Here is a 121,896-nt window from a genome sequence, read left to right as displayed (position 1 = left end):
AGGTCATCCGAGGGCAGATTAGAAAGTGACAGCCAACTTGGGGACAGCATACCAACTTCCCTTTCCTTCAGGGACCCCTCTCTGTCTGAATCTTTGGAGCCTCCCCAGTATTTGACTTAGGGGAAGGGTTACCTCTCACCACAAACTGCACTCCCCACCAGGCAAATGATTCTAACTCCCTCTTTCTCTTTTCCTTAGTCATCTAGTGAAAATTAGGAAGGAGAGGTAGGGGATGGCTAGTAGCGACATTTTGACACTTTTTTTTTTAAGTAAGCCCCATGAGGGGACTCTGGTGTCATGGTGGACAACTCTTCTTGAGAAGGTGGCGTGCTCATGCCTCTTTGTCTTCATCTCTAAGCTTCAGCTGGAATTCCTAAACTACAGGAAGAGTCCCATTGAACGTCCTGTTACCTGGGAGCAATGAAAATCAGGCAGGCTTGCAAAGGTCTGGGGGAAGAGTGTCCCAAGCAGGAGGAACAGCAGATGTAAAGGCCTCAAAACGCAAAGTTACCTGGTGAGTCTACACAGCTGGAAGGAGTAAGAGTGAAGGAGGGGGATGGGGGAGAAGGGAGCAAAACCAGGAAGTCCAGGTAGAGCTGCACAGCACCGGCCTCTTGTAGACCGAGCGAAGGGGCTGGAATGGTACGTCTGCTTGCTCCGAGAAGCTACTGGAGGACTTCAAGCGGGAAAGGAACATAAACTATTTTAGTTTTGTGGCAGCAAATTATATAATTAGATGTATCATTATGACATGTTTCACTGTCAGAAAACAGAAAGCCAGCATTAACTCTTTACATTCACGAAGAGAGCTTCACAAACGCTCGCCTCCTGCTGCTGGTGTTCACTTCATTAGTGAGACAGCGGCAACTGTCTAGACTTTTGTTCTCACCAGATCTGTTACGTTAAAAAGTAGAGAACCTGGTTATTGCTTTGGAAAGAACACTGTGAGGTCTGTGTGCTGAACAGAGTGTGGGGGCAACACTGGGGGAAGCAGACCAGCCAATGAAGTATCGTGGTGATTTACTGTTGTCCTAGGCAACGGCTGAAGCAGAGGAGATGGTGAGAAGTGGGCAGACTGGGATAAATTTAGGAGGAGCCCTCCTGGAAAGACACAGTTGTGGAAGGGTGAGTCCTGGGCTTTTGGGCCTGACCAGTTGCCTGGATGGAGGTCCTATTTCTTGGCATGGAAATGAGTCCATAAGTCATAAGTCATTTCTGATGGTTGATTTTATTCATTATTGTATCCTCAGGGTCTAGATGAGAATCTGCTATGTAGTAGGTGCTCAATAAATATGGGTCGAATCATTGAAACAGCAACAGTTTGACCGGGTTACAGATAAGATGCCTATTGAACATACTTCTGCTCTGACCACATATGACTAGACAGCAACAGAGAAAACTCACTTCTCTGCCTGAGGAGCAGATTCCTCTGTCCTTCTAAGTGGCCCTCCTCAGGGGGCACCTAGGAGAATTCCACCGAGGAGTGGCAAACTGGACCCCGGAGTGAAGGGATTTCTGATTTTCACTACAGGCCTGGAGAAGGGCCCATTTTCTGGGGACTGAGGTGTAGCTGGCTTGAAGCACTGAGTGATGAGGAAGGTACACACAGGCCCTGGGCTGTTCCAGTCAATGTTGCTGCGAGATGAGATGCTCCCTCTTTACTCCAGCTCTCCCAACCCCAGGGTAGCATCCTCTCCGAACACAGGATTCTGCTTTTGCAACTCTCAATGGAAGAAGATCATCAAATTCTCAATGTGGTTGGAATCCTGCTTCAAGGGAGGGAGCCTCTCCTTCACTGCCTGCTGTTCCCTCCTGCGTTCAAACAGCCCAGGTTCAATGGAAGCACCCTTTCTAGAAGCACACAGAGCCAAACACTGGGACAAGCTGACATCTTATGACTTAGACTTCTGGGAACAGCTGCCAAAGGTTTGCTGGAATGTGGTGCCTTCCCCCAGGAAGAGGAAAGAGGAACCCTCCTGGCTCTTCCCGCCACTTGGCCAGAGCCATTCCACTTTTGAGGGTCTGTTACCTTCATACTTACAAGTCCCCATTTGCAGGTATCACCTGTTTTATTTGAGCTTCTTTAGTTATGGGACAGAAATCTGAGCAAAATTAGCTTAATTTTAAAAAGGAGAGTCATTGGCTTCTTGTAAAAAGGGTGGGCCTGGCACCAGGATCGCTGGGTCCGGAGAAATAACATTGTGAAGTCTTTCTCCCTCCTACTCCCATCCCTTTCCCTCTTCGCTCATCTTGACTTTCCTCTGGGCTCTGGCCTCATTTTCTCTCACTTGGAATGGCTTTGCCCTGGCGAAGACAGAACCTGAGAGGCAGGGCCATCAGAAGCTCCTGTCTTGTATTATTTAGCTCACCTATGCCAAAGCAACGAGGAGGCTTCTCTATCCTCCCTCTGTTTTACTGGATTTAAGTATCAGCTGATTGGCCCAGCTTTTGTCAATCTCCTCATTCAGTCTCCAAGGCTGGGTGATTGGTCAGATCTAGGTGGGCATCAACTTTGTGGTCACAGGTCAGGAATCTGTGATTGGCAGCCCCACCAGAATCAACCCCTACAAAAGGGGAGGGGGAGATTTCTATAAGAAGAAGGTAATGGGCTGAACCTGTTAAGAAAGGAGGAGAGAGGACCTGGATAGGCACACAAAACAGATTCCTCTTACAAGAAGTCAGATTTAATGCCAGGGAACGAAGAAGGGGTGTGCATTCAGAGGTGTGTTTTATTTCCTCTTCTAACCTAAACAAGAAGTGAACTCTGTGGGCAGGAATTTTAAGGAGGAAGTGAGCCCACCAGCTTCCTCCGTGGAGAAATGTACTAAAAGGGGAAGTGTGAGAGGAGGCTCTACCTTCGCCCAGGCCCGCAGGGGGCTCGTGAAGGAGCCAGCCATTCCAAGTCATGACTCAGTGCTGTGGATCACGCCTTCCTCAGCCCCGGTCTGTCCAGTTCTCCAAAGCCAAATAAATAGGAAGTGTGGCAGACTGGATTCTTTTAGCAGCAGTACGCTGGGGTTTGTTTTCCTGGGCGTGAGTCCACTGGAAAGCAATGATTTTCTCCTGCCTCTTTGCTGCATCAGAGAAATGGAGCCATTTAAAAAAAGAATCTAAAGAAACAATTTTGTAGCTTACAAAATGGAATCACAGAGCGTGACTGCCAGGTTGGCTGTGCTACTATGTCATGGGTAGTATTTTTAACCCAAAAGTCATATATGTACTTGAGGTGTAAAACATATCTTGGTGTATGTTGTGAAATGGTTACTAGAGTCAAGCCAATTAACGTCGTCTGTCTGTATAGAGTGTGTGTCTGCCGTGTGTGTGCTGAGAGCACCTGAGATCTACTTTCAGCAAATGTCCAGTATACGCTATTTCCAATATACAGTATTATTAACTGTAGTTACCACGTTGCACATAGGTCTCTAAAACTTATTCATGCTACAGAACTGTGACCACGACCACCACCTCCCCATTTCTCCTACCTCTCTATCCCAGTAACTATCATTCTACTCTGATTTTTATGAATTCCACTTCTTTAGATTCTAAATATGCATGAGGTCCATGCAGTATTTTTCCACTCAGCACAGTGTTCTTCAGGTTCATCCGTGTTGTTGCAAATGGCAGGATCTGCACTCCTCTGTAAAGACTGAGTAATATTCCATTGTGTGATTGTGCTTTCTCTGTCCCCTCCTCCATCCTTGGACACTCGGGTTGTTTCCAGGTCTTGGCCATTGTGAATGATGCTGCGGTGAACGTGTGAACACAGCTCTCCCCTGAAGGTACTGATTTCGTTTATTTGGGGGATAGACCCAGATAAGGGATTGCTGGGTCCTGTGGTAGTTCTGTTTTCGGTTTTTAAGAAATCTCCATACTAGTTTAATGACACTATCAATTTACATTCCCACTGACAGTGTACATGGGTTCCCTTTTCTTCAAATCCTCTCTAAAACTAGTTAACCTCTGTCTTTTTATAATAGCTATTCTAATAGTTATGAGGCGACAAGGTGGCTTTAATTTGCATTTTTCTGATGACCAGTGATGCTGAGCATCTCTTCACGTCCTTGTGGGCCATTTGTCTTCTTCGGAAAAACAGCTCTTCAGGTCCTTTGCCCATTTTTAAATTTGGGTTTTTGTTTTTCCTATGGAGTTGAGTTCCGTATGTATTGTGGATATTAATCCCTTATCAGATATGTGATTTGCAAACATTTTCTTTTATTCTGTAAGTTGCCTTTTCATTTTGTTGATTGTTTCCTCTGCCGTCCAGACATTTTTTAGTTTGATGTTGTCCTGATTGTTTATTTCTGCTTTTGTTGCCTGGTTTCCTATCCAAAAAAAAATCATTGCCAAGACCAATGTGTCATTATTTTTTTTGATCACATTGTTTATATGAAAATGTTAGCATGTCAGTATTGGAAGGGATCTTAGAGACCACAGCCAACCCTCCCATCCTACAGAGGAGACACTCAAGGTCCGCAGAGAAGGGACGGGAGTGACTCGAAGGACCCAGTGAGTGAGAGGCAGAGTGAGGTCTAACCCTGAGGTCTTCTGATTGTTGCACAAGGGTCTTTCCATTAAGTCCCTCAAGGATGCTCTATAAAATAAATAAGTAATGGAGTGTCTGCTACAACTTCACTCCTAAATGTCCTTGCCAGTAGTTGATGTGAAATTTCAACCTGCTGCTGCAAGTGAAGTGCTTAAATGAATCTGAGTCTGGCATGCCAAAAATATCTCTGCCAAGATGTGACTTTGTCCTGCACAGGACATTTGAATTCCGTCATCAGAGACATGATCTCACCTCCCAATGGCTGGCTCTGAATCCCTGCGGTCTGAAGGTCGTCTTCCTAAATCCTCTGCTCAACAGCATCTTTACCATCGCTGGTACCTCCTGCTTTTCCCATTTGACTGTCAGGCTGTGCTGCTCAGGACTGGCCCCCATCAGCCTGTTTCTCACTTTCACAGAGAAAGTTGCTCACAGAGTTGCTCACAGAGAAAGTTGCTGCGTGGCTCAGTTGCTCCTTCAGTGCCTCTGCCTTTGCACCCTGCCACCTAATCAGTCTGGATGCAGCACTGGTTTCCTCGCCCATTGGCTCCTGATGAGGTTAGGCCACCTGGCTAGAGATGGGAGGGAGAGTGAGAGTGAGAGCAGGGTGCCTCTCTGCGGGGTTCCCTACCTGTGGGATCGCCAAGGTCTGGCTGCATCCCTGCATTCAAAAGCTTAGCTCCTGTCAATCAGCTCTCTTCACAGAACTCTCTCTCCAGGTGCCCATAGCTCCTCTGGGGTTCTGCCTTCTCTCTTCTGATTTCTCCAAGCCCTGCATCTCTTTAAAAACAATCCTTTTATTAAAGGCTCCTTGACTTTTTTTTCAACCTGGGCCCATCATAGTGGCTCCCGCAAAGAAGGGTGGCAAGAAGAAGAAGGGCCGTTCTGCCATCAACGAGGTAGTAACCAGGGATACACCATCAACATCCACAAGCGCATCCATGGAGTGGGTTTCAAGAAGCGTGCCCCTCGAGCACTTAAAGAGATCTGGAAATTTGCCATGAAGGAGATGGGGACTCCAGATGTGCGCATTGACACCAGGCTCAACAAAGCTGTCTGGGCCAAAGGAATAAGGAACGTCCCATACCGTATCCAGGTGTGGTTGTTCAGAAAATGTAATGAGGATGAAGATTCACCAAACAAGCTCTATACTTTGGTTACCTATGTACCTGTCACCACTTTCAAAAATCTATAAACAGTTAATGTGGATGAGTACTAACTGCTGATTGTCGAATAAAGTTATAAAACTGCAAAAGTAAATAAATAAATAAAGGCTCCTTGAATTACCCCATTTCAGTGTTCAGCTGGGAACTGATTGTTGACCACCTGGCTCCAACCTGTCTCGATCTCCCCTCATCTCTGGGACCTACGCTTTCCCAAGAGAGACAATGCTTAGAGCCCAAGTTCAGGAGTCAGTTTATGTGCAGGGTCCTTGAGCCTTAATAGCTAGTTCTCACCTCATTCCTGAGAATAAGCCTCCAGGACCTTTAGGAGGAACTCTTCATGTGGAGATGGCAAGGAGTCTGAAATCAGGACCATGAGCAAAGAGCCAGCAGAGCTGGGCTGGCTGTTTGGGAAGGAGTCGTGTGTCTGATAGTGAATGATAATTCTGAAGGAGGGCCGACTCTGGCAGCATCAGAAGCCAGAGTGTCCCTGTGCTTTCTTAGGCTGATGGGAGCGGGAGGAAGGGATCTCTGCCCACTTAGGCCAGGATACTGGGGGGTAACAGCCCCTGCCAGGGCACAGTGTGAGGGTGGCAGTGGTAGTCTGCTAACTGGACCAAAAGAGCCCCTAAGGAAGGCAAGGCATGCTACTCTCCACTCAGCACTGACGACCTCCCTCCCCAATAGCCCATTAGTTCAAAGTCCTTCTGCCTTCCCCCTCCCCAGCCAGCCATCCCATGGGTCTCTGAAGCTGTGAGTCCCTGTTCTGGCAATCACATGTTCTTCAGTAGTAGCCGGTGTCATCTTTATTTGTGTCTGTCATTGTGCTAGACACAGAAGATGTTAGACTGAGAATAATTTACAGTCACTTACAACCTGCTTCCTTGAGACTGTCACTTGAGCACAAAACTGTGTGAGATGGCAGTTTCACAGAGGAAATAGTTGCAAAGACAGGCAAAGTGATATTATCTCATATTTTTGACAGTTCATCAGACATTTTCTCATGTATTTCATATCAATCGATTCCCACAATAAACCTGTGATATATGTGTGTGTGTCTATCTTTCTATCATCTGAAATGTATCTGAATGGGGCTGGTGTAGCTCAGTGGATTGAGCACAGGCTTGTGAACCAAAGGATCGTGGTTCAATTCCCAGTCAGGGCACAGGCCTGGGTTGCAGGCCAGTTCCCAGAAGGGAATGCACAAGAGGCAACCATACATTGATATTTCTCTCCCTCTCTCCTTCCCTTCCCCCTCTAAAGATAAATAAATCAAATCTTTTAAAAATGTATCTAAATGGAAAAAGTACAATAAAAATAAACTATTAAAAAGAGTAAAAATCAAATGTATCTGAAGAGCCTCAGCCTTCAAGAAATAAAATGATTTACCCAAGGTCATATAACTAGCAAGTAAATTGCTTCTTTATATTTCTGATGATCTCATCGTATAATATATTATTTATAATTATGTCTGTCTTCCACTTGAGTCTGTGAGCTGACTAAGCGTGGATCTGTGGCCTATTATATTTTTGTTATACATACCAGTAAGCATGTATACATGTATATGTGTGCATACACTATATCTTTAATGTTTAATGAATAATAAAACATTAGTAATCTAAGTATCTCCCACTTAGATTAGGAAATGAAATGTTCCCATAACTGTGTCTCTTCCTTGTCACTCTCCCTCTCAGTCCCCTATTCACTACACTGAATTTTGTCTTTATCATGTCAATGTATCCTTAAAAACCTTATTTACCTACACGTGTCATTTAGCTTCATATAAATGGACACATGGCCTGTTTATCCTCACGCCTCCCACACATACCTTACACATACATAGACACTGTTCTGCACACAGTAGGTGCTTGGGCTAGCCTGGCCCTAGCCTGACCAAAAAGCATCAGTCTGCTCATTGTGATTGGCCAGGGGTAGAAAAACCTGGTCAGAGGCAGCAGTTGGATTCTGGGTAACAAAAATCACAGGACGAAACATCTCAGGACACCCAGCTGATTCGCATGTCCATCGTGGCCCTTGAGGGGAGTCCTTGGTAGCCACAAATCTCATCTGTTTGGGGGGCAAGGCTCAGAGGACTGCCTCACTGCCCGAAGCTGGATCCCCGCACTGGAGCTCGAAAATCTCTCCTCTCGAGGCCTTTCTCCCAAGTTGCAATTGGCAAGCACCATGCCTACCTCCATTAACCCCATCCCACTTCCTTCTTACACTTCCCTCTTGTATTTCTGGAGAACTTATGATACATTTTAGTAACTATTGAAACAGTTTATATAAGCAGTTTATGCAGACCTTAGAGTGGCATTTTTCAAACCGAAGGTCATGACCCATTAGTGAGTGGTGAAGTTGAGCTAGTGGGTTCAGACCAGGATTTAAAAAAATGAAAGCAGAATTGGGTATTACCAGGTTAAGAAGCCAGATGAGAAAATATCAGAGTTTGTTCCCAGGAGCAAGGGGTGAGTATTATTTTGTGCAAGTGTTGCTCCAAGGGGGTGTGGGGTATGTGTACTGGGTCACAGTGTAAAATGCATTTCCTACTATGGATCGTGTTCCAAAAATGTTTGCAAGCTACTGCTCAGGAGATACTTGCCGAGGACATTGGTTGCTTCCTCACCTCCCATCTCTCTCTCTCTGTCTCGTGTAGTTGGATGGCCTCAGGGCTTGGATGGGCTCTAGGAGTGTCTATGATAGACCTAAACCAATTGTCATAATTCCACCTAAGTGGGCACTAGGACTGGTTCGGGAATGGGCAGTAATCCTAGGCCTAGGCTAACCAGGACGTGTGGGGCAAATGTGACCCGATTAATTCAGGACTCTGTCTGTTAGAAAATTCAACCAAATCCTGGTAAGGTCTGCAAGCCTTGCTGATGAATGCTTTGGAGAGCCCCACGCTGGTACGAAACACAAAAAGACTATTCACTGTCCACCCCGCCCCCACCCCAGACCAGAGCTTGCTGGGGAGGAAGAGGGAAAGACCGAAAAACAAACAAATAGACACAGGGTAATTTCCAAGTTACATCATCAATAACCTACTTATAAAAGTCATGGTTTTGCTGCCCTAAAAAGAGCTTTGTAGGTGACCACAGGTTCCTCTCAAGCTCTAGGTTCTCCAAGGAGTAGCTCACACATTGAAAGACTGGGGCACTCAGGAGGCTGCATTCCTGGGGAAATAGGGAGTAGGGAGTCACCCGCATGCCTGTGGCAGGGCAGGACAGGGAAGCACTTGAGGTTGTCCAGAAAGAGGTGTGGACTGAGTCAAAGGGAGAAGATCTGGGACTGATCCCGAGCAGCAGCAGTGCTTGGGGACCCACACAGGAAAGAGTGACAAAAGAGAGCACCACCACCTCACTTGTTCTGTCGCTTGTGGAGAGAGGAACAGGAGCAGCTGGCCCTCCTGCCCTCGCCGGCACCCTGCCGGGACAGCCCGCATTCTCCCGCCAGACTCCCGGGGTTTGGGGCTGGAGACCTGGGCAGGGGGAGAGTTAGAGGGAGAAGGCTGGTGGGTGTACTGAGAATGGACAGAGGGCCTCTCGGTGGGAGGGGAGAGGATGAGGCGGCACAAGCCTCGTTTTGAGAGATTTAAATGTAATCTTTGTGGCACCATTCAAAACTGCCTTTTCAGTAAAAACATTTAAGGCTTTTTTGTGATTTGGAGGAAGTCAGATGATTGTTTGTTTTGATGAAACATTACAGTGAGGGACTTGCAAGGTGATCCAGCTATTTTGGGGTCACCATACTGACACCCTATGACAGGTATGCAGCCAGCTCCCTTGCTAAATGGTGAGCTCCTAGAAGACAAAAGAGCTGAGTTGAGCTGAGAGGCCGTGACCTACCCAGGTTTGAGGAAGGAAATAAGAACAGTTGAGTGGAAAGGTCTCACATGCCGCAGCCTTGCCCCTCCAGGGGCACCTGCCCTTCCCCGCCCAACCCTGCCCACGAGGGCGAGACAGGGCAAGGAGCGTGTGCAGGGACGCGAGAGCACACCGGCTTCTCGCGGGAGTTGGGAGGAAGGAACCCACCTCAGAGACGGTGTGGAATCGCGCCTGAACCGAACTCTCCTATAGAGCGTGGAGCAGAATCCTCCAGAAGCAGAAACTTCCAGACACAGATTCTGTAAGTTTAGAGGACTTTCAGCGTTTTCTTTTTTTTTTTTTTAATTTTCCTTAGCTTCACAGTTAAATTCCTTTGGAAAGTACCCAATTGTCTTAACTATTTTACTGAAAAGGAAAAAGGAGGTTGGGCTATGTTCTGGGGCCTGAGGAGTCCAGCGGTGCCCTCTGGGGCGCTGGGTGGGACCACTCGGGGTGCAGGGGTGCCCTCTCTGAGCAGGGCCCACCCACTGCTCAGGCTCTCTGAAGTCCCTCCGAAAAGTGGGTCCTGTGACTTGCTTTTAAGTCACGAGATGCTTCCCAGAACCTGACTCCTGCAGCTTCAGCTCAGCTCAGCTCAGCAAATGGAGCTAGGAAATCACCAGGCTTCTAGAAATAGCACTGCCTTCCATTTTTCTCTGAACTTCAAAGATGGCTGGGCCATGGGCCTCTCTGCTCTTTCCTGGAAACACCGTGAGGCCTAGTTCTGACATGCTCATGAGTGGAAAACGGCACCTTCCCTGGGTGTGATTGGTTCACAAAACCTCCCTCTCTGGCTCTTGTCTGTTCTAGCAAGTTTAGTCCACCCGACTATTGGTGCTGACTGGGGACATAGGGTGCCTTGACCTTCTTGGGGGGTCAAAGTTCAGGGTGCATGTGGGGAGGTCAAAAACCTAAGGAATTAGGAGGGCCTTGTTGCCAGCTTAACGAGGATCATTTTCTGAGCTGAAGGCCTGAGGCTTATGATGCTGAGTGGCTGAGGCGTGGAGGCTGGCTGGCGGGAGGAGGCCGGTCATCCCTCCCCTTGGGAGCATTCACTGCTCCCCAGGGACAGAGGCGGAGGCCTGCGGTCAACAGCTGTTGGGCTTTGCACAGCATCCCTTCTGGTCACAGGAACTTGGTGACAGTTCCTCTGGGAAATGACTCTTCCTCAACCACTGGCACCATATACATCTGGTGGGGTTGCCAAACATGGTGTCTTCTCCATCCTGACAGGCGAATACAGGTGACCCAGGTTGAGCCAGTCACAGTGCCCCAGCACCCTGGTGTGAGCAGCTGCTACAAGGCAGTGGTTCTCCCCATGAGGTGGTACTGAACCCCACACCACTGTTCTAGAAATGGGGGTTCAGGTACAGTTTTGTTGTTGTTACCAAAATGATTGGGGAGCACTCTGGCATTTAAAGTTCAGGGGTCTCACACATCAGCAATGCCCTGGAAAGTGCCCCACTACATAGAATGGTCCTACTCAAAAGGCCAGTAGCTTCTCTGTTGAGAAACCCTGACTCAAAGGATGGACACCTGACCCAGGCTGGGCCAATCAGAGTCTATCCCTAGGATTTTGTTTAAGAATGTCTGGCAAGAGAAGGTATTGCCATTTCCTCTGCCCCCTATTACATGCAAAAAAATGTCTGAAGGAGAGAACAGGACTACACAGAGGAAAGACTGAGGTGGAGAGAGATGCAAGAGAGCTAATGACATCATCTTCCCTGTCCTTCCGTAATGGCAACCAACTCCTTCCTTTCTTCCTCTCTCCCTCCCCTCCCCTCCTTCATTCCTTCCTCCCTTCCTCCCTCCCTGCCTCCTCTTTCTTCTTTCTTCCTTTCTTCCTTCCTTTCTTCCTTCCTTTCTTCCTTCCTTTCTTTCTTTCTTTCTTTTCTTCCTTTCTTCCTTCCTCCTCTTCCTCCTCCTCCTTCTCCTCTTCCTTCTCCTTCTTTTGCTTAAGCTCTTTTGAGCTGAGTTCTTTCTCTTGTAACACAAAGAATTCTGACCACTGTGAGGGTGCAAGAGACCATGTCTCTTGAACATTTAGAAAGCAACTTTAACCCTCTTTTTCTGTTCTTCCCAAACACCTCTCCACATTTTCTGCAAATAAGGAAACAGGTTCAGAGAAGGACCACAAAAACAACTTAGTGACAGAGACCAGACTAGAAGTCAAGTCTCCTGCCTTGAAGCTCAGAATGAATAGCCTGCTCTCATTTAATAAGATCAAATGTTAGTTCTTGTCTTTGAGGTGGAGGTGTTATTATGGGAATGGTGAGGGGAATTCTGAGATCCACAAAGGGGAGGTTCAGGTCCTCTGGAAACTTTGAAGCTGGGTAGGACCATGCTGGATCCTACTGGTTTGGCTTAAAGAGTGGTACGTGCAGATGGAGCTGGGGACACAGGCAGCCAAGTTAAGGGGCAGAGAATGTCAGTCCTGCTAAGGCGCATCCTCCTTCCTGTTTTTTTCCAGTTTAGGTGAGACAACTGTGCTCTAGGATCTCCCATTTCCTCCAGCGAAGATGATCAGGAGGCAGTCGCCATCTCTCTTTGGCCCAGAGAATTGAATTGTTAGAGGCTCCCCGTGGCCAAGACACTACAATTAGATGAAGATGGGATCCTCTGCCCTTCCCCTGTAGGTGGGAAGGATCTGTGCAGGGCTGGTGCTCGCCTGACTTAGGTGGGTGGAGGCTGCACCGGGGCAGTGGGCAGCTGGCCTGCTTTAAGTGCAGTCCTTGATCCTGAGCTGTTGGGAATCTGATCCTCTGGGATGTCCACGGTCCACCCTGCCCACCACCTGGCCACTGTCCACCTCCGTGCCTGTGGGACAGACAACCTGAAAAGGCACTGTCAGTTTTTTCTTGCAGTAGAATATCTGCCATGGTTATCAAAGGGAATTCAAACAAAAGTTATTGGCAATGCAGTACAAGAGAAACTCAGCTTCTGGTGTTATCTCAACTTCTCCAACTGTGAGAATATGCTCACAGGCTGTCTCTCTTCCTCTTGAAAGCTGATTTTTTCCAAGTGCTTGGGTTGCTTTAGGAATTTTTTAAAAGAATTTATTTGTTTATGTTTAGAGAGAGGGGAAGGGAGGGAGAAACAGAAACATCAATGTGAGGGAGAAACGCGGACCAGTTGTCTCTTGTAGCACACCGACCAGGGCACCAAATCTGCCACCCAGGCACGTGCCCTGACCGGGAATCAAACCAGCGACCTTTCACTGTTCAGGGAGAATAAAAGAATTTTCAAGCATTTTTCAATATTTTCTTTTGTTTTTACTTGAACTTCTGTTAGGCATGTCCAATTTCAAACACACTGGGGACACAGGATTTACTCTCTCCTCTTTCTCCTCTGGAGGAAATTCTTCAGGTTTCCTGCTTTATGATCCATTTTGTGAATGTCCTGGGGACACTGGACAACAGAAGTGGGCTCTGCGGCTTGTGCATGTGAACCTGCGTGTGAGTGTGTGTGTGAGCACACGCATGCTTAGTCTTGGAGGTTATCCTTGCTTGTTTTTCGACGGCCGGATGTGTATTGTTGTCCTAAGCTCTCCCCAGAGCTGCTGGGCTTGTTTGAATTCTCACACCAAATGTGGACACCGTTGTTTTGGCTGTATAATTCTAAATGTGAGTGTGAACTTGTGTGTGTGTGTGTAAAAGTAAACTCGTGCAAGGCTCCTATATACAGACCACATTGGCATGCCTTTGATGTTGTCTGATCTTTTTTCCCTTTTGTACTTTTTCAGAGCATGTGATTAAAGGAAAATTTGAGCCAAAGAGAAGGAGTAGTGGCTACGTATTGAAAACCATCAATTTGTCTTGACCACAGGGGATCTTCCTGGCTGGTCCCGGGAAAGCCAGGCGCCCCCTGAGACAATGCAACTGGATAGGGCCGACCAGCAGGAGGAAGGTCTGGGACCACAGTGAGCCGATGAGACGGTCAGGCTGCAGCTAAAGAAAGAGTGACGGATGACAGGCAGGCAGACAGCTCCAGAGTTCTAACAAAGAACAAGATCTTTAGACAGAGAACAGCAAAGGGCACTGCAAAAGCAGAGACAACTACATTGGGAATTTGGTCTGGGCTCGGTTTGGGCCAGAGATTCCCATCTTGTGAGGGGGAATGATAAAAGGAAGGCTGGGCCAGAGGGAGCAACTGGAGGCCACACCTGAGACAGTACCACAACCTGGACATGGGAACAGAGCAGATACCTCTTAGCCAGCCCCTGGAGGTTGAGTCCCAGAGAGCAAGGCTGGGACTAGTTAAGGCCAACTGTCTGAGGGCGGGACTGGTGGAAACAGAGCCGCAGTCTGTAGCTGTGGGACCACTTCTCAGGGTCAGAGAGAAGGTGGTCCAGCCTGCTGGCCCTGACCTACAGGACCAGGAAGTCGGCGGTAATTTTTAGTCCTATGATGATGTGAGGAGGGTGGTGAAGGCCACAGGATGTGTCTCTGGGGCAACAGGGAAAAGCAGAGGGGAGAGCTTAGGCCACCTCTCTCTGTCTTGGTCATCAAGCTGTCGAAATTAAGCAGATTAACTACGAAGATCAACTACGAAGAACAAATACACACACGCACACTCACTCACAAGTTTGCACACATGAAAAGGAGTCCACTTCTGGTTTCCAATATCTGTGGGACATAAATAAAATTAATCAAAAATTAGTGAATAAATGAAGTCCCCAAAGCAGAGAAAGTATGTGTCCACAGTGTGTTGAAAATTAAACAATCATAACAAAAGTCTAAGAGAAAACAAAAACAATACAAAGTACAAAACATTTTTTAAAGTCACCCTAGCATTTGGGGAAACCAGCTTGGCAGAGGCAGGTGGGGACAGACAGCCTGCGAGCATGTTTTAGCATTTGGGAAGCAGCAGAGACAATGCCAGCAGCTGAATTTCTCTTGTATCGTGTTGGCAAAATAGCTTTTGTTTGAATTCCTTTTGACACCTATACCAGTTACAGTGTTCTACTGTAATAGAAAATCTGACAGCAGTTTTGAAGATGTCTGTGGATGGAGGAGGTTGGGGGGGTAGAAGGTTCATTCCTGGTAATTGGTGGATTGGACTTCCCATGGGAAAAAACTAAAAATGCTTGGAAATACATCTTCCTAAATGTGCTTATAAGCTGGCAAGAAAGTAAGAGATTCTCAGGCCAAAATATTAAGTCAAAGAAGGAGCTCGGCGGGGGTGACAGGAGCGCCACAGCTGGCTGTTGCTCTAGGGACATTTATTGAACAGATGAATCTGAGCGACTGTCATCTGGCCTCACAGAGGACAAGGAGTCACAGAGTACAAAGACCAGGGGCCATCCAAGGCCTCTGAACTCCTCCCCCATAAAAATGAGACTCTGGTGAAAGGTTTACTCCCAGTGAAAGGGTGAACCAGAAACAAGTACTAATGAACCGCCTCACCCACCAGGGGGCTGCAAGAGTCTAGGTGCTGAGTAAAGAAGAAAAAATAACGTCACCACTAAAAATCTAGAGCCACAAGCTATCCCTCATGTAGGTTCAAGCCTAAATTTATGTCCCTTGTGTGTTCTAAACAATAAACTAATAAATCAAAAACCAAAAAAACTCAAGCCAATAATTTAAGTTAGAGTAATCTGAGGATGGTAGTGGTACCGGTTTCAAGAACAAATGCAAATCCTCAATAGAGAGCCCTACCATTATCTCAGACCTTAAAGAATTTCCACAAATAAAACTTCAATGAAGAGGCACAGCTTTTGATAAGAAGTTACTCGACTTACAAAGAGGCACAGTAAGAGAGAAACAACAAAGAGTAGAAATTGACCCCCAGGAATTCAAAATTCAAATGCTGGAATTTTTATGTACAAACATGACTATGGAATACCTGATTGCTATGTTTCTTTTTTCCCTAAAAAAGACCAAGTAAAATAATAGGTTAGAAACAAAAAACACTAAAGGGAGACCAAGCAGATCTGGAAAAGATCCAAATAGAACTTCTACAAATGAAAATTAAAATAATTAAAATTAAGATGTAATGGAAACAACAAATAATTTGAGTAAAATTTAAAAGTTAATGTCAATTATAATAACATAAAATTCTACCCAGAAATAAATGAACAAATGTTATGAAAGACTTTTATCAATAAAAACTACAAAGCATTGTTGAGAGAAATTAAAGACCTGAATAAATGGACAAATATACCATGCTCATGGATTAGGAAAATAAATATTATAATGTTTTCAATTTTCCCCAAGTTCTTATAGATATTGAGAAACTATCAATAAAATCTACTGGGACCTGTAAAGGTCTTAGATCAAGCAAAATGATGTTGAAGAAGAACAAATTTGGAGGGCTCACGCTACCTGATTTTAAGACTTAGCATGAAGTACAGTAATCAGGACAGGAATATGGGCATTAACATGGACAAATAGACCAATGTAAAGAAAAAGACAGCCCAGAAATAACCCCACAAATATGCAGTCAACCATTTTTGACAAAGGTACCAATGTAGTTTAATGGAGATAGAAAAGTTTTTTCAACCTATCATGCTAGATCCACCGAACGTCAGTATGTAAAAAATTGAACCTTGATTCATATCTCACATCTAACACAAGATGTGAGTTAATTCAAGGTCACTTTAAGGCTTAAATGTAAAAGCTGAAACTATAGAGCGGCTAGAAGGCCATGTAGGAGAATATCTTTGTGATGGAGGGTAGGCAAAAATTCTCTGGACAGAACACAAAAAGAACTAACTGTTACATGAAACATAAAACTACTGCTCTTTGAAAATAATGAAACAAAAATATTTACCATACACACATCTGCAAGGGACTCATATACAGAGTATATAAATTACTCCTATAAATTGTTAATAAAAGACTACAGCAAAACACTTGAATGGACACTCACAAAAGATGGTATGCAAATGAATAACAATGCTCAATATTTCATCCAATCTGAGGTGGTGGAAATCTGTGCTCTGGAAACCTGCGGCTGCAAGCATTTGCAAGGCAGAGATTTGGAGAGGAAGGAGCTACCCGACTTTTAGAAATCTGCACAGGAGTCCCTTTGAGCCTTTGGCTGAATACTGACGTATGCATGCACAGAGTGAAACCACATAAAGCCAACAAGAACAACTTCGGAGGAAGGAAAAGTTACTGAGAAGCTATAAAATAGACCATTTTCAGAGTTCAGACTGAGTCAGGAATCATTTGAGCCAGAGTAGAGAGGCCTTGTTAAATATATGGAGCATTTAACAGAGATGCCAGAAAAAGCCATACCTTATAAGTGAGGCAAAATTAGTCCTAGGATAATGACTACTTTGGACTTGTCCTAAGGTAATTTTAAGATAAGCCTCAAAAGGAATGAACTAACCTGAAATACTAACTCACTGCCAGAAGAAGTTCAAGACTCCTGAAAGGAATACAACAAAATTAAGCATTCCACACCCTGAAATTTACAATGTCTGGCATCCAATAAAAAATGATCAGGTAAGAAGTAGTAGGAAAATGAGAGCCCAAAATATCAGTGAACAGAAGCGGACCCAGAAGTCACAAAGATGATGGAATTATCTAAAAATGACATTGAAATGGCTGTTATATATATACTTCATGTGCTTAAGGATGTAAAGAAAATTGTGAACCTAATGAGAGGAGAGAAAGAAGAATTTTTAAAGAACCAAATAAACCTTCTAGAAATGAAAAATTTAGTAGGTAAAAGTGGTCAGATATGGAGCAACAGGGGCCCTCATTTATTGCTGGTGGGAATGCAAAATGATGCAGCCATTTTGGAAGATAGTTTTATAGTTTCTTATAAAACTAAACATACTCTTATCAGATGATCCACAATTTGTACTTCTTGGTATTCACCCAAGTGGGAAACTTATGTCCATACAAACACCTGAACATGCACGTTTATAGCAGTTTTATCCAGAATGAAAATGTGGAAGTAACCAAGTGGGACTACGGAAAGTGAATGGATAAACTGTAGTAAATCTGTACAATGGAATATTACTGAGTGTTAAAAAGAAATGAGCTATCAAGCCATGAAAAAACATCGAGGAAACTTAAATTCATATTATTACGTGAAAGGAGCCAATCTTACAAGCCTGTATACTGTATGATTCCAACTATATGACATTTTGGAAAAGGCAGAACTATGGAGATGGTAAAAAAAAAACCCAGTGGTTTACAAGGGTTAGAGAGGGAGGGATGAGTAGGCTGAGGACACAGAATTTTTAGGGCAGTGAAACTACTGTATGTGATGCTATCGAGGTAGATACATGTCATACACTTGTCTGGGCTCATAGAATGTGCGACACCATGTGTGAATTTTAATGTAAACTACGGACTTTGAGTGACAATGGTGTGTTGATGCAGGTTCATCAATTTTAACGAATGTACCACTCTGGTCAGGGAGACTGATGGGGCGGGGAGGCTGTGCATGCAGGGGCAGGGGCTACATGGGAACTCTAATTTCTGCTCAATTTTGCTGTGAACCTAACACACAAATATTTTTATTTATTATTTATCATTTTAACTTATTTATTTATATTTCATTTCTTTTAAAAAAAGTCTACTTTAAAAAAGCAGAGAAAAAACAGATTGCCTACAAAGCAGAAATCGATTAATATCTGATTTCACATTAACAGTAATGGAAGCCAGAGACAGTGGAATGACATCTTCAGTATTTGAGAGAAAGTAATGATCAACCCAGAATTCTAAGTCCAGTGGAAACACTGGCCAAAAATAAGGACTAAATAAAAAAACTAGGATTGTTTGCCAGTGGGTGGCTTTCACTGAAGCCAATTCAAAAGGGTATACTTCAGGCAGAATGAAAGTGATTTGAGATGGAAAGCCTAAAGGTTAAAAAAAATCAGAAAAAGTGGTAAAAATTGTTTGCAAAAATGGCCATGGCCACACTTACTAACTCTCCTAGTCTCTGTGCCCCTTTGCAATGTGATTTTGTCAGGAGATGAACTCTATAGCCCTACTCTTTGGCCTTGACCCAGTTTGGCCTTGACCCAATTCATGCCCAAACCAATGGGATGTGGCAGAAATGATGCTGTGCCAGTTGTGAACTTCCATTCATTATTACCTTGGTCTCCCCCTAAACTGTCATGGTCACAAGCCCAGGTTAGCCAGCTGGAGGATGAAAAATCACATAGAGGAACTAACAGCTGTAGGCCATCACAGATCTGTTCAGCTCTCAGGTGACCTGCTATCTGACTGACTATAGACTCATGTGTGAGCTCAGCTGACATTAATGTAAACTGCCCTAGACCAGAAAAACTATGCAGCCTACCCACGGTCTCATGAGAAATAATACACGGTTACTTCTTCAAGCCACTAAATTTTGAGGTGATTTGTCATTCAGTTAGGAGCATCAAGAGTTAGCAATAGATAATAATGGTATAAATCAATAATATCTGTGGATTAAAAAATAAGATAGAAATAAAATATACAATAATTGTTAGCATATGACTAGAATCGAAGAGTCTAAAGTTTAAAGAAAAGACATTTATTTTTCTCATATAATAAGAACTCCAGGGGTAAGCATTTTAGGGTTGGTACAGTTGCTCAAGGAATTCGTCAAGGACTTTCTCCATTTTTCTCAATAATATTTCTAGTTATGGACATCATTATCCTTAAGTTAACAAGATAGCTGCTGTGTCTCCAAGAATTGCAGTTGTGTCCCAGGTGGAAAGAAGGTGAGAAGGAGATGAGTCTCTCTTCTTTATGGGGAAAAGGATATCTTTCCAATAAGCTCAACCTGATAGATTTCTCTGTATGTTTCACTAACCAGAACTTGGTCACATAGTCATATCTAGGTGCCTGAAGCCTGGGAAATTGAGATTTTTAGAGAGGTGAACTGCTTTCCAAAGGAAATGAAAATTCTGTTATAAAATGAATGTAGGAATAGACATAGGTTAGGCCCCGGCAGTCAGTCTCTGCCCTCTGTTTGGAAGAAAACATTTTACTTAATGGAATATTCCAAAAGGAGAAGGAAGCAATGTAGTCGGCATAAAGACTGAGAAGTAGTATTGGGCAGGGAGCAAGGCACTGGCGTGAGGGCCTCCTAATCCTGGCTCTGCAGCTGATGAGCTGGGGACTGGTTCTCAGTTTCTTCCCCTTAAAATCAAGATGTTGGAGTAAATACCTGTAAGCCTTTTGCAGAGACTGTAAAGGGAATTAACATTTATGATAGAGTCTTCATGTGCAATAGCTGATTTAGTTCTTACAACAAAATGTGAGTCATTATCCCACTTTACACCAGGGGACGAGACATTTCAGAAAGATGGAGTAGTGCGTGCAGATCCCAGGTCTAGTAAATGGCAGAGTTCCAAGTGGGGTCGGCAGGCCTCCAAAGCCAGAAGCTTCTTCCATTCCCCACCCTCTCTCACAAGGAGAGAACTTTAGTTAGTGAACTTTAAAGTCACTCTTTCTAAACTGTGCTTTCGAAGTGTGGCCTGGTGACACCTGCAGCAGAATCATCTGGGGACTTTATTACAAAAGCAGACTCCTGGACCTGCTTCAGATGAACTGAAGCAGACTCTCCAGGGCTGGCTCCCAGATGTCCACATTTTTAAAAGCTCCCCAGGTAATTTGAAGACATTTAATAGTTTGAGGATCATGATTTTAAACTTATAATTTATTGTTCCATTTTAACATAGTTTATTTATGGATCTGTGGCTCATGGAAATTTCCTAATATCAGGAAAATGAAATTTAAAAATAGTTCATTTCTTTTTCCTGTTCCTCAGTTCCCTAACAAACACACTCAATTCCATGGAAACTGTTAAGGAACTGAAAGTGTGTCATAGGAGATATCCTAACACTGAGGAACTGAGGCTCTGTAAGGAAATGGCACAGATTACCATGAACATGAATGCTGATTAAAATCATACAGAGCTGGACGGAGATGGGCAAAGGAAATGACATTAAGTAAATATTTGCTATGTTCCAGATACTGTTCCAGACGCATTACATCACTTAAGTGTCCCAAGACATGTGATTCAATTTTTTTATTTATAAATGGGGTAGGTACTATTATACTTTCATTTTAGAGATGAAGAACCTAATGATGACAGAAACACAGTCACTTGCCGGAGCTGAATCACATTCATTCATACAACAAATATCTGTTATGCATGGTACTGAGAACAGAACAGTGGAAAAGCAGTCTAGAGACTTCAGCTGTCACCAGGCCCTGACTTGCTCACCAAGTCTCCACTGAAGAAACTGGATATGAGACAGCAGGTTGGGACTGGAGCCTTCCAGAAGGGGTCTCTCCAGGCACGGTCTGCCTGCTGGCAGGGAGCAAGAGGAGAGCTTGCTGCTGGTGGTCTCCAGCAGCCCCAGAGAGGGGGTGGTTCTTGTTTTGAGCAGTAGCTGTATGCCTTGTTAGGTCGTTCAGTGCATTCTAGGCCCTTACCAGTCCAGAAGAGAGGAGCAAGTCAGGAGTCTGGAGGAACCCCCATACCTTACATTCTTTCACTAAACTTGGGTGGTAGATATTATTTCCATTTTATAGATGAAGAAATGGAAGCTCAGAAAAGTTCACGGACTTGCTCAAGTATGTGTCCTAGCCAGGAAGGGAATAGGGCAGGTGGCAGATCCAGCTCCAACACCTCCAACCCTGCCCCTCTGCAGTTCACGGGGGAAGTCTTCAGCGGCAGGTAGAAGTAGTTTACAAACAAGTACTGGAGGCTGGTTCTGATTCCTGCTACCAACATTTCTTTCATTCCGTCTTCAAATCGCACAGAAAATAAAGTTTTCTCCTTAAAAGGTTCTGTGGGGAAAAAAAAAATGTTCTCTGAGCGACGTTACAGCCTCCTAGGCTGTGTTTGTGTCTGAAGAGAGGACTAGTCTGACAGGCGGAATTACAAATCTGGAGCTCATTTTGGCGTCCCAGAGGGAAGGTGGGTGGAGCGTCTCACAGTCTCACAGTAAATTAGAAATTCAGAATGGAAACGTAGTCGAGTTTATTTGGGTTTCTAGTGACACCTCAGAATTATTGTGCAGGCTTGTCAGAGGCAGCTCAAAGTAATGACTGCTTCCCTTCCGCCCCAGGGTGCTGCGTTCTAAGAAGGGGAGTCCTCCTATTCTGGAGGTGGAGGTGGGGACCTTCCCTGTCCCACCTGAATCTTAAAGGGATTAGAGGGCCGGAGTGCGGTTTGAAGTCCTGTTCTGGGTCTGCTCCGAGTTACCGAGCGAGGCGGGAGGCCATTCAGGGATGTGTCTGATCTCAGGATCTGAAGCCTGAGGCTGGTATCTGAGGCCAAGTTTTGGAAAATTGCTGGGCCTGGAATTTGGCGGGGGGTGGTGCCTAGGTTGGGAGTACTCGCTGACGGAGGAAGGAAACAGGAGACTGAGTTGTATATGAAGGGCACTGAGGAAGGATCTTGGCAGAGACGTAGAAAGTTGAGGCATGGATCCGGGGAGAGGAAGCTGAAGCCTGCCTGATACTGCGGATCTGGGTGAATGTGTCGGGGTTGTGTCTGGATCAGATCTTAAGTACCTAGAGGAGGCAAGAAGAAAAGAGCGTCCAGTGGTCACAGCCTTTTTTCGAACGCGACTCACACCGGGACACATCCATCCATCAGCCCTGGCCCTCTGGGACTATTGGGACGACAACGCCCGGGCTAGTTTAGACTCTGGCCCTATACAATCTCCAGCAATCCCGAAGCTGCTCCGGCTGGGGCAGGGGTCTGGCTGCAAGAACTCTGGGGAGTCTGTGGGCGTGGCCAGCGGCCAGGCGCCAGCGGCTCTGGATTGGCTTCCCAGCAGACCCGCAGGCGGGGCTCCGGGCTGTGTCTCACTCAGCGGCTCACACTCGGCCAGGAGGCGGGGCCGGCGGGAGCAAGACAGCCAATGGACGCGCGCCCCCGAGCAGTTACAAAGGGCCGGAGCGAGGCCGCCGCGGCGGCGGGGGAGGTGGGGCGAGGCGAGGCTTGCTAAGGCGAGGCGGCAGCCGGGCCGGGCCACAGGCGGTGGCGGCGGGACCATGGACGCGGCTGCCGCTGCTCCGCGTCCCGGACTGTTCCCCCTCGTGCTGGCGGCGGCGGTGACGCTGGTCCCGGGGGCAACGGGTGAGCGTCGGGGCCGGCAGGCGGCTGCGGGGCGCGCGGGAGGCTGCGGGGCGCGCGGGCTGGGCCCGGCCTCTGGCTCACTCCTCTTTCTCAAACATGGCGCGGGGCCGGGGGCGCAGGTGGCGGCGCCCGGTCCGGGGCCGGTCTTTTCTGACTGGGCTGTCGCCACGCGATCGGCGGGCAGGGAGGGAGGGCGGGGCGGGGGCGTGTGTCCCAGCGCGGGTGGACGTGCCCGTGCCCGGCACTAGGCTGCCGACCCCGCAGTCGACTCCGCGGGGAAGGCGTCACCGGAGCAGTCCGTGATCGGTGGCTGCCCTTTGGGGAGGGAGTGAGTGAGGGCTGAGGCTGGCCGGGACTGGCCTCAGCCAGAGCGCTGCGTGGCGGTGTTCCGGGCATCCCACCCACAGTGGGTTGGTGCGCGATGCTCCCGGGGCCCGGGGCAGAGGAGGCTTCCCGCGCAGGGTGTGAGCTTTGAGACTCCAGGGCTTCCCCGGGGGGTGGAGGGGGTGATGTGTGGTTGAGACCCCTGGGTCAGCAGGGCCGACCCCGCCGAGACGGACTGCTTCTCCAGCCAGCGGTAGCTTTGGAAGAGGAGCTGAGAAGCTTTGTGTGGGGAGCAGGAGGTACGAAGACGAGCGGAATGTTTCTCTCGTGCGTCTGGGAAGTGTTGAAGTGAATCCAGTAACCAGAAGGCTACAGATTGTTTTCGTAGTGGAAACTTGAACTTTTGTTCACTCTACGGGGTTTGGAATGTTTGAATGGGAATGGCTGTGTAAGTTGATGAAATGCTTTTATTTCCTAGAAGGAACATCGCTAGTGAAGTTCTTTATCTTGAGTGACAGTTTGAATCCGTCGTCTGTGTAGCTGGTTTTCAAGGGAGAATGTTTGCTTTTTTGCCAAAATATTAAATCAGAACTGAGGTACTTGGTCACTGCATACCACCGAGGAGTGAAAAACTTTGTTATCATCCAAACTAAAATACTAAACACTAAACCAAGAAGCCCTAGTGTTAGCAACTAAAATATAGCAAAAGTACATTTCTGTTTCTGAAATTAAATACTAGATGTTTTCAAAAACAAAAACTCAGGCCTGAGGGTGCCAATTAGTACTAAGAGCTACACTTGACTAAGAACTTACTATGATGTACAGGTATAAAAAGTATACTAAAGTACATTATCTGATCCTCATAACCAAATCCTCAGGGCCGGTAGCATTTGCCCCATTTCATACATGAAGAAACTGAGGTGTGGAGAGGGTTTTTTTTTTTTTTTTTTCACTTAATTACTAAGAGCTGGAGTTAGGATTTGCACCCAGGGCTGTGTTTCCAAAGCCTTTACACCTTTAATATTACACCTAACTGTCTGGCTTAGCCTATTTGGCTTTTTCTGTCCTCTCGTGAGCAATTGATCTTTATTATTCACTTTTAGATCTTGCCCTCAGTTTGAAAATCAGATTGGCTTTCTGACTTCTAGTACTTTCCTGGAGTCCCCTCACCTTGGGTGTATATTAGGGACAACAGTAGATCTTTGACATTGGTCTAAGGAGGAGGGAGGACAGGATAGATGTGAGGACAGATGGGAGAATCGATGCAGTTCTGCCTCAAGCAAAAATTACATTTTCACACCACTATTAACTCGAGTAACAGTTCCTTCTTTTCCACCAAGCCTGCCACACAAAGTTTCCATGGATTTAAATAACAGTATTGGAGTAATTGATGTACAGAATGTTGCTCAGTCCAGGCTTTGGAGGAGCTTACGGACTTTGCATCCCATGCATGGGATGCAAAGCTGATTCGGGTGCTAGTACACTTAAGTATAGACAACCTCAACTGGTTTGCTTGCCCTTGATGGTTATGTTGATGTTCCAGGCCATCCTTTCATATGTTCTGAAGAAGCCCAGTGCTTTTTCTAAGTTTATAATTTGGCTTTGTTTTCAAGAGCTTGCAGTTCCTTATTGTCTGGGTATCGGTTTTGTATTTCTCTGCCCAGTTTCTGCTCTCTTCAACATAGATTTCTCTAGGGAAATTGGTTCCCTGTCTGTAGTGCACAGTTTAGTACCACCAAGTTTACATGTATATCTCATGTGAGGACACTGTTTGCTTCCTCTCTGCCGTGTCATAACTTTTTTCTTTGACAATATGACTAAACCCAACTCTTCTTTATATTAGTACCTCTTGAATGTCTGTCTCATCCTTCTTTTGTATGCATCCATCAGTTTTGCCCTGCCTGTATTATCCTTAAAATCTAGTTGTTCTCCAATGTTTCTCTCTCCTAGAATTTTCTGTAGGCTACTGCCAACCTAATCTTCCTCAGTCATCCCTACAAAGGTTTTGTGCGATTATCCATTTGTATTCAGCACTTAGAGCAGCATTTGAGGCTTATGATTAGGGTCATCCTTGAGTATCCAGCACTTCTCACTGTTGCAAACCCTCAGTTCCAGTGGTTTCTGTTTTCCTACTTCTGACTTCGCAGCCTTTTCACTCCATACTTAATTTCCCCCCCTTTGGGAATATGAAGAGAGATGTTCTCAGTCCTGACTGCCTGTGCTCTATTCCCCTGAACTGTATAGCACTTCAGTTTCTGTTGCCTATTTCTGCCATCCTGCACTGTTACGTAGCTGTACTCTTGAACATGACATGGTTAAGTTACCCAGAGGGCCAGGGTTATGCCTTTTTGCACTAGGAACCTAGCACTGTGTTTATATTCTGTTCCACTTAGGTAAATAGTTGTTGATTAAATAAATTCCACTTGACTGAGCATTCATGTAATACACTGTTATATGTAAGTATAATTTATGCAGTATTAGTTGATAACACAGCGTATATTCAGGACAAGTCATACGATGTGGTGAAAGAAGCAGGTGGTTATTAGGTTTGGTTATTATCAACTTCACGTCTAGTTATGCAGAAAATGGGGTGATACCTGTTTTTTCTAATTCATGAGATTGTGAAGTTCAGATGAGAAAGTCGTATTGGGGTTTGAGGTTGCTGTTTGGTATTGGTAGTAGTAGGTAGGTCTGATGTTCATCCAGCAATCCCCATTGGCCATGTGTGTTTTGATTGGTCAGACATCCTTTCTGATTGGTTGGTCCCATTGTAGCACCAGTTGTTAAATATTTTTGGCATCACCCCGCCCCTACACACACATGCATATACAGGAGCATCAGTATTCAAAGAGGGAAATTATTAATGTAGGCTGAAGTGATTGGAGATGCTTCCTGGACACTTTAGGACTTAAACTGACTCTGCAAGGTGTCTAAAATCCTGATGGGTAAAGAGGGGGATTCAATGAGTGTTAAGCTGTCTTTGCAAACTGTGCACCCCAACTGTCCCTGAGTCTACCCTTCAGCACAGAAACCAAAGCATTTATTGATTGGTTGCCAAGTTACTTTTTAAGTTCCTTATTCTATACTGTGATTTGGATGTATTCACCATTATTATTTTCTTTGCAATTCTAAAGCCTCCATAATATGTGATTGGAAACAAATAAGAAAGGCATTCTAAGTGGGATAAGGGAGGGAGAATAGTATAGGGTACCCATCGGGACTGGTTATTCCGAGGTGAAAGTCATGAGTCACTTCAGTTTACAAATGGAAAAACAGGGCTGAGAAGGGTAAGGTGACTATCTCAGGGTCAGGCAGGACCGAGACAGGAACTTTGATTTTCTGATTCCAAATCTTGTGCCCTCTAGGGCTCTTTAAAATAGGAAGGACTCAAAGGGGAGGAGGGATAGGCTTAGTGGAGTTGTTGGCTATGAAAACAGCACCAGGCGTTAGACCAGTGGAGTCAGACTGGATCTTGGTTCAGCAACCTCTGTACTTTGACATAGATACCAGCCTGCAGTGTCCGAGATGTTGTGGATGAGACGAGATGAATTCACAGGACTACTGAGTCCCGTGGAGGAAAAGGGTTGGCACGGCTACTCTCTCAAGGGGAGAGCACCGACCCTTGCGTTGACAAGCTTTTATTGGCTTTCTAATAGCATACATCAAAGAAAGTTTTCATTCATTATACTTAGGTTTGCTTTAGGTAATTACTTTTTATGGATAGCAATGGAAGGGATATTACAGATTACTTTTTACAGATTAACAAGGAAAAAAATGTTGCAACTGCAAGGGAACGATAAGAGTAACAGGTCTGGTTACACTTCAATCCTTGGGAGAATTAGCACAGACTTCAGGAAGTTACTTTAAAGATATGCAGTAAGCATTGGCTACCTGAACTCAGGGTGAGAGAGTTTTAGCAAGAGCAAGTCACAGAGCAGCCTATGTATAATGTAGTCCTGATTTCCCACGGGAGAACTTCTTCACAGGCATGGTGCTGCGTGCCGTCTCACTCCCCACTGGTTTTCCACATGGTGTTGAGCTACCTTTGCACGCCTCGTGAAGCAGTTCCCTACAGTACTCGAGTTCTGGCTAAGAAAGAATTCAGGGCCAAGATTCAAACCATAAGAAAAAGTTTATTTAGAAAGTCACTGAGGCAGAAGTAGTGAGCTATAAGGAATGGGCTCAGGAAACCAATTACATAGGTGAGAGAAGGGTGAAGGTAATGCACCTGGGAGAGGAAAAGGGAGGGGGAGACAGAGAGGGAGAGCTCTCTGGGTTCTCTGTCCTAAGGGCTTTTAAGGGTAGAGATTTCAGGGGAGGTCCTAAGAGGGGGTCTCGATAGAATATTCACCTGCTTTCCAGGTGTGTCCTTTCAGGGCCCTGGTCTCCACTGATTGGTGAACACCAGGGTGTTAGCTATAGCATCGCTTTGGGTTTTGCTGCTTTTCTGGGCCTGGAGCTGGAACATAACCAAGGCCCAGATGGATTTGATGCAGGTCAGAACCTCATTGTCCTGGGGACTTAATGCTTAAGGACTATTCTCCAGCCCATTGTTCATTCCCCCTTTAAGGAGGAATGAACCCCTTGGCTAGCAACAGGCAAAAGGAGGAAAAGTCAGGGAGGGCCTGCACTGCATGACCTGTGATATGAAAGACCAGGGGTCTAAACAGAATGACCAGCAGTACACTAGGGGAGGAGAGATGACGTGGGTGGGGGGAGTCCTTGTTTTCCCAGTTTGCCCGTTGCTAGGCACCCCGGGCTTTCAGCTGTGGAGACTGTCTGTACTTGACCTATCATTCTTGCTCTGCTCATGTGTGTCTATAACTGCGTACCACAGAGTGACCTACCTAGGTGATCTTGATTTCAAAGAACCTCAGAAAAGTGACTTTTGTAGGTGGGAGGGAGGGGGAAGTTATTGAGTCCTCAAGAGAAGGTCAGTATCTTTTTTATATTGCTTATGAAAGGATCTGGTATAGTATTTATTGGTTGAGAAAATTAGGCTTATCTTACTTCGGAAGATGGTGAAACAGTTTTGAGATACATTGAAATGGGATGTAATTGAAAGGCCTTGCAGCTCATGGTTAGGTTTAGAATTTTAGATGATCTACTTTGTTGTTGAAATTAAATGGAGAAGAAGAAGAATCTTGTTCCTGTGTGGAGGGCCTTTTGTGAAAGGTTCTTCTAGGCCTAGTTGAAACAGTTACCTGAACTCAACACCATTCTTAAATCATGAGGTTGCATCCGATATGTTCATTTCTAATGAAATGGGTTTTGAAATTGCCATTGCCTTTTTGACCTAAGAAAGAAGGTATCTCTCCAAAGCACAGAGCCCTCCTGCATATGTTGACAAACCTCCTGTGTTTTGCTGTTCTTTCTTGGTAGTGGCTTACATAATGCAAGTTCTCAGAACAGATGGACTGTGGTTGGGTATCACGTGATTGGGTCACATCTTTGCTTCCTGCTTCTGGAATTGAGGGCAGATGCTGGCATGTTTCTCAGGGATTTTCATGCTTTGACCCACAGAACTGGCTCAAGAAAACTTGGAATCTTCTCAGAATTTCTGGTCTATCTTACCAGGCCTAACTTGAATACTTAGGATAACATTTAACACCTTTCTTCACTGAGTTTTCTCAAATCCAAGTAGTCTCCATAAACATTAAGATTTGCTGCTGCTCTGAGTTCAATCCAGTATGGTTTTGGACCAGATAATGCAAATAGGTTTCTTATGGTTACCCCTTTTTGGTGTGAATCCGTGACAGTTGCAGGTGTTTGCCTTGGATAAACATGTTCTCAAACACTAGTGAGTGAAATAAGTTTGATTGGTTTTATGGGTCCAGTGTTACAGATCAGATCTGGCCTTTTGTAAAGGTTCTTTCTCATTTTGGCAGTCTGAGAGCATTGCACAGTATAAAGAATGATGTCTAACTTTAAAAAAAAGTTATGACTTCCTAGGTATACTCACAGGTTGCTTTGACATTTCTTGAAGGTTCACTTGCACTATTTTATCAATCTGAAAGGAATATACTGGCTCCAGCACAATAACGCCCCTTTTCGTATTACAAAACCATAAGCATGTGATTCTATAATATAACATAGCACACTCAAGCACACTGTATGACAGTTTAGGTGAAATGTTCAAATTGCTGTCCATCTTGTGTGAGACGTTCATGTGCCCTCCCAACCACACCCAAGCAGGCCTTATTTCTGCCAGACTCTGTGTTATAAGAATGTGCCAGCCATTCCCTCTGCCTTGCCTTACTTAACTCTCAGAACTAACCCTGTATGATAGCTATATAATGATACAAAAGCTTCATTATGTTCTTACTTAACAGTGCAAGACTTTTTAGGTCTATTTGTTCCCAGGTTCAGGTGACTAATGCTTTGAAGATAATGTAGATTTTGAGGACACTGATTCTAACCCTAGATTCTTTTCAGCTCTTACATTATCTACAGATGTTAAATTTTGTCTTTCATCTTTTAATTATATATTCATAAAAGGAAAACACTGCTTCAAATCAAACAGATATAAGACTGGACCATGATTGGAACTGGGAGAGAACCTTAGGCCAAGAAGTAATTAGCATCATTTACCCTTCACCTCATTCTCTTTCTCTGGGATTCAGTACCTGGTCACCTTAACTGGAGTAGTATTTATTTTGACACTGAACTCCTAGCTTAGATAGGGAACCTTGCTCAGTTCACTGTGATATTCTTCCCTCCTGGATTTCAGGTCCATGCTTTGTCCCTCTGCCCCAACCCCCAACCCCCGACACCAAAGAAGTGCATACTCAGAATTATTATTTGTGATCATCTGGTTGCACTGGAATTAGCCTTTAGGCTGTGTTGCTTTCTCTGCAGTAATATGACTGACCTCTTGGGAATCTGCTCGGGTTCCTGGCCTGCGTTTACAGCACTGGCTTCAGGTTATGCTTGTGATTTCCTAGGTCTCACCTTTATTTTCTCCTGGAGCTCCCTGATGGCTGCCTTGTTAAATGCTTTTCATGTTGTTGTTTTTCTCCATGGACCAAACACTGGTACGGTTGTATTTCTAGACCATCTTTATTTTTCTCTTTGCATCGATCTGTTCTTCCAGTTTTGAAGGCACTCAAATCACGTGATTAGGTTTCCAGCAATTTAATAAAGCCTTTGACTGTGGGAGTAGATATAGAAGCCCCCCCTATTTGTCTGGAATTAGATTCTAATCAGCATGTCTCTCGGGACTCACTTTTAAAAGGAGGATAACACCTAACTCAAATGGCAGTTGTGGAGGTGGTGTATTGCAGTGTTTCTTAAGTACGCAGCACATGGCCTGATACCAGTAGATACTCAATAAGTGGAAATTATTATGTATATTTAAATAACCGAGGGGATGTCTTTTGGAAGAGGAAATTCGTCGTATATAATGAAGAACTGTGATTAATTGGTAGACTGACAGGCAGAGTTCACTCAATACTAAGGAATTACTTTCTGTCAGTGGGAACGGTCATAGTCGAGCATTATGAGGCACTGTCCCCCGTCACTGGGAGGATTCAGGCAGAGGCTGCATTGCCGTCTGTCTGAGAAGTTGTAGGAGGAATTTCTTGGAATTGATGAACTCAAGTTCCGTTTCTGCTCTAGATCCCTGTACTGCTAGCTTCTTTGCTCACTGTTTTTAGCTGGCGTACAGGCTTTCAACCTCCCTAGCTTTGAAGGCTTTGAGATGATCACTGTTTCGTAATTTTCTTATTGTATGGGGGAAGTGCATTCATTAACTGGCTTATGTACTCTGGCCATTTTTCAAAACAGGATTTAGGAAGCTTGAAATAAAAACATTAAGAACAAAGCTAGTGATCGGAAAGATAAGAATCAGTAAGTAAAAGGGGAAAAGAAAGAACGATTACCTATAACTTTTAGCAGAAGAAAGCTTTAGTGGTTGCGAGCACAATAGATAGCTTGGAGTTTTCTAACAGTGAGGAAGGGAACCTGATAGTCTGCATAGATCTCATTGCTTAAGGCAGAGAACTCGCCAGGAGGCTCCCATCCTCCTTAATAATACGGGAGGCGCACACAGGATGATCACAATGCAGGGAGAATCTCCAAGTGGTAAGGGGTCCTAGGACCTGGCAGCCCTGATTTCTCATTTTCCCAGGCTTCCTCTTTAACAGGGTTCAGTTTAGTGAACTGAACTGCCGCTACCATTTTTCTCCTGCGCTCTGAGGCTCTGATCCAAGTATGAACACGCTAGTCTTAACCTAGTGCCAAGGGAACAGCTGATGCAAGACTGGAACATTTAAATCAAGCTTTGCTAAAAGCTAGAGGATAATGAATAGAGAGAAACATGACACTCTTCAGCCTGGCTTACAAAGACGTTTTCCTCACGTCCTTATCTTTTGGCCTGTCTCCACTTGGCAGTCTTCGTCCGGGTACTGTAACCAAAGGTGAACAGCACCTTTCAGCACACAGGCACCAGACAGCAAGGTCCAGAGAGTGTCTGTGCTTGGGTTTCCTGTTTGAAAAGCTGCCTCCTGGGTAGTGGATGTTGGGAATGATGATTTTGTTTACTCAAAAAGAGTGCTCCTACCATATGTAGCTTGCATAGTAACCCCAATATTTATATAAGAGACACCCACATGTGTTACCATGAAGGGCATTCTTTGGTTAGAGATGGGCTGATTTCATTGGGAAAGTCAGGTTTCTCCCCGCTCTTGGGCAGAATCCATTGTAGAAGTCTTTGTGTCAGGAGCATTGGAAAATAAAGTGAAGAATTCGGGGTTATCACTCTCTGTGATTTGCGTGGATTCATTTTCCTTTCTTATTCCGCAGTTATGTAGTTACTTTAGGCCTGTTCCCATGCTTCTTTGTCCTAGCCAAAGGGCCAAACCTCCTTATTTTTGTTCACTTGCTTAAGGATAACCATTCCATCTAGATTTCCTAGGTGTGAACCTCGTCGATTACATAATAGTGTCCTATTTATAATTCTAGGACACCTTGTGCAGGCATCCTGTTACATTTCTACAATATAAGGTCTTTAAATATGCATCGAAACACAAATAGCTCCCATGGAAAAAAAAGCAAAAACAAATGAATGGCTTTTTCTACCAGACGTGAAGACTACTACACATATTCGGGATTACTGAACTTAGAAGAGATAGTTATTTTTTAGGAGGAATATAGAGATAGAAAAGCAGTAACTGTTCCTTTTCATCTGTACAAAAACACACAATATATGTGTGGAGTTTTTTTTTCTTTTTACTTGATGTATTCATTTCCAGATTGAACCATAATGTGCTCTAATTGAGTCTCTTTGTTTAGCACATGGCTGTTGATTTGAGTACTTTCTCCAGTTGAAAAACTGACATTTTAATTTTGTTATTCAGTCTGCAACAGATTTAAATAAAAACACCAAGATTGTGTATTGTAGATTTCCTTCAACAATAATTATATGTAATTATTTTACCAAAATAAACAAGTTAAAGTAGTTGTAGCTATTTTATCTCATTCCACATTTGGAAAAAATTACAAACCAGGAGCCAGAGTTTGTTCATGTTTCTCAATGAGGAAAGATCATTTCTTTCTTTTTTTAAAAGGATTTTATTTATTTTTAGAGAGAGGGGAAGGGAAGGAGAAAGAGGGAGAGAAACATCAATGTGTGGTTGCCTCTCATGCACCCCCTACTGGGGACTGGGTTTGCAACTCAGGCATGTGCCCTGACTGGGAATTGAACCAGCAATCCTTTGGTTCGCAGGCTGGAGCTCAATTCACTGAGCCATACCAGCCAGGTCAAGGAAAGATCATTTCCGATTGCTCATTCCATCAAGTTTCACCACAGCAATGTAAAATTTGATGCTAGTGAAGAGTACAGGACATGGAGAGAGGAAGCGCAACCAGAGAGTAGACCTGCTACTTAAAACAGTTGATGTTTTCATGAATGTGGCGTCTCAGAAAGTTTAAGGCACCTGTGAGGATTAAATGAGATCATGCACGTAAAACTTACGACATTCTTTGGCACACAGAAGACACCAAGTAAAAGATAGTTGTTAAGAAAAATAGTTTTTCATAGGATTACAGAATTTTTAGACTGGGAAGAATCATAACTAAGGGAATCATGATTATTATTTCACCTGGTTTTCTTTTATAAGTGAGGAAATTGGGGCTCAGTAGTTATGCGGTATTTCAGGATAATTCAGACTGAACAGGAACCTGGCCTCCTCCTCACTTTAGAACTTCACTTAGCATCCCTTTGTGACTCAAGCCTCTTTCAGGTGGAATGATTTTTTTTTTTAATCATCCAAATTTATGGGAGCATCTGTCAAATCAGACCCCTAACAGATAGATGCATAGGTGGATAAACAACAATAATGTTAATGTAGCTAAATAGTAATAATTATAGAATTTGGGTGGTAGGTAGGTGTTCCCACTTCTGTCCGTTTTCTGAATGTTTGAAATGTGCATAATAAAATATTGGAGGGAGGGGGAGTTGAAAAATCTGTTCGCCCCAGATGTGTTTGGTACTGACCTAAACACAGGCAAACCAGCAGTACTTGCTCCCAGCCAAGGAAGTGAAAGGACCCGGGAGCCTCAGCCTCTGGGAGTGCACATCCTGGGGCCTCTCCTGGGCATTCTCCCGGGCTTGAGAACTGCAGGTCTGCTTTGACTTTTTCTTTTGTTTCTTTTCCCTCTCATTTAAAAAAAATGACGAATGATAATTGTGCCTTGCAGATTTGAAATTCCCTAACCCACCAACAGACAAACAGGTTTGCATAATTAGCACTGTAGATCACGTTCTTATAAACAAATGCTTTCTTTTCCTCTTATTGTTTTGCTTTCTATTTTCCCGTGGTATATTTCACTTTCGTTCTTTTCCTTCTTATTTTTAATGCATTTCTGAGCTTGAGTTTTTCTGTTCTCCTATAATATTTCTCCCTAAGATCACAATGCTTTCTTCCATCTGATCCCCCCACCCCTGCTTTTTTAAGAAAACGGCCATATAAATATTCTTTTAGCTAGGGCTTTTCCACTCTTTCTTATTTAAGTTTGTCAGATCCAGCGTTCTCTTTCCTTATGGTGGGAAAAGGAGGAGAGAAGAGTTTTAATAAATTGGCTTTTAGGACTCAAGCAGGAATGCAGGGGATGCTCTTCAGGACCACCAGACTCAGAAGTAGCTGTGCGTTGCCAGCAGATGGTGTGCCCTAAGGAAATAGCTGCTCTGAGCCGTTGGGTGTTTGCATCTAATTTAGCATAGACATCCTGGGACTGGGAAAAAGGCTCATGCAGCAAATGGGTATAATCACCCATGAACCATTCTAAACCACAGCCAGGACCTGGTAATTATTGACTGTGTATAGATGTCATAATTCCATTCTGCACATACATACACTGCATAATTCTATGCTATATTTCTGGGTTTCTTAAGGATAAACACCAAGTCCTGGCATACCTTAATGTTTTAGTAACATCCCCTTCCCCCAGCTAGAGGCCTTCAGTGACCGGAGTGCCAGCATCAGTGCCACAAGTCTCTGAGGTTTCTAGCAGTATCATCCCTCTTTCGGCTAACTTCAGTGATTTGTTTGTACACCTGCTGCACCGGCGTAATTATTAAGGACACTCAGAGTCTTGGTTTGGATGACGAATTATATTGTTTCCCTGTTTATAACTCTGTCTCCTCACTCGACACTGGATAGGACCTCTCACTTTGGCAATATTGTTTTCTTTGTTCCACAAAGGGGTGGGAACCACATAAAGCTAAATACCAGGAGACTCAGTTAAGAGTAGAAATTGCAAAAAAAGAGCAGAAAATGCAGTTGCTTCTGTGGAGCAGGAAATACCAGTGTTGAGTAATGGTTTGAAACTTTCTCTGTGACGGGCTTAATATATCTAGTTAGATTTATTCCTAAGATGTGATGTTTTTCAATGCTTTTGTAAATGATACATTTTCGTTTTCTACTTATTGCTGGTTTAAGAAAAGCTGATGACTTTCTGGTGTAATGACTTTCTCATTCTATCATGAATAGGTGTTGAGTTTTGTCAGTGTTTCTTTTTGCTTACATGAAGATGATTATAAGATCTATTTATATTCCCTAAACTGTGTAACTCTGTTGTTGCTGAATCTGTGTACAATAGCTTTGTATATCATTGTCCTGGAATGAACTTCCGTTTTTCTCCAGCCTTCCTTACGTGTCGTTTAGGGTTAATCTTTGAGAGAAGTCTCCCTGTTCTGTGCTTTCTCTGTCTGCATTTGGTCTGTACTTCCCTTTAACGCAGCACGTTTGTTCTCTGCATTGTAGTGTGAGGTCCTTGAGAGCAAGAATTTCCACCTCATCATCTCTGTCCTCCTAAAGGCGTATTCTTCCTCTCCACAAAGGGCGCATACACTGTTCTTTTCTGGTAAAAGGTGTTCAGGCCTTGCTCGCTGCTTCTGAAAGTACCCCCTGCACAGCGCTGCCAGCTAATTTCTTCAACTGTGACTCCGGTGTTTCTTTTGCTCTTTGTTGGCCCAGGTAGAACTCTCCTCTGCAGCTGGGGGGTGGTTACTACTTCCTTTTCTTACCACAGTTTCTATTTCATTCCCCTAGCCAGAGTGATGTGCCACTTTCATTTAGGTTCATCAGTAGACCTCAGTATCTGCAACCGAGTCACACATCTATAGCCACTTGTGCTTTCCCAGAGGGATGGGGTGAGTCCTTTGTCTAGTCTTACTTGGGGGAGATCACCAGAGATCATCTAGTAGTCCTTTTTTTTCCTTCTGTGCTTTTAGAATAAATCTAGATTATGTTGATGTAACTCTTAGAGCACTTCTGTTTCCTTGTCTATAAAATAAGGGGTTAGGATCAGGTGGTTATCAGGTTCCTTCCAGCACGAACATTTTATGGTGGATGAGTTGTGACTCTTCATCAGCCGGGGTATCCCATATGAATGTGCACACTAGGTGCGTGCCAACATTTTATTAATTTGAGTTAGAACTGAATATCTACTTTCCCATAGGTACCTCTCATGCCTCTACAGTGAGGTTCTTGAGCTAACCCTGTTCTGTCATATTGCCAAAAAACTCCAAATGGGTGTCTGTGAATGGAGAAAGGGAAGAGCTGCCATGAATGTTTGCTGCTTCATTTGCACACTGTCTGCATTATATTCCATGGTGCCTCCTGGAGCTGTATGAAGGTTTACCCAGATTCTCTGTCCAGCACCTGAGTAAGGACTAGCACGTAGTAGGTGGTAAATAAAGACTCGTTGAATGAATACATAAATGAATATTTGAGTGTTCTGTTATGTGCCAGGCACTGTGCTAAGTGTTATGTTTGTGTTATTTAACCCTCAACCCTTCTGAGATTGCCACTGTTGGAGATTTAGGAAACAGGCTCAAAAAAGCTAAGCAATTTCCTCAGGATTACTTAGAAGCCCACTGACAGACAGTATTTGAACTTAAGCCTTTTTGTCTGTGAATTCCATGAGATCACCGTACTCTGTGACATCTGTTGGTCAATGTAAAATCTAATAAGGAACTGTGTCAAAATGTGTTTAGATTGGGGGAAAATAAGAAATTCAATGGATGTTTTAGCACTCACCACCAGAAATAAAAGCTTGTCCATTTATTTGCAGAGGCTGGGTTAAGTCAGAGCACACACATAGGCTCTGCATGGTAACATACACCCCTCTACTCAGAGTGGAACGAAAACAGGATCGCTGGCTAGGAGCGGAATTGTAATCACATTATACACACCTTCACAGCGTGACCGTTTTCCTGTTCCTAAACAGCCTTCTAAAGTATCACTTTCATGGCTCCAGTGTTGCACTTCTAATTGTTTTAATTTGTCGTTCATATAGATTGTTTTTCAACCATGCAGTAGTGTAATGAATATCTGTGTGCATCTATCTTTGATCTCATCTATTGTTTCCTTAGACAAAATTCTAGTCAGTAGAATTAATGGATTGAAAGATACAGGCTTTCTAAAGGCTCTCACTATATCTTGGTGAATTATTTTCCAGAAAGAACATTAAAGTTTTAAAATCAGCGTGAAGTGGCTCTACTCCACAGGGTAAAAATTCTGAGTTGGAGTTTTGAGGACAGTGTAGGGAAAAGGGAATGAGCACAAAGAGGCACTTAAAAATTCTTTTGTAACTTTGAATAGATAGAGTGCACTTACCTTTTTCAAAATTCAAAAAGTACAGATGAATGTATAGTGAAAGGTCTCCTACCCTTATCCTCTGGGTACACAGTTCCCTTCCTTGGAAGTCACTGTTGCCTTTTTTTTCTTAATATTCTTCCAGAAAATACTTTATAATATATACAAGAGAATATGCATATGCAGTTTTCCTTCCTTTCTTCCTCTTCTTACCTTCCCTTGCTTGCCTTTCTCTTCCTCTCCCTCTGTCCCTTAGCACAAATGTTACTGTATTAAATATGCTGTTCTGCACTATGCACTTTGATTTAAGACATCTCAAGAAGTCTACATTAGTACTTAGAAAATATCAACTTTTTTTAGTAGCTGGATGGTCTTGCATTTTATAGTGGTGCATCATATTCTTTTATCAGTTCTATTGTAGGTTAGATGCACAGGAAAGGTTAGGAACAAATCTAGCATGGAACACGAGGAGACTGATAACCATGTATATAAGCCACCTTGTCCACGTACAAGTGCGTATAGGCTACGTTCCTTCTGGGTCAGAGGGTGTGTTCATTTGTAATTTGGAAAGTGTCAGGTTGCCCTCTGTATGGAGCGAGCTAGGTTATTCCGGACAGTGGGATATTTTATATCAAATGGGCTTGAGGGATACCGAAGCTTGAATTTGGTAGGTTGAAAGGACTTTAAAAATGAAGGTAGTAAAGGGCAAAAGAAAAAAAACTTGCTTGCTTAGCCATTTTATTTGGGGATAGCAGTAAAATCTGGTAATAGCAACCCCTCACGTGCTAAAGAGGTATTTCTTGGATGTTCACTTAAACACATCACTGGACCTCCTGTATGCCAGGGCTGGGGCCTAGGGGTACAGAAGTGCTTATAACCCAGTCTCTGGCCTGAAGTTCACAGTTTGATGGAGGAAATAGATAAGTAAACAATTAGAAAATGAGGTGCTTTGCTCTCATTGTTGTACCTTGAAGATACTAAGTTGAATTTGTCAAAAAAAAATGGAAACATGGATGATTTAATATTTGAAGTAACTTGTAAAATAATAAAATCCTACTGTTTACAGGATTGTAGAGGTTCAGACCGACCTTTCATTTAGTGCCAGGAGGTCCTTGCTGACTTCATGAACTCGACTGGTCATTAGGCCTCTGCTTAAATACCTCTAATGACGAAGAAGCCATAACCTCTTGGGGCAGTCAGTTGGGTTGTGGGGACGAGCTGTAGTTAGGAGAGGATTTTTTATGAAGCAAAATTTACCACATCCCGACCCCATGATTCGATTTTACACAGGGTTAAGATCATTGACTCAGGGATTGTCCCCACTGCTAAGGGACCACTCAGATCCAACTTCGTAAGTTCTTTGAATCTCTGATTCATATTTATATGGCAGATTGATAGTCAAGTAACACTTACTGATCGCTTATTATATTGGACATTGTGGGATTTTGTGCTTGGTTCTCCCTCTGTTTCCCCCATCACCATGGCTACAATGAACATTAAAGGCTGTTGACTTTTTAAAAAATCTGTTGTTAAACAGATTCCCCAAATCTGCTAAGCAAATCTTACCCTGTACTTGTGCGTTTTATTAGATACTGAATCTAAGTGAAGGCCTTTGTAGGAATGGCCCCTGTGAAATCTCACCTTGCCACTCAGGCGGCCTGTTCCTGGTGTGCTTGACTCTGAAAACAGTGGTCATTGTACCAGCTAATTCCACGGAGCTGGATGGCCAACGCTTGGCCTGCGGGCGGCATGTGGCCCAGGGCGGCTCTGAACGCGGCCCAACACAAAGTCGTACATTTACTTAAGACGTTATAAAATGTTTTGTGGTTTTGTGTCACAGGGTATTAATGTGTAGCCCAAGACAATTCTTCTCTTTCCAGTGTGGCCCAGAGACACTAGAAGGCTGGACACCCGTGCCATATTGCTTAGGAGACTATTAAGTGGAGATATTGTGGAAAAACAAGTGGTTGAGACTTTAGGAGTGTCCCCCATTCTTCCCAGATGAAGGCGTGTGTTGAATTATAAATGATGCTTTTTAAGTATTTTGAAGGTAGAAAACGTAAATGAAATGTATTTGGAGAAAAGTCTGGATAAATCAGATTTTTGTTTGAAGCTCTAAATTTGGGAGTGAAATGTTATCCAGACTACCAGAGAATTTACTTTCACACCGTATGGTGCACAGTATTTTGACAGGCTCCCTATGACCTTGCCGCTGCAGGGTCCCCCAAGGGGGTGGAGTTGAGAAGACCCGGGGAGTCCTTTGAGGAACAAAACCCAGGGAGGTAGGCTGGAGGCAGTGGCTATCAGGGTTTTAGCCTTGTTTACAAAGGTTTTTTTTTTTTTTAAGGGACCCTACCCTATATAGTATACACACCTTTCCCAGCGGTGGCAGAGAGGATGGGCCTCCTTGAGATGGGACATGGTGCTGGGCGTGGAGAGAAGACAGAAGTGATAGTGTTTTGATGTGTGACCTCCAGACACAGGAGGCGACGATGGAGATTTCCTTTGTAGTTAGGACCAAGAGCCAGCATCTGGACTCGGAGTTTATTATTTGTTGCTCTGGTACTATAACGCAGTGAAGATAGCTGTCTCCTGGTACCGTTGTCACTTCCTTTGTAGCTAGATGTTTGTTTGGTTTCTGATAGTCCTTGACATTGCTCCGGCATCTTCAGACTTTGAGAATTCTGTGATTTATTCTGCAATATTTGGAAATTTTTACTGCTAGTAATTTTATTCCCTAGCGTGAGATTGATAATTCTGTGAACATAGTAGCTTTTCATTGCAGTGCTGAATCCTAATGAAATCTCTTGAAGACATGTTAATACAGATCAAGTTTAAGTTAAATTTTAGTTTCAGGAGAGGTACCAGTGCAAATTAATTAAAGTGATGAGTAAATGAATAACGACTTCCCTGAAGAGCAGAGTTTGCACATACATGGGTTGTAATAACTACATCATGTCTCACCTTTCTGTTTCAGTTTGTGTTGTACATTGTGTATAGTGATCTGTTCTTATTGGAAGACCTATGAAAAGCCCTTTCTCAAATTGCCATAATATTATTGACTACTTTGAAGGGAAAAGTACAGAGTATATCATAATGTTACTTAAATCATATGAACATGAAACTAGATGTAAACGCTTTATGTTTTTGGTTCATTTACAACTGTAAACCAAGTCTGCAGGTTAAATACAAAGACAACTACAAAACCAAGAAAATTCAGATTAATACAATTATTCAATATCACAGGTGAGGTTTAGGTTTCACAGGAGAACAAAATAGCCTTAGAGGCTTCTGGTCAAGATGGTGACGTAGGCAGACACGGCTCACTTCTTCATACAACCACATCAAAATTACAACTAAAATATAGAACAGCCATCACTAAGAATGTAAGAAATTGAGTTGAAAAGAAGTCTGACAATTACATAATTGAAGGAACACATCCATCCAGACTGGTAGGAGAGGCCGGATATGGAATGGGCTACACCCACACCCATGTGGATAAAAATTTGGGAGGGATGTCTCAGAAGCTAGGAGTCCCAGACCTACACCAGGACCTCAGCCCAGGCTTCCAGTGCCAGGCATAAAAGTCCCCACAACTTCTGACTGCAAAAACCAGCAGGGATTGCATTGGTGGAGGAGGCTGTTGGAGCTCTAAGCACTTCCTCTTGGTGAACCCACATATAGACTCACCTGCTCAGACTTGCACTCTCTGAGCTCCAGCACTGGGGTGGCAGCTTGAAGGGCACCAGTGGTATGCAGGGAGGAACTGAAGTGTCTGGCATCAAGGCTGTTGTCCCTTTGCTGAGCCCTCCCCGCACAGAGCCAAAAGGCTGGTGCTATATCTGAGACTCCCATCAACCTGGCTAACACTGTGTGATCCATTTTGGAGATCCATAGAGGCCCTTAACCCACCCAATTTAGGGGCCACCTAAGCTGCTTTTCCTCAAGAATGGCTCTTTTGGCTCCTAAATCCTATCAAGCAAGCATCAGCAGGCTTCAGTGAGCCCTAGTGGCAGCCAGATTATTTTATAGTCACAGCTTGGTGTCACGTGGGAATCTCCAAGCCCAGCACAAGTAGCAGCCGTCTCAGACTGCTTTACAGCTCAGGCAGGGTGCCCCAGGCAAAACACTGGTGGGGGCTGATCTTGACCTGCACCACCCACAAAACCCCAGAGCCAACACACCCAGTGGATAGTTCCAGACCACACTGGCACACTACCACCCTGCCCCTGCACAGCTGATTCTCCATGGAGGGTGGAGGTTGGTGGTAAGTGGTCACAGCCAGTCCTTACAGCTGATTGGCCTGGGAGATATCTGCCAATAGCAACCAATGCTCCAGCTACAACAGGAGGTTGTAGTCAGCCCAAACAAAAGGGTGCACCTTGAGTACCCAGCTTGGGTGATAGGGGAGGCTGTGCCACTGGACCCTACAGGACACCTACTACATTATGGCACACTACCAAGACATAGTCAAAGCAGTTTTACCTAATACGTAGAAACAGACATAGGGAAAGCTGCCAAAATGAGGAACCAAAGAATGTTTCCTCATTCTCATCTGTCCCAAATGAAAGAACAGATCAAAACTGCAGGAAAAGAGCTGAACAAAATAGAGATAAGCAATCGATCAGATGCAAACACTGGTTATAAGGATGCTCAAGGAACTTAGTGAGGACCTCAACAGCAGAAAAAAATCTGGTTAGAAACAAAGGATACATTAGTTGAAATAAAGAACAATTTACAGGGAAACAACAGTAGAGTGGATAAAGCTGAGAATCACCTCAATGATTTGGAACATAAGGAAGCAAAAAACACACACAAAACTGTCACACAGAACAAGAAGAAGGGAAAAAATAATGATAGTATAAGCTACCTCTGGGACAATTTTTAAGAGGTCCAACATTCGCCTCATAGGGGTTCCAGAAGGAGAAGAGAAAGAGCAAGAAATTGGAAATCTTTCTGAAAAAATGAAAGAAAACTTGCCTAATTTGATGAAGGAAATAGGCAAGTGTAGGAGGCTCAGAGAGTCCCAACTGTGATGGATGTAAAGAGGCCCAGTCCAAGACACATCATTTTTAAGAGGCCAAAGGTTAAAGGTAAAGAGAGGATCTTTAAAAAAAAAGAGAAAATAAGTTAGTTACTGGAAGGTTGCCAGTTGGGAGGGGAAGGGGGAGAATGGGTGCAGAGGTGAGGGGATTAAGAAGTACAAACAGGTAGCCAGAAGAGTAGTCATGGGGGTGTAAAGTACAGAATAGGAAATGGAGTAGCCCAAGAACTCATACGCACAACCTATGGACTTGAGCAATGGTGGGGGGATTGCCTGAGGGTATGGGGGGTGCTGGGTGGAGGGGGGACCACAGGGAGAAAGTTAGGACAACTGTAATAGCATAATCAATAAAATACAATGAAAAAATAGCTTTAGGTCTGATTCTGTTTGAAACCTGTATTTGTATTTCAGCTTAAGCGACACTAAAGCTGCAAGTGCCCAGTGTCATAAGTTATGTTGTGCAAGGTGGTGTCTGTGACTTCAAGGCTGTTTGTAAGCTTAGGATAGTCAGACCCCGCACCTGAGCAAAACACTGGCCAACAAGCATTCCTCAGATACCAGTTTTAATGAGCTGTCTGCTGTCTTAAAGATGAGGTTAACATTATGACATTAGTGAAATCTCTATTAAATGGTTCTCTAAACCAATTAATGGTGGAGTGAGAATGGAAAAATGTCATTTCATACTCACAACCACATTTACTGCTAATGAACTTCTGCAAATTGTGCTGCAAAGATGGGACTCACGCAATGCTTGTAGCATATAGATGGTATTGGCTGCTAGCTGTTGGCGTTTGAATGCACCATGCCTGTATTGCCGTATGCTCTGATGTTCACTCTTTTGATTACAATTACTACTAAACCCTTGCTCGTACAGTGTGCTCTGAGGATATTTGGCCTGAAGGAGATATTTGTACAACCGAAGAAGCAGCAGAGAAAGCCTACTGGCAGTACTCGTTTGGATGGTAGTTACTCGTGATCCAGAATGTTTATCTTATCTTTTAAATGAAATGTTAAAAAAATTTAGTGTAGAATTCTCAGGCTCCTATTTTTGTCCTGATATATCTGTGACCTCCTGTTGTGAAACACTGCTTGAGCAAATATTTTTCTGATCACTATCTAGGAATCCAGGATTCAAAGATAAGGAAAAAAACAAAAAAATTGGCCATTCTTAATGTAATGAGAGACACTTGAACAACAAACTTTAAATAGTTTGATTTGTGCTATCCTAAAGGTATGCTAAGAGGGCTGTGGGAACTTATCGGAAGGAGCTTCCCAGGTATCTTAAGGGTAGGAGGGGGTTTAGCACACAGCATGGGAAAGATCTTGTTGGAACAGGGGCTTAGAGGATGAGAGGGTGGGTTTAAACTAGGCAGAGAGACAGTGTGTGTTGAGACCAAGATCATGAAAGACACGATTATCATCATGATGAGACATGTGCGGCCCTGGGCAGCATTTGTAACATGAGTGGTAGGTTGGAACCCTAAAGTAAAATGTTTAATTGTTAGACCAAATGTTTAAGTATTACGTCATGTACTCTGAGGGAGCTGTAAAGATCTTAGAACTCGGAGAGTGTCTGTGGCAGAATTTTTACACGTAGCAATTACCACATTCTATTGTGATGTCTCTTTCACTAGTCTTTGGGGATCTTTAAGGGTCGTGACCATGAGTTACTGATCTTTGTATACTAAACTTTTGGCAGGGCAACCGATAAAAAAAAGCTAATGCTTGGAAAGCCTTGGTTGAATGACTACTTATGAGTAAAGAGGATTCATGAGAGAATGATGACAATCTCCTATGGTGGTGGTTTTAATCTTTCGTGGGTGACAGACCGCTTTGTAGTTCTGTTGAAAGCTATAAACCTTCTCCATGAAAATGCCAACATGGCCCTGACCTGTGTGGCTCAGTTGGTTCCGTGTTGTTCCCACAAACAAGGGGAGGGGTCACTGGTTCTATTCCCGGTCAAGGCAGATGCCCTGGTTGGGATTTGGTCCCCAGTAGGGGGCGTGCTAGAAGCAACCAATCAGTGTTTCTCTCTCACATCAGTGTTTCCCTCTTTCTCCCTCCCTTTTCCTATCTCAAAATAAATAAATAAAATCCTTGAAGAAAAGAAAATGCAGATACACACAACATTCGGCTATTGTTTTATGGAATTGATGGCCCTCTGAAGCCAGTCCACACCTTCCTGGCTCAGAATCGCCCCTTAGGTATTGTACTCAAGGAGCCCATGGTCATCACCAAACCGCACTGTGAAGAACTGCTGTATATTAACCTTCTTTCAGTTCTTATACTTTTATTGAGCTCTCTTCATTTGGGGGAAGAGATAATTCAAATAGCTGACTTGTCTATGAAGAAAGAACAAATTTTTTAATATGATTAAGGTATACGTTTTCTGATCTGTAAAGATAATAGGCACATGTGCTAATTAAACCAGCAGCCAAGGAGCGGCTGCCCTGCCCCCGAGAAGATCCTGACATTCCTAAATCTGGATTTAGCAAGTAAGTTGGGTGGTCACCAAGAACACCCTCAAGGCTTGATGGTTTGCTAGAAGGACTCACAGGATTAAGAAAAGCTGTTATAGTGCTGGTTGTGTTTATTTCAGTGGAAAGATTCATATTAAAATCAAAGGAAAAGGTGCATGGGGTGAAGTCTGGGCGTCCTCTCCTAGGGCAGGAGCGCAGGTGCATGCCATAGCTCAGCAGCGGCGTGACGGAGCTTGCCAGCCAAGGGAGCTCACCCAGGCCTTAGCAGCCAGGATTTTTGCTGGAGCTCAGTCAGGTCTGCAGCGTTCTTAAGGGAGAGTATTTCCGGGGTTCAGAGCTCAATTCCTCGGAACTGGTCAAGGGCCAGCCCTGAATGAAGACTATCCTTTCTCAGGAATGTGCAGGGTTTGAGCAACTCAAGCCTGTTGAGTTAACCCTTTCCTACACAGCAAATTAGCTTTCTTCGGCCCGCTCGTCCGCCTAGGCTCTCTTTCTAGATACAGTGGACTTCCTCGGTCCCATCATAGACGGCCATTCCACATACCTGGCCTCTTCCTTTCTTCTTGCCAACAAGTAATTGGAAAGTTTGATTGGTCTTGAGAAATGTGCTTCTCAGTTTCATGAGATTATACAGAAATATAAGTGTGTATTCTGTTCATTCGATGAGTATTTTTGAATGCTGCTGTAATCCTTATTAATGCTAAATAAGGATTTATAGAAGTGATTAACATGGGTCCCTGCCATCAAGGAGCCTATAGTTTCATAGGGGAGAGAAAAACCACAGTAGTGATTCTGGTAAGCATTGTATGCTTTGGGGAGCGGTTAACCGTTGGAGAGGGTGGTGGAAGGCATGTTTGTGTGTGTATGGAAAGGTGTCGGTGATGACTAGGAGATGCAGGTGGGCATGGAGCTGGCATTTCCCCGGTCATTTCTGTAGCCAGGTGCGTGTGTTGTTAGAGTGCATGTGTATATCGTTCATTATTTGTACACTCTCCTTGGCTTACGGAAGGAGTACCCTAATCCTGGCTGGAAGAGACATGTCTTTCTCAGGGTGTGTTCAAGAAAAAGGAGTGGCTTAATACAAATCTGTTGCCATTACTCCGATAACATAAATCTACCCAAATGACATTTCTGACCATTAGTGGCAGGTTGTAGTACTTTCACACGGTGCTTCCCAGTGGAGGAATATATGAATGAATAGATTTACACTGCTAATAAGAATAAGGATAACCAGTAAAAATTTAAATGTACTTTGTTTCAAGTGGGGGGGGCAGATCCTTGCCCTTTACCTCGAAATTGCATGTAACAATCTCTGTGTACTTGAGAGGCAAAAAGGTTTTAGAAAAAACATGGGTGGAAACATCATACTTGGCTCTAACATGTGTGCGCTTCTTAGCAGGATGTGGGACTTCTAAGAGTAAGTTTTGTTTTTTGAACAGTGCAAAGAAATTACTCTGATAGGATCAGGAATGTCTTATAGTGAATATGGGATAATTTCAGTATTAACCTTGAGAATGTTTTCTAATAAAATCTCGTTCTATTTTTCCAGCATTGCAGTGCTTCTGCCACCTTTGCACGAAAGACAATTTTACCTGTGTCACGGATGGGCTCTGCTTTGTCTCTGTCACAGAGACCACAGACAAGATTATACACAACAGCATGTGCATAGCTGAAATCGACCTGATCCCTCGAGACAGGCCGTTCGTGTGCGCTCCGTCCACAAAGACGGGGTCTGTCACAACGCCGTACTGCTGCAACCAGGACCATTGCAATAAGATAGAGCTTCCGACCGTGGGTGAGTTGTCGTGTGAGACATGTTCCTGGTACCAGGAGAACAGCCCCTCCACTCTGACTTCAACTCCAGGACTGGAAGGGGGTCTTAGAAATTGTCTGCCCTAGCTTGTGCTGTTTAGAGGCAAGAAGAAACTTGTTGGTAGTTAGAAGACTATGAGAGGGGCCAAGGTCCTGACTCCTGGGGTGTGTCGTTTGAGAAGGTGGGTCCATGATAGACTTTCTCTGGGGTCTGTTGTGCCTGAAATGGTGACCCATTCAAAGTGAGTTCTGACAAAGCCGCCTGCAGCGGCAAATCCTCAGAATGTCAGACTTCGTCCTCAGAGTGAATTTCTTCTTCCTGGTTTAACGCTCTAGCCTCTTATGGCGATCAGTAACAGATGGGGATGGAAAGCAGCACTGAACAGTGCAGCGCATTCATTTTGTGATTTTTTTTCCCTTGCCTTATGATCTTTATGTTTAAATTACTACATATGATATCTAGGGGTTTGGTCCTTCACTGCAGTTTACATTGAAAATGTCCTGGCAAAGCCAGGAATTTCCAGGATAAACTATTAGGCTTAGATTAATTTTAAGGTTCTGGTTTAAGATATCAGTCTGAGCACATTATTTAACCCTTTTGTCACTTTCCTTGAATTCCAAATTTCTTCTGTAATAATCAAAGAAATATAAAAATAGAGGGACCTATATCAATGCCAGCAGAATTAATGGAATAGTGCTACCCACAAGCCTACACTTGTGAGAAACTTTGCAATTTAGAGAGCAGACAACCTCAGATGAGTGAAGAGTTAACTATATAAGAAGTGAAAGGACCTTTTACAAAATCCACCAATACCATAAGCTGAGGGGCTGGAGCGAGGCTTTAGGGGCAAACTCTCTTAATCCTCCTTCAGGAAGCAACTACTGTCAGTGCTCTGAGGGGTAGGCCACAGTGCTCACATTCTGCTCCGAGTTGGTCCAGGCTTCATGCTGAGTAGCGTTGGAAGCACTGCTATAGCTCGGAGGAAAAGGGCCAGTCCTGCCAGTTAGAGAACCAAGGCCATCCTCACCTGATGGTGACAACAAAGTCAAACTGAGTCACAGCATGATAGGGAGTCTCTCTGTGGCCAGGCTCTGTCAGACCTACTTTCTGGCTTGTTTGGTGAGCTTCTGCAGTACTAGTATGACAAAAGGATAATCCCAAAGTTGCCCATTTTCATTGTTTGGACTTGAAATATTTGAATGGAAACTCACAAAACCTTTATTCCACTTTATTTCTAATGCTAAAAATACATAAATTCCTCATCCCCAAGTCGCTGATGCACAAACAACCAGAAAAATTACCAAATGAAAAGCTTCAATGGTTCAAAAGAAGTAAACTGAACTGGATAAATTGGGTAGATGTCACTCTTAAATAGACTTAACACGTGATGGGGAAGAACTTTCAGACAGACCAAGGTCTGTTTTCAGTGGTTCGCTGTGAAAGGAGAACACTTCACAGTTGGTAAAGATTGCTTTCAGATGAAAAGCTCGATTGATGAGTTCTTTTTTTTAAATACAATATTGAAAGTGAATACTAGACTGGATACTATAATTATATAGTCAAGTGTGAGACATGCTTAAGGCAAGACAAGCTTGAGAAGTTGTGTTACAATTCAGAGAAAAAGACAGTTGGTAACCAAACTAAGAGATACAGAGGACAGACGAGGTGATCCCATATGCTTAGCATAAAAACTCCAGAAAAAAGACAGAAGAGCAGACAAAAGAGATAAGAATACTATGCAAAATTAATTTTAAAATACCTACTCAAATACGTATAATGAAAGACACACCAACTTTTTTAAGATTGCATTTATTTATTTATTTATTTATTTATTTATTTATTTATTTATTTATTTCCAGGCAGAGGAGAAGGGAGGGAGAAAGAGAGGGAGAGAAACATCAGTGTGTGGTTGCCTCTCTCACGCCACCCCTACTGGGAACCTGGGAACCAGGCATGTGCCCTGACTGGGAACTGAGCTGGCAGACATTTGGTTTGCAGGCCCGTGCTCAATCCACTGAGCCACACCATCCAGGGCAGGATAACACCAAATTTAAGAGTAAAGAAAAAGCCCTGGCCAGGTGGCTCAGTTGGAGCTTCATTCCCTACACTAAAAGGTTGCAGGTTTGATTTTCAGTCAGGGCACATACCTAGGTCATGGGTTTGAGTCCTTGTCGCGTTGCGTATAGGAGGCAGCCGATTGATGTTTCTCTCTTTCTCTCTAAGATCAAAGAAAATATCCTCAGGTGAAGATAAAAAACAAAAAAGAATAAAGAAAAAAAGTATATACATTTAGCACAAGTTAACACTGATTCATTACAAAAGGAAAAAAGTTAAGATAGTTTCTGCTTTTTTAAAAATCCAGAAGGCAATGGAACACATAGTGATTGTCACTCAGAATTCTTTAGACAAGCCAAGATTTTTTTATATATAAAGGCAACAGGCACCTTGAGTTAATTAAGTCTTCAGTGTATAAGGATCCATGTTCTATTCCGGAAAGAGATTACTGGAATTAGAATTCTTTGTCGTAAGGGATCAATTCAAATAAGATGTCAGCAGTGGGGAAGAGGTGTTATCAAAGACATGGTGTGCAGTGAACCAGCAGGGTTCAGGGTGATGACAAAGTCATTGTCAGTAATGTCTTTCTGAAACAGTATAAAACAATCATTATCAAAGGATATTGTAAGAAAATAAATGCTCTTGAATTAAAAGCTGAAGTGATTAAAATAGACTAGAAAGTTTGCACATGCAAGCTCTGTTATAAAAATCAAAAGAATATATTTTGCCTAAACACAATTGATGGAGATATTCACACACATACATGCACTAAATGTGAATTGTCTGGAGCGGTGAGGCTGTAGGAATTGTTTTATGACTTTCACTCTTCTGTGTTTACACATTTCCCCCCTGCTGTGAGCATATGTATCCTGGCCTTAGAATAGGAACACATGGCAGAACTACTTAAAAAGAATAAAAGTTAAGAAGACGTTAACGGGAGTTGTTCCAGATTATTGGTTCTTTTATTGGTAACCTGAGAGCAGTGAATAGAGAGGTCCTACAGTGTTGGTGGTAGCTAGCCCTGTTATTTACTTAGATGGCTGGAAAATGCAGGAAGAATACGTGGATGTTGACTGAGTTCGTGATCATAAAAGGGGAGGGGCGGGGGGTGCATGATTCACTCACTCTGGTTTCGAGCCCTGTGAGCGGCTATAGTGAGGCTCCATGACTAATGGCAGTGGTGGCCAACGACAGGAAGTGTGGATGATTAGAAAATTGTGGGTGTCACTGACAGTGTGTTTGTTGTTGTTGATGTCTGTTGCCCTTGCCCTTTTTCAGGAAAGCCGTCCCCAGGCCTCGGTCCCGTTGAACTGGCGGCTGTCATTGCCGGGCCGGTCTGCTTTGTCTGCATCTCCCTCATGTTGATGGTCTACATCTGCCATAACCGCGCTGCCCTCCACCATCGAGTGCCGAATGAAGAGGACCCTTCCTTGGATCGCCCTTTTATTTCAGAGGGCACCACGTTGAAAGATTTAATTTATGATATGACGACATCGGGGTCTGGATCAGGTAATGTAATTGATTTTCCTTTTTCCTAAGCAGTCTTTAACAAATTAACTGAATTCTTAGTTGGCCGAGTCACTTGGCTTAGTTTGTTCAAACTTGAGATAGTATGAATGCAATTGCAGCTTTCAGCCTGAAGAAGGTCTTTAAGCTTGGCCCATATCTGACCAAGGCTAAGTTTAGGATAGACAGATCACAACTTATTTTTCCTGAAATAAGTCAGTGTGTCAGCTTCATGTGTGTGTAAATTCCAGAGCGTTCTCCCCTTCTCACGACTCCATGAGGCAGGAAGGTTAAGGGGAATTACCCTCACCTAGGCGAGGCTGTCTGCCCCTACCTGTTCGGTAGTGTTGGGCACCAGCTTTATTTTTGGTTTTGAAGGCAGGAGTGACAGAAAATGTGTTTCAGATTGTGAAGCTTGTTTACTTTGTCCACATATGACATAGTTTCCTTACCTCGGGCCTAATTTTTTACTAAAGTTATGAATTCTTAGTCATTTTCTCACTTCAGGAAAAAAGTCTGATGAGCTTGTTATTTAATGTAGCTTTATGGATCCATGGCCCCCGTGACCAATGTTCGCTTCTCTCAGGTCTGGTGACTTATGTGGGGTCAGAACTAGATTGGCAAATTGCCGCATTATCCCCTGAAGTGGATTTTGATGGAGCAGTGCTTTATGTCTCAACTGAAGGGGATTCATTTTGTACTCCTTCTTGCTTTGGAAGGATGCGTAAAGGGGAGGACCCCTGTCCCCCCTGTAATTTGACAGGTAGGAATCGGGAGGTCCGGATTCCGTGCAAGCGCTGTCAGTGATTGGCCCTCAGACCTGGGTTAAACCAGCTCTTCTCTGGGCTTCTGTTTCTACATTAGGAATGCGGAACAGTTACCATTGGTAACACGACTTAAGGTGGCTTGTTGGGACTTTTAAATGAGATATGCTATCTAGCCTTTGAAAAGTATAAATCAGCTTCAAATAAGGGCTACATTTATGGACAAATTGAAGATTTGAGAATTTCAGTAATTTTAAAATCAGGTGACTAAAGGAATGTTAAAGCAGAGGTTGTGACTGGGGAAGAATATGACTTTGAAGCACAAAATCACGTCTGATAAGGTTCACGTAATGACAGATGCCTATTTGTTTTAAGGAAATGAATATATATTGATGTATATGCCTGTCTGTTCATTTATTTAAGTATGAAGAAACTGATTTCATGACCTGAAGTCTTCCCCGTAGAATTTGGTGTATATATATATATATATATATATATCCCCCTATCCCCAGTAGTGAGTTCTGGCTGTAGCTTCTAGGACACAGGCAGGCATGCACTGGAGCCCGGGTCCCACAGGGTAGCCTTTGGGGACCCCTGAGACCACTGTGATGAAAGTCAGGAAGGCGTTGGAACGAGATGGAGCAGCCTCAGCACTGACGGCGGGACCGTCTCTGGGCAGGAGCGGTAGAGGAGTGGAGGCTGCTTTAGGGCTGCCTGGGCTTTCCCACTGATTCTGGGTTAGTCCAGATCCGAAAGGAGTTCTGGCTCTTACTAGAAGTAATTCTGGACCAAAATACTATGATAAGCAAGGGCCAAAAGTCACGGGAAATCAGGGTGTCTGCAAATCACTCGGAGTTAATTAATCTCTTGGTCCAGTTCTGTTGTTGACAGACTTACGCCCAGGTACTCAGAGCAGCTCAGGGCACTTGGCACAGGGGTGCGTGTCAGAGTGCAAGGTGAGCGGACCTGCCTAGAGGGTCAGCAGGAATCGCTGTCTGGAATCGCTGTCTGGATGGCAGCTAATTTTCCAATAAGAATACGTTTTATTTACCGTAAAGATACAGACAGGTAGTGAAGAGTGGAATTATTCTTTTTCCATTTCGTCCTTATTTCCAGAGCCATCAGAGATCAGAGCTCTGTTGTCTGAAAGCTTCTTGCTTCCCTCACCTGCCTTGCCCGCGGACACTTGTCTGCAGTGTTTGCTAGCTTGGTGGTTTGGGGCAGTTGGATGATGTCTCATGCCTGAGTTATTTTATCTTTAAAATGAAAGTAATTGGCTTGTTGTGAGTGTCAGATGAGACAAAGATGTTTGTGTGAAAGCACGTGGTAGGTGCTGAAAGTGTGTCCAAATGACCAGCTGAAAAGATGTTTAGAAGAAAAATCCGACGTACGATATCCATTTGCTGCATTGTACAAAAAAGCCTGGTTTAAGGCCTCCTTTCCCTGTCGAGTGCATTGTGTGCCTAGTGGCCTCCAGATTTATCCAGACAGACGCTTTCGTCTGTTGATTGATAGCAAAAAATGCTCTTTCCCTTCTGTTCATTGTGAAACCTTATGCACCTCATGCACCGGACTCATGCTTGTGAGTAAGTAAACTGTGTACATAACACCTTTTTTCGTTCTTCACATGTTGAGGAACAGGTAAAACTAAACGTTCAATGTTGTGAGTTCACATATTCATTACTTATACCTGACTATCACTGAGGGAAGGCCCTTCTATCACAAAGACTTCCTTTAACTTGGGAACTGCAGGGAAGACAGTGGACCTTAAAGCTGACCAAATCCGTGTTGCACTGGCTTGAATCACAGGTCGTGCCCGAGCCCGTTTTCAAGCTGTCGTTAGAGCACGAAGGGTGTGTGCACATGTGCATGCGTGTTGGTGTTCGACAGAGAGGAGTCTCGTACCAGTGTCCCCTGTGTCTCGGTCTGGCTTATGATCTCTCATGATGTGTGCTAGTCGGGTCTTCTGTTCACTGAGGTGGAGCTTTTCCCTATTTATGTCTCTCTCAAGCAGTTCTGAATGCATAGAAGAGTAAAGCAGGATATAGAGGTCTACGTTAGACCTGTTTGTTTTTGTCTTGGGAAGAAAATTGCTACTTTTTAAAAATGCGCAGGTACTCAAGTAGGTGATAGGAACCAACTGTAGATAGTATGATGAATCTAGACTTGGTTTTTAGTTTTAGGTCTGCATCTAGAATCCAGGGGTGCTGGAGCCGACAGGAACTTCCCTTGTCCCATTAGCCTTTCTTGATCACAGTTTACGTGAGTCCCGAGTTGTCAGGTGCTGCCGGACCTCCTGTTCACTGTTCCCTTTTCTTCTCTGTTCCTCGGTTTCCCAACTTCAGGTTAACCTCCTGAAGTCCACTCAAGTGCACTTTAAATCTTTACACATGTGGTGTGGCCCTGCTCAAAGGCTCTAAGAAAATTCAGTATTATATGTAGATACTAATGTAAATCAGTGTCTACATACTAATTTACATTAGTATCTGCAATACAGCATAATTAGGAGTTGATTTTTCCTAATACTAACAAGCTCCTTGATTTAAGTAAGGATTCTTCACAGATCTGTTTTTACCTAGCATGTAAATACAAACATAAAAACAGTTGTCGAGGTGGCGCACTTCTTTGTAGGAGGATAGAGTAGAGCACGGGAGGAAAGGGTCCATCTGAGAAACGTAGACGTGAAAAGAGAACTTCTGATGGTATTAAAGATTGGACGTTTGGATTTATAAACATTTTATTTACATCAGGGAACCAAAGATAGCAGAAGACTTCATTTACTATCATTGAGTCCATTTGATCTAGCAAGCAACTCTGAATGCAAGTTGTAACTGACTCAAATTTATATGTAATAGATTGTATAAATAAATCTAGTGTTCATCATGATATATACTGGTATTTTCATTGTCAGCATCAATATAATTTTAGATGACAGTTCCTTAGTCCATAGGGGATTGGATTTTTAAATGAGTTATAATAGTTCCAAATACAATGTTACTTAAATGTTGTAGGTAGTAAATTCTTTTCTATAATGAAATACGTGTGGCAGTATTTCAAATTATGTGTTTTAGAGTATCGCAGCTTCAGTTGGTAAAAAAAAATGCCAGTGTCCCATTAGCAAAGTAAAGTATAAGACACTGTTGTTTAAGGTGCTAGTGTGACCCAGGCAGCCAGTTCCTAGCAAGCTAATCACCCAGCTTGAAGTGGTTTCTGTGACAATTTTTACAGACTTATTAAAGGTTAGGCCAGCATATATGTCTGTGTCTTGTATTCAGTGCTTTTCTCCTCCCACAGTTATAACTGTTACCAGATTCATCTTTCCAAAGTCAGATTTTTAAATGATTTCTCCCCATGCATGGGCTCTTTTCAGAAATCTGTAAATGTTCTTCTTTTACCCACAGCTGTCATTGGTCATGTTGAGGTTGGCACCTAGTCCTCGTCATAGTCTGGTCACAGCTTACCTTCTGTCCCACCGCTGTACTCCATGCATCTCCTTTCCGGTTATCCACGCCGGTTCCTGGTCACGTCCTTCTGCTTGGGCTTGCGTATTCCTCCTACCCGATGACCTTACCTCCTTTTCTCCCTTTTGGTTCTATCTCTCTGTAGAGGCCAGTCTGGATTCAACTTACTTTACAAAGGCTACCTTGACCCTCTAGGCAGGAGTTCCTGGATTTGTTTATGGTCCCATCGCTTCTCGGCCTTTTGGCTAAGATCAAGTGTGTGGTCCTTATTATTTGCCTTTTAGTCGTGAGTTACTTCTTTTGCAAAACATAGCCTTTATCTTATTGAGACTGTAGGTTTCTTAAAAGTAGAGCTTAAAAAAGTTAAGGTCCACTTTCTTTTCCTGGTGCTGGAAACCCACAATATTGCTGATTTTTCTTTTTGTACTGAATAACTGTTTACGTTTATCTTCAGGCCTACCATTGCTTGTTCAGAGAACAATTGCCAGAACTATTGTATTACAAGAAAGTATTGGCAAAGGCCGATTTGGAGAAGTTTGGCGGGGAAAGTGGAGAGGAGAAGAAGTCGCCGTTAAAATCTTCTCCTCTAGAGAAGAACGTTCCTGGTTCCGAGAGGCAGAGATTTATCAGACCGTGATGTTACGTCATGAAAACATCTTGGGATTCATAGCAGCCGACAATAAAGGTCAGTGACGTTTCCTTCTCCTCTGCGTGTTACAGTCTACTTAATTAAGCCTTTTTACAGACATGACTTCTAAGCATTGTCACATTTAATGAGAAAAATAGATGTGTGTGATACAGGTTAGACCTACTAGGTCAAATGGAATATATTAGAAGCCTTTAGAACCAGGGAACTTCTTAAAGATTTCTTTTGACTCTTAATAACGTGTTGCTAAAGCTCTAATTGTTTTATAAAGTGTAAAGAGCCATTTGTTTAAAAAGCATCATGCTTTTGTTATTCTGCTTCTGGACAGTTAGTTATTAAGTACAGTCATAAGACAGAAAAATTATAAACTCAGGTTGCTCAAAATTTTGAGGTAGGATAGAACCCTGATACATGTTTCCATTTCACCTCTTCCTGACCATCAGGGCATTCTGATACCTGCTAACAATGTTGTTCACGGGGAGAATAAAAACAGCTCCTCCCGGTATTCTGTGTTTTAAGTTGCCAGGGGCTAAACAGATCAATCTTGTAAATAACCTCAGTGAAATAGAGACGTGGTTTCTCCAAAACCACCTTGACACGCCCTTGCTTGTTGCTCAGGGGCGTGGGCCTCATGGGTGCCAAGGGTCCAGGTCAGACCTGATGCTGAGGAGGCAAGGTGGCCGTGGCCGTGGGGGGTCAGCGTGAGTGGTGGCTGCGAGCCAGACTGCACACTGTACTTCACCCACTTGCTTGGCTTCAGTTACTGCCTTTTGTCACAGTTCCTGCCTTTATAGCCTGTGTCAGAGACTGGTGTTGCAACTCAAGCCTCATCATCCCCACCCTGAATCAGACGTTTCCCAATTTCCTGTTTTGTTAAAAATTCTATCATTATCTTTGAGATTGGTCAGAACCAGTCATCTTTTTCCTTCTGTCCCTTCCCATTTTCTTCACCAGTACCTAATTGTTTCAAACTGTGGACAGTGTTTAACCTCAGTTGGTAGCTATGAAAGATTTTATAGTTTTTCTGTTTGCTTCCCTGTATTTTCAAATGTATTTACAACAGGAATTCGTTCTTTATTTTTCTAACTTCTATTTAGGGAAAAATTTTAATATATAGAAAAGAATAATATAAGGAACTTCCATCATTCGTCTTCAATAATTATTAGCTCACTGCCAGTCATATGATCTCTGATTTCACCTACACTGCCCCTAACTAAATTATTTGAAGCCAATCCTAGATACCATATCTTTTCATCCATAAACATTCTCAGTTTGTATCTCTAGATTATGAAAGATCTTTTTATGAAACATAACCATACTACCATTGTCACTTTTTAAAATGTCTTCAAATATCTATTCAGTTTCAAATTTCCGCAGTTGTCTTCTTTTTTTTTTAACAATTGGCTACTCACTTTAGTATCTAAAGTCCACACATTGCATGTGGTTGGCATTTATCTTAAGTTCTTTATAATCTCTAGGCTTTTTCTTGTCGCAGTTTATTTGTTGAGAAACTGGATTGTTTGTTCTATAGGGCTTATCACATTCTGGGTTTTACTAATTGAAGGCCTATAGTGTCTCTGAACTTGCTCCTTGTATTATCTGAAAACTGGTAGTCAGCATTAAAGACTGAATCTGATTATGTTTTATTGGTTTCCTGAAAATATTTCCTATCTATTGTATATTTCCTGTTGAATATTTCCTGCATCAGGTCAGGAGACAGAATGTTGGATTATCTTTTTTTTGTGACCTAGAATCAGTGATGGATGTAGGCAGTGGTCATCAGTGGCTGCTACCAGTTCAATGTTACTTAATTTAAAAACAATACTAAACAAAACCAGGGACCCTAGTCTGACCAGGTCCTCAGTTTTCCTTTTCTTCTGCCTTGGACACCATTTAGCTTCTTCAGTTTGTAAAACAACCTTTATTATGTTCTGTGACTCTAGACTTTATTGATTTCTTAATAGTTGTCTTTGTTTTTTGAAACTCTTCTTACTGATTTCTATGAAGGATCTCATTCTACAAGTAGTAATTGCTCCTTTAAAGAACTAACCCACATTCGTGGCTTCAAACTCTATTGTAGTGGTGACTCTCAGATCTGCCTTTTGAGGCTCAAACCTCACCCAGGCCCAGCATATTTTAGGCACGTTCCAAGTCACACACACTGCCGTGAGTGTTTGCATTTACTCAGGCAGCAACCAAGCTGGTGCTGTCATCTGCTGGTCACCGTGGGAACTAACTGGCCTTGCTGGCTCTTCCCTGGCTCCTCCACCCCAGTTCCCTTCTCCTCCTTACTGAGTATCTTTGTCCTCCTGATTGAGTCCATTCTGCCCAGATAGCCCTTTGTACACGCACAGCCTCTTACGTGCCCTTTTTCCTTCTGCCTGTCTTGTCAGTTACCTCATAAAACACTTTCTTCCATCCACCTGTGGTCCTGTTTAATTTTTTTGTATTTGTGAGCCTTTCAGAATTCAAGCACACAGATAAAGCTAGTGATGTATCTGTAAAAGGAAAAAGAAAAGATGAAGAACAAGTCTATAAATAACTTGTATCATGAATCTCTAAATCCTTTTGAAAGGACTCAGAAATCCTCTCGAGAAGCTTCTGAAAACACCGTCCTTAATCTCTTCTAACCAGGGTTGCTTTCCTGCAGATAACAACCGTTAAAATATGGGAGCTGTTTTATGCCAACTTGGGTTTTTTCTTTTGTTTTATAACTCATGAGAAAAGAAGCAGTGCATTTTAAATCCTAATGTTCCGTGCATTTTACTACGTGTTTTAAAGAAACCTGTTACCTTCTTTTTTAAATGTTTGTAGTGGTCTTGCAAAGTAAGGTCTTCTTGTTGTATAAACGGAGCAGAGGCTCACTGGTTAAGAGACTTGTCTGAGGTCACCTGGTCAGTCGCAGCCCCTGGGTTTCAGCTCAGGTCGGTGTGACCTCGGGTTGCTCCCTTTTACTGAGCTGTGCTGCACCCTAGGATTGTGATACTTTTTTTTTTTTTCACAATTTCATGAAACATGGTTCTTCTTAATATTTCCAGCTACTTCTAGGTTAAATAGGCTTTTGTAGACCAGCCTGGCCAGAACCTTTACCTTAATTCTCATGGGAAAACACATTGCAAATTCATGGATCAGCTTACAAGTGAACTTTTGGCACACGCATTCCTAGTTCTTGAGGATCAGAATCACTTTATGTGTGTAACACCGGGTTCGGTCGCGCTTTTTCTCCTCCTGACATTTCAGTGCCTCTCAGCTTCCCCCGTGTTAGTGATACCGCTCTTTCTGTGTTTCTCTGGGCTGGAAACCTTGGAGTCTGGCTTCTTTGTGAATTAAAACATAGAGTCTGTCATTAAAGCTTGCACTTCTTCATTTAATCTCACCTCGAGTTTTGTTCCATTCTACTCCATCCCCACTGTGGCCACACTGGGGTCCTGACACTTCTCCTTCTCCTGCCTCCCTCCTTCATTGTTTCCCTCTGTCCTTCCAGAAACAACAGCTGAGCACCTGACCTGGACCAGCCATCTTTCTAGGCATTCAAGTTTCTAGCTCTGCCACTGTCTGTGTAGACTCCAGATCACTGCCTTCCAGCTATGCTTCCTTGTCTCTCAAATGGGATTAGTCATCCTGTCTTATCTCAAGAATAGGGGGCTTACTCTGAGGACCTAATGGTTACATGCATAAAAGTAGAAGACAAACTGAAAATATGAAAGAAATATATGCAGACTTAAGGTGCCATCATATTGCAGTTGTGGGATTTGGGCCAGAGAGTAAAGGGACAATATTTGAACAAGGAAATTGTAAATGTTCTACAGCCCACCTGAAATATTGTTGCTGTCCTTTGCAGACAATGGTACGTGGACTCAGCTCTGGTTGGTGTCAGATTATCATGAGCATGGATCCCTTTTTGATTATTTGAACAGATACACGGTTACCGTGGAAGGAATGATAAAACTCGCTCTGTCCACAGCAAGTGGACTTGCTCATCTTCATATGGAGATTGTCGGTACCCAAGGTAATGTGAAGCAGTCCTGTTATTTAGGCTCTGAAACCCCATGGATCTAGTGTCTGTTCACGATCCAATGTCAGTTTTGCAAGAAGGCAACCTAATTGGAGGTGTTATCTTTCTCTTGAACATCTTAGATGGAGTTAGGAATCAGAGTATTTTGAGAGATCCTGTGGTCATTGTAGTAGCACCGGTGTGTTTGTGAACTCAGTTAGTTCCCTACTTTGATTTTTGAGGATCTTGATTTTAGAATTCAAGTCTAAGAGACTATATATTTTTTTTATGTGTAGTGTCAAATGACATGTGAAGATGCTTTGTAAACATCAGCAGGCTGTATAAATGTTATCTGGCTAGCTAACAAAAATTATATTTGACTTTGAGATAAGGAGACTGCATGAGAGCATATGTATCATTGAAAAATTAAATACTCCGTTTTAGTTATGAAATTTTTATGCTATGATTTTTGTGCCGTGTAGGATCTCAGATACCAAAATACCTCTCTGCTCTAGTTATTATCCACTAATGACCTGGTTCACTCGAGGTTATTAAGTAATGAATGGCCCGGGTCTTGTGGGCAATGCGGGCTGATTGACGCTGGGACAGGAGAAGAGACTCGAATTTCAAAGAAAGAATTGTGATTGGTATTACCTTTTTAAAAAGCAATTCTGTTTTGTTTATTTGTTTGTCTTTAGGAAAACCAGCCATTGCTCACAGAGATTTGAAATCAAAAAACATCTTGGTAAAAAAGAATGGAACTTGCTGTATTGCAGACTTGGGGCTGGCAGTAAGGCATGATTCAGCCACAGACACAATTGATATCGCCCCAAACCACAGAGTGGGAACAAAAAGGTACGTGGGAATAAATAGTAGTATGTTCAGAGAGCAGTGCCTTTTCCTTCTCATCTGTACATATTTATCGCCTTTGAAACTCAGACTTTTGTTAGATTAGCCACAGGTGGAAAGAAGATCTTAAGGCTTTGCCCACCCTGAAACCAAGGTCACCTGGCTTACAGAGATGCCTGCTGATGAAAGGTGATCCTTCCAGAAGATATCATTGTTATGTTAATTACAGTAGCAATCAGAGCTAAGTTTCTAGGGTGCCTACTATGCGCCAGTCATTTTGAGTCTTTTTAATATATTATCTCATTTAATGCCCAACTCAAGTGCCGCCAGGTAGCTAGCCCAACTATTTTCAGTTCCAGAAAATATGCCTTTCTTCCTTAGAACTTTTGTGTGTGCTGTGCCCTAAAGCCTGCTTTTCCCTACTGTTTCCCTAACTTGTGTGCATCCTTTCTTTCTCCCGGGAAGGCTGTTCTGGCCTGTTAGGTATTCATGCCAAGAGTTCTCACAGCACACTGAACTTGGACCACTGAAACGCTTTACACATTATGGTGTAACTGTCCGTTTATTTGTGTGTTCCATTGGATTTCAGGCTGCTTGAAAGCAGTCTGTATTTCCAGCATCCATCACAGCACCTAATACATAGTAGGTCCTCAGTAAATATTTGTTGAACCCACAAGTCCTCAAAAGAATCTAACTAGGTCGGTGTGATTACTCAACTCCCAGAGGAACGTACTTCATGGAGGTTTTGTAATGTGGCTGACCTCTCTTATGGATAGATAGTAAGCTGAAGAGGTGAGATTTGAACCTGTGAACACAAGCTTGCCCTGTATCATAGCATGTTGCCAGAACATATTTTCAGACCACTGCCTTGGCCTTGGAGAGAGCCGAGCTTCGTTCTGTTCACGTCGTATTCAGGGTTTCTGGCCTCAACAGGGACTCAGAACTCTCAGCTCTGGGTTCTAGGCCAGGGGTTGTGCAGGGTCTGCCCCTCCCCACAAGCCTGCCCCCTGCAGGTCTTTGTAGGTCCCTATCTGTAACCTTAGTAGGGTTTTTAAAACTTAAGGGCCCTACAGTGCGGCATCAATAGGAGGACTGGCTCTCGTTTTAATCTATTATTTTCTTCCCCGAAATTTGTCCCTGCCCTGTCTTCCATTCTGTTTTAGTGAGGAGACTTCTAGAAATACATAGTCCCTGCAGAGTACATGACGAAGGAGGTGGTGAAGGTTAAGAAATTTAACAGTCAGAACTGTTCCCTGTGGCTCTCAGAGGAGACTGAGATCATAAGGCAGATCGCAGTGGGGGTTTAGCCGATGTTACGAGCTCAGTTGCACAGCGCTGCATCCGTGTGAACAGAGATGTCTGGAAGCATATTCGTCCAGTGTTAACAGTGTGCTAGTAATGGAATGATTTTTCACTTTGTACTTTATGTACTTTGGGAAAAGTTCTGTAAGAGGTATGAGTCATGAAAAAAAAAGAACTATGCCTAATGAGGATGAGAGTCTTACTATTGATTTTTTATTTTTAATTCTCAAGGGGTAAAAGAGTTTAGTAGTCACATGGCCACTATTCAGTAAAATAAAGTGCTGGCTTCCTTTTTAGGTACATGGCCCCTGAAGTTCTAGATGATTCCATAAACATGAAACACTTTGAATCCTTCAAGCGCGCCGACATCTATGCAATGGGCTTAGTATTCTGGGAAATAGCCCGAAGATGTTCCATTGGTGGTAAATCCCCCCCTTTCCTCAACAGTTTATCCTGAACAGAGATGTTACGCACGGTTGCGGTCCCTCGTATGGAAGAAAATTCCACGGGGCAGCAGACTGAGATTATGTCCACCCGGCACCCCTGGGGCGGGCCAAGGGAGGTGGAGGAGCCGGCACCGCAGGGAGGAAGCACCGCCACGTGCTTTACCTAGTGCACTGCCCTGCCTGGTGTGCTCTTTTCCTGTTTCCACCCGAATCTTGGAAAACATCAGAAACTGACCCTTTATCATCTTGAAACCTAGTTATTTAGAATGGGGAGCTGCTTCTGTGGCCACCCAGGAAGCTGTTTCGAACATGGACCTGGGTCAGGCTTGTTACCCCCACCCCCAACCCCCGGGACAGCAGTTATTTTCTCCAACTTGGAAATTAGATACACAGAGTACAGTACAGTCACACAGCCGTGACATTACTTTTTAAAGTAAGTTTGTTTTAACTTTTAAGTTTAGTTTCAGATTGAGCGCTTTGGGTGTTTCCTTGAGAAAGGCTCTTATTTGTTGGGGGCCCGCACTTGGCCAAGACTAGGGTCCCAGGTTTTTGAGGCTGTAGGGGGTAGAGTATGTCCCTATATTGTAGCAAAGAGGACGGGTTATTGACAGAGGCAGGCAGAGGAAGGTGTTTGCACCTCAGGCCTGCCTTGTAGGAGTCACAGCTCCGTGATGGAGGGTATAGCCCCGTTCCAAGTGAGAGGCTGTGCACCGGCAGGATGAAAACGCATTTCTTTCACATCACAGCTCTAGGGGAAAATGCCAATCTAGTCCTCACAGCTCCTGGTTCACTGTCATTAAAACCGCCCTTGTGATCCCACAGGACTGTTTACCTTCAAGGTATGGATGAGGCAGAGCAAGCTGCGGGCCCATCCCACTTACCTGGTTTAGTGATGGGGCCCGGTAGTCAGACGCTCAGTGTGTCTTTCCTGTCTGTTGGAAGAATGGTCTGGCATTATCTGAGTAAATTCTTTAAAATTGACTTTCTTTCTTTTTTTTTAAACCAATATAGGAATTCATGAAGATTACCAGCTGCCTTATTATGATCTTGTACCCTCCGATCCATCAGTTGAAGAAATGAGAAAGGTTGTTTGTGAACAGAAGTTGAGGCCAAATATTCCAAACAGATGGCAGAGCTGTGAAGTGAGTATTTCTTTCAGATACTGTGCAGCTTTCTAAACTGCTTCTGCCTAGGAAGCGGAAATTTGCTACTTTTCTTTAAGAATAACAGACACAAGAATTCCCTTTTCTTTCTTTTTCATGGCAATTAAACCAGTGAGAAAAAGCAGAACAAGTTCCTTTTCATGCTCACGTGTAAGCACATTGGAAGGGCCATGGAGTATTACTGGCAGCGGCCCTCAGAACAGTGCGCAGGTCTGCCCATCGCCAGAGCACCTGCGTTGTGAGTGAGCGCCCCCCTTCCGAAGGGGCCGCCTCGCGTGGGGGCGAGTGCTGGCGGGAACCGGCAGCCCTGTGTTCTAGGCCGAGCCTGGGCACTGTCTCACAGTGACATCCGGGTAACTCACTTCAGTTCTCTGACAGGACTTTCCGTGAAATAAGGAGCTTGAGTGAGATGATTGTGAAGACATTCAGATGGTTTTGTATCTTATTCATCCGCCTGCCTGTGTGATCAATCACCAGGAATTGGGGAAAATGCTTCCCAGCAGTGTCTGAGCTTCTCAACCCCAGCTCTTGCAAAAGCTTTTAGAAGTATTTTTGTAGTCGTAAATTTAAAGAATTTGTCAGACAAGTTTTATGTAGTCTCTCTCTAATTGTCAGCTGTTACTGATTATAATAATGTTGAGGCAAAGCATTCCCCTCCAGATTTGAAGTTTTGTACTTTAGGGGCAATAAAAAGCTAGTCACTAAGTAGTTGATTTTACATCTTAAAACAATGTGGGACTCAGCCCTGGCCAGTGTGGCTCAGTGGTTGGAGCATTGTCCTGCAACCAAAAGGTCGAGGGTTCTATTCCCAGTCAGGGCACATACCCAGGTTACAGGTTCGGGCCTCCATCCCCCTCCACCTCAGTCTGGGCGGGTACAGTCCTCAGTCGGGTCACGTGTGATCCCTGGTCCACGCATTTGCCTCAGGCAACCAGTTGATGCTTCTGTCTCAATGTTTTCCTCTTTCTCTAGAAGCAGTGAAGACATGTCCTTGGATGAGGATAAAATTAAAATTAAAATAAAGTAATAAAAATAACACAGGACTCAGTAGAACCTTTGACATCCAGAGAGCTCCTTAGCTCCCGCCAACAAAATCATATACGTAGGCCTAGATACAATACATCTCATGGATGCAAAGACTTGGCATGTTTCACAAATGACGTTGGGCTAGATTTTTGTCTTTTATAAATTTGATCTTAATGCTGCAGAGTACAAACTTGAGTATTTATGCACTCACTCAGTAATTAGAGCAGGTTATTCCTGAACAGATGGCTTTTGAAGTATAAGTAAAAGTCCACAGTTTACACTAAGACCACACATGCCACTTGCCGTCACTGTCACATTATTCTGAATTAATGCCGACACTGTCATTTTGGTTTTTCTCCATTTTGTTAGTTTTCTGTGTACTTATCACCGATTCAATTTTTCACTTTTCTAGGGTTTTATAACCCTCCACAGTTGAAACAGTCTGTAAAAATAGAACATGAACCTGACTACGGAAGTGCCTCACAGAACCTCCCGGCCTCCTCTAGTCAGACTGGCGCTCTCTGCCCATCTGTGCAGCCTTCCTCTGGGGGTGCCCCTCCCCTTTCATCCTGGGCTTCCCTTTGCCTCTTTTGTGCTGAGTCCTTCCTGGATCTCACGTCTGCCCACTTCTCGGTTTGCTAATCCCTCCCCTCCTTCAGGCCTCTGCCCAGATGTTACCTGGTCTCTGAGATGTTACCTCTCCGTCTATTTAAAATACCATCCTCTTGCCTAGCTCATTTTCTCTCCTTCCCTAAATGACATTTCTCATTAGCGCTCACCGCTGACAGTCTGTGTGGGTTGCTTCCTCATTCATTTTATGCTTTAGTCCTCTAGAACAGGGCTCCCGTCCCCACCCTGGGCCACAGACCGCTAGCAGCCTGTGGCCTGTTAGGACTGGGCCACACAGCAGGGTGGTGGGCAGTCCAGCAAAGCTTCGCTCACATTTCCGCCTGAGCTCTACCTGCTGCTCCCACCCCTGACCCCCCCCCCAGTCTGTGGGAAAACCGTCTTCCCCAAAATGGTCCCTGGTGCCAAAAAGGCTGGGGACTGCTGCTCTAGAATGTAAGCTGTATGAGGCCTGGGGTTTTGTCTGTTTGTTCACTGGTGTATCCCCAGCACCTGGGATGGTATCTTGACATGTGCTAGGCACTTGGAAAATGTTTGTTGAATGAATATATGCCTGTGATGGGCACTTTGTCCTTTTTAATCTGGAAGCAAATGTTCACTTCCAGGAAATGTTTCTGAAATATTTCTTTGATTTGTTCTCTCATTTTCCTCTGTTTTTTCAACTCTGATTATGATTATCAATGTTAGACCTCCTCCCAATTGGCATGTTTTCCCTCGTGTTACCCATTTCTTTGTTTTTTTTTTCTCCACTTTCTGAGAGGTTTATCAGCTTTTTAAAATCAGTTTTATCTCCCACTTCTGTAAAGTGACCTTTTCAAGGTCAAGAAAGATACAAAAAGCTATTACCATATTTTCTTTATTCTATTTGAGACTGTTAATTATATTTTTTCTCTGTGTACAGCTTCCATTTTCTCCAAGTTGCTTTTTGTCTGTTTCTGGCAGCTTCTCATTTTATGTGCTTTTCCCAAATGCCTGACCAAACTCATACTTTCTGTTTGAAAACAGGGCCCTGAAAGCTTGCAGGAAGCTTCATGCAGATGAGTGGAGCTGTCTGGCTAGTCTGGAAGGTGATCTGACAGGGTCGCTTCCTTGGGGAACCACTGAGGTCAGTCCCTTTAGGTCTTTCCTCCCGGGCGGCTCGCACTCCCCAGGGAAGACTCTGCCAGTTTCTTGCCTGGAGGAGGATGTGTGTGTTGCTGCCTGTGTTTTATGGAGAAAGCCTACGGCCTTAGCATTTAGTGCATTGCCAGTCTGGGACTTTCTCCTCTGTGTTCCCCGAGTCAGGAATTCCTATTGCACCCTCTCAGGTACAAACCTCCAGCTTATTGCTGGTATAGGGGAGGGGCAGGTTCTGGGGTTCCGATTCTTCCAACAGATGCTTCTATTTTTCGACTAAACTTCCCTCTAGAGGTACTTGACACAGTTAATTCCTCCGTTTAGGTTTAAGGTGGTAGTTCAGTGTGAGTCAAGTTCCTTCTTTCCCTGCACAGGTCGGGTGTGGGTTTGGCTTTTTCAGGTCTGCTGAGTAAGTCACCGTGTCTGTCTGCTTTCCGGCTGCTGGCACCAGCACTTCATTGACGGGAGCTTCGGTTATTTCTAGTCACGTGGTGTTACAGACAGCGCTCAAACAAACAAAAGACTTGTACACATGTCATTTAGAAAGCTTTTAGGTAAACAGTCTTATCCAGATCAGTGGAAAGTGGTACATGCATTAATTACAGTTTTTTATTTTTGTCTGTGTTTTCTTGCAGGCCTTGAGAGTCATGGCCAAAATTATGAGAGAATGTTGGTACGCCAACGGGGCAGCTCGGCTCACGGCCTTGCGGATTAAGAAAACTTTGTCACAACTCAGTCAACAGGAAGGCATCAAAATGTAACTGCGGCTTTGCCCGAACTCTGCTCTTCGTCAGATCTGCTCCTGGGTTCTGATTTGGGAGGTCAGTTGTTCTACCTCACCGAGAGGGAATAGAAGGATGCCGCTTCCTTTGGAAAGGTCGATTTACAACTCCCCAGGACTGCTGTGGACCCAGGAACCAGCCCTGTGGGTCCTCGCTGTGCACTATGAACTCTTCTTTCCCGGGACAGACACGGAGTGTTGTGTAGTCTACCTTTACTTTTTATTAACACAAGCCTTTTTTTACAGATGATTGCTGGTCTTAACTTTAGTGACCCTGCTGTGCTGAAGGTCATCTTAAGGGTAAAGGAGCTGGATTGCGAGTTACACGGAGCATTTCTTGTTTTTAAAGAAAGTGATTTACTCCTGGTTAGTACATTCTCAGAGGATTCTGAACCACTAAAGAGTTTCTTTGATTCAGACTTCGAATGTACGGTTCTATAAATTTCAGGATCTTAAAACTAACACTTAAAAAACTCTTATCTTGAGTCTAAAAATGACCTCATACAGTAGTGAGGAACATAATTTATGCAATTGTGTTTTGTATACTGTTATTGTTCTTTCACATATTCAGAACATTACATGCCTTCAAAATGAGATTGTACTACACCAGTAAGTGCCACTTCTGTGTCTTTCTAATGGAAACAAGCAGAATGGCTTAGAGCCTGTGCTTGTTAAAACCTGTAGTGTTTCGATCCAAAAAGTGTATTTATCTGGTAACATAGACCTTTTCTGTTCTGTTTTTTGGGAAGAGGTTTTGTGGTATGTCATTCGGTATCCCATTCTGAAAAATGCCTTTCTCCTGCCAAAATGTGCTTAAACCACTGAAGAGATGAAGCGGCATTCATTGTCAGTTGTTATCACGGTCACTTTCGAAGAATCTCACGTCAGGTTTTTGTGTTTCAGCAGTGTTGTCTGAGTGTGCTTCAAGAAACACGGGGTGGCACTCTAGACGCTTCTAGGGCTTTCATGTAAAGTTTGTAGCATCCAGACTAATTTTTCTAAAAGGGAGAATCTGTCTAGCTGCTTGTGAAAAGCTGTGTGGCGTTCTGTAAGCCATTTTGTTCCTTATCTGATCAAAGACAGTGTTATTTTTTTAAGAAATGAATTATGTTTCAAGTTAGCATATGGGTAATGTTAAGTGATAGGCCTTTTTCTAGGAGGGTAAAGGTAGTTAATAATTGGAGTAGGTACCAGGTGTGCAAGAGAGTCATGTTTGTCACGTAGGGGTCATTGTTCGGTGCAGTTTCTGTCTTTGTAACTAGGGTTAGATTTAGTGTGGCTTTGAGGTCTCACTACATTTTGAGGAAGGAAGCTTCTAATATTCTCTTTCCTTCTGTGCACAGATATTTTAACTGCCCAATTTCCATGGTTATGTAATAGATTCAGTGCACTCCGGATATTTGGGAGAGTGGTAGCTAAAGCATATTCTGAATTTAGGTTCTCCATTTACAGGTGTTTTTTGGTCAGAGTAAATGTTTCAAATAAACTGGTTATGGTCTTCTCACATGAACTGGAAACTAGCTTGTGGTAGCTGGCTGTTCCTTCCAGTGCTGGAACTCTTTGCAGGACTTGTTCAGTTTTTGGAGTTTTCTTTATCACTGTGATCTTACTCTGAGGGGGGCAGAGTGTCTTAGCTGTGCGGCGAAACTGGCTTCCCAGTGCCGCCAGTCCCCGGTGCGAGGGTCCGCATGACCTCGCCGGCACCAGGGTTAGGAGGAGAGAGCGGCCCTGGGTGCCGGCTGAGCTGCGTTCTGAAATGTCTTATCTCTTATTCATAGCATAAATCGGAAAGACTGTTTGGTCTTAAAACCAAAGTAATTTTAGGTAGAATAGATTACATAGGAATTTAGTGTTGATTTCATGTGTTTAAAACATCATGGGGAAAATGTGCTTAGAGGTTACTATTTTGACTCCAAATTTGAGGGTTTTTTTCTATAGTTACTGTGATTTCATCAAAGCAAATATATGAGTTTGAGAGGTTTGTTCTTATAATTGTGTTATATTTCCTGTTTCATAATCTCTAGCTCTGTGATTAGGCACTCTTTTTTTTCCTTTGCCATTTCTAAGCCTACCAGATCTTCTTTATGAAATCCAGGGGACCAATGCATTTTATCACTAAAACTATTTTTATATAATTTTATTAAGAACATACCAAAAGTTCTTGTCTCATTTAAAGTTGTGATACATGGTTTCTCAGTTTCATACAAGGTAATCAATTTTTGCTGAAGATGTTCTTTACTAAATCAAAGGTTGAGTTACAGTTGTACTTTTCCTAAGTGAATAAAATGCACTTTTGATGAATCAGGGAATTTTTTAAAGTTGGAATTTAATTCTAAATTGGGTTTACATATTACTGCAGCTGATTCCTTTTTTGGCGAATGATGGTTTGATAAGACTCAATTGGCTAATACTGACAATGAAAGTGATTTAAAAGATGAAGTAGATCAACCACAGGTAAATTTGACTAGAGTACTAACTTTGTCATTTAGAAACTCAGAAACTCAGGCTTTTTTTTATACTGCCTGTCTGTCTTCAGATGCTCACCTTCCAAGATTCAACTTGGCTAAAGTAACCTTCAGGCAAATGACCTGTCCACTTCCTTTTGGTCAGTACACCGGAGGGGTGGGGACGGGGGGGGTCTGGCCTAGGGGGGCACAGACATCCCTGGTCCTTCCTCTACTGACTTCAGCCCTGTCTCTCCTGCCCTGCCTTCCTGCTGATTCCTGACTCAGAGACCATGGCCTTGACAACCGTCCCCTCTCTCCAGCACCCTTCCCCCAGCAGTCTTTTGACTGCATAGCTGCCTTTGATATCTGGAGCAAAGTGGTCATTGGAAGTTGTGGGACATACTTTCATTTCCTTGATTCATTGAATGTCGCTGGGAGGGGTCTCCACGTTTAGAGATTGGGCAGATGATGGCCCTGCTGGCTGCCCTTCAGCAGCTTCAGCCTTGGCTGAGCACTGGCAGCTGTGGCAGTGGGGGATGTGCCAGCAGCAGCGGCCAGCTGTGCCCTGTCTAGGACAGGGTAAGGCCCAAAGCGCTGAGCCTGAAATTCTGCTGTAGTAGTAGTGCTCAAGAAGTGCCTTGAGTCGGTGTACGTGCCATGGCCGTCGAGAATTCCAAACGTCGGTTCTTATTACAAACTCTGAGTGGTCCTGTGGCCATTTTGCAGTTTATGCATGAACTACCATTTTTTTCTCTACGCCTGAGAACTGTCACAGGTAGAATGTTTGTAAAACAACATGGCAAAGTGCTCATTGAAATGCATAACAAAATCGGTATCCCGTTAGGCATGTCATATCAAAAGTTTACTCGTGTCCTTGCACTGAAAGAGCGGCGGTGAGTCGGCTGGTTTTTGGTTTCTTGACTGTGGTGTGGTGTATTGGCTCCAAGATGCTGCAGATTCCAAATTATGGTTCTGTTACCATTTGGCAAAAAATGTCGATTCTCACAGTTTTGAGATCCTTAGGAGTCGCTCTGGACATGCACCGCAGCTCCTTGTGTCTGATTCAGAACGCTGGGACGCCCGCGCGCCTCTGCCCGGGGCTGTGAGGCTTCTGGGACCTTCTGAGGACTGTCACCCCGTTAAACTTGTCAGTCCCGTGATGCAGTCGTATTTGTAACTGTAAACTTTGAAAAGGTGATTCATAACACTCAGCCTGTTTCTTTAAAGCTTACCAAGAACTTCAGTGAATTCGTTCTTATTTCCTAACAAGATTGGCAAGTGGATGCCATGAACCCTGTTTGATACCCTTCTTTCACACGTGCCAACGGGACGGGCGTTTGGTGTCTCTTCATATGTCAAGGAGATGCTTCAAAATATCAATTGCTTTAAACTGAAATTACCTCTCAAGAGACCAAGGTACATTTACCTCACTGTATATATATGTTTAATATTTGTCAGCGTGTTCTCCAGGTTTGCCGTTTTATTTCTGTAAAGTAGGAGTACTGAGTTGCTGCGTCACTCACATGGTACTGTACTGTGTATATTTGTGCCCAGGTAACATCATCTGTACTTTGTTTTCTGTGTCGTGTTGTATTTGTGCAAAATCCTTCGGCTTTATCCATGTAGTCTCTGCCTTTTTAGATGTGTACAGAAAATGTCCATATAAATTTTCCTTTAAGTTGAATGATTTTGAAAAGCCTGTAAAGAGGAGAGAGAAACAAAAACTGCAGTTCCCCGTAAGTTTTTAAAATATGTATATTGTGTTTGTAGTCATATTCTGAATGAACTGTAAATAGGAAGTAGAAGAGTGATACTTATGTCGAGTCCTAACACTACAGTAGAAAAATGAAAGCAATGCAAATAAATTACTTTCCCCCCCCCAGTGCTAGTGGCATAATTTAAAATGAAGTGTATACGTCAGAGTGGGCCATGCTTTTACCAAATGTAGTTGCTATAGCCCTGACTGGTGCGGCTCTGTGGGTTGGGCGTCATCCCACAAAGAGAAAGCTCGCCGGTTCAATTCCCAGTCAGGGCACACGCCTGGATTGTGGGTTTGGTTCCCCGGTCAGGGTGCATACGAGAGGCAACAGATCAGCGCTTCTCTCTCACATTGATGTTTCTCTCCAAAGAAAACAATGGACGGAAGATGAAAATAGGAGATAAAAGGGGGTGCTGGTGCAGATCAGTAATGAAATGTGCACATGTTGTGAGGAGCAGCTCTTACACACTTGGCATCTTAACATTGGGATAGATGCTGTGCAGGGAGGTCTATGTTTAAAGGGAGGCGTGAGTTGACAGACTGCCTGGTAATGTTAGACGCTTTCAAAGGGAAAAGCAGGTGGGAAAGGTTATGGACATCGACACTGAAGTGAGAACGGCTGCGTGGCACTCCTGAGACCCTCGAGAACTTGGTGGCTCCAGGACTCACAGGCTGGACTGGATGGATGCTTGATGGGTTTGGGATTAAAGGCACTACCCCAGCATTTGAGTTTTTGTCCAAGAGCTTTTATTTGCATATCTCACCTGATTTTTGCAATTGGATGGATGTTGACCAATTGGGAGGTGTCCTAAGGATTGAACCAGGATACCCAGGACAGAGGAATGTGGCAGCCCTTCAGGGGATGCCTGGAGGTGGCCTGGGTGTGGATTTGACCGAGGGTGGGGCCAGAAAGGGCAGGTTTTGCACGTGAGGCTCAGGGGCGGCCTCTTCTCCCTCGATGGCCATTCTAGCTGTGAGCTTTCACGGGAAGTCGGAGCTCAGCATGTGCCCCAGGGAATTCCAGTTTGGGAGGCTGTGTAGCTTGGGAGACCAGTGGCAGCTGGCCAAGCCCCAGCGTCAGTCTTAGTGTTCACCTCTGTCTCGAGGACAGTGAGATCAGACATCTCGTGGTGGGGGTGGGGAGCTGAACAACCCAGGTGTTGTCAGTATGTAGCCGACCTACCTAGATCTGAAATGGGCCAGGGCAGTGACAAGCACTACCGGTAGAATACACTGTGGGTGACCCGCAGGAGCCCTTTTCTCTGGTTCCCAAACAGGGAGGGTACCTGGGTGCGTTCATAGCAGATGCTTCTGTGCCAAATTCAGGTCTTTCCTTCCTTTTCCAACTGTTGGTCTCACAGGAGTGTGCCGGAAGCTCCTTCGACTTAGAGAGGCTGAGCACCCTGAGGTTAGACTGCGGGCCTGCAAGCTCTGGAGTGAGTTTCCTATCTCTGCAGTGGACCCTGGTGCATCTGATATTCCTACATCTAATCTTAAAGCCTGCTTGGGATCTCTGACTCAAGACCAGTGAAAAGACTGGGTCCTAAAGGGCTATTCCTACACCTTCAGGAAGCTTCAGGGGCTGGGGTGGGAGCAGGACAAGATTTGGATACAACTGGCTTTCAGAAACAAAGGCAAAAAGTGAAAGGAGAATGTGGCAAAAAAAAAAAAGGGGGGGGTGGTCTTCATGACCTTGGGTTGGGCAAAGGCTTCAGTGTGACACAAAGCCAAATCCATTTAGAAAGTTGCTAAGTCGGACTTCATCAAAATTAAAGTCTGGGCTTTAAAAATAACTGTTCAGAGATGAGCTAGAGGCAGAATTCCCACATCATGCATCTGATAAGTGACTAGTCAGAGTGCATAACGCACACCTTAAGACAAATGATCCAATTTAAAAATGGCCAAAAGGCTTATATAGGCCTTTGTTTGAAGAAGACACCAATGGCTCAAAACAGTTTCTTAAAGATGATTGGTGAAATTAGCACGATGAAAACTTACTCCATATCCACCAGAATGGCCATAGTAAAAAACAAGCATTGGTGAAGATGAGAAGAAACCAATCTTCCTGTGTTGCTGAGGTGTGTGTCCCTTTGGGAAACAGGTGGGCAGTTCCCTAAATATAAACCTACCATGTGGCCCAGCAATTCCATTTCTACATACGTGCACACAGTAGGGCGGCCAGGTAAGACTCAGGGTGCCTGGTTAAATTTAGATTTCATATAAATAAGTTTTTAGTATATCTCAAATATTATATGAAATAGACAAAATTTTTATCTGAAAGTTAAATATAATCAGAGTCCTGCATTTTAACTTGCTAAATATGGCAACGTGCAAGAAAAATGAAAACATACATCCCCAAGGAGAATTGAGGGCGTGTGTTCACAGTAGCGTGGTACATCGGAGCCCCAAGTGGAAGCAGTCGTAGTGGCCACCCGCTGGTGACCTGATTTCTTAAAGGCATTACAGTTATTCATTCAGTGGTTTACTATTCAGCAATAAGAAGGGATGGGCTACTCACTAGTACGTGTTGCAGTGGGATGAACTTCCAGACCTTCATGCTAAAGCCAAATACGCATGATGAAAATACTGCAAAAGGGCACCCGGAACTTTGGGGGATGATGAAAATTTCCTAAAACTGGGTTTTTGGTGATGAATGCAAAACTGTCAATTTACTGAGTCATTCATTGTACACATGAAATGACTGAAATGCAGTGTGTAAATAAAAACGCCTCACTCGTGCCACTCCTTCCACCCAGCATACTTTTTGTGGTTGTTTTTGCCTCTCATTGAGTTGCTCTGGGTTCCCAGCACACCTCCGGCCCCTTCTCTGGGGCTCCGCTGGCTGCCGGACCTGCACTCCGCCCCCTACACCCTCCCCGCCCCTCCTGCTTACATGCGTCATCCCAAGGGTCCGCTCAGAGGGCATTTCTTCCACCCTGCACTCGTCCTGCCTGCTGGGTTCTCAGTCCCAGGCAGTGTTTCCAGATCCCTTCCGCACAGCCTCCAATTCCACTTCATTCCCCTTAGGACTCGCCCTCTTCACCTTGAAGGAAGCAGCTGGTTTCACACCTTTCCTTTTCCCAACACCTCCTGTAAGGACTAACAAAATAGGTTCCCAGAGTTACACCGTTGCTAATCCTGTTGGTCCCTTGTCTTCCAGGGAGCGTGGCCTGCCTGGGGTGCCCTGTCAGAAGCACGATGCCATCCATGTCTTAGTGGAGTCCTCTCTGCCCCCTGTGAAGCCGCGCCCTACCGTACGAACACTTCCCTGTAAGCCCGTACACAAACTCTGTGTCCCTGAATGGTTCCGAGGCCTGTCCTCTGCAGCTAGAAACGAATACCCCGAAATAGGGACCACCTCATTCACATAGGTGAACCTCTTGCCAAGCTCAGGGTTTGGCTCAGAGCAGGTCCCAAGAAGAGTTTGTTGAGTGAATGACCATCCAGTTACAGGAATCCTAAGTGAACATGAACTGGTCAGACAGATGAAGCTATGGAGCTGGATAATTCCTTTGTAGAAGCAAAGTCTTTCACCCTGGGCTCTCCACACGGAGGGTCTGTGAGCTCTCGACCCCAGCTTCCCTTCAGGTCTTAGAGACCTTTTCCTGTCTTTACTCCCCGCACCCTCCCCCCCCCCCCCCCCCCAGTCTCTGGCTTCAGTATTGATTCTCTGTTTACTTATTCCATCTACTACTTCTGTTGTCTTTTTAGTAGTTTGTACTTGTCTCATACTCAGTGTCATTTAAAAAAAAAAACAGTGGGTTCTCCTTAGAGCCCCGCACCTTTTATGGTTTCAATGTAATCTTTATTGTTTTTTCCATTACCATTTAGTCTCCTTATACCCTGCTCCCTCGTGTCCATGAGTCCTTTTCCTCTTTTCCTGGCACCTTTTAGTAAGATGGATGTTGGTGTCTTTAGGATTGGAATTATTTAATGTGAAAGAACATTGTTTACATTTTCAATAAATCTTTACTGAGCACTGACTATATAACCAATCCTGTCCATACCATTCATCTCTTTCTTGCAATGTCCTTCCAACTTAAAGCTGAGAGAGAGTTCTTAAATTCAGCTCTCCAGAGCTCAGCCCTGTTTGGGCTCTGTGAACCAGATGATTTTGGAAGTCTTTTCAGTTTTACTAAACTTGTAATTCTAATATATATATTTGTTGCTGTGTGTGTCTGTGTGTGTGTTTAACCCAGTGAGTGAATGGAGTCTGCTTTGATCTTACTGGGACGTTGCTATCTACAACCTTTACTGGAAAAAGGAACAAGAGTTTGATTGATTAGATTTCAGGGCCTGGGTTTTTAAGGCGTGTGTCCTAAGGGTGAAGTGTGATACGCGAATCTGTGCTTGCTAAAAGCAGGTTGGGTTTGGCAGGAGGGCACAGCAGATTCAGCTCCATTCGCCTTTGGCTCTGGTGCCTCGGGTACATTTGAGTTTCCCCAAAACATTAGTTGAATACCACGGCCCTCACGTGGTCTAACTCCTCAGAAACACGGAGGTTCTTTCTGTAACTTCCAGGGTAGAGGGTTGCACTGCCTGTGCCCCCATTTCCAGAGACCACGGATGTGTTCACTATTTCACAGGACAAGTTATTTTTGGAAAACAACACTTACTAAAAGGTTCTTCCTGGGACCCCGTCACCTCTTCTTTGGTCCCCACGCCCGCCCTTTGCCCTGTTGTCGGCCACTCTGCTTGGTTCTAGGAATTGTTGTCACTCGACCCCTTGTGGCTAAGGGCCTGCCATGACCTTTGGAATGCAAGCTGCAGGAGACAAAGCCTGTCTTTGATAGCAAACGCTGCCTCAGTTTCCTGTCCCTGCTGCCAAAGCTTGGTGGGAAGTCAATGACGGGTAAGACCCCTCACAGCAAGGGGGGGGGTGGCAACCTAAGCCAGACTCTGTCACTTGGAAGGACTGGGGGGGCTGCAACAAATGAAATGGGGACCCCCCCTCTGCCCCCCACTTTGACAAAGCTGAGTCCCCATGTTCTCTGGGAGAAGCACTTCCTGGCTCTAATCCCCTTAAGCCTGAATACCTGTTGGGGAGAGGTGCAGCTCCTTGCCTTGCTAGAGAATGTCCTGGAGAAAAATCTGGCATCACGAAAAATTTCTGATAAACCTGTGAAATCTGCTCTGCTAAGAGTGCTTTCATTCATATGTTAAGGGTTCGAGCAGGAAACCCTAAAACTCTGTTTTTGACCGACTCCGACTCATACTAAGCCCTCAGATTTCTTTGAAAGGTAATCTACTGTTTGATCCTTGCCGCCCTGTATTCCTGTGTATTACAACCCTTCCTCCCAATAAAAGTCCTTGGAGGAAGGGGCTCAACGCCATTTTCCCCTGAGAAACTGGCCACTGCTCAAGGCCTTTTTCCTTTGGGAAACTGGCCACCTCTCCTCCCCAAGCAGATCACGTCATGTCTCAGTCATGTTTACTCTCATTCGTGGCACACGGGGGGACTTTCGAGGAACGTCGCTCCCACATTGCCCCACTTCAGGCACATTGGAAATTTGAGACCATGTCCCTCGGGTCAGTTCTTGACTGGGGTAAACAAACTCCACGTCTTAAACTCTTGTCCGTGTGATCCTGATTTCTTGCCTATATTGCTAGTAACCCCTGCTGCTGGTGGAAGATAAAGCAGATTTGAGGTCTTAAAAGGCAATGTTATAAAACAAAACAAAAAAGCCTTCTCCACTCAGTCTGTTCTCCAAGAAATGCTCAGTAGATGGCAGTGTTGACCTTTCATTAACTTTTTCTGGTGTGTGTTGTCGGGGAGGTGTGCAGGGGAGCCTGGTGTTTTTTGTTGTTGTTTTGTTTTTATCAGATTTAGACAGCTGAGATTTTTGACTCTCGAGATGATGGATTTCACAAAATGTAAGCTCAATCAGTTTGCTGTTCAGGTTTTGCCGAAACCCTACCTCCCCACAGCAGGCTGGTGACTAAGTACATCTTTGAAGTGTAGTGCTCAAGTCAAAGTTCTCTAATTACCAAAGTGATCATGCTTGTAAAAGCAATAAAACTATATAGAAGTGTAGGAAGTAAAAGTGAATGAAAGTTTGCCAGCTGTTTCACTCTGTATGAAATATACATACAACATGGGAATGGGGTTGGGTCATCCATGTCATTCTGCACCTTCTCTGTGCTTCTTCACGTGCATTCCTCTGTGGCAACATATGTGATCTACATTCTTCCTGCTTGCACAGTTTACAATATCTACATTCTGTTCCGGAACCGTAGTCACATCTTCTAGGTGAACTCTGGACACCCAAACCTAATGAAAATATCATTTGCCATATTGTGGTTATGGAAATGCTAATCACGGCCAAACAAAATGTGGTCGGATCTGTAGCGAAATGAAGATAATCCCATGTGCTGAACCCCTACCCCGCAACTGTGGGGGTTCAAAGCTGCCTTTTCATTGCACTTTTATTTTCCTAGCTACTTCACTTTTCCATTTCACTTCTCCTCAGCTATCACTGTTTTTTATTAGTTTTTTAAAATTTCATGTTTCTTAAAATCTCATTCTTAGATTCCTTTTGCTCTGCTCAAGTACATTTGTAAATTTGAGAGGATCACTTTCTCTGCATAGCTGAAAATATCTACCCCTTTTCTGATTGCTGGTTTGGCCTGGAGTATCATTTAGGCTCAAATTCCTATTCCAGATTAGATGGTTGGAATTTTAAAGGCATGGTTTAAAAGCATTTCTGCTGGGAAGTCATGTCAGTCAGAATCTCATTACTTTGTAGTTGACCTGTTTTTTGTTTCCCTTTTTGGAAGCCTTCTAAGATTCTCACTGTTCCTGGGGTTCTGCATTCTCTGCAGATGTCTAGGTATGGCTCTTGTTTTTATGTAGCCCACCTGGTACCTGGTGGGCCTCTCTGCAGGTGTATGTTTTCCCCTCACTCAGAAAACTTTTCTCACCCCCTCTCTTTGTTCTTTCTCAAACTCCTGTTGCATGAATGGGTGCCGACCTCTTGGATCTTTCCTATGTCTCTGGACTTCCCTCTCGGACTTTCCTCTCATTCTTCATTGCCTTGTGGTTTCCCCGTGTTTAGGAGATTTCATCAATTTCTAGATAACAGGTCTGGTTTGGGGTCTTGGCCATTCCTTCTGTATGCTGAAATTTTTAAAAAATTTTTGATGGTCATTTTAAATTTCCAGACATGATTTCTTGAAATTAATTCATGATGCGTCCCTTTTTAATGGCAGCTAGCCCTTGTTTCAGGGGCTTCACATCCTCTCACATCTCTCCAAAGATACTCCGAGTTTTCTCCTTGAGTATTCCCCATGGTGTCTTGCTTTTCCGGGATGGCTCTTTTTATTTATTCATCTTTCTGTGCCTCTTTCATACTTCTGGTTTTCCTTAAATGTGGGGCCACCCGGGGCTTCACTTTGATAAATGAAGGACTAGGTTAATATGTCTAGATAGTCAGTAAAGCCTATTTTCCGGAGAGGTGTCCCCGAGGAGGGGAGGGCTGTTGGGCCGTGTTGTCAGCCGACTCACCTCTGGACCGCAGCCTGAGCATGTGCACACTGGCCACCTGAGGATGCGAGGAGAACCCTGAATAATGGACTGGAGCACCTGACGACACCTTCCATGGGAGCAGAGCTGCTTCCTCTCCCCTTGCTGTGCGTGTCTGCTGCGAATAGAGCAATTTTAAGTTCTAATGGACTTCTCTCTTGAGTTTCAACACCCATATGAGGATCTCTTCCTAGATTGATAACCCATATTTTTTGAAGAATAATTTTTGAGTCCTGGGCAAAGTTGCTCCTGATGGGTTGAAGGTATATTAAGGGCTAGGAGGAGGGGGAAAGTGGTTGCCCCACTGGCCCAGTCACTGAATATATGGATATTTTTTGCTCCGTGATTCTGATGGTTGCCCTGTGGCTGCTTGGCTCCGAGTTTGGAGTTTTCCTGAAGTGACCTAGAGAAAGGAAGTCCTTAGTGCTGGTGTTTGGGGCTGTGGTTGCGCTTTGGTATTTCTCAGTCTGATCCCACCTACTTTCTAGCTTCCTGTATTTTCTCAGATTTTCTTTCACTTTTTCCTTTTTTTTTTTTAAGGATTGTATTTCTTTATTTTTAGAGAGAGAGGAAGGGAGGGAAAAAGAAAAGGAAGAGAAACATCAGTGTGTGGTTACCTCTCACGCACTCCCCTACTGGGGACCTGGCCCACAACCCAGGCGTGTGCTGTGACTGGGAATTGAACCTGTGACCCTTTAGTTCTCAGGCCGGCACTCAATCCACTGAGCCACACCAGCCAGGGCTATTTTCTCAGACTTTCTGGTCTACTGGCTCCTTCTCTTGTTTTCTACCACTGCTATGATTTAATTATGTTTTTTAAAAAAACCTTGTATTTTATTCTATATTTAATTCTAATGGGCCGGTGGTCTAGTGGAAAGGATGTGTGTCCTCAATTTGTGACTTCTAGTACAGTATGTTTTTAAATTTTTTCTTAATTTATGTGGTTCAAAAGGTATAAGACAGATCAATAAAGTGAAAATATCTGTTTCCTCTTCTTCCAGATAGAGACTACTAGTTGTCCCTTTATATCCATTCTCTTGCTCTTCCTTTTAAAAAGAAAGCCCCAGATTTTAACTGGGCTCTTGACTGCTCAGCTAAGGAGGACCTTTCCTAGGTGTGGCCAGGTGATTGAATTCTGGCTGGAGGGCACGGATGAGCCTCCGCTTCCTGGGTGTCCCCTTTCCTATTGGCTGGAGTGCAGTGGCAGGAGTCGGGGAGAAGGGGAGCCACCCCTGTCTATCCTGAGGAGCGGAACACTGTAGGGTGGCTGATAACAACACAGAAGCCGCCTGGGTCCCTGACACTCCGTTGCCGTTATACCAGCCTTGTACGTGAGAGAGAGATGAAATGCTGCCTTGTTGCAGCCTTGTAATCTGGGGTCACTGCTTAGAGCAGCCTGTCCTGTCTCCACCGGGTGTGATCCCTGGGCTACTCAGTTCTCTCCCCTGGAGGGGAAGTAATGAGAGCATGTGACTGGGCCCTCCCAGGGCTCTCTCCTGCATAGATGAACACATGCATAGGTACATACGTGAGTGCATGCAGATAGACATACACATGAACGCACACAAATGCATGTGTGTAGCCCCTACTCTGTTTTTACCTGAATGCTGCTGTGCCAAACAGCTATTCCCTAAAGGCGAGGCTCCGTTTGAGGAGGGTTGCTGGTGGCAGCCCTCCTTCCGCCCGGCTTCTCCTCTTCTGTGCTGCCGAGCTGAGCTCTGCCTCCAAATGTGTGTGCTGCCCCCGCGTGAAAACAAAACTCAGCCCACTCCACCCTGAGACAGTGTCTTCCTCAAGCCAAGTCCCTCAGAGGATTCAATTCTCCTTCACCCCTAAAAGATTTACTGAAATGTCACAGCCACACAGCATAATAATCTGCTTGTGAGAAGTTCCAGTAGAGTCATTCTTTTTACATCTTGTATCTTTCTGGAGTCTCTACACGCCAGGAGTTGGTGCTTGGGGTGGATGAGCAGTGCGCCCCGACCCTGGCGCTAACTCCGGACTCCCCGAATGTGGGTACCACAGCTGAGGAAAGCAGCTGGTTGGCGAAGGCCTTCTGCAGTGGTCTCTTCTCTCCGCCCGTCTTCCCCTCCCCCACCGCCCTGTCCCCACGGTGGGCTCCCGTGCCTCGGACTGATCTTGTGAGAGGCAGCCAGCAGTGGAGGCGGCGCAGCCTCCCCTCCAGACCTCCTGCCCTTCCTCAAAAGAAGGGAGAAGCCAGGAACCCGCCTAGGTTGGGGGGGGGGGCGGTGCAAAGGGAGGTTGGTGAGTAAGAGATGGATGGGACCCGTCTCAGAGCAAATAGGAACAAGCAGAGGGCGTGGAGGGCTGCTTCCTGTGCGGCCGTGGCCACCCGAGGCCTGCGAAGTCTGCGTCTTCCCAGTGATCCTCACGGTGGAGTTTTTTCCACTCTTACAGCCTTTCGATTTACCTGAGCCAGCCCCACTCAGATCACCTAGGATAATCTCCCTTAGGCAACGTTGACTGATTATAAACTTTAACCGGCTCAGTCTAAGAAAGCAGTGTTTGGAGAGCCAGGAAACAGCCAGGGAGCCAAAGAGCTTTGGGAAATCGAATAAAAATTTGGGACTTCCGCCAAGATGGAGACGTAGATGGAGGATCCACCTCGCCTCTGTGCACAACCAAATCTAAGAACAACTTTTTAACAGCAGTCACAACCAAGCCACACGGAAAATCGACAATATGGAGTCCAAAGGACAACTAGATACTCGGCTGGACCGGTACGAGGAGCGAGGCCAGCAGCGGAGCAGGTTAGCAAGAAAAATTCCCGGGGCGGTGCGCGGTGCGCGCAGGCAACCGAGGGCGCTGATCGCCAGCGAGCTGGCTGCCCGAGCGCACAGGGAAGAGGCGCGGTGGGTCGGTCGGTCGCGCACCTGCGTGCGGAGAAACCAGTGAGAAGGGAAACCCGCGCGGTGCAGCAGGCTCGCACAATTAGGATCGGATAAACAAGCCCCAGGCGTGTGAGTGACTGGATGCGCTGGGCTAGCGGAGAGGAACGCCATTGCTCCCTCTCTGACCCCGCCCCCCACACACAGCGTCACAAACCAGCGACCTGGGTCGCCCAGTCCTGGTAAACAACTAAGGCTTCGCTCCGCTCACTTAACAGCACGAATAGACCAAAAATGGCTCTAGGACAACTCAGAGCCCCAGAACCGATAGACCTAAGTGATGAAGAAATAGCCAGTCTTTCAGATGCACAGTTCAAAACACTGGTTATAAGGATCCTTACAGAACTGGTTGATTTTAGTCACAAATTAGAGAAACATATGGAAGCTAAATTAATTGAAATGAATGGTGATACAAAAGATACCAATAGTAATGGAAAGAAAATTGGGACTCAAATCAAGGGAGAGGACCAGAAGGAAGAAAAAAATGATCAAACAGAAAGGAATGAAGAAATAAGAATTCAGAAAAATGAGGAGAAGCTTAGGAACCTCCAGGACATCTTTAAACGTTCCAACATCCGAATTATAGGGGTACCAGAAGGGGGAAAGGCACAACCACCAGTTGAAAAATTATTTGAACAAATAATAAAGGAGAATTTCCCCAAGATGGCAAAGGAAATAGACTTCCGAGAAATCCAGGAAGCTCAGAGAGTCCCAAAGAAGTTGGACTCAAGAAGGAACACACCAAGGCACATCATAATTACATTAGCCAAGATTAAAATGAAGGAGAGAATCCTAGAAGCAGCAAGAGCTAAGGGGACAGTCACCTACAAAGGAGTTCCCATCAGACTGTCAGCTGATTTCTCAAAAGAGACCTTACAGGCAAGAAGAGGCTGGAAAGAGGTATTCCAAGTCATGAAAACCAAAGATTTACAACCAAGATTGCTCTACCCAGCAAAACTTTCATTTAGAATGGAAGGACAGATAAAGTGCTTCTCAGATAAGACCAAATTCAAGGAGTTCATCATCACCAAGCCCTTATTATATGAAATGTTAAAGGGACTTACCTAAGAAAAAGAAGATAAAAAAGATGAACAGTGAAAGGACAGCAAACTTACAGTTATTAAGAACCACACCTAAAACAAAAGCAAACTAAGAGGACAGCTAGATCAGGAGCAGAACCATAGAAATGAAGATCTCATGGAGGGTTAGCAACAGGGGAGTGGGAGGAGGGGAAGGGGGGGAGAAGGTACAGAAAATAAGTAGCATAGACAGTAGATAGAAAATACATAGGGGGGAGGGTAAGAATAGTAGGGGAAATACAGAATCTAAAGAATTTGAGACACATGTTCATGAACTAAAGGGGGAAATGGTGGGGGAGGGGTATGCAGGGTGGAGGGGAAGGGAGGGGGGAATAGAGCAAATGTAATGGCATAATCAATAAAAAAAATAAATTAAAAAAAAAACTTTAACCGATCTACGAAATACCTGCACAGCAATGCTTAGGTTAGCATTTGGGTAACGGGGGGACTGTAACCTAGCTCAGTGGACACCTCCAACGGACCCGCTCGGGCTGAAAGTGACTGAGCCCAAAGAGACTGACAGGTGGAGAGCAGACAGCCACTGGTCCGGGTAGCTAGTCTCCGTATCCGTGGAAGGGAGCGGTTTCGCCAACATCATCCTGATGGATACCTGACTCTCAACACTCCGCAGGAAGAGATCCCACCGGCCCGTTTCACAGGGGAGGAGCCAGCCCGAGCCCCGCTCCCAGGTCCAGGAAGACCGCTGTGATTTTTCTCCACCCTCATCTCAGTCACCAAGGGGTTAAACCTGCCGAGGCCTCCGCTATTCCTCAGGGGTTTCAGCCTGGACGCCAGGGCCATTAATCATTGGCGAGCAGGGCTGTGGGAACAACACTTACTAGCAATTAACCTGCAGTTGGAGGGATCATTGTTTTCCCCTGCCTGCACTTCCCTCTTCGGAACGCCCAATTACTCTAAATTAACATTTACCAAGCAAAGTGCCTGTTAATTGGAGGGGCAGTAGAAAGAAAGGCCACACACCTATCCAGTCTAACTTAATAGCTTCAAAAGAAGCCATTAATTAAGAGGAAACGCTGTGCGTTCAGATCTTGCCCAGACGCTGGCTGTCAAGGGTGCCGTTTGTGTTACTCAGCTCCGCCCCCGTCCCGCCCCCATCTTGCCCCAGCGCTTCAGGTTATAAAAAGCTCACTCACTCAAAAGTAAAACTGCACTTTGAAGAAGTCCTCAATGACTGGGGTCCTTAGAGACTCCTGGAAATAATCTTATGGTCTATGAGGGGAAACTGAAGCTGAGGGAAAGGAAGAGAAGTGCCCCGGGTCACAGGGTCCGGAGGCTCCGCCCACCTGGCTGTCCTTCCTCGTGGTCCAGGTCTGCTCTCTGTCTTCCATTCCTGTGACTGTTACACAAGCTCTTCACTTGCCTTAAGGCCCTAACTCCTCCCTCCTTGTCCTGATCACCTCGCTCCCCAAGAAAACGGAGACCATCAGTGGGCTTTGCTTAGCTCCCCTTCCTCCCTGCTGAGGCTCAGCACCCCCATCCCCCGCTCCCCTTTAATTATAGAGGTGCCCCGAGTGCCCCAACCCGGCTCCGAGTCTGTGCCTAGCCTCCTGGAGGATCTTGCTCCTCTCTCTCCCCAATTTCCAACTCGGCCCTTCGCTCCCTCCTGGATTCTTCCCACATGCTGGAATACCCTCCTGTGACTCCCGCCCTGAAATGGTCCTGCCTTCCCTCCCTCCCTCTCTCTTCCCTTTTGGTGGCCAGCTTCTCCAGATGGCCATCTTCTACGCTCATTGCATACCCTCAGCTCTCACCTACTCTCACGTGCTCCTAAGTTCAAAATCACCTGTTAAAAATCCAGGAATGATGTTTTTGTTTAGGGGGGTTTAAAATATAATTTTTGCAGAATTTTTCTTTTTTAAAAAATATATATTTTAAAGATTTTATTTATTTATCTTTAGAGGGGAAGGGAAAGAGAGAGGGAGAAAAATATCAATGTGTGGTTGCCTCTTGTGTGTCCCCTGCTGGGAACGGGCCTGCAACCCAGGCATGTACCCTGCCTGGGAACGGAACCTTGATCTTTTGGTTTGCAGGCCTGTGCTCAATCCACTGAGCTACACCAGCCAGGGCTAAAAAAATATATTGTTATTACAGTTGCCCCATTTCCCCCCTTTATTCCCCTCTGTCTTGTACCCACTCCTACCTGCATCCCTCCCCCTGCCTCCAGCACTTAGTTCATGTCCATGGGTTGTACATATAAATTCTTTGGCTTCAACATTTCCTGTACTATTCTTAACCTCCCCCTGTCTATTTTGTACCTACTATTTATGCCTTTTATTCCTTGTACCTTTCCCCCATTTCCCCCTCCCCCTCCCCATTGATAACCCTTCATGTGATCTCCATTTCTGTGATTCTGTTCCTGTTCTAGTTGTTTGCTTAGTTTGTTTTTGTTTTTTAGGCTCAGTTGTTGATAGTTGTGAGTTTGTTGTCATTTTACTGTTCATAGTTTTGATGTTCTTCTTTTTCTTAGGTAAGCCCCTTTAACATTTCATATAATAAGGGCTTGGTGATGATGAACTCCTTTAACTTGACCTTATCTGAGAAGCACTTCATCTGCCCTTCCATTCTAAAAGATAGCTTTGCTGGGTAGAGTAATCTTGGATGTAGGTCCTTGCCTTTCATGACTTGGAATACTTCTTTCTAGCCCCTTCTTGCCTGCAAGGTTTCTTTTGAGAAATAAGCTGACAGTGTTATGGGAACTCCTTTGTAGGCAACTCTCTCCTTTTTACTTGCTGCTTTTAAGATTCTCTCCTTACCTTTAACCTTGGATAATGTAATTATGATGTGCCTTATTGTGTGCTTCCTTGGGTCCAATTGTTTGGGACTCTCTGAGCTTCCTAGAAGTCTGTTTTCTTTGCCAGATTGGGGAAGTTCTCCTTCATTATTTTTTTAAATGAGTGTTCAATGTCTTATTCTTCCTCTTCTCCTTCTGGGACCCCTATGATTCAGATGCTGGAACATTTAAAGTTGTCCAAGAGGTTCCTAAGGCTTTATTTATTTATTTATTTATTTATAATTTATTTGAATTCTCATTTCTTCATTCTGTTCTGGTTAAATGTTTATTTCTTCCTTTTGCTCCAAACCATTGATTTGAGTCCTGGTTTCCTTCCAATCATTGTTGGTTCCCTGTACATTTTTCTTCATTTCACTTAGCATAGCCTTCACTTTTTCCTCTATTTTGCAACCATATTCAACCAATTCTGTGACCATCCTGATCACCAGTGTTTTGAATTCTGCATATGATAGGTTGGCTATTTCTTCATCACTTAATTGTATTTTTCTGGAGCTTTGATCTGTTTCTTTGTTTGGGCCTTTTTTTTTTTTTTTGTCTCGGCATGCCTGTTATGTATGAGGGGTGGAGCCTTAGATGTTCACCAGGGTGGGTCAACCAGGTTCCTGGGTCATGATGCTATATGTGGGGGAGGGGTCTGAGAGGGAACAATGGCACTTGCTCCACTCTCTGCGGGATTTCAGTCACTTTCTCCACTTCCCACAAACAGAGTGGGCCCTTCTGGCACTGATTCCCGGGTTTGTGTACCTTCCAGGACCCTGTGGGTCTCTCCAATGAACTCTCCTGCAAGGTTTGGTGTTTCTCTTGCTGCCACTTCAACCCCCACAGGTGTCAGTGGTTTGAGGCTTTATTTCACCACACTGGAACTCTGGGTTTCCAGGTCTGTCTTGCTCCCCAGCTGTTCCTCCTGGTTAATCTGCACATGAATGTAGGACCACCCAGTCCTCAATCCGCTGCTTCAGTGGGTTCACCAGCTGCCGCCTTACCTGCCCTGGTCCTCCAGCTGCTGTGCCATGAGTCCTCTCCACCTGGCTGTCTGTCTCCACTCCTCCTACTGGTCTGGATGAATGTTTCTTTAACTCCTTGGTTGTCAGACTTCCATACAGTTCATTTTTCTGTCAATTCTGGTTGTTTTTTTTTAATTTGTTTTTGTCCTTCTTTTGGTTGTACGAGGAGGCACAGTGTGTCTATCTACGCCTCCATCTTGCCGGAAGTCCAGAATTTTCTATTGATCACTCTCTCTCTCTTTCCTGGGACTCACTCTCCTGCAGCCCCCAAGAAACCTGTCCTTCTTGCCTGTTTTCTCAGGACCCTTCTCTTGTACTCATGACTCCTCCATAAGCAGCCCCAGCCACTCTGGCGGCTTCTATTACCAACTAGATGATGATGATGAAGATGAAGAAGATGGCTCCTGCCTCTGTGTTGAGTCCAGATCTGACCCCTGAGCATCGGGTTCCCAGCCAGCCCCCAGGCCGACACCTCACTTGGGAGTTTTATAGGCATCTCCCAGTCACTGCATTCAAATCAAGCTCATTATCCTCTCCTTGTCTGCGTCTCCCCTAGGACTTTCCATTTCGTTGAAAGTATTGCCTTGCTCACAGGAGTCATCCCTCCCCCATCTCTCATGTCCAATCAATCAATCAATTAATCATTCAGCCCTACACTTTCAATCTCCAAGGAGCCTCTGTCTTCCCACTGCCATTACATTAGCTGTGACAAATTGCAGTCCTACCTCCCTACAGCCAGAGCGATCTTGCTAAACTCATATTTTATCAAGTCACACCCTTCAGTGGCTCAGCATTGCCCACGTGCTAAAGGTCACACTTTTCAGACCATCCTACAAGTCAGATTTCTCAAGACCCCCAGCTGGCATTAGATTATACCTCAGAAAAATTCATGGACTAGGACAAGAGTTCTCATCTTGGCCTCCATTTTCTCATTTAAAAATAATCAGACAAATATCCCTTCAACAATATTGGTTCTTAGAACTTTGGTAAACATTTCCGGATTTGTCTTTAAACACTTCCATGAAGTAGGTGTTATTGTCCCCATTTTACAGATGAGAAAAATTGAGTCTCCCATAGTCCAAGGCCACAGAATCATAAAGGCAGGATTTGAGCTTCAGTCTGATATTTCTTTTGCTCTGTCCATAATTCCACAGCTGAAGAATGCACGAGAGCAGAGGTGGGGGATCTAGGGACCCAGGGACCACGCTGACCACACCACAGATCTAAGAGACTTTCTCACGTTGCAGACATCTCTTCCTGTGTGCCACTGTGCCTGGAGCCTGAGCCCCCACCTGGAGTTCTGGGTCAGAGGGAACTTGCTCCCACACCTAGTCTCAGATGGAATAGGGATGACAGACAGCAGAGGATCAATAGCCATCTGTCCAGGCTCCAGTGACAAGCTAATCTTTTCAGTAAACATTTCATTAGCCCCTGCCAGGCTGCTCACACCTGCTGTCCGCAGAGGCAGAATGGGTTGGGAGAGAGGGCCCTCAGTGCCACAGTGGGCTCAGGTGGCAGCCGGGGTCTCCGGGCCCCAGAGATCCAGCTAAGCTCGGCTATCACACCAGTGTTGCGCACTGGCAGAGTCCAAATCATCCCCAAGGTTTTTGTAAAGTCCTGGAGACTTACGTGTTTTGGCGTTTCCATTAGCTCTTCCCCAGAGAAGCTTTCATGATCTACCTCTCCCACCCCCACCCCACTGTGAGTCCTTACCACTTTTGTTTTCCCTTCATCCTATTCTTACTATTCTGCTGCTGTGGCTAATGTCAGCTGTATTCATAGCAACAATAGCAAATGCCCAGGGAGGTCCTTCTTTGTGCCAGGCATTGTGCTAAGTACTTGCCTGCAGTGCCTTTGGTAAACCCCACAGCAGCCCCTCTGCATTCGGCAGATTCACAAAGAGTCTCCCTGAGGAACAGGGGCTAGATCCTGGGCTTATCTACCTCCCAAATCCCAGCTCTTACCCGCCACATCCCCTCTGCAAATTGTGGCGAAATTTGGCTATTTCCTGGCGTCCTACCCAACTGTGGGATCTGCAGAGGCAGGAGGCATGTCTGCAAGCTCCACCACTACGTCCCCAGCACAATGGTTTTCTTATAAAGATGATACAAGGTATTGTACGTGGTAAGTTTGGCCTTTGGGGCTCCCAAGCCAGTGAGAAGCTGGTTTTCATTTGATGTTTTGCAGGGGAGGTGCTTGTTTTTGCCATGCAATTTCATGCTCTTCGGTTTCTTCAGAGGAAGACTGCTTCCTGAAAATATGGCTAACCTGGGTGATTTCTCATTTAGCACCACCTCTGCTTGCTTCTTAAAACCAAAGTGTCCAGAAAATGTCCTCATGCTGGCCCATAGTCCTCCTTTCCCACTGCCTAAACCAGCGGCTCCAGTTTTGCGCATGATGGGGTGGCCCTCAGTTTTCAGAGTCACATTTGGGGGCTTAGCCTCCCAACTTCCTCTCCTGCCTCCCCTGTCCAGGCTCCTGCTTTACTCCCACTGCTCTGGGCAGCCCTTCCAACAAAAATTGTTACTTTGGCGTGATTTCCAGGGAAAGAAAAGGGAACTATTGACATCGTGCTGTCAGGTGACTTTACGGGGTTTGAGGCTAACAAAGGGGGCAGCCCCAGATGCGCCGTGGCAGGTGGGAATACAGGCTCCCTGGTACCAAAGCTTTCTGTTTACGTGTTCCTGGAAAGGACAGAGTCAGAACACTCGGTGTCTGATTAGTCTTTACAAGGCCCCTGTTAGCCCCGCTGCTGGAAGGGAAATAGAAAACACCGCTAAGCTAAAAATTAATTAACATCACCTATCATGTTTCCACCTGAAGAAAGTCACTGTCAAATATGTGACACGGCGGTTCGAAGTGTTCAGACTTTTTTCTATACAAACTGGCACACAAAAAACCCTATCTCGTTAGGCACGTGATTCTGAAACCGGACACTCCTATCACCACGTGATGAATGCATTTCCTCGTCAAGAAACATGGATTTGTGTAATTTTTAGTGGCTTGACAGTATTCTGCTTTAGGGTGGAGTGGGATTTACTTAACTAGTCCCCTGTTGATGAGCGCCGTTCTGACCACTGTAGCCTTGGTGCAATGCTGCCCTGAATGTCTTCCCATCTCTAGCCCTGTGACTTGCCTGGCATCCTCCCCAAAGGCAGGTTCCCTCAACAGTGACACTATGGATGATTCGGACCAGTACCATTCTTACTTTGGAGGGAGAGCTGTCCCGCAACCCAGTAGCGCACCCCTCCCCCCAGTGTCCTGTCAGTCATTATCCCCAAATTGCCAAGTGTCCCCTGGGTGGCGATGTGCCCTGGCTTGAGAACCACTTCCCTGAGGATAAAGTTCTCAAGTCAAAACGTTAAAAGATATGCATATATTCAGACTTCTGTTATCTTTCATGGTTGCCTTCTGAAAGTTGTCTTATCTACTTCAACCAATAGTGTATAAAAGGGCCCAATTCACCATCCTTATGAATACAAGTGTTACCATTAACAGAAGAAACTATCCATCTTGTGAGACAAAAAGTTCTCTCGTTGTTTGCTTTTTTTTTTTTATTACTAGAGTGAGGTTGAACATTTCAAAAACCATGTTGTGTTGACTGGTTGTTGTTTCTGTGGCAAACTATCTTTCCTTAAAATTTACTTTTTTCTTTTGGAGTATTCATTTTTCCCCCTTATCTTTCCATGTCATCTTTTAATATGTTAAGTCAAACATAGCTTTCATAACTTGCTGGTGTCTTTATGTATTGATATCTGTGGTTGTATTTGTTTCAAAGTCCTTAAGAATCCTGGGAGCTGGTTTCGGGAAAGCAGCCCTGCACACTCGCGTGACTGGGGCCCCAACTCGGAATCTCTGGCACTTCCGTCTTTGCCTGGTAGAGGATGCCATTCGAGGGAGGCTCTTTTATGTTAAAATCTGCTGAATGTTTCTTTAGTGTTTGAGTGAAAAGCTGTTGCTCTGAAAACCTGCTTGTCAGGAGGCAGCCTTGATCTGGGGAGGCTAACCTGGGGCTTGGCCATAATTAGTTCAGGTTAATTATTGCCCATCTGCAGATTCACAGCATGGGGGGAGGGGTGCCTCTTCCTCTAAGCAGGGGCCTCTGGAGGTTTCTTTTATGAGCTCTGAACCCTAAGGGAGGACTTCAAGTAATGAATTTTCCTGTAATCAGATTTGAGGGTTTGTTCCCTGAGCCATCCAGTCAATTGGAGAATCGAGCACGGGCTGGTGTGTTTGGCCAAAGGCTGCAGAAGATGAAACACCAGGCATCCGGTCAGCAGCCCAGGGAGTTTATCGAAAAACTGACTTGACATTTTACAGACACCCACCTCTTCTATTTCAGGAAGTTTTCAGGGGAACAGTTTTCTTTACGAGGAGAGGATATCATCTGGGAGCTATTCAGGAAAGAATAGTGCCGTTTTTGTTTAGAGTATCAGGGAGTAAGAGTCCAATTATTCTCCAGTGAAACCCTGTTTCACCTTAAACTCTTTCCCTAGGGGAGTAACACAGTTTGCACATGTTATAACTATTAAATTTGTTCAATGTTGATTCAGCATTCATTCATTTGTTCACTCTGTCACCGGGAGGCACTGGGGATGGACAGGGCATGGCACGTGGCTTCTGCTCCTATTAAGACATATACACGCCGCCTGTATTATTGGAAAAACAGACGCTTTGAGCAGGTTTGTTATTCCGCATGTCAGTGAAACCCACGGAGGTCTCGCAGCCCCATTGGCGTGGCCAGCTCAGAGGGCAAGAAGATGAGGAGAAGGGGCCGAACTGAAGAGAATGGTGAGGAGTCCGCACCATTTGCGGGGAGGCATTCAGTGGGCGCTGGTTCCTTCTCCCAGGAGAATCTCCCATTCGAATTTCTCAGAAAATGCAACAGCCTCACTAGGTTCGAACTTGGAAAAACCTTCCTTGCAAAGAAAAAGAAAAAGAAAGAAAGAAAAAAGCTCCCTGTCAAAGAACCAGATGGGTAAAGGTCAAAGACCTTCGTGTTGCTTCTGAGACCACAGGGCCAGAAGCAGAAACAACTGGTGGGTCTGTTTCTCTTTGGCAGATACCTGAGTGACAAAGTGAGGGCCTGCTACCGGCCATGTGAGAGAGTGGAGTGTCTCAGACCGAATCCCCAAGGCCCCTTGGAGCTGGGAAGCAGCCAAGTGGGAGGGGGGACTTGGCTGCAGAGGAGACCTGTCTGCCCTTTGACCCATCACTGCAGCGAGTCACATGGATCCTTCTGACTCTGATGGTGCTCATTTCTTGCTTTTCTTTGCCATCGCATGATTTTTCCTTTCTTTCCAGTAAGTCTTGTCAGTGATTTAGAGGGAGTTCTTGAGTTGGAGTTTGCTTTCAACACACTTCTCAGGAGCCACTCACTGGTTTCCGACAAGAATGGAGATTGTAGAACTCTAGAGAAAAAATGGTCTAAAGATGTAGATCTCAAAAGAGAAGTTCATTCTAGAGGGATGTAACGCTCTCGAAAAAGCCATTCTGAGTTCATTTCATTCTGTAGTTCATTCCAATAAAAGGAAAGAGATTAAGAGGCAGGCAGAGACCCAGGCGTGGTAACATGGGAACTGGGCTGGGCTCAAGTGACGTAACTGCCTTACGCCCAGGAGGGAATAAGAGGACGCATGCACGCACGCACGCACGCATGCGCATGCACTCACGCACATGCGCGCGCACACACACAGGCAGGAAGCACAGCAAGGACATGTAGGGGCGTGATTAGGATGCGAGCCCAGCGCGGCTGAGATTTGTGGAAGAATAACAAAAAGGCTTTGCTGGTTTTGCTCTGTATGAGCTCAAAATTGCGTCAAACAGCTGATGACAGAGACTTGAAGAAACAATGGCTTCATCCAAAGAGGCATGTACATCTTCTTTCAGGCAGTGCAGGGTTGCTCTGATGGCTTAATGCTCAGAATCTTCCTGCTGTGCCCTCCTCAGTGAATAGTTCCCATCTGCAGTTCACCTTCTGGCCCGACATGGCTGCGGAGCTCCTACTAAGAAGAAGGAAACAGGGAAGAGCGAAAAAGGGTGCCTTTGGAATGTGTTAGCCCCCTTCAGAGTAATTCCCCAGAAATCCCCAATGACTCCCATGTACTTCTGACTTTCTACCTCATCTGCAAAGGAGGCTGAGAAGTGAGGTTTTGTAATGGGGCCCAGGGCCACATTCAACAACATAGGGAGGGGATTCTGTTACTGTATTACTAAGGGAGAGGAGAAAACAGACAATGGGGAGGCAAGGAAGAATGAGCAAAGAAGGAAAAGCAGTCTCTCTGCCCTCCCCAACCTGGGATACACGGTGCACTGTTGCCAGGCAAAAGAAAAACCTAAGTCTGGAAGCTCAAGCTAATTTGCTTCCACCTTTTCTTTACATGTTAGAGGGAAGTTCAGACCCAGGGAAGCCAAGGAGACAGAGCAGCATTTAAGATGATTTCAAGTTCCAGCCCCCTGGATGAGTTTGAACACGAGTCAGTGGGAAGACTGAGAACTCCTGGAGCATTTGCGGAGAAAGGGGGTCATGTGGAATCACAGTTTCCGAAGTGTGTTCCACAAGACGCTGCTGGATGTTACATGGAGAAATGGATCCCTGGGCAACAAATTTGGGATTAAGATATTTATTTCATGGCAGAAAAGGTTGGAGTCATGAATATGCTCACTTTCCTTATAATTTTCTTTTGTTTTTCAGCAACGGAGCATTCCTCAGCTTATTTGACCGTAGAACTCATTCTTGCATAGCGTCCCATGGGATAGCATTCCAGGGCAAACATTTGGGAAACAGCAGTGTGGTCAGAGGCTGCTTCATAATCTGTTAGGTGCTTAGATCTCTCAAAGCACTGCCCTTTCCAGATCGACTGAATCGCAATCTTGGGCCTGTGGCCTGGGTGTATGAATTTTGCCAAGCTCTCTGGGTTATTCTTACACTCACTGGAGTTTGGGATCTATCACTCACCAGGTGATAGAGCTGAGCCTCCACTTTACAAATACTTAATGAATTTACATCCAGGTAGCTCCTCCCAACCTCCTCAAAGCTCATTCTTCTCATCACCATTTGGAAGATGCGTAATTTGCTTGGCCCTGTTCAGAGCAGCTTGCATTTATCTCTATTGCCACTCTCTTTATTGATTTAGGTCCATCTCTACAATTCGTCAAGCTTGGATTGTATTTTATTCTTGTCCTCCAAAGGAGCTAAGATCCCTTCCAGCCCTGTATCACACAGAGATCTGATTATCTGGGTCTCCATTCAATCCTTCAAGTCATTAATGAAAATATTAAATGGTCCTGGGTTGGCACGAAGGTCCTCAGGGCTCTCAGCAGATGCATGGCTCCCGTCTGGGCCACTGGCCTCTGCTTAGCGCAGTCCGGGGCTGGAGATCTGGCCTAGCATTTCTATTGTATGTTATTGCTCCCTCATTTACAAAATTATGCACAGTGTGCAAATCTATGCAGAATACAACCTGTTAAGTAATTCAATAAACATTAGAGCAACAGATGTCTTTATGGCATATTGTGTGGTATGACCACAGGGTAAAGAACTTTATACCAAACATGTGCATTAGAGAGAGAAATCAATTCTTATGTAAACAACAGCTCAGTTGCGTCTTTGAGATACACCCTTCCAGGCCAAGCCAACCTCCTGATAAGCAGCTTCTACGTAATAATGCAGGAAGGGCTCACTTTTCTGTTTCCTAAGAGCTAGTCACTGTTCTCCTGTCTTCACATGCATTCAGTGGTCACCATTCACCACACTCCTTTGATGGGAATGCCGCTGTCATTCACTTTTCCAGATGCGCTGTCCGGACACAGAGAAATTAGATAAGATGCGTGAGGTGCCAACATTGGTGAGCATCAGAGCAAGAGCTCAAACTCAGGCCGTCTGGCTCCAGCACCAAGACTCCGGCCACTATCCCATATTGTTGCTGCAGTGACTCAATGAATGACTTGGTAGAAAATGCCTACCCAGGGGGCTCAGAACCCAGAAGTGACTAGAAAGACTGACTGGTGCAAACAGGATTATATCAATTGTGTGATTTTATGTTTGAAAATGGTTCCTCAATATTGCTTGCTCCTATTGTATAGATGATAAAGTAGAGGCGCTGAGATGACTGCCCAGAATTAGTCCCAGGTCCGCTGACTCCCTCCTCCCCAAGCTTGCCTGGCCTGCGGACACACTGCAGACAGGCGCCGCCTGGAGGACTCCTGGGAGAAGTGCAGGCTGCAAAAGAGTGAGGAGACAGCATTGCAGGTCCGATGTTCACTCTGCCCTGCTGCCCAGAAGTGCTTTCTCTGGCCTCATCCTTGAACCCGTAGCCAAGCACTGATGGGTACAAGATATACAAAGCCTGCATTTCCCACTGTGGGCCTGCGAGATGATGGCTGAGCTGAAATTTTCTCTAACACAACAAACTCACTCACTCACTCACTCACTGGACCTGGGCTGGGCCAGGCCTGGCCTTACTTTGGGACCTGAACAGACTGGTCCCTGCTTTTAGAAATGTAAAAGTCAAGCAAACATCCCCCACAATCCTGGCTTGTTTGGACACAGGGCCTCACGCTAGGGCATTCGGTGGTCACCAGCTTCAGGAGGGCGGCAGGGAGCAGGCAAGGCTTCCTACAGGAGGGCGTGAGTTGGGCCTTGAGGCTGGATTTCAGCGGCAGCTGCAGGCTGGGCTGGGGTGGGTTCTGCAGGGGAACCAATACTCATGCGTCACCTTCATGGGCACTTGTGAAACTCAAACACCTGCCAGCACAACAGACCAAGTTAGATTTTCAGCTCAGACCCTCAGATCCAGCCACTCCACCAAGCTCTCAGTAGCTCTTTCTGGAGCTAATGTACATCTCATTAGTCAGTTGAGCCAGTCAGTCCAGGTTCCCAGAGTAAAGAACACTGTCACTATCTCAGCCAGTGGTGACTGGGAGCTGGGAGACCTGGGTCTTTGTTCTGGATGTGAAGACTGTAGGGCACTTTGCTTATTGGCCACCAGAGGGCGATGGTCGTCCACACATTGGATATTCCTGTAGCGACAGCCTGGACACGTCTGGCAGATCTGGGAAGTGGTAAAAGGCAACTTTTTAAAAGAATGATGATAAGGATTCCCTTCACTTCAGAGCTTTTAAAGCCTTTAAAGTGTCATCTTCCAGTCCTACAGGTGGCTGCTTAGGTACCAGGACACTTGATCTGGGATGCCAAGAGAACTGTGCTTTGACTCCAGCTGGGATGCTCAGAAGCTGTGTGCACCCCCACCCTTAGCCCCCCATCCCCTATAAAAGGCAATAATACTGCTCCAGTCCTGTCTCGTGTGTGGAGGTTTAAATGAGACAAGGAAGTGAAGGAACTCTAAAGGACATGGTGTGTAAAGACAAGAGCTTTTAAAAAACTAAATGTATTAGGGGACAGAGTGCATGAAGACGAGAGGTTTTGATCAAAGCTGCTTCTGCGCCGTTTGTTGCCAGCACCCTCCCTGTCTGGCCCGGGGGCGGGCAGAGACTGAGGAGCCCACAGTGTGTTCGGGGTGGAGTTGCCTCTCGTCATGGAGGGTGGCCGCGCTGGGGTCCAGGCAGAGAGCAGCGTCCCTACGTCTGAGAACCTGAGGACAAGAGGGAGGCCAGGTGGGGAAGCTGGGAGAGGGCTGGTGGCCATTCACAGACTAAGGGCTCCAGCCCTGGTTCCCATGCCACCTCGCTGTGTGACCCAGGGTGTGTCTTGCTGTCTGTACAATGGACAGGAGAAGGGATCTCTCCATGCCCTTCCAGCTTCTCTGCCATTCCAGAATCTTCCAGCCTTCAGAGTCCTCTGAGCTGTTTCGACATGAGAGAGAAAGATCACTGACGTGGGGAGCCGGAGGGACGGGAAAAGGTGAAGAGTAGCCCCCGATCCACAGGGGACTGCGGGACATGCCTCTGGCTCTGTGAGTCTGGCTTTTCTCACCGGTGGCACGGGCAGGTGGTCTCTAACCACTGTCTCCTCCACCCTCATCTCAATCAGCACCCACAGAGCCCATGTGGGAACTACAATTTCCTGATCCTGATTCTATTAAACAAGGAAATGCTCTGCCCTTTGTTCCTGACCTCTATGGTGTCCCCAAAATGTCCAGCTGTACCGTGGTTGGAGAACATGACTTTGAATGCCCACGTGGCCCTGCCCCCACTGTGCATCAGGTGGAAATGATAAATTCTGCAACCCTGCAGATGTCAGGTGAACACGGGCTGGCAGTGGGGTCTAGGATCTGGTTGCCTCCCCGGCCCTGGCTCCAGGGCCCCTTGTCCAGCCTCTGGTGTCCTCAGTCTCCAGCAGCCGGGGCCCGGGCAGCTCCTTGGTGCCACTCGGTCCTGCTGCAGCTGCCATGAGCAGTGGGACACTGGTCCCCTGCGCAGCTCATGTTTACCTTGCAGAGCTTCCACCGATTTTTACATCGTGGTACAAGTTTAAAACAAACTGAGGTTTCTGGAGTGTAGGAAAGGAGAACCCATCCAAAAATGCCCCACGTGGAACCGTGATCACCACCCCTCACCCGCACCACTCTCCCAAGATCTCTATTTCCACCTCCCTCCTCTGCTTTATACAGGTGCAGTTCTTCCCCCCTTTAAACAAGCCTTCCTCAGCCGCTGTGCCTGCTCAGGATGTGACCCTGCTGCGCTGCCCCAGCCAGGACACCAGCCTACCCGCCTGCAGGCCCCTCTACAATGAAGACCGCCGCCCATCTCTCCGTTTCCTGAAGATGCCATGGCTCCTCCGGGCCTGCGAGTGAACCTCACATCCATGCCCTCGGGCGGTTCCCTCAGGATGAAAGCGAAGACCAACACTCACTGGGCATCCCTCTTTGCCAGGCTCTTCGCTAAGTGCCGTGCGTTTGCTATCCTGTGCCATCCTCGTCGCAAGTGGAGGGTCAGAGTTTTCCTTATTATTCCTAATTTTTTATTGAATTTGTTGGGATAACCTTGATTAATAAAATTATGTGGGTTTCAGGTGTACCTGTAACACACCAGCTGTACACTGTATTGTGTGTTCACCACCCCAAGTCAAGCCTCCTTCCATCACCATTTATCCCCCCTTTACCCCCTTCTACCTCCCACTGCCCCCTGGTAATCGCCATACTGTTGTCTGTGAGGCTTTTTTTTTTTCTTTGTTTAATTCCCTCACCTTCTTCACCCAGCCCTGCAACCCCACCCCCTCCTAACAGCTGTTAGTCTGTTCTCTATCTACGAGTCTGCTTCTATCTTGTTACATATGAGTGAAATCCTATGGTGCTTGTCTTTCTCTGACTGGCTTATTTCATTTAGCAGAATGCTGCCCAGGACCATCCGTGCTGCCGTGAAAGATAAGATATTCTAATTTTTTCTATGCAGCCGAGTACTATTCCATTGTGTGAATGTCCCATAGTTGTTTTATCCACTCACCTGCTTATGGGCACTTGGGCTGCTTCCAGATCTTGGCTGCTATAAACAATGCTGCAATGAAGGTAGGGGTGCATATACCCTTTCAAATTAGTGTTTCAGGTTTCTTCGGGTATATTCCCAGAGGTGGAATTTCTGGGCCCTAATTTTTGCAGGTAACTCCATACTGCTTTCCACAGTGGCTGCACCAGTCTGCGTTCCCAAGGGGGCTGGTCACATTATCTGCACTTTGCAGACTGGGGAACGGAAGCACAGAGAGGACACCCGGGTCCACAAGTCACCTCGTCAGGAAGGGGAGTGCTGGGATTTCAACCCTGGTTTCAAAGGCTGTCCCTAAATGCCTTATCATTTTGAGAAACTGTCAGACATCTCCCAAGGGACAGGATTCAAGGTTTCTTCATGTTTGCCGCCAGGTTTTCTTACAAAGGTCCCCCCAGAAGACACTTTGCTCTGTGCCTCTCTGCTCTGTTACTCGAATGGAAGCAACTCAAGCACAGGATCAAGGTAGAGACATTCACAGAAAAGGTTGGTTGCACTGAACCATCCTCCACCCCGGTAGCTTCCCCGAATCGCACGCCTCTTTTCCTACCCTCTTCCTCATCCTCTCTGCCTGTGGGCTCTGTGCGTGCCTCCGCTGGCCAAGTCTTCAAGGACGGACATCTCTATGGCCACATCCAGCATGAGCCCTGGACCCCGCTGGTTCCCCTTCTTCTTGCCACAGCTCTCTCCACTCTGGTCTCCCACACTCTGCCCACGACTGGTCATTTTGCCTCTGACAGCTTCTTCCCTTCTATCTCCGTCCACATCCCTCCTACCTCAAGTCAGGCAGCTGTCCACAGCTTTGTCCTCACTAGTCCCCAGTCCCCATATACATGCCACCCGTGGCCCACACCGGGCATGGGAGCCGTTCCATAAACAGGAGCTGGATGAATATTTAAAGGGAAGAAGTAAGTAGTGTATTAGCAGCGTACACGGATGTTGTAATGATCCACAGTGAAATATTCCCTCACCTCTGTGCCAAATTATCATTCCAAACCACGGAATACATTAGGTTTTATGATCTCCTCGCTTCTTTGGGGAAACATAAATCTTGAAATATCATCTTCATGAGACAGGGCAAAGAGTCCCCTGGGATGCAAGATGTTTAAGAGTGTTAACCAAGAATCAGAAAGAGTTCGCGATTAATACCGTTTTTGTTTATGGGCACAAATAAATCCCTGGTCGAAGGCTGACCTGTACAAATCTGTCTGTGATGGAAGCTCCGATTGCAAACGATGGAATGGGAAAACAATCTGAATTTAAAGAGGTGATTTGGGGACAGGGTTGCAGTGTTTAGGAGCTAATATTTTCTGACCGTTAATTTGCATGCTGCCCAAACGTTCCTAGTCACCCTCTACAATAAATGGGGAGGACTGGCGTTTGCAGCGATGGTCTTCAGCCGTCAAAGTCTGTAAGTAGGTCACGTGCAGTGGAGCAGGTCCTTTTTCCAGGGTCATTGAAAGTGGCCTCTCCTCCCTTATTCTTGCCCCATTAAGGTGAGGAACTAGGGGGGATGCCTGACGTGGGGGGCGGCAGCGCGGAGACGTGTTGGTATTTGGAGCCTCACGTGGCTGCAGGTCGGGCGGGGGTCCTCAGGGGAAGAGCGTTGCTTTCCAGGTGCGAAGGCCCACGTTGGCCTCCTGCTCGCCGGCCCCGTGCAGAGGTGGTCAGGCCTCCGTCATGGACTCCCCCCGACTCCCCGGCTTCCGGAACAAGGTCCAGCCCTCAGAGTCCAGAGCCCGGCTTCTAAAATTCCCCGGGATTTGCCTCTGCCCCTCTCTCCAGGCTCATTTCCAACCACACCAGGCTTTTGTGACTCCACACACACCCTCTACTTCTTGGTCCCTTAACCTGCAGCTTCTGCCTGGAAAGTCCCTCCTGTTTGAGCCATTTGGTAAACAACTGCTATTTTTAAAAAACAGCGATTAAAGCCACTTCATCTGTGAAAACTTCTCAAGCCTCCTGGGAAGAGAAGTTCTCCTTCCTCTGATTTCCTCGTACACCCTGAACGTCCCTCTCTCCTTTTGTCTTAGGACCTCAGAGAACACAGAATGAGAGAAACTCTGTCCTGCCTCACTGGCCTTGGCCAGTGGGATGTGAATGGAAGAGCCAAGGTCGTGAGAGGCAATGTTTCTTTTTTAAACACTGATTTTTAAAAGATTTTATTTATTTATCTCTAGAGGGGAAGGGAAGGAGAGAGGGAGAGAAATATCAATGTATGGTTCCCTCTTGTGCGTCTCCTGCTGGGAACTGGCCTGCAACCCAGGCATGTGCCCTGACTGGGAATTGAACCACGATCCCTTGGTTCACAGGCCCCTGATCAATCCACTGAGCTACACCAGCCAGGATGGCAATGTGTTTTGTTTTTTTTTAAATATTTTATTTATTTATCTTTAGAGGGAAAGGGAAGGAGAGAGGGAGAGAAACATCAATGTATGGTTGCCTTTTGTGCATCCCCTGCTGGGAACTGGCCTGCAGGGAACTGGCCTGCAACCCAGGAATGTGCCCTGACTGGGAATCGAACCTCGATTGTCTGGTTCGCAGGCCCGCGCTCAATCCACTGAACTACACCGGGCCAGGGCCCGCAATGTGTTTTTTATAGTCTCTGGTGTTGCTTTGATTTTCCAGAGAAGAATGTGTCTCTGACTGCTGCCATTCCGAGGACAATGTGGAGTCACATGGAGCAAATCTGAATTGAACCCACACCTGGGAACCAACCCCAGCTGCCCTTCAGCAGAAGCAGAGCCGCCTCAGCCAGAGCACAGAACTGGAAGTGAAAAAAAAAAAAAATAAGTGCTTGTTGTTGGAAAGCACAGGATTTTGAGGTGGTTTGTTATGCAGCCTCAGTGTGACAGTAGCTGACAAACACACCATCCCACTCTGGGGTTCAGCCTCAGAGAGGAACTGTGTGTAGAGGGAGCCACTTGCTAAGTTTGGAGGAATTGAAGACTGTAACGCCTCTCGGAGAATCTGCCTTTGGCTCCGCCCCACGTCTCAGGGGGTGCGGAAGGGGTGGGGCAGCACCTGACAGACCAGTGGGCCAGGGACCAGGCAGAGAGAGTGCTCCTGGGGGCACGTCTGATTCCTGCACACAGACCCAGGTCTCTCGCGTGCCGGGTGGGGGGCAAAGCTGCTCTGGGGGAATTATGGGCCTTATGTTGGCTAGAGATCAGCACAGGGAAGCTGCAACATTCAGGCCTTTGGGATCTCAGACCGGGGAAGGTCTTCAGTTATCAGCCTGACATCCCCAGACAAGACAGGACCCGCCACCCCTAGGGAGACCCCAACCCAGGATGCCCTGCAGTGGTGAGGACGTGGTCTTGGAGAGGAAACGTGTGCTGTTTTGAGGCACTAATTTTGAGGTCATTTGTTCAGCAGCAGTAGAAAATGAACACCAGCTGAAAGCAATATAATGATACACTGGGGGACTGTGTGTTAGACTCTTGATTTTATAAAAAATGACAAACTTGTGGAAGAGGGTATAGAGCCATGGTTGTAAGTTTGAGGGTGAACAGGCCTGGGGGCCCGACTCTGATGGACACTCACCAGCTGTGTGACCCCGGGCTGGGGCCATGCCCTCCCTGAGCCCCGATTTCTTCCTCTGTATCTTATATTCTTGCTGCGAGGGCTACAGTGTGCCTGGTACAGAGTGAGCACCCACTGAATGGCAGTATCTATTACTTTTAATTATTGTTATTATTGTTTAATACAAAAGGGCCTACAGTGATATGGCGGTCATCTCAGGGGGAGGAGGACTTCATTTTTCATATCCTCATTTTCTGATTTTTCTACGATGGACAAAATTTCCTCTGGAATAAGAAAAGTGACTTTTTAAATATCTAACTGGGCCATGGCTAGCGTGGCTCAACTGGTTGGTGCGTCATGCCCTAGCGGTTCGACTCGCCGCGGTCAGGGCCGGTGCCTGGGCTGCGAGTTCCTTCCCCAGCCCGGGCACGTAGGAGAGGGCGGCTGGTCCGTGTTTCTCTCTCACGTGGATGTTTCTTTCTCTCTTCCTTCCTCTTTCTCTAAAAGCAATGAAAAAACGTCCTTGGGGAGGATAAAAAGACTGTCTAATTCGTTTTTAAACAGTGAGCTAGAGTTCATTGCTTCTTCGTTAATGTTTTCATTATTTTTTACAAGCTAGTTGCAAAGGCATGGTTTCTATTGCCAGTTTTTTTAGAATGGACAATGTAGGTACTGTTTTCCATCACATTGCCGCTGGCCATCACATGGTTTGCTACCAAGGTGTGGATGTGGAGGGACTCCGAGGGGGTGGGGAGCAGCAGGAACACAGCCCTGGGGGAGGGGGTGCAGTGTGCAGGGTACGGGGGTCTGATCTTCTGAGGGTGGGAGTTCAGGTTGGAGCGTCCTGGGACAGAGGATGGGTAGGCTCTTGCTTGCTCCTAGACTCCGGGAGCAAAAATCTGTGTTCAGTGGTGGTTTTAAGCAGGTTACGTTTACTTAAGAAAGCAATTAGTTGTGGATATTTCTTTGAGGATGGCTGGAAACCACATCTTTACTTAGTTACACAGGTGCTAGCCGAAGTGCATTTTATTTCTTAATGTTAATTCACCAAATAGATTGAATGTCCCCAGGTGCCAGGCAGACTAGAGAGTGGGTTTGGGTGAGGGGCAGTGAGTGGTTGAAGGGAAAACAAAAATGGATAAATCCAGGTCACCGATTTTGATAAGTTTATGATGTACTTTAACATTTTCCCACACCTGCTTTGTTTGTTTTCCATTTCTTTTAACATTATCTTGCAAAACCATGTGAAAGGACTTTCCAGCCATGACTCTGCATCCCCGTCTACTTCAGCATAAACCTCCTGGGCATAGGAACACACTCTGACATCTCCACACACCGTGGGTACTGAGAAAAGTAATAAAAAGTCTATGATGTCGGATACTGTCTGTATTCAAGTGCCTCCCACACGGACATTTTAAAGCCGGTTTGCGTTCGTCTGCTCTGCTTTGGTGGGTGGTGTTGTGTCCGCACCTCGGACCAGTGCCGCCTTGGCTCCTCTGTTCCTCGCAGGGTTCCCTTGCCCTGCAGGGTCCTTTCGACAGCCAGCCGCCGGGCTCTGCAGGGCTTGCCCCGCACCTTCTCCGTAAGTGACACCAAGCCACCTCTTGTAAGGAAAGCTGGCCCCTTTGGGGTCCTCCTTCCCACAGCGGGAGCGCAGGGGCTCATCTCATGGGCCGTATCCATGCAGGTAGGAGGAAGCAGGCTGCAGCCAATCAGGTCCCTTGGACCCTTCCTTCTGCCGCTGCCAGTTTCAAACTGAAATGATTCGATTCAGCAAACATTTACTAAGGGTCCACCATGCACTGGGTCCTTTCCCGTTAATTATAGAGTTACATGTTCACAGAAATTCTGAAGAGCAATACAGTGGTTACGGGTCTCAGTCCAGAAATCCAGGTGCACAAGGCACAGTACTGTTCTTTATTTCCTTTCAATCAACTTCAGACTCTGTGAGTTCTCTTATTGTGATTATTTTATCTTTCTGCTTCAGTTATTAGTAGGGTTCCCCTTCTCTTCTTCCCTCCTTTCCTTCTCTCCCCACCCCCTCTTTTTCTCTCCTTTTTCCTCTCTCATTCCCCCTCTGTTGTGCAGTTCTGTGCTTGCCCACCTCCCCACTACCTCCTCTGTGCCCTCCCTCTTCTCTCTGCTCTTCCCTCCCTCACCTCTTCCTCCTCACCCTCTCCCTCTGTCTTAACTGCACTGAGCTACCTAACAACAGAGCTATCACCCACAGTCAGAACAGTGAATTTCTACTCATTGAGTGCTCACCGCATGCCAGGCACATGGAGGGTTCTAGTCAGTCCTCACAGGGACTGTACGAGGCGAGTTGATCGGTTACGATGCTCTAGGCTGCAAGTAATAAGAAACCCAAACCACAGTGGTGTGAACCACTAGGACCTTCGCCCTTCCCTTAGCAGGATTTCTGCAGGAGGGTGCTACTGTTTTTATGCATCTGTTTGATGGTTGTATCAAGGATCCAGCCTTCTACTCTTTGGTACCTCTTTGGACTTACTCCTTCATGATGGCAAGATGGCTATTGGTTCCTCAGTTTCTGTTCAAAGGCAGGAAGCAGGACAGGGGCTGGGTGGTGAGAGCCTTTCTTTTCCTGTGCTTATCTTTAGGGTAAAGGTGTCTTTCCAAAGAGCTCACTTGCAAACTTACCCCTCTCAACTTCTTGGCCTAAGAGGAGTTATGTGGCCACTACTACCACAAAGCAGGCTGGGAAACTGAGTGTTTAGCTTTTTTAGCCTCTGCCATGATAAGAAGAGAAAAGGGAGTTGGTAACATCCATTGGACAGCCATTTAACAGTGTCTGCTTTGGTATCTGCCCCACTTTTACAAAAGAAAATTGAGACTTTGCATAGCTAATGCTTGCTCAAGGGTCATCCTGCTAAATGGCAGAGAAGGGTTTGTATCCATATCTTTTTGGCTTCAAGTTCACAACAGTTTTTTAAATGAGCAATTCTTATTAACTGCGGGCACTTGATAAGGCACAAGCTGTGACCATCCATCCCCATGCACACACGTATCCAAACATCTCTGAGTGCTTGCTGTGTGCGGGCCAGGGGCCCAGAGATGAATGAGGAGGACACAGTCCCCTGGGCTCATGGACGCAGTGACAGATGCAGAGTGGAAAGCACTCCGTAGAGCTGGCATGTGAGAGCAGAAGAGGAGCACGAACAACTGAGGCTCAGAAATGTCTCCTTGCCCAACGTCTCCACCTAGAAAGTGGCACAGCAGAGACTCGAAGTCTGAGTTGCCTGATTGCAAAGCTGGAAGTCTGCCCCTCTTCCCCTGCACCTTCTGCCACATGCAGCCACCACCAGGTGAGTGACTCTGACACCTAAGCAAGAAATGGGCCCTGCTCAAGGTAGGTGGTTTCTGAATGCCGATGACTTTCCTCACAGATCCCACAGACACCATGACAAGCACCTAAAGAATAACTCCCCGAAAACCTGTTGCATTAGTCAGCTCTGGATGCCATTACAAAGTGCCACAGACCCAGGGACTTAAACAGCAGGCATTTACTGTCTCCAGTGGCTGGAAATCCAAGGTGGAGATGCTCTCAGGGGTGGTTTCTTGTGTTCTTCCTGTGCCATCCCAGACGCAGCCATTTCCCCAGGAAGCCTTGGTTCCTTTCACTGGAGCATCGTATCAGAAACCAAGATTTGGGTGCTGGGTGTGCTTGCTGCCACTGAAGTGTTGTTGCCATTTTCTAGGCTCTGCCAGCCAGGAAGGTGAGGAAATATGTGTGTGCACTAATCTGTGTATATACACATGGCTATAATTATTTCTATGGGAGACCATCCAAGTTTATATTAAGTTCAACATGGATTCGTACTGCAATCTCCGACTTAATCCATTCCCACACTAATCTCTCTAAGCCTTACCCCCTTGCTTGCCTATAAACTCCCACTTCAACAAGGAGAAAGCTGCCTTCCGCTGTCTGCTCTCTGCATACATTTAATCACTCAATTCCGGTATACATGCAGAGTGGCTTCAGAATGGTTAGCCCTCAGCCCCATGGGAAACAACTTGTCAACTAGAATAAAGTGTTATGTGCCATTCCTTTGCCTTTAGTTTGACAGACGCCAATTTGCACAATTACTTAGGGCGGCACCTTTTTCTTCCTTTCTGTGGGGCTGTTTCATAGATTCAGACCAAATTCTTTTTTTCCCATTAGGTGGATTTCAGACCATGTAGAGTCAGCCTCAGGCAGGCTCTGCAGCCCCCTCTTGCTCCCCGCTGCCCTTCCGATTTTTCACTCTTCCACTCTCTTTCTGAAACCCTGGCTTCATCCTGCTTCCCTTCACCAGGTGGAGGCCAAGAGTATGTGTTTGGTCTTCATCCTGAAGGAGCAAAGGTGAGTCCTTACAATCAGGGGGTGATGCTCATAGATGTCCGGGGGATAAGGCCCAAGTCCCCAGGCCTTCCAGAGACCACAAAATACGGAATGAGAAATCCTTTCTCTTTCTAGTATGCCTGGCTTTCCAGCGTTACTTCAGTGTATCACTATCTAACTTCACCGCCACCCACAGACATGAGGGTGGACAGGAAGAAAGGGCGTGATGGGGTCAGAGGATGACGGGCTGCAAGCCCAGATGGGACTCAGTCGAGCCACAGCCATGCCAGGATTCCACAGGATATAGGTTTTCCCAGATGGAGTCATCCATGGAGACAAAATGTCATTCTCCTTTTAAACATTATTTTCTTCAAATTGCTCTATGGTGTTTATTTTTTAAAAAATCATCAGAGTATTAGAATACTTTGAAAAACATCACTCACTCCTCCCCACAAGTGATCTAAATTACATTCTCATAGTTACGATAATCCTTGTGGCTCTGGGGTGGGAAGGGGCCTGAAGTTTGAAGTGACATCTGCCATCAGTTCTGTCCCTGGGGATGAGGAGGGAACCTGACAGCTGATCACTTCTTGCCTTTGATAAGCACCTTTCTTATTCTAATTACACCTTTCCCTAAAGTAACTTTTCTAGCTCCACCACCCCCTCACCCGACCTCTTACATCCGTGTTTAAAAGGAGCCTATTCAGACAGCTTGCGAACAATGATGCTTCAGGATGGTTTAATTGGGGAAAGGAAACCTGTAGAGGGTCTTATCTGGGGTGAGCGCCTCGAGCATCCAAGATTATCTCCCTGTCACCTCATGACCCATCTCCTTCATGCCACCTTTTAATTTTGGTAGCAATTACGGTGTATATGGATAATGCCCATTAGCATATTCATGGTCATCTCCTCATATTTATTGTCCGCACAACTCATTAATCTTCATCTACTTTGTGTGCTTGACAGCTCAATCTATTTTGCAATCTCTGGGAAGCAGCCATAGCTCCCCAAAGCCTTTGTTTTCCTGTAAATAAACTGTGTTGGGTACCAGAGGACAATGGTGCACCTCGTGGTGATTGACATCAGCCAGGGCTACTAATCAGGATGGGACTTCATTGCCAGCTGAGTCGAGTGCATTATGGGGCCATTGTTCCAACGCTGCCAGGGCAAGAACACACAGAGCCAGTCACCTTCGAAAGATGGGTTGATTGTTCTTCAAGATTGGACCGAGTTGCCTTATTATCTGTCCCAGACAACGAGGCATCTCACCCAAACAGACGCATTTTCAGGAACTGCCCGCACACAGGCCAGATTTGAATTGCTAATGTATAATCTGTCCAGCACAGATGTGCAATGAATATTTGGATTTTTTTTTTTGCCCGTCAGCCCAGGAGGCTGCATTGACGGGGTGATGAGCCTTCGGTGATGGGTCCTGGAACTCGGCCAACGGCAGGGTTTGAGCACTGGCGCTGGCGATAATCCGATGACCCCCCGGAGTGCCTCTGCCCTAATTCTGTGGTGGATGCTGTTACAGGGACCTGTTGGGTGGAAAGTTCCCCTTTCTTTTTGGTGCAGTAAGATGTCTTATGGTTTTCATTCTTGGGAAAGGCACAGAAGTTGCCTTTAGGGCACTGCTACCTGCCAACTTCTGAGGCTCTGAGTCCTGTGGAGCTGACTCCTTGGGTTTGAAGTCGCCGTTTTCCAGCTTGTTCTCTGAAGGTCTTTGTGTTTTGGTTTTCTCATGTGTTAAAATGTGCTGAAAACTTTAACAATCACACCAAGCTGCCGTGAGGGTCCGATGAGTTGATAGAAAAGAATAAGTTGCAGAAGAATGCCTGCCTTATATAAATGCTCGGCGAATGCTAACTCTTACCATATTATTGGCCATTTGCTTTCTTTCAATATTATTGTGGTCAAATAGCTCGGATACACAGGAAGTAAAATTAAAGCATCTTCATTACCTCAGGATGTCTCGTGTATGGCTTTTCCTACGCTACTGTGCCTGGTCCCTTTCTGGTTGTATGGAACATTTCCTGTAGTTATCTGACTACAGAAGTCTTTTTCCTACAGCATCTTTTACAGCTTATTTCCCCAGAACATACTATCAGAAAAGCTGCTCTAGAAGGTGATACACAACACACATTTGCAAAGCTTTGAAAGAAAAACATAGGATTCAAGAATGATATATAGGATACATTCACGCTATTTGTATGTAAAGGCAGTGGGGATGAAATTATGCAAATGCATGCATTCTCTCGGAAAGAATGTTGCTCAGAGGTATGTCCCACATAAAGAGAACAATGATTCTAAAGCAGGAACTTGCAAAGGGCAGCTAAGAACTTGTAGGAAGCAGTGGAACCAGTTGATCGTATTGAAATAAGTCTAAAAAGTTGCAGCAAATGCATTGTTTAAATTGAAACCAGAAGATTAAAGTATCTGAAGTTATTTATATACATTTTTTTAATTTTTAAATTTATTTTTAGAAAGAGGGGAAGGGAAGGCGAAAGAGAGGGACAGAAACATCAATTGTCTCTCGGATGCACCCCCAGGGACAGAACCCGCAACTTGGGCCTGTGCCCTGACTGGGAACGCCCAGCCAACTGAGCCACAGTGGCCAGGGTGAAGTTATTTATATTGAAACAATGGGATAATAGCATCAGTGCAGACCAAAAGAATAAAGAGGGAAGAGAAAGTGTCTTTTTTAACAAAAAAAAGGAAGGTATGTAGAAAAGATTATCTATCTATCTATCTATCTGAAGATATAAGCGCAACCCCAGTAATCTTTATTAATGTCTAATAAAGCATTAATGGCCAATACTAAGCAGTTTCATTTCTTTAGCCCCAGTCAGGCCCTAGACAGATACAGCAAGAATTAATGCAGAAGGGGAAGCCAGGGGCAAAAGGTGTGTGAGAAGGGACAGCTCGTCTGCCAGGGCCCCTCGGTGTAAGTTTTGAAGAAAGCTTTACTTCGAGTGCTGGAGAGGACACACACTGCATCTGCCTAACTCACCTTCTCCTGGGGCTGCTTCCTTTTCCCCCCTCTGTGCACCCCTGGCTCCTTTCTCCCCGCTCCATGTGATCCTGGATCCTGGCCATGGCTGACGGCAGCCGACCTGAGCCAGGGAAACCAAGGTACCTGGCCCCTTGGCTTGCTTCATTAATTTAAGGGGAAACATCTGAATTTTCACTGCTGCCTTTTCAAACTCAGAAAGAAGGCTGGCTCCCCTTACAAACAGTGGGATGGAGGTCTTGGTTGCTATTGGAGGTCATGTTCCTGGCAAGAGAAAGACACTAGTATACAAAATGAACTCTTATATTTACAAAAGAAATGCTGTTCTGGTGGCTTTCGAGCCCCTGGTTCAACTCAAACCTCTGGTCTCACCGTATCCCTGCACTTCCCAGGCTCGGTCGTGGTACAGCTTTTCCTTGAATGATACGACCTATTCCTGTAGCTTCTGAAGCATTTTCTTTTTCTGCTTCTTAACCTTTTACAGTTATAAACTGTATCAGTCAGAAACCCAGCTGTAGCTTGCAACCAAGAGTCCTGACCAATACAGTTACCTTGTTAAAAATTTTAATTAAGGGTACATACATCCTGACGTATGATATTATCTTTACTCTATTGAAGTATTAAGTCAGGTTTCTGGGCTCTACAGTGCAAAGGGTATACAATTTACATGAAAACAAGCTGACCAACATGGTGATTTGGTTTGAAAATAAACATCATCAGTGATTTTTAAAAAATCAGTATATATACATATACATATATATACATATATACATACATATATATATATTGCTAGGCAATTTGCAACCTTTACATATGTCTACTTATTTTCTTATTTTTTTTTAGATTTTATTTATTTATTTTTAGAGAGGGAAAGGGAAGGAGAAAGAGGAGAAAAACATGGATGGGTGGTTGCCCCGCACGCCCCCTACTGGGTACGGGGCCCTAGCACATGCCCTAGACTGGGAATCGAAGCAGTGACTCTTAGGTTTGCTGGCTGGCGCCAGCCAGGGCTTTTGTATGTTTTTTTAAATTTGCTTTTTAAAATGCCAAATATTTGCTTTTAGAATTTAAAGTCATTTATTTTTCATCTAGGCTTCTATAGTACCAAAAATTTGGAGTAATCTAAATATATTAGTTAGAACAAACTATATATCCCCAACAAATATGGCAAGAGCTGGAAACACAAATGTCCAAAACTATGTTGTAAAAAGTGTATGTGACCAACAGGATTACTTTATACTTCCTTTTATGTTCAATTTTTTTTTCTTATGAGAAATTCTACTACTGGAATGTAAAAAAAACTACAAGCAAACAAAAGAAAAATTTAATCCATACTGATAATCGCACTCAGCTTTTAAGACTTAAAAGACTTTTACCCCTGGGTATATATTCTTACAAACTTTTATAGTTATAGAGTCACATATATATCTTGACATTTATTCATTTAAAAAATCTTTGGTTTCCCATATAAATGAGAGTGTGCCACATGTGATTTTTAAAAAGACCCTCAGCTTTATGAGGTATAACCTACATACAATACTGTGCACTCATTTTAAGCATACATTTCATTAGTTCCGACAAGTTTTGCACCGTTTAACCACCACCACGACAGATGAGCATCATGTCCCCTCACTTCGCTGACTCAAGGCTGTACTTTTGAATTTCATCAAGCACCAAAGAACATTTATGCTACTAAAGGGGTGCAGGCTGAGAAATTCCAGTACTTGCGGTCCTGGACGGGTGAGGTGGAACCCTGGCCCACTCATGTTTTGGTTGTGTGCTCTTGGGCAAGACTTTCATCTCGGAGCTTCTTTCTTCATGTATAAAATGAGGAACAGTCATACCCACCTCCCAGTATTGCTGCGAAGATGAAAAGGGACAACAAACAGCAAAGCCTTTCTCTAAACCTGCAGACCTGAAAGGTGCAGCTTCAGTGCTGTGGACAGGGTTTCCCCAAAGAAACACCACACAGGAGATTGAACCCATGCAAAGTGAAGGAAGGAAAAGTGGACGGACATTTGAATCGGAGCACCTTCAGACTGCCCACCTCCCAAGGCTGTGTGACAGAGGCAAGGTGCTCAACCACGCTCATGTGTGCAGGGAAGACCTCCGCCCTCATGCAAATGCTAGGATTCAGTGAGTTGCCTGCTACGCATCTTCCATCACGCCCAGCAGTTAAGTGCTAGAAGAATTACCATGGATAAGGTCCAAACAACTCACTTCAGTGTTCCATATTTCCATTTTTTCTAATTTCGGCTTCATTTTGGCAGCTATAGACACCTCCTGTGGACAAGGTTCCTTCCTGGGTCCAAGAACTGGGGGTCAGTGCACACCAGAGGCTGGAAGCTCCCGGCAGGCAGGGCTCTGCATCTCTCCCAGATCTGTGGTCTTATTGTCATGGGCTAGGGCTTAAGACAGTGACGGGGAAGTTGAACTTAGGGCCCATGGACCCAGGTAGCCTGTTTTGGAAGGATCTGCAGAAAATGGTCAAACAGGCCAATATTTTGGTGCTTGCAATGGGTAAGCACTAGCTACGGGTCGGAGCATGATCAGTTATGGATCAGAACAGTCTGTCTGTCCTATATCCAGCGGTCGGAGCCACCAGGCCTTTCTCAGGCTTTGGTTCCCTGAGAATCACAGGCGCCACTCCACAGAACGGGGGTGGCCTACTCTAATGGATGGTAAGGCTTCACAACACCAGAGGGAAAAAACTCAACATATTCCATGAGACTCAATGTATCTGACACTCATTTTAAAGAACATCTGACGCTATCATTTTAAATAACTCCTTTTTGGTATTGTAATCTGCCACAAGCACCTTATGAGAAAAGTAAACTAGTAGTTACCCCACTTTACAGATGAAGCAGCGGAGGCAGAGATTAAATAATTTGACCAAGGCTCTCAGGCCTGTGCTCTTAAGAGCGGCTTAATGTAGAACCGTTGGCTGGTGATCTTTGCTAAATTTTTAAAAATGAATTTAGTTTTAAAGGTTTGTGGAAAAGTGCTTTATGTTCACTTGTACTCAGACGGACAGGTAAATAATGGACTGCAAGACTGGTCATTGCCATGAAAGGGTCAACTGTGGAAGGGGAAGTTCATGTCCACTTTGGGAGGTGAGGTCAGGGTCGGAAAGCTCCACAGCAGTGGGGTGAGGCAGGCCTCGAAGGGTAAAAAGCATTTGTGCCCTATACTTAGTAGGATCTTACTTTATACAACACAAATGTTACCAAAGCCGACAAATCAGATGACATTATAAAATAAACCCTAAGCAATAAACACACTGCAAGTGTGACTTCAACAGCCAGGTTACTCCTAGTTTCTGACTTCAGGCTTGGCTGCCTAATCTATGTATGGATCACGGAAGCCAAAATTTAATATTTTGTTGCCTTTTCCTATGACACAGTAAAATCATTTAAAAAAAACAACAACCCCCAAACAACCCAGAACATCCTTGCTGTGGACCCAGGCAAAGGTTAAGACTAATCAGAACTTCCCAGCAGAGGACAAGGAACATCAGGGGCACTGATTCCGGGAACGAGAGTGAGCCTGTTCACAGTCTGCTACGAAGCCAAATTCTTCAACTCTGACGATGAAGCACAAATTGTCGAAACCTATTAAGGCACAATGACTCATTTTTATAGGTAGAGCAGCAATAATCTAGAGAAAGTAAATTAACACATGGAATTATATATCTTTTTTAAAAAATATTGTATTTATTTTCAGAGAGAGGGGAAGGGAGGGAGAAAAACATTGATCAGTTGCCTCTCAGGGACCTGGCCCTCAACCCAGGAACATGTTCCAAACAGGAATCGAACCAGCGACCTTTCAGTTCACTGGCTGGCGCTCAATCCACTGAGCCACACCAGCCAGGGCTATGGATTATATCTTAATCAACACTGATAACAGTCAGAATTATTATAGCATAAGATATTGCTTTTCTGAAAAGTAGACAGAAAGGAGTCATATATAAGAAGGTGGCTCAGGTTCAAGAATTAAGTTCATTTTTTAAATACTCTTCGGCACTAGATTCCAGGCTTCTTTTATGGTTTCAAAATTGAGTATACAATCTATAGAAATGATATTAATGAATGCGGCATAAAGACCTTAAAAAGTCTGATTAAACCAACAGTTTGGTGACATACTGGTAGAGCTGTTCTGTAAATGCTTCAGAGGAAAACTTTTCCTCCACCCTGGCTCTGCCCGCCAGCCCCATTGTGGCTTTTAAGGAAGGTTCATGGATGAACTTTTCTATTGCTTCTGAGAAGCATGCTGGGTCGGGCTCACACAGAAACCCCGTGACACTGTGGACAATGGACTCCAAGGGCCCGCCTGAATTAACAGCAACGACTGGGCACCGCATGTACATGGCCTCCAAAGGGACGATGCCGAAGTGTTCATTGCTTGGTGTGTAAATCACACATGTGCAGCCGTGGAGGAGGGAGATTTTCTGTTTGTCTGAGAAAGACCGCAGGAAGGTTACAGACTGCTCAAGGTCAAACTGCTGGACCATTTTCTTCAATTCCTGATAGTGTTCCACATTCTCCAGGACTCTCTCGTCATACCCACCAGCCATGATCAGATGAACCTTGTCCCAGTCTTGGGATGTCAATCTTTCACGCAGCTTTACCAGGGCCTCCAGTGCCAAAGTCAGATTTTTCTTCCTTTCATATCTGTTGATGGAGAGGAACAGAAACTTTTTTCCCTTGGGGACTAGATCATCAAGCTTTTCAGGGACAGCTGAATCAAAGCTGGTAACATTCAGAGACGGGTAGAGAACGTCGGGCTCTCTGTGAGACAGGGACGTAAATGTTTCCTTAAATATGGCTGCCGTGAACCGGCTGTTGACCAAGATGCAGTCGGCCATGCCCGTGGTGTATTCTTCTAGCCAGTCGATTGGGGCCCTGTATAGGCGTTTGAGAAAAGAATCCCTCTTGGTAAGCAGCAGATCTGGGAAGTGACAATAAAACAAGATCTTCTTACGCCGTCTGGCCAGCTTGAACACTGGGATACAAGCAGACACCTAGCCAAAGCAAAAATCAACAACAGAGATAGTGACTGGTCACCTAACCTTCAACTAAGTCAGAAGAACCGACACCTACCCTGCCCACTGGTCTGTGGGCTCCTCACGGGCAATGCCTCATCCTGCTCTGTGCTCCTGGACTCTCACCCGATATGGAAGGCCGGCAGATGTTTCTCGGGATGTGTGCTACACCTTTAAAGCTGCAAGTGCAGTGTTTCCTCTACAATAGTACTGTCCAATGGAAACAAGAGTCTGGTAACCACATGAAAAATTATTTAAAGCCAGGTGTGTATTTTATACCTACAGCACATCAGTGCAGACTAGCTACGTGTCAAGTGCTCAACAGCCACGTGTGGCCAGTGGCTACCATGCTAGACACAGCAGTTCCAGTGTATTTCTCCTGAGGGACTGAATGAACTACATAGTTTGAGTGCAGGCTCTGGAATCCAGATTGCCAGGGTCTGAACCTTAGCTGTGTGACCATGATCAAGTAATCCACCTCTCTGGGCCTCAATTTCCTTTTCTGTAACGTGGTGACAATCATAGTACCAAAAACCCATATGCTTTTTGTGATTATCAAATGCAATGGGGTATGTCAAAGGCTTAGGAATTTGGCATGTAGTATGTGCTCAGTAAATATTAATCATAATCATTAGTGGGCATGAACTACATGCTGGCATTACTCGACTTTCCCGTTAGGTATTGTACAAATCACTTAATCTCCAGCTCATTTAACACCAAAGGTGAGCTTTAGGGATATCGAGGCATTTATCTACAGGTACTTAGTGAGAAAGTAGCAGCTAAACAGAATTTGAATCCAGGTCTCCCCTACTTCCAAGCTCAGTTTTTCTCTACCTGCTGCAATCTTAGCTGCCTCATGTTTATGAACTAGTCGGACACGCAGGGTGTTCGGAAAATGAAGTATCTCCACACAAGCAAGGATGTTCAAAAGTAACTCAGAGGTCACAGTTAAAGGAATACAAACACAAATGTGATGTCATTTCCCCCTGCAGCATGGCAAAGATCAGAGTGGTCAGTAATGTTCAATGTGCACAAGAGCACGGAGGCTCCGCCCTGAGTATGGGAAAGTGGAGCGACACACATCTCCAGAAGGCAAACCTGGGAACAGCTACAGACGTTTAAAACGAACCACTCTTGGACCTACTGATTTTATTTCTGGGGAGTTACCTAACTCTGGGGAGTTACCAGGACATACTGGTACTTGCAGAGGTACAAAAAAAAAAAAAAAGGTACAAGGATGTTCATTACAAAACTCATCTATTCACAAAACACTGGTCAAAATGTGTCAAAGAATAGATAAATTATGGTACCTTAAAAAAAAAAAGCAGACTATCCAGACATTAAGAAGGAAGCTAATCTCTAATACTGATATATAAGGATGTCCAAAACAAATTTTTGGTGGGGAAACCGCCTCCGGCAAGTTGTTCAATTGTTGTCTATGCTGGCGTAGCCATAGACAATTTCTGCAAGGGTACAGGAGAAACTGTTAACTGTGGCTATCTTTAAGGAGAGGAACTGGGATGGCGCTTTTACATTGTACTTTCATACTATTTGTCTTTTTAGTCCTAATAAATGTTACTTTTTAAAATAAAAATGTTTTTGTGGGGAAGAGCTACAGCCCAGATCTGGGTGGGGATTCTTTAGCAAGCAAAAGAATTTGAACTTCTCAACAGGGATTAATAAAGAGCCGTGTAAAGTTTTAATGGGGACATGACATGTTTAGCTTGATATTTTAACACCTGACACTGCTGGGGGTCGGGGGTGACCTGGCTACAAAGGCTATAGACAGCGTGATGCACGTGGCCTAGTAGTGTCAACAGAAATAATTCAATAAAGGCAGACAGATGAGTTACTCAGAAGTAAAAGGTGACTGACTGATGGCTGACTTCTAACGCCTGTGTTTCTTAGCGCAAGCCTCAAGGCCCATCTGTTTCAGAATCACCCCATATGCCAGTGAAAAGTGCAGATTTCGGGCCCTATCTCAGGCTCCCGGATGAAAGGATGAAAACTTCTCAGGGTGGGGCCCTGTAACGTGTGACTTAAATGTGTCCACACTAAAGCTGGAAAACTACAATAATTTCCAGCTCCGATCTCTCCAGATCAGCTCCAATCTTTCCGAACCGCAGACCGGAAGAGGTCATCTGAGGTCAAGCAGTGCGCCCTCCGCAGTGAAAAACCGAGGCGCGGAGACGGACCCGTCGTGTCACCTCACCTGGTCGCACACTACCACGTCGAACTCCTCGTCGCCGAGGAACAGCACGTAGAGCGCCAGGAAGATCATGCGCACGTAGGCACAGACCGCGGCGCCGCGGCCGCCCCAGCCCAAGCTGCGAGGCAGCCAGTCCCCGGCGCAGCACACCGGCAGTTGGCGGCTTTCAGCGAAGCAGTGGCCCGGGTCGTAGTGGGCGGTCCAGATCTTCACACCACAGCCCCGCGCCCGCAGCGCCAGCGCCGCGTCCAGCACCAGCCGCTCGGCGCCGCCCACGCCCAGGTCTGGGTGCAGGAACAGCACCGACGGGCGGCAACCCCCTTTATCCTGAACGTTGTGGTCCCCCATGGTCCGGATTTCTCACCGGCTCCCCAGGCCCTTAGGCCCTTGCGCTCAGGATCCTCCCTCGGCTCCCAGCTGGCCCCCACCTGACCACGCCCCGTGGTGCCCGCGTTGCCCCGGCCACATCATCACAAATCCATGGGCGTCTAGTAAGTGCCGGAGAAAAGTTCTTGTCTGACCGTGGACATACATATCCTCCCTTTGGTAGAAATTGGAATCTATGAAGGCCGCTGTGATCTAAAGGAGAAGATGGAAGGTCCGCACTTCCCACACAGCCGCTGACCAAGTCGCCGGTAGCTAACTTGTACAGGCATATAGTAGGACAACCCAGGCGTCCTTCGAGTCGGAGACGTGGCCAGCGGGCCTGAGGGCGGGGCCTGAAACCTATCCTGCACCAGAATCTCCAGGAGCTGGTCCTTTGAGTGCTCCCTTGCTTTCCAGCCGTCTGTTTCGGTGCCTTGCTATCCTCCCGTTTCCAGCATGGTATGGCGACCTCAGCGGTTCTTCCTTAGTCCCCGTCTCTCCCAGGCACCCTGACTTCTCCCCTACGCCTTGCCTTTCTTCTGAGGCTCCCTCGCTTTCCCACCCTCCCGTGCAGGTGCCCATCTTTGCTGTCAGGGCCTGGGGTCTGGGGGCCGGCGGGCGGCGCTCACCCGTCTGTCTCCTTATCTCCCTCCACAGCCTGGTCCGACTCCCAGTGGCACTAACGTGGGCTCCTCAGGACGCTCTCCCAGTAAAGCAGTGGCCGCCCGGGCGGCGGGTTCCACGGTCCGGCAGAGGTAAGGATCCCTGCGACCCTCTTGGCTGTGGGCCGGGAGAGATGGGGTCCAAGAATCCCCTGGTTCTGAGAAGGAGACACCGGGATGTTAAGATTTGTAAGGACAGAACAAGCCTTGAGTGACGTAGTCCTGGGAGTAATGGCTACCACTTAAAAAAAGACTAGAAGTGAAATTGGGTCAGAGACAACTCTGAGCAAACTGATGCCATTGAACTGGTGTCTCTGGCCCTGAACTTTGCATTGACATTTCTACCTGGAGGTCCCATACACGCTCAAGTTAAGAAGACTTGTCCCATCATCCCTGCCCCTGCTCCCAGTGACTTTTCTTTACTTCCATATGGCGCTGCTCAGCACTCAGTCACCCAAAGCCAAGACTTGAGCGGCATCTTGAGTTTTTCCTTATGCCCTCTCTCTGTCCAGCTATTTGTCAAACTTTAAGTTATACAGAAAAACCTGCTCGTCATTTCTTTGTCTTCATTGCTGCTGCCCCAGTTTAGCCGTCAGATTCTCTCATTTAGACCTTGGCGTTTTGTCCCTAACTCTTCTCTCCTGGTCATTTCCACGCCACTCCATCCTGTGGTTATGTCACTCATCTGCAAAGTTTCTGTTAGTTTCTTTTTAATAACAAAGGGATAGCAAGGCTCTTGATCATTTTTTTCAGCCTAACAGCGTCTTTTCTCTCTCCTGTGATCCAGTAATAGTGAACTTATTACTGTTTTATGAATATCCTCCCCCCACACTCATATAATTTCTATTTATTTTCTCTCGAGGTTATTTCCTCTTGAGGCCTGCCCTGTCTCCAAAAGTAGCAGTAGCTACTTTTCCCTTTTGCTCTCAAAGCATTTCATTCATATCATGGTAACAGCATTTATTTCTGTATTAGACTTTGATAGAAACTGCCCAAGTCCACCTCTGTGCTGCTTTGAGGCTTGGCACAATAAATGATGTAGAAAGGAAGGAGTCAAGCAACCCTGCTATCTTGGGACTTTTGGAGGAACAAGTGGGGTTTTATCCTGAGAGGGTAAGACCTTGAGGGGATACATGAAAACTGTTCATAAGGATGTGAAGAATGGTGAGATTCTTGTTGGCTACAGTAGGTAGATATAAAACTTACAATTTGAACTTGCAGGAAACAGATTTCTGCTCAGAGGAAAGCAATTCTGATATAACTCTGAGAAATGGTAGGGTTATCCTGAACAATTGAGAGTTCCTTGTCACCAAGATGTTCAGGGCAAGGCTGGGATGGACCCGCTGGAAAGTGTGCCAAGCTGTGGTTTGGGTTGCTGTCCCCTTCCACCCCAAATTCCACGGGTCCTTTGTGCTGGGATGGAAAACACGTCCTGAAGGCAGAGCTCCTTGGAAGTGGGTCTGGTTAATAAGAACTGGTAGTACCAAGGCAGGGAAGTCTGGCCATCTCAGAATTTTTAAAGAAGAAAAAAAGAAACCACATATTTACCAAATGTAAAGATAATGAAGTAACACATTTACTAGATAAAAGTGAAATTGCTGCTGCGCAGATGAAGTGGAGAAATGTAAACATTTGAGGACAGACTCAGCCTTCAGGTTGTGGGTGTTGACGGCACTTAGGGTCCAGTCTGGCTGGGACTGATGTAACTACACACATCCTGGGTGTGTGTGTTGAGAGAGATGGTGGCGTTCCCTTCTACCGTTTTGGCACTCTTTAAGTATTACGTAATGCTTGTGACGTAATAGGTGTTGGCCAGCTAAGATACATCCCTGCTTTGTAAGTCTCTGAAAAAGTTGAAGCTGATGGTTTAAAAAGTTGAAGATGATGCTTTGGATTATGAAGTGTACAGTTTCGCATCCTCTCTCCGTGCTCCATGATGCAGTAGAGGCAGTACCTTGGAGGAGACACGGTGAGGGAGTTCACGTCAGGTCAGGGGTGGAGAAGCCCTTGCTCTTAGTGGAGCATGGAAGAAGATTGCTATTGCTATGAGGAGCAAAAGGAGCAGTAGCGCATTGTTAACTGTAAAGCTGTATAAAGCTCCATGGCGTTGGAGGAGGATTAATGGGAATCAGGGCTATGAAAATGAGAGAATAGCCAGGGATATTAAGATAGACATCAAATAGTTATTGAGGGAACATGCCGGGCACTTTTCCAGCTCAGAGGGTATGTCTGTGAGCAGCTAGTCAGGGTTTGACCTAATGAACTTTAGATTCCAGTGTGGGAGACTGGCAAAGAAAGAAATCGTGTAATTTCAGGCAAGAAGCGCTATGAAGAAAAGTAAGGCTGGGTGGCGGGTAGAGAGCGGTGGGGTTAGAGGGTGGGGGCGTAGCTGTTTTGGCTAGGGTGTTCAGAGTAGGTAGCCTTTAAGTGGAGACATAAAGAAGCCAGGGAGGAAGTCGTGCAGTGGTCAGGGGAGGAGTAGGCTCCCGCCTAGAGACAAGGAAAGGTTAAGTGTAAAGACCCTGAGGTGGGAATGAGCTTGGCTTTGAGGAACAGCCAGGAGGCCGTCATGTTAATATAAAGTACGTAAAAGGTCAGTTATGAAAACCATTGTGTTAAGGTATAGGAAGAGGGAGGCAGTTACCCAGGGACAGAAAAAAAGGGTAAAATGAGCCCCAAATAGAGATTAAAATGGGTTCAGTTAGCCTCAGCCTACTTCCCAGTGGGTGGGCGGGGGCGGGGCGTGGTATGGGAGGTATTTTGAGTACTTTCAGTACTTCTAGGGATCCTGAATTTCAAGTTCTCTTTGTGTTCCATGTGTTAGTAGATACAAGAAATCTTTAAAGAGGCCAGACTAACCCTTTCGACCTCCCGTAGTTTCCGGGAGACTTTGCAGACAGGACCTGGGGTTGGGAGGTTGCGAGAAAGCGGGCAGCACACAGGTCCCAGTCCTCCTGGTTCCGCCGTGACTTAGCAGCCCAAATTCCCTTTCATGAACAGGGAGGAAGGTTTCGGGGACCTCCCCACACACTAAACGACGTGTGTATCTCTGTGTGAAAGCTCTTCCCGGTGTGCAGATTCCTCTGTAAACCCCTGTGCAGTATGTTTGCTGAAGTTTACAGTCAGTCTTCCCATTCTATGACAATCAGTCATGCAGGTGAGTCACACGTTTCCAGGCCACCACACAACCTATAATTAATGTAACTGAAATAGGATCTTTGTAGAGCAGTAGCCCTGAATCACTGTGTGACACCGGTTGCTCCCAGGGTTCTAGCATGAACTCAGACAGGCCTTTTCCTGGAACCCGAGGTGCAGCCACGACTCCATTCTTCCACCCTGTGCAGCAGGGCAAACTGCCCCGGCTCTGGACTGGTGCTTCTTGCGTTAGGGTGTGGGCTAAAGGCCAGGGCAAGGCCAGGTGGGGGTTGGGATCCGATTTGGGAGGGCGGGGAGAGGAGATGGTAGGGATGGGGTTTCCCCTTCCGTTTTCTCCCTGTACGCCCTTCTCATTTTAAACTCCAGAATCAGTAGCCCACAGATAAGAGGAATGGGATTGTCAGAGCGGGCGCACTGGGGTTTGGGAAATGAGGAGGGGCAGTGATGGGACAGGGTTGCCCCCATCCCCTTGCCCAGGGTTTCTGACGGTGCCGGATGAGCCGAGGAAGCTTTCTTCTGACTCGTGTTGTGGCGCTGGAGCACCAAGGCGAGAGGAGCGGGTCCGAGCAGCGCTCGGCTCGGTGGAAGAGCGGCTGTCGGCTGGGCCCCTGCAGGGACTGAGGAGAGGAGGGAAGGGCTCCCCAGGTCTGTCCAGGCCGGCGGTGCGGGGCCATCCACTGCATCTGGGCGCCAGGACTGGCTGTGTCCTGCAGCCCATGTCCCCGGCCGTGGTCCCTGGTGAGGGACAGGTTCTGGAGGGGTGTGTACCACGTTTTTCACCCCGACCTCTCTGTCCAAGACCTGTGGCCTATCACCACAGTGAAAACAGATTATTATCGAATAAGGCTTTGTAAAACGTGTTCCATTTCAGGACCTGAGTTACAGTTAAAACTTAGTATTTTTTGTCTCTTTTATAGTAAATACATTAATTTCAAACATTTTAGAATAATGTAAAGATCAGATTACAGTGGATCCTTGAACAACATGGAGGTTAGGGGCAGTCAAAAACCCACAAGTAGCCCTGGCTGGCATAGCTCAGTGGATTGAGCGCGGGCCTGCGAACCACATGACCGCGGTTCAATTCCCAATCAGGGCACATGCCTGGGTTGCAGGCCAGTTCCCGGCAGGGGACTCATGAGAGGCAACCATACATTGATCTTTCTCTCCTTCTCTCCTTCCCTTCCTCTCTAAAGATAAATAAATAAAATCTTTTAAAAAAATCCACAAGTAACTTCTGACTCCCCTAAAACCTTAACTGCTACTAACCTACGGTTGGCCAGAAGCCTTGCCAACACCAGAGGTGATTAACACGTATTATATATTGTATTCTTACAGTAAAGCAAGCTAGAGAAACGACATCATAAAGAGAAAAAATGCATTTATGGTCTGGGGGAGACAGAACTCCATGGAAGGGGGGACCTACACAGCTGAAACCAACCCCATGTCGTCCAAAGGCCGGCTGTACGTAGATTCAGGGCCTTTTAAAGCAGGGTTTGTTACTTGACTTCACAGAAGTTCACGTGAAGAGAAATGGAAACACGTGGTTCAAGTGCATTGCCCATGTGTTTGGGCAGCCAAATGGGCTCTGGAGTCAGAAGTGGGGCCTCAGCCCAGCCTGGCCACCTGTTGGCCATGGGGCCTTAGGGCACTTTGTTTAACCTTTTCTGGGCCTCATTTTCCTCTTTTATAAAAACAGAAATGGCGACTGTTTTCCAGGGTTATTGCATGCCCTAGCACGTGGCAGGTGCTCAGTTTATGGTAGCGTGAAGACAGTTCCGGGCGTACTAATCAAAGGAAAAGTTTTCTCTTGTTCTTTACCAATGTGATGGTAGCCTGTTATAATGGCAGTATAAGGGTTTCCAAAAAGGGCCATTTGTAACATTTTTTTTCCTCCACAGGAAAAATGCCAGCTGTGGGACGAGGAGTGCGGGCCGCACGACCTCCGCCGGCACCGGGGGGATGTGGCGCTTCTACACGGAGGATTCGCCAGGCCTCAAAGTGTAAGTCTCGGAGCGGACCTTGTGTTCTGTCCCGCACTGCAGGGCCGCATGGGGGCGCTGCCGCCCTCCTCCGCCCGTGGTGCTGGCCGTGCTGAAGTTCCCTCTGCACGGCGGCTCCGTTCACGCCAGGTGCGCTGGGCTTGGTCTGTCCATTCGTCACCTGAGTAAGGGGCCTGCCATGGCATCTCTTAGGGGGCGGAGAGAAAGCAAGGGAAGGGCGTCATGCAGCTGTGCCAAGGTAACTGATGGGAGCACAGGGCACTGGAGGAAAGACCGCCTCATTTGATGAAATTGCTCTTTGTCAGTGGGGAGGTTCTTGTCCCACACTGAGAAACAGGAGTAACCATTTGAATAGGAGTCACGTGGATTTTCAAAACTCTCCTGGAAGCATAAGCTGACACTGTTACAGCCTGATGGAAGTTTCTGCATTGCATTGTGTTTCCAAAAGTTCTCTGTTCTTGTTGCCTTTTGTGGTTGGTGAGTCGGCCCTGGAGGGCGAGTGTAT

The 121,896-nt window shown here is 45.3% G+C and overlaps 3 protein-coding genes and 1 pseudogene across 3 annotated transcripts in view; 3 read left to right on the top strand and 1 right to left on the bottom strand.

Annotated features, from left to right (window-relative positions):
- The first annotated feature begins 5,364 nt into the window (after positions 1 to 5,364).
- Positions 5,365 to 5,759, top strand: LOC119045953 (60S ribosomal protein L31-like; annotated as a pseudogene).
- Positions 5,760 to 22,435: 16,676 nt separating this feature from the next.
- TGFBR1 (transforming growth factor beta receptor 1) lies at positions 22,436 to 67,616 on the top strand. Its single transcript, XM_053656338.1, has 9 exons — positions 22,436 to 22,616; positions 46,113 to 46,358; positions 49,710 to 49,940; positions 54,617 to 54,847; positions 58,650 to 58,817; positions 59,501 to 59,657; positions 61,251 to 61,375; positions 62,411 to 62,541; positions 65,967 to 67,616. Exons 1-9 carry the CDS (start codon positions 22,532 to 22,534, stop codon positions 66,090 to 66,092), a joined length of 1,500 nt encoding a protein of 499 aa, XP_053512313.1. The 5' UTR covers positions 22,436 to 22,531; the 3' UTR covers positions 66,093 to 67,616.
- Positions 67,617 to 111,650: 44,034 nt separating this feature from the next.
- On the bottom strand, positions 111,651 to 115,643 carry ALG2 (ALG2 alpha-1,3/1,6-mannosyltransferase). The gene is made up of 2 exons (XM_037140792.2): positions 115,211 to 115,643; positions 111,651 to 112,977 (listed from the first exon to the last, which is right to left on the bottom strand). Exons 1-2 carry the CDS (start codon positions 115,553 to 115,555, stop codon positions 112,075 to 112,077), a joined length of 1,248 nt encoding a protein of 415 aa, XP_036996687.2. The 5' UTR covers positions 115,556 to 115,643; the 3' UTR covers positions 111,651 to 112,074.
- A 265-nt stretch (positions 115,644 to 115,908) lies between these two features.
- Positions 115,909 to 121,896, top strand: part of SEC61B (SEC61 translocon subunit beta) — an 8,393-nt gene continuing 2,405 nt past the window's right edge. Inside the window, exons 1-3 of the mRNA XM_037140793.2 lie at positions 115,909 to 116,032; positions 116,231 to 116,328; positions 121,290 to 121,391. Of these exons, the coding sequence (XP_036996688.1) occupies positions 116,030 to 116,032; positions 116,231 to 116,328; positions 121,290 to 121,391 (203 nt within the window). The 5' untranslated portion in view covers positions 115,909 to 116,029. The remainder of the gene's footprint in view (positions 116,033 to 116,230; positions 116,329 to 121,289; positions 121,392 to 121,896) is intronic.

This window comes from Artibeus jamaicensis, unplaced genomic scaffold, assembly GCF_021234435.1.
Source record: "Artibeus jamaicensis isolate MK-2021 breed Jamaican fruit bat unplaced genomic scaffold, CSHL_Jam_final scaffold_1964, whole genome shotgun sequence".
NCBI classification, from domain to species: Eukaryota; Metazoa; Chordata; class Mammalia; order Chiroptera; family Phyllostomidae; genus Artibeus; species Artibeus jamaicensis.
This window is presented reverse-complemented; position numbering and strand designations above follow the sequence as displayed.

Bases quoted from the DNA above. Each gene is read 5' to 3' on its own strand.
- TGFBR1 (XM_053656338.1), top strand. From the start codon at position 22,532: ATGGACGCGGCTGCCGCTGCTCCGCGTCCCGGACTGTTCCCCCTCGTG. The intron at 22,617-46,112 runs GTGAGCGTCGGG...CTATTTTTCCAG, and splicing joins GCTGGTCCCGGGGGCAACGG to CATTGCAGTGCTTCTGCCAC. The intron at 59,658-61,250 runs GTACGTGGGAAT...CTTCCTTTTTAG, and splicing joins CACAGAGTGGGAACAAAAAG to GTACATGGCCCCTGAAGTTC.
- ALG2 (XM_037140792.2), bottom strand. From the start codon at position 115,555: ATGGGGGACCACAACGTTCAGGATAAAGGGGGTTGCCGCCCGTCGGTG. The intron at 112,978-115,210 runs GTGAGGTGACAC...TGCTTTGGCTAG, and splicing joins ACGTGGTAGTGTGCGACCAG to GTGTCTGCTTGTATCCCAGT.